The sequence below is a fragment of the Dermacentor variabilis genome, chromosome 10 (genome assembly GCF_050947875.1).
Source record: "Dermacentor variabilis isolate Ectoservices chromosome 10, ASM5094787v1, whole genome shotgun sequence".
Lineage (NCBI taxonomy): Eukaryota > Metazoa > Arthropoda > Arachnida > Ixodida > Ixodidae > Dermacentor > Dermacentor variabilis.
In genome coordinates, this window is record NC_134577.1 from 71,476,591 (window position 1) to 71,620,769 (window position 144,179).

At 45.5% G+C, this 144,179-nt stretch overlaps 1 protein-coding gene across 1 annotated transcript; it reads right to left on the reverse strand.

The window, feature by feature from the left end:
* Positions 1–2,138: 2,138 nt before the first annotated feature.
* On the reverse strand, positions 2,139–120,756 carry LOC142560698 (protein O-mannosyl-transferase TMTC1-like). Its single transcript, XM_075672958.1, has 18 exons — positions 119,214–120,756; positions 63,898–64,075; positions 62,572–62,645; positions 57,985–58,194; positions 55,462–55,540; positions 33,809–33,912; positions 32,010–32,211; positions 30,632–30,807; positions 20,579–20,746; positions 20,316–20,429; positions 16,933–17,076; positions 14,502–14,713; positions 12,794–12,929; positions 10,434–10,578; positions 6,576–6,713; positions 5,703–5,825; positions 4,867–4,944; positions 2,139–3,463 (listed from the first exon to the last, which is right to left on the reverse strand). Exons 1-18 carry the CDS (start codon positions 119,921–119,923, stop codon positions 3,329–3,331), a joined length of 3,126 nt encoding a protein of 1,041 aa, XP_075529073.1. The 5' UTR covers positions 119,924–120,756; the 3' UTR covers positions 2,139–3,328.
* Between the last annotated feature and the right edge of the window lie 23,423 nt (positions 120,757–144,179).

The window sequence follows — 144,179 nt, forward strand, 5'->3', positions numbered from 1 at the left end:
AAAGCCAATTGCTCTAGCTTTCCTGGCTACGATCCCAATAGCGAATGGTCGCTTATCTTGAGGCTGGCGTGACTTCGAGAATTTGTTTATTTCTGTAAAAATTTCTCTTTTTCAGCCCCGCTATACAAAAGCACTGTTAATCTAATATGGCGGAAAGTTCGTTTCAGAATGTAAAAAAAAGTGTGAAACTGAAAAGCTAGAATTCCTCTAGCATGATGAAACGGTGCGGAATGCAAGAACGCAGGAATGAACACACACATGACACAATGATTTCTTTGAAGGCCTCACTTTTTTTCTTCCAAAATGTGGGATAACATGACAGCTTGACATTTTTTTCTACAAACATGTTACGCACAAGTAACACTCAGCCACACATATGTGAAACGATAACTCCCAAGAATGGCACTCTTACACGTGACGACAGGCAAGCATACGTGCGGGGCAGAGGCAATGACCATTTCAGTTCATTGGGCTATAGGGAAAAAAAATAACTCTATGAAACGCGGATTCAGGTATTGGATGGTAAGAAAGCGGTGACTCTCATAGATGCAAAACCACGAAAACCATGCACGGCTCGATGATGTATATCATTGCTTGTGGCCTATAAAAACACAACTTTTTGGGGTTGAAATGACTCCGTGTCGGCAAGCAACAATATCGATGAACACCTAGCATTCGCGACAGTTGACAAATTATTCACACAGTGAAACACTCTTCATGAAGGTGGAGCTACCCTTGCAAGGCTCTGACGAAGTAAGGCGACGTGAGTAACGGCTCTTGCGAGGTCATCTTGCAATCAAGATGTCACTTTGCAGCTATAGTGGAAGGAAGGCAACATATTCAATGCGTGAAATAGTTTAGCTACGATAAACACCTACGGCACAAAGTTACCACCATCAAGTTTCTTGCTAAGAAGTCAGCTACGAAGAACAGTTCGCTAAAACTGACCTTCAATCTTGGACAGCCTGCTTGCTTTGTACAAAGGGCACGCACTCACAAAGTTACGCCAATGAGACAACACCGATTACAATTAGCAAGAAATAGCAACACAAAATAAGAAGGTAATATGGCGTTGCTTTTTAGCACACTTCCAAAGAAGTGTTGGCAAAGCCTTGGTTGGCTTATTTGCGCTTTATTTTCTCTATCATATCACAAGATTCAACTTGAGCAATCATTCGTTTCGTCTGCCAGCCACGCAAAAGGGCACATTCTTTCGTGACCCTTGGCCGTCATATTGTTTTACGCTGCCTCGAACTGTGCCGATTTAATCCAATCCCTGTCGCACACACATTTGATCACTGCAGATTAACCCAACGGGCTTTGAAAGAGTAATATTCCTTGGCATGTCACACACAGGGTGCATCTTTTCGCACAGCGCGACATCGCAACCTTGTCAGCTTCCGACGTCACTGAAAATTCAGGTTGTAGTCACTAGGTGGGAAATAAATCACATGAACTTTCAGGCATGCACGCTTAACATCCAGGACTGAACGAAGAACTGTAGCAATCTACCGTGGTGATCCTGAAAACTTGTAACTAGACCGTGTGTGTCGGGGAGCTTCGTCTGACATTATTTCGGAACAGATAGTGGCGCTGCTCATGTCTGGCACAATTATGCAATGAGGAGCTGTCCTATAAACGCATGCTTGAACATATGATTCTACAGTTTTAAACGCCGGCTGACGAAGATCGTACAATTAGCTCCTGAATCGCACCATGCCTGGAACGCAGATTGTATATAATTTGTCTGTGGGATCTCTGGCCTCCATTTCTTTAGCAGAGGTGTAAACTGCAGCGACTAAATCAACTGCCAAACATAAACACGTAATTCTTTGCCGTACGCAAGCATCAGGCTGCTTCTAGAGCGCTATACAGATTTAACAGGCGTAAACACATTCCAGGAAGTGAAAGAAATCATTTTCGGTCTAGAATTCCTAATTTACACCAAATTCGCAGAGTCGTAGAATTTCACGAATGTGTAAAATTCGCTGGAACTAGGATTTATACTATATACCAGTATAGATTTGATCGAACATCCTTAGACACATCTTTTCAAGACGCCCCGTTACCAGACAATGCGCCAGCTTCGAAGACACTTCTACCTTATGCAGATTCAATCAATATTCAAGAGCACGGCATGTGAATATGAAATCAGACATTTTAGTTCATAATGTTTGCATTGTATGCCTCAGTTGTTAGTTCGGCCTGCCTCACTTCCACACACTTAATCCGAACGCGCCCATAAAAACGGTCCATCACGTCCAGTCACACAGCAACCCATCTGAGCAAATCTGTCACACTTTGAGAGTACCGCTCCAATGTCGCACTCACTAACATGAGAGCAGGAAATCTAGGCACGTTGTTGCATAGTCTTATGCCACCGCTCGAAAAAAAAAGTGGTAGTTCACAGGATTTCCAGAGCTTGCGGCAAGGAAAGGGCTAATGAGCACGACAACAAACATGACACACTCCGTAGGAAAGATTCTCATGTCCACTTTCTTTTTCCTGCTGGGAAAGGCGCAAGGGTAGGCCTGTATGACCGAGGATCATATTCTTCATTCACTGTCGTTTACATTTAACATAGAAGCCGCCAACGTCTGCCTAAGAAATTTCGTACCGGCAGGTGGCGGCTTCTGTGCCACCAGTGGCATTGGTGGCACAGGTTGACTTTAGGTGAGGGCACAAACTCAGCAGAAACTGATTGTGATCTTCTTTTTGTCATGTAATAAGTGAGACTCATAAGTCCTATTTTTTCAAGAGTAATATTTTTCCGACTAAATAAAGAAAAGCACCACATGTACGAATACAAAGAAAGCTTTTGACAATCATGCATTAGACAAATATTAAACTTGATTTAAATGCCGAAATGACGAAGTAATATGGTACGAAGGCCTAAATAGTCGGACCACCCATTTACCGGAAGGGGTTAATGACGTAGGCTGTTCGCTGTTTTCCGCTATCTGCAGCCGACAGAATTAACCGGCTTCCAAGAGCACTTTTGGAAAGTTGTCATCTTTCCTATTAGAGACAGGAAATTGCAGTCTAGATCAGATTTGGAGGCGGCCTTAACATCACTCTGGAACGAGACGGGATGTTCCAGATCTCAATTTTATGTCAAAAATAAAGTTAGGACACCAGAACTGTTAACGAACCCTGGTGTCATTGCACTACCATTCAACTGCCTTCAACAGACGTCTGCATTTTCCATGACAAAGTTGCAAACATCGAAAGCGATAGAGTGGAAATTCAGTGGAAAGGTGCCGTCGAAAATGAACGCCACTATGCAGAAAAAGCGGCACGGTAAATGCATTTCTACGACTCATCGGCTTTAAACGCAGTCGTGAAAAGGCAGTGGCCTAGTGATCCGCCGCCGTAACTTGGCCATGTTGTCTATGATGAGCTTGTTCTTTGGATCGAGAGACAGGGCCACCTGGTAGTGCCGAAATGCGCCTGCGTAGTCGCTCTGGAATGCAAATTCACAATCGCACATATTAGGAGAATGAAAACACAGCCCTCTCTGTGAGCTCTCACACAGAAGGAAGGGGGGGGGGGGGGGACAGAGGGAGGACATGTGGCATGACGCGAAACACTGATTCGGAATATTAGAAAAATATTAAAGCAGCAGCAGAAAATGTAAACAGAAAGCAAAAAAAAAAATATTATGAAACTTCAATTATCCTTTTTTAATAAGCTATATCTCAGTATTTTTCAAAGATGACAATAAGTATCTAGCAAAAGTGCTCTGCGTTTATATCTTGATGTCAATGCAACCTCCGCTAGCGTTCCCGATGATGCATTCTACTCTTGATGTTACATATAAAGTTATCCAGAAGATTTAATAAAAAGAAGGGGCTATTGACAAGAAGACAAGCATTTAAAGTATATTAGCTGTACTAGCGCACGTTGGGCTACAGAGCAACTATCATTGCTAAACAATTAGGCCAGTTATACGAATATATTAGGCTAGTTACCAGCTATGACCCTCTAAGCATCCCTGGAGATGGTGGCGGAGTACCAGAAAGTAAATGTTTTCTTTGTCTTTGGGCTCCTTGTTTCGTTAACCCTTTCAGTGTCCATTTTTACGGAGCTGACGCACCCACGGCGTCGGATGGTTTTGTCGAATATCATAAAATAAACAGACGTGTTTATTTTTGGTTATGCATGGGGAATAAATTATATGGTTAATGAAAACTGCGCCTTTGTTATCCGAGGGGAGAGCTTGGAGAACGTAAGATTACGTCAGTGACATAGGACGAAAACGCGAAAACACACCCATTCGCCAATGACACTGAAATGGTTAAAGAAAACTTTTTAGAAAAAAAAAGACAAGTCCTTTCCATCAAGGTCGCTATATTGAATACGAGACGTTGTAACCGAGACACTGTTACAACGCGTAATGTTTCGAAACCGCTGTATAGTAAATGCGACGGGGTGCGTTATTGCAGAATGACTACTACAAAATATTTATCTGTTTTAGTAACTTCTTCTCAAGATACTTTACTGGACTGCTAAAGCTGAACTCTACATGAAGACAGCGGTTCATGAAATCCAAAATGTGTAACAGTCGGAAGAAAACACTGCGAAAATTGCCCACAATTTGGCGTAATAACAGCGCCCTAAATGCTGTTATAATGCCTGTAATGATACCCATAATACTCGCGAACCCACGTAATACTTGCGAATTAGCGCTACTTGCATTTCTGTGGTCCATGTGCCTTGGCGCAATGATTATTTTGCACTCAGGCGGTGCACTACAGAGACCGTGATACAAGTCTGCGTACATTTTTCATGACGCGCTTTATTGTATAATTAAGAGTTTTCAGAAAAAAAGCAATGCCGCCTAAAAATCACAATATCGGTACTCACCTCTAGGTGTCTTATCACGGCAAGGTTCAAATGAGCATGAGCGAGGTCTGGATCGAGATGAATAGCGACTTCGTAACTCTGAAAAAGGAAAATATTTTTTTTTTCAATATTTCTGACCTTCTCGTTGTTATTCTTCGCGAAAGAACTTTTCGAGTGATAAAGAACTAAGTTCTAAAACGTGCTTTAGCATAAATATCTGTACAGTTGAAGCGAAAATCGCTTTTTCAACAAATTACATTTGACTGATATTTCGTTGCAGTTCTATGCGACAGGGGACGCGAACATTGCGTTTTGTGAAAGTGTTTTGCATCGCTTACAACGCAACATCGTAGACATAGTAAACGGGAAATGAAGATTGCTTCTGACATGCGAAAACATAGTTACAGAACGCTTGTCGTGGCGTAACCAACGATTTATTTATATAATGGCAATGATTGTAACAGTTACCGATGAAATTACAATTCTTATCATTTACAAAATTTTCGCTGATTATTATGCGCAGCATTGCTTAGTTTCATGTAAATATCTAGCCAAATTAACAAAGTGTTCTAATTTACCAATGCTAATTTTCGAAGTAGCAGTGTTTTTCCTCCATCATTTCCAATCGTTAGCTTGCTACAGTTGTCTACCCATATACCTAACACGAAAACAAAAATAAGGCGCCTCATTAGTATTTTGTCAGCCCCCCCCCCCATAATAAGTAAACTAAGAACAGCATACCAGAGCATGCTTATTGCTTTGGCTGCAAGAGAATAGGTTGTTCGGGCAAACTACTTTCACGCACGAAAACTTCCCTTGAATAGTATCATGAGGATTGCCACACTCTGTGTACTGACTTGTGCGGACGAGCTGAGGTCGCCTATGTCCTTGAGTATGTCGCCGTGATCGCTGTGTATTCTTGCACAACGCGGTTCATCGACACCGCACAGCTTTAGAGCCTTCAGTATGTAGTCCAGGGCCTGCAATATCAGAGAGCATTTAAAAGCCTGTGACAACTACTCTGCTTATCCTTGAGCTCAAATGCGACTGCACTCAGCATTGCGAGTTTGACCGCGTGAGAGATTTAAAATGTATAGCAAAATTATCTGTAATACAAGCCGTTTCTACAGCTCCCATCATTATTAGTCCAGTGGTAAGTGCAGCTCCCAATAGGAAATAAGCGAACAAATAATTCACCGCCAACCTAAAATGATTTTGGAGAATAGAATCTGACAAAAAAAAGCGTTAGCAGTCAATGCGCGCGTCCTGCAGTCCGAAGGGTGGGGAAAACTTCACCACACGATGCCGCACTTTGTGTGGCGGCTAAGTCATTCGGAAATTTAACTTATTTGCCGATTCATTGCTACGAGTACAGTCGGCTGTGCCTGTCGCATTAACAGCAAAGGTCATAGCACCTCCACAATGCCCTTCACAAATGACACACGACACAAAGTCCATCATTAGAGTTCCCTTAAGGAATCATGTTATTTGAGTGACAGAAAAGGTGACCAGTGTTACAACGATAGCGGGATTAGCGATTCTGTAACACTATCTAACCTTTGAGAACGCATGCAAGGTAAGAACCGATAATTCGTTTCTATGAGCGTCGCAAGGAACATTGAACAGTAGGACTTCGAAGCGCCGGCATGCTAGGAGCAAGCTCGGATGCTTACATTGTTCTCCCTAAAGCAAAATCGATATGAATCACTTTCATATAAGGTAAAACGTACCTCGACTGTGCGGTTGATGTGGTTGTACAAAAGCGCAGCCGTGTGCAAGGCCCCTCTGTCGGTGCTGTTGTTCTCTATGACGTCCAGAAGGAGGTCTTCAGCCGCTCGGAAGCTTCGGAGCCTAATGAGAAGCTGAGCCTGGGAATGAAAACATAAAAATGACCAACCGTTCTCCTACCTAAAAATCGGGGTAAGCGAAGCTTGTCCTACGTGCACTTGACCTTCGTCACGGTTAAGCCACCCACAAGTAAACGTGCCCGTTTGCTTCCTCCTAGGACGGAGTCGTAGCTCCCACTCCCTCAGCTCGGAATCTTCTTCCGGTTGCTGTCGGATTGTCTGGGCTCGGGCGGCTATGAAGGCGCGTTTATAGTCCGACGTTATCGGCACGAGGGTGAGCCTCGCTCGACGTCGGCCGCGTCGGAGCGCGTTGGCTGCGGCAGCGCGTCGAACGATCGGTCGAACTATATACGCTGTTGTTCTCGCCAACGTGACGTAACCTGTGCGCATGCTCACACTACGCCAGATTATATTTAGCCCTTAAGGGCTGGATCGGCGCGCCGACGGCGAGTACCTTTACGGGCGAGTTCACACCGTCGCTCGTCGAAGGCTGCCCGTTCATGGGGGAACGCACAACGCCTCACCGCACCGTGCCTTTTCCGAGACTGAATTGAACGGAAACGAAGCCGACGCAGCATGCGCGCAATCCTTTCCTGCACTTTCCCTTCCCGGCGTAAGCGAAACAACTCTGATTGCTGGCGCACGTGGCGCGAGCGCGCGCCTATGCAGCTGCAATCCTTGCAAATGACTCACGGTCTGGCGAAGCTGTCAACTCATCACACCACTAATTCCCGCAGCTCGTCTGCTCTGAGACCAACTCTTTTTTTTTTTTGCGTGACCACAACAACGCCAGGAAGACATCCAGGAAGTCATATCGAGGCGTGTACATGTTAAAGCGAAACGGGGACGGCACAATAGTTACGTTACGTCAGCATGTTTGCAAAAGCATACATTCAACGTCTCGGAATACATTTCCTACTGTTCAAAAAAGCATGTCTGCGTAGCCCCGAAGTTTCCGTCATGCTTTCTCGATCGTCCAAATATATTTTTGTTTCTAAGATGCCTTACCAAAAAGTAAGTCAAATAAATGAAAACAAAGATATTCGACATTATTTTATGTCAGGCGGATGCGACGGTCATGGCTTTTACCAATGCATGACTACAGGTAGGCAAAAAGTGATTTTTGAGACCAAATCTTGTACATTTCGGGTAGTGCAAAAAGCGAATCGAATATTGCACAGTTTTCGAATAATGAACAGCGATTATGACAAATAATATAAATGGATCTTCACATGCCAGTATTAAAGTTAACAAGTTTCTGTTAATACCTAGTACGTTATTAGGTGTTGTTTGTTGAAAGCTAGAATGAAGCATCAGGAGCGAACAACTAGTTTATTCGCATGCACAGGACTCTTCAGATATTGCGAACGATCACTGTATATGTGACCTATAAAGTATGGTTGCTTAAGCGACGTACACTGCTGCCCAACGCAAGTTATCATATTTTATGTCTATACCATGCCCCGCGGAGGTGAAAATTTGCCGTACTTTTGCTCCAAATTCACCTTTGACTAGGCCTAGTTGACATTTTAAAGTAATCGGCCACTCTTAGTAAAATAATCGCATTTACGAATAGTGACTATTCGATGCGAACACTGAATAAAATAGTGCACTATTCTATTCGTTATTCGAAAGTTTTGAATATTTTTACACCGCTAGACCTGACTACAAATATAAACGCCCAAAAACCTCAACATGAAAGGCGCAGCCACCAAAAGTGGCAGAGCTTCATCGCATATTGGGAGATGATTCTGCAAGTTCGCACAACTCTGCTGTATGCACAGTGTTCCCTGACTTCAAATACTCATTGAGTACCTAATATATAAGATTACTTAAATACACAAAAGCGTTGGAACTTTTTATTGCGTTAGCAATCATATCAAAACTCTAGGTGCATTTCTGCTGTCGCCCTGAGGTTCCGTATAAAGTTCAAGGGCGATGAAATCGTCGCCGCGCGCCGTATGCTGTATGTGCGAGTGGAAGCGTGCGAGAGGTAGTCGCCCCACTACTGCGAACGCGGCCCAATCTCGCGTGCGCGAGCAAGGAAGCGCACCCTCTTCTGTCCCGTGCGAGGCATGGGGTTTAGGCGATGAAGAAGGGGGGGGGGGTCTTTTCCGGCGGCTGCTGCTTACGGCTCGGTTGTGTGGGCGCCGTATCTCGAAGCGATCTGCGACCTTCGCTGAGTGCGCTTAGGGACTGTAACTTCGTATGCGCTGTGTTTTCGACGTTTCGTTCGCCTCGAAGCGAGAGATGCAAGAAGGTCAGTTCGGTCGCTGCTGATGCCGCGATTCCTCACTCCAGCATCTTGACAGCGAGTTTCCGCAGTCATAGAGCGAGATGTGTTCATATTGTTACGATCGGCCTCCAGGGGTACTGCTCTGCAAAGCTATCTCAGCCCGCTGCAGGTGCTTCGATCGACCCGCGGTGGTGATGCCCTTCCGAGAACCGGCGAAGACGACAACGCTAACCGACCATGAACTTCCTTCGGAGAACTGGAGACTACACCAACGTTAATCCACCATGCGCCTTCTTCGGAGAGTCGGCGACGGCAGCAGGGCTGGCCACGTTTCGCAGACCGTGTATTGTTGGTTGATTTGCCGTGGCCTTCATAGTCTATTTGCAGCAAGAATAGCTTCTCTAACAAAAGGGTGCTTTGCAGTACGTTTTCCTCGGGCCCCAGGATTCGTCGCAGTCTGCTGACACTCGTGGCGACTACCGGAGAAAGTCAGCTCTGGAATTATGAGGCGCCGGCTGGGGTCAGGCGTGACCACCTGGCTACGAGGACCCGCTCAACTCGGTTTCTGGGAATCCGAAGTGCGTATGTGAGTGTGTGAGCCCTCCGCCTCAAAGGCGGGTCGACTACGCCCAACGACTGTGGCCGGTCCGTTTGGTCGAAGGTTGGACAGCACTTTTCCCTTCCCTAGGGATCTAGGGAGGACAGAGGCTTTTCAAGCAGCAGTTTGTTGGCTGCTAGAATTTGCTCGTGTTCGAGAAGCAGAGTGCTTGGAGCTTTGTGCTGGTGTGCTGTATGCTTCGTCTTGCGTGCTCCATTTGGGAGTCACGCTAGACTGCCGAATGTATCTCTTGTTTTAATGTAAATATGTAAATAAATCCTGTACTCCGATTTCTCGATGAGAGCAAGTTCTTCTCTACAACCACGTTCCAAGCGTGAGTGAGTTGAACGACGACATGGGCCTGCTACCCCATAGTTCATGCCCGTATACAAACCTTACAATGCTTACCTGTGTGCACATGACACCGTGCTTGTTGATTTAGTCAGTAAGCAAATGCTTACAAATTTGTACGGCCGATAAAACTACTATCCTCACTTCGTATAGCTACCTACAACTTTGCTATCGCAATTGCTGCTTTATATTTTGGGAGTGACTGCGTTTTTTGAATGCATTAGTGGCATCAAGTGCAAACATAACTATCGAGCGAAGACTTCTGCAGATTATATGCTTCAGTTTACTCGCAAGCATTTCTCTCCAACGTTTTTTGAGGTGTAAATATTTAATGAAGGATACTTGCAGTCGTTTTCATCTTTGTGGCTATAGTTCATCATTTATCATTATTTATCATTTATAGACTATAATTTTTTTTATTTGGGCAGATTTCTCTCGAAGGTAAATAATAAAAGGAGAGAGAAATACCTTTTGTTTTAGTACGCTAGTAATGTCATTCGGCTAGACATAGAATTACATTGTTCAAAGTAAATCTCTACTTTCTGAGCGCCCTCACATGGTGAACCTTGCTGTCACGATGCTCTGGGAAAAGCCGATGGATTTCTTCGAACAGCTGCCTTGCTTCGTCCAGGCGACCAGCATTGACGTAGAACACAGCCAGGTTGTCCATCACTTGAGGGTCTGGCTCAACCGCGAGTGCCCTGTTCAAAAAAAAAAAAAGTCAGACGAAATTTGAGAGGTCGCGCACAGAAACGTAGTTCACGCATAGGAATGTTTAAATCAATATTTAAAGCAAACAATGTTTTCAACAGCTTCTTCTAAACCCATTGAATTTGATCCAAGTAGTGCGAGCATCCGATTTATTATGCGTCACCTTTGAAGATATTGAGTGAGACCAAAACATAATCTAAAGAGATGTTGCCGAGTACGTCTTGTGCAGGTTAAGGATTGTAAGTAACGTACTTTTACTGTGTTTTATATAGTGTTAGTGTCCTGCCGCTTCTTCATATGAGAATTCACAACATGAGTTTAAGCCTTAAAAAATTGTATTACAAACTCAAAGCAAGATGGCGAAGACCGCAAACAAAATCTATACTAAATAACAAGGAAATATAATATTTGAAAAAATATATTTTACATAACAATAAATATCATTTCTCCCACTTGTGTCCAGACAGCAGCGCACGCGATTATGCATTTTGTTGAAACGTGAATCCGAGTGCAAATTGCCACCTGACCTTCGTGTTTGCAGTCTGCTTCCTAAAACTCGTAGATGAGCAATCTCGAATACGGTATAGTCAATTTCCCAGGTTTGCAGCAACTCAACTTGCTAACACGTTTCAAGACATTGCAGTTTGCGCACACGCTTTCTTCACCCATATGGCGGACAGGCAACATCGATTTGCCCATCTTTTGATACTTCGCGTTGCTTTTAAGGGGGCAATTACACGGCCGCCTGACCATTCTCAGTTTATCATTGTAGCCGAAAGTTTAGGGTTCAGTATGGTTATGTACGCAAAAGACTGGCTCTAAGTGTGCGTTTCATGTCAAAATTTCTGTTTGAATTCGCTGCCTCTAAACCCCTTCCGCAGGAAGCGCGCCCACTATTCTTCCCATGGAGGAAGGAAAAATATAGGAGGGAGCATTACGTCACGCAGTCAGCCTTGCCAAGCGAACTCTCCGTGAAGCCACAGTGGTGGCCCAACACGTGACCTCCTGCGCCGAGATCACGGAGCAGGAATCGAGATTTGCTGAGACGTTTGGTTCCCAGTAGCTATGCCAGTAGTTTCTATTACGTGCGCGCATGTTCGGCTGCCCTAATGTGGCTTTTCCTGCAGAGCGGGAATACTAAAGCCAACCGCGCACTTTGATGTGCGATCACGTGTTGGGCCGACAGGTTTGGCTTCAATCGCGTTGCTGTATGCTCCCTCCTATCTTTTTCCTTCCTCCATGATGTTTTTCCAGTGACTGCGTGACATCAGGAAATTTGGGACCGACGCAGTGTCGTCTGCTTAAAGAATTCGAAGCGACATCAAGGATGTTCGAGCAACATGAAGGCATCATTCGATGATGTTTGGCCCCGCATGCACTAAACCCCAAACTGCGAAGCAACGGCGTCCCCTTCGAATTGTGGTCGCGATTCCTTTACACTCACGATGAAAGAAAGCAGCAGGTGACCACCTAGACACGCGTGCAAAAGGGAAATGACGGATGGCAGCAATGGCATATTTCGAGTTTTCGCAATCGTTCTCGGTACAGGCAGTACACAAAAGCACGGCCTTCGAGATTGACTTCAATCACTCCGAGGTAGCTGATTCCGGACTTATTTATTTCGTCACTACTGAGTGGATTCAGTGTTGCCACGCTGCGCTGTTTGGTTCAGCTGCGATATAAAAAAATAATACAAACTTTATACCGCCACCAAATGCACACAAATTTCGCCAAGTTGCTCTGGGACGCATATCCTTTGACTTTCAGTGCAGAATACAACCTCGAAAATGTGTTGTCATGGCCCCTCTCCGATTACAAGATACATTTTAAATGTAACGTGATATTCTAGATACATCCAGTGAGTTACATAAAGGCCTCACCAGTACCATAAGTTATTGTGGCCCCTCTCAGGTTACAAGACAACTCTTCAACGTAACATGATATTCTAGAAACCTCGAGTGACTCAGAGAAGGGCGCTACCATTACCGCAAACATGCTCTTTCATATTTCGAGGAAAGCGCCCACGAACCTGGGATGAAACAAAGCCGCAAACAGCCTGCTGGCGTCCCCTGTTTGTTGGCGCTGTTTTTATTAAATCCGGACCAACTTCCCCAGGTTTCGCTTCTTTCGTAGATGCCTTTCTTTGCTCAATAATTTGTTTTTAGCCTGTATATTATGCGTCCCAAGCGCAATCTATTAGCGTACCTCTTGTATAGGCTCTCTGCCTGCATGTTGAGGTTCATGCTCCGGAGGCTTCTAGCAGCGTTGAGGAGAGCCACGGTGTGATTTTGCTGGAGATCCAGGGCTCGCTGGTATTGTGTCATAGCCTCCTCCGCTCGCCCTGTGTACGAAAGAAAGTAACTCTGTATAAACAAGCCTAATATTGGGCGTGGTATGCCCTCGAAACAGTAAAGAAAGAAATGACACGCTGTATGTTCATTGGTGTTTATTGAGACTTAGGTCGTCTGCGACAAAGTGACTAAACACAGATAAAACTGCCTTACGAAGGCCGCCCTAGCCACTCTGTGCTGAGATGCGGAAAGAAACAAGAACAGAGCGAAATAATACGTAAATATCAGACAGTAAGATTAATTGAAAATGTGCAGGAAATTAATATAAGCTAAAGATCTCCTTACAATTTATATGTGCATTAATTTCAGTAATGCTGAAACAATCAGCAATAGTGCTGAAATACCGCAACGTGAGGAAGTCATGCAAAACCCACTACAATAAATAAAGAGAGAGAAAAGAATAGCATGCGAAACATTGCATAGCGCGCAAGGAGTGTTGGTCTACAGAAGCAAGCAAGAGATAATTCAAACCTTCTTTCTTTTTTGTTTTGTTCTCAGAAACTGACCTGCACTGGTGAATTACAAGGGTGTTTTTTTTAGCTCCGCAAAAATTTTTAAAAATTGCCTATGGCAAATAGCACAACGCTAAACCTTGCCTTAAATTACTCGGTGAGGCGCCCATTCATTATAAATCTAAATTCCTAATTCAGTAAGCAACGTAACTGCGGCAATGTATTTTTAATTATATACTTTGCGCCATATATTTCAATCTACTAATTGTATACAGCTGATTAGTTTTGTGAAAACAAATTCTGAGAATGGCATTGGATTCGAGAAATACGCAGTCAAAGCTGCGGTAAAAATGCAGTGTTTTTCCACTTACCTCTTTAAGAAAACGACCGTGTTTTAGGTAGAAGCACGAAAGTAGCTGGAAGGCCAGGGCACTTAGTCGGAGACTTTCAAAATTGATCATTCAAATCTGGTGGTGTCCTCAGAATTCATTCCAGGTCGATACGCCTAGCGAACTCAGCGGCTACAATCCACAGATTCAAATACCGTGCCGTTACATAATTACTTAAAAAGTTTATTAGCGTATTAACGTAAATTATTCAACTATGAATTCTGATTTCTCGTAGTAGTAATGACTGCCTCATCAAGGGTTAGAATTGTGCTAACTACCACAGGCAATTTTTAAAAATTTTGTGCCCCTAACAAAGAACGCCCTGTATTAGCCATATCGCAATGTTTGTACACGGAAATCCGGTCTTATGTAAGACTGTGTCTGCGCTCAATCGTTAGGTTTGAATATCGGTGTTCAAATTCGGCTGTACGTAAGATGATGTTGCGTGTTGTCCAGCAGAGAAGATAAGACTGAGTAGAAAGGTCGCATAGAGCAGGCAGCAGCACTTTCCAAGTGAACCGCCATTTAGCATTTTGAACGCTTTGAACCTCGCTTGTGGTATGTTCACGTGATCAATAATACAAGAGGACGTGCAAGCACAGAAAGTAACCTCTGAAAGTTTTGCGTACTTGAATAATTACCGCATCAAAGGTGACGTCATGATTAGGCTCCAAGCATCAAGGTCATGGAAATGCCGCCGCAGCTACGGAGTAAGGCTCACCGTGCGACTGAAGGAATGTTCCGTAGTTGTTCCGGGCGTCAGCATTTCGTTCGTCGCTCGTTAGCGCCATCTGGTGCAGCCTCTCGGCTTCAGCGAGGTCTCCCCTTTCGGCGGCCAGTGCTGCCAGCGACGAGTAAGCCTCGCAGAAATCGGGCTCCAGTTCTACAGCACGCTCCAGCAGAGTCCGGGCAACCTCCTTTTGGCCTTGCTTGCTGCGCGTGAAAATCGACGGGTAATTTGTGAGGAGCCTCGAAAACGTTTAATCTGGGATGGAATTACTTTTTTTAACCCAATTGATAACGCCGAGCTCTTTGTGACAATAAATAGAGTGACATTCGCTGAAAACAATACAAAAGCTCAAAAGCGAACGAGAACCGCAGGTTCCTGTGTGTGGTACTCTGTTTCAGTGCAACCATACATTCACCTGCGAAGGAAGGAAGGAAATAGAAAGGCAGAAGGCAGGGAGGTTAACCACAATAACGTCCGGTTGGCTACATTACACTGGGGGAATGGGAAAGGGCAAAACAAATATGACAGGGAGAGAGAGGAGGGCAGGAAAGAAGGAAATTAGCCGTGTATTCGCTGACGCCTGTGGTCTAGTAGTAATTGCAGTAATAGTCACAGACGTTCACAGAAGCCCGTCGTCCTCAAGAAGCGCAAAAGTGCCTTCACCGCTTCGGTGCATGCCCTGCTAGGCGTCCGTCATTTGCTTAACACTCATAAGTTAGGCGCTTTCAAGATACATGAAAAAATAATACAGAATAGCAGACGAAAAGGGGCTACATTACACAGGAGCAGCTCGGGCTTGCTGGAATGCAACGTCGGAGCAATAGCGCAAAACTTGAGACACGGAGTGAGAAGGCAAGACAACACATGCGCTTGCGTTATCTTGCCTTCTCTCTCCGAATCTCAAGTATGCGCTATTGCTCCCTACGTTATCCTGATCACGTGCGGATAAGGCAAGCATATCGAGAGTTTAACACTTCCTGAAACCCCCTGTTCGTGGTATAGCACATTGCCTTCAGTGGTCTTCATTCATCACTCGCAAACCATTCCTTAAAATATTCATCCCAGATATCAAGTAAGACGCCTGTGAGGAACATTTTGAGGGATTGAGGAACATTTTTTTTTTGGGGGGGGGGGGCGGCTTTAGAGAAACACAGACACTAATTTCACTTAGACCATTGTGCCCTCGCAGATGACGAAAAGCAGCAGTGAAGCGCGTTTCGAATAGCACAAGGTAAGACGGAAATCAAGGATGCGGTGTCAACACGACAACCCACCACACCAAGCTACAACTTGAAATGTGTGTTTAGGCAAACAAAATCGGTTTTTATTATACCAAACGAGAAGAGATGATTACTTCGTCCGCGTAAATGGAGATGCGGCTTTTGGCATGTGATCGTGGCATTTAAACAAAGAAGGACCTAGGTAGGTAGGGAAAATTAAATCGGTTCTAACTTAGAATGTTGGAAACAGTATGCTTCTGGCGGCGCAATTTCGCACTGTGCCAAAAAGATTGCCTTAAAATCAATAATTAAATCAAGGAAAGTAAAAAGGAATATTAGCACACGAGAGCGTTCACGCATGCAAAAGCGAAAAAAAGTTAAAGACGAAACACTAATAACAAAGGCGAGGCATGGACATATTCTAAGTACAGCCGTGGTCTAATTACTGTCCCAAGGGACAGTTGACAATCGTCGAAAGCCTTAAGATTAAATCAGAGCTGCTGCTTTGCGCGACATTTAAGAGACAGTCTGGCTCTTCACGTTCCTGGTATAACAGTCGATCATAAGACCTAATCTTAAAAGAGATTGTGTCCCTAATCTACCTTCGAATGAGAGGAGGCTAAAGTAGGTGTGAAAAATTTTTGAGAACGCCGTTAGATAAAGGAAAAGCCCAGGATTGTCAGGTAAAAGTTAGTCTACAACAATCTTTAGTCCACTGTCACTATCCATTGTTTACAATGCTGCCATGCTTCTTTCTATAGAGCGCTTCATTTCATGACTCGTATGTTTTGGCTTTCTCTGTCAACAACTCTCCCCCCCCACACACACACACCCTGCACACACACACAGACACAACGAAAACGTGCCCATGTAGATAAATATGCACGTGAACTAAATTGTTTTAAATGATTCAGAATCAACGTGCGAGCCAGCCACCATTCGCGATCACAAATGTATAAGTACGTCTCCGGGTAGCACGGCAAAACTCCTCTCAATGATGAAAAATGTCTAGGTGCTGCTAAAAAGTCTCTAGGTGACTATGTTTGTTTCAGTAATTCTAGATATAGGGACAAATTTGTAGCGCAGGCAATACAGGTTCAAGATCACTTGTATTCGGCAGCAGCTTTTCATTTTATCAACGCACACGTGGCTCTATCAATTTTACCCCTTAACTATTTCACGAGAGGCGGAATGATTCGTACCTGTAGATATTGGCGAGGTTAAAATGAGCCCCTGGATGGTTTGGGTTGACACGCAAGGCGTACCGGAAATGGTGTTCCGACTCTTCTGTCGACGTCAGCACAGTCCCCAAGTTATTGTGCGCACTGGCGTGCTCGGGCCACAACCTGCGTAAGGAATCATCGCTATGTCTAAGCCAACCTTACCGAACTGTGCCTAATGACAAAATCAAGAAAGGGGCTGGCAGATGGAATAGCACTGTGGTATAAACGTTATAAACAGAGATAAAGTGCCTCAGAAAGGCTGGCCAACGTTTCGATAGGAGGACCTATTTTCCTCAAAGGCGGCCTCGTCGTCCTCGGCAAGTTAGTTTTAAAGGGTTAGTACAGTGACGTCACGTGCGGTTGTTGTCGGTGGCGGCTGGTTCTAAAGGGAGACACCCTCGATTTACACCATGACCATTCCAGTGACGTCATCCAGCACTTTATCTCTGTTTATAACCTTCATACCACAGTTTGCCTAATGACGTATTCTCTTCTTTAATACAAAAGTTTCACAGCGCGATTGTCAGAGCAACAGGAAGTGGCAATAACAATAAAAAACGAGGCGGTCGCCACAGCGTGCGACGAATCCACTCAAAGTTTTCTGAAGGGCACGTTAGAAAGATCCGGCAACTTCTAATGGAATTACGTCCGCCGTGTCCGGTTGTTTATGGCGTCTTTCGCGTTAACGTACGTACGTCAGGCGTAAGGACGCTAAACGGCTGAACGCATGCTCCCCTCGAATCCACGCTCATTTTTTGTGTGTTGCGGTGCAGCGTGCCTGAGTGGGCGTAAATCGGCGTGCTGTTCATTGCTGCAGCGACTGCGCGTTTTCAAGAAGAAAAAGAAACGAATTCCATTAGAATCTCTTCGACGCGGTACCATGACAACATGCACTTCTCGCACATATGCCGATTACGTAATTAAGCTTGATTGCCGATCCACTTAATTGATTGGTTGGAAATGCATCGTTACTGCTGCATTTAGCAATAACGAAGATGTCAAAGTCGAAACTGCGATGCAAAAATGAACATAAATGCTATACAACCAAGGAGTACAAACTCCACTTTCCCCCAGACTATTTTAGCTCCGTTAACCGTTCTTCAAGTCGCCTTCTATTATAGTTTGCGATCAGATGCGAGTGAATCTTATCGTACCGTTTGCTTTGTCGCTCAGAAGCAGTCGTTTGTTGGTGCTTCGCCGAGGCCGCTTTATTCATACCGCTTTGCGGAGGACTAATAAAACTTGAAAAACGGTAGCGCGAATTTACAGTGTCGTAAGAGTTATCGTCGTTGTGCGTACATGTAAAGGCATATTTGGCCATATCCGCGCACATTGTCACTATAACGGGTTTTCATTTTTCCGCTACTTTTAAGTAGTGGATGCTGAAGAGGTGGAGTTCTGCGCAAATGCGATGTAGAAGCTAGGAACGAGCACGAACTTTGACAGGGAGGACGGAGGACACAGAACAAGCACTTGTCCTGTGTTTTCCCTTGTCCCCAACCAGTACTGTGCTCTTTCGTAACCTACATGTACGTACCAACTTGTCCAACAACGCACGTTGTTGTACTTCATGTTGGGGGCAATTAGTGCCAGCGCCGATGAGAACTCACTTTTCTATTGAATCAGACGTTTAGAAGCGGCTAGATAAAAAGTTGTAGTAGAACGTGCGTAAAGGGCCCACGACGTGGTCTACAGAAACGCAGAAATTAACAAAAGTCGTCTGGCAGGAGCACCCTGAACTGTTTTCAGTCATTGGTTGATAAGACAAGCACACACACACACACACACACACACACACACACACACACACACACACACACACACACACACACACACACACACACACACACACACACACACACACACACACACACACACACGCAAATCGTTCTAAGGAAATATATTTTTCTTGCAGTCTGCTTGACGGGAAACAGACCCTATTTCGCCACTTATATTTCATAGGGCAAATGTGGCAGCAAAAAGTGCGTTCTCACTACTGCTGGACGACAACATCCATCGGACCTTCGAGACGCGCGTTTCGATGAGCGTATTGAGCAATTTTTATGCGCGCTAGAGAGCCGTTCAAAACAACGGAATAAAATTTCTGCAGACGGCGCGTAATGAACGACTTGTACGCGTGACCCGGCGGTGATACAGACGTGGCTGATGAGAGGCAGCGAGGATGTGCTGCTTGCAACCATTTGCCATAGTCATATATATGTGGCGAAAACATTTTTGCTGCGTCATAAAGTGTAGTACGAAACAAAAGGTTCTGACGCAGAATCTAAACCCGGAAACGGCATCCCAATTCGAGATCCTACCCAACGCCACCGCTGGAACTTGCCCTGCTGCTTCTCTGGTTGTAATAATTAGCAGTGCCCGAAAATAGCTCAGTCTTCCAACCCTATATTTCCGTTGATTTCAAAGTTTCGAAGCCTGATTATTGCGCAGTTTACCTGCTCTCTGCTCTAACCTAATTAGTTAAGACATATAGAGCGTTTAGAGCCGCTTCTAATCTCCTCTTTCGTTAGAATAGCGAGCGCTCAACAGAGCTATAGCACTGATTGCTGTCGAATTGAGGTACGACAGGTTCATTCTCGCTTCTTGTTTGCGCATCATCACATCTTGCACATTTCGCGACGAGAATGTAAGCGCGTATGACAAGTAGCTCCGTACTTTCGGCTTCACATGAAACGGGAACAGCGCGGCGCGTGGACGCAGCATAATTGAGGGTGTTGTGCGCACCGTTCAATCATCACCCACTGACAGGGCGGCACATTAGATTTGACCCGTACTGCGCGGTGATGCTCCACCATATACTGCGACATTTTTGTTTCCGTTCTGTTTCTTTGTTATTCTGAAAGTGAGAAAAGATGAAGCCCAGTAAGGATTGATGACGGCGCGAACCGTAGCACGCGCAACCGCTGTTGCGAGTTTCATTTGACGCGGAGAGCAACTTAACGGTTTCGCCGCACTGGGCGATCACACTTGCCTTATATACTGCGATAATTTAGCTTCTGTTATTTTTTTTTGCTATTTTCTCCTTTTCAAATAAAGCGAGCCAGAACAGAAACGCAAACATCGCAGTATAGCTGGAGCATCAGCGTGCACTATATCTTAAATTATGCTTCGGGAACGTACTCCGCTGGTCGCACTTCATTTGACGCCTGTGTAGTGCGCGTCATAACCATTGTACTCCGCAGCTAGTGCCAAGGTTCGTCTAGTGGCAGTTGCGGAATAGCTTTTTTTCTTTATGGAATCGCCGTATCGTTAAGAAGTCAAAGTAGATTGTTCGCGCGTACGTCGGACGTAGCTGTGAATAGGGGACGTCATTAAAAAAATTATTGCAACGGGGGCTTTACTGGATTGCCACCCTGTAGTGCTTGACGGCCAGGTCAGAGTTGCCGATGTCCTTCTGCAGATTGGCGTAGTTGTAGTGCATCTTTGCGTTTCCTGGGAGGTCCTTGATGCCTGATCTGAAAAAGAATAGTGCCTCGTTCATCTAACGTACATATATTCAGCACGGGAGCAGAAGAACAAACCGTGCATCCTGTTCAAAATTTGAAGGACAAAAAGTGTATACAGAAATTAGAACGAGGTGAAATCAGGTCCTATTTCAACTCACTCGAACAACGTTTCTCTAGAGGCCCACACGCCGTTCCTTCTCCAGGTGCGAGCAGCAAACAGCAGCACTAGAATGAAGCAGGAGGCCCAGCTGCACCACCTGACCACTCGACCGCAACGCGTGTGGAGGCGGTGCAATCCTTGGGCCACGAGTAGAGTAACGCCGATGCTGCAATGGTGAATAAGTGAGTGTACAAGAATGAGTATGCATCGGTGAACAGCGAACAAAAAAAAACTGAAGATTTTGGTAGCAAATATAAAAAGAAACAATATTCTATGAAGCATGAAACATTTCAGTAAACTAACGCTCGGCTCATTCAAAGAAAAAAAAATCTGGTGTGGAGGTAGAGCCGTCGAAAAAGAAGTCCTCATGGCGGATGGCTAATACTGAATGTCGAGATGTGCCAACAGCTCTGTTTAAAACCACATTTAAATTAACGTCACAGTCAGAAAAGTGTAGACGAAAAATTTATTGAAACCTGGTCAGACAATCGCGAGCAAGGACATGACAGCCAATTAGCCTGGGACCAGAAAGCAAAAAACGCGTTTTTGCTTCGGCACCACCAAAAAAAAACTCTAATTATTCTTTGAATAAAGACTACCTCATTCTCTCTGTCTCTTTCCTAATACTCCAACAACGCCTTTATCTCAGCTGCACCACGCCAAAAAAAGAAAAAAAAAGATGCACTGCGCTTTTTGTCTGGCAGAAGTATATTCAATATGCCGCAGGTTGAAACAAAGTAATACCACTGTGAGGAGGGACTGCCATGTGGTCTACCGTTTTCTGGTTCTAGGCCTGTAATACCCAAACACAGTTCCACGTTGAATAAAATTTAAAAAAAATTATGAGCCATTCCACTCTGCAAAGATGAATGACACAATCTTGAACAACTGTAGAAGCACTTTCACCATCCGACGAACTAACCAATCGGATATTGTAGTAGTAAGAACAAAAATGCAGAACGCAATGTCGACGTCAAACGCATTGTGGCAAGAGGCTCGTTGTTGGCAAAGTAAAGCAACTTGAGGATAAAAAATACTCGTGCGTCTCTGACAGGTTCCTGAATGAATGTGCAACGTTTTGAGTAATGTTTCGCAGAAAGTATCAAGAAAAAAAGCAGAAGACAGAATGAGACAGCGGCTGCAACAGTAAGCACTTACAGCGCTATGTGCTAAAGTAGAATTGATTCACGCACTAACAACCTCTGGAGGAAAATAAAACAAGCAAACATTTCTGAACAAAACAACACAACCGTTCAATACGAAGTTAGCCCTGCCACTGTGCGAGACAGCAAACGACCAGCTTCGCGGTGAGCAAAACGCAGCAGAAACTCTCGATGGGAAGCAAAATCAGGTGATGGGCAATTGCTGCAAGCGAATAACTTATTGCTGAGAGTACACAACGCGACGTGAAATGGTTGCGCCAGGGGTCTGAAAAAAAAGAAAAGACTGGAATGGTGCCGAACGACCGTTCTGGCAATTTACTGCAGCAGTGAAGCAATTACGTGAGGATGCGCAGCATGCCGCCCCGCGTTCTTTACAAGCCTCATAGAGGACACGAAACAAAGGTAAAACTAATGGTTTGCAAAATAATCGTTTCTGGTCGCGCTGTCATTGAAAGAGGTGCACTGTAAAGACATTTGTGCCTTTGCGTATGCATTAAATGGCGGCAATGCATCGTTAAGTAAACGCGGTACATATGCAGAAATGCAAAGTGCATACGACCTTGCAGCATGTTCGAATGCGTCGATATAGTCAGCCTTAGAGTAACGTATGGCGCGGTACTTGCGATGATAAACAGAAGCACCTTGCGGGAGGCTACTGTGCGTGTACCTTCACCACAGTTAGTTTAACGTAGAACACAATGGCATAGAAAGCACTAAAGGACAGCACGCAGTCTGGCGTGGCGTGTCATACCTGGACAATCTGCATACGATCCATTAGCACACACGCTGTCGTTTGTTCGTCACGAGAAAGAGAGCGAAAAGCTTAATTTTGATGGGGCACGGACAGGGGCGGACTGCCCGTGGTGGTTGGAGCCCTCAGTCCAGGGACCCAGCGCCATTAGCAACGATTTCGGCTCTGGCGATCAGCTTTCGCTGATCCTCCAATACCGAGCTGGTCAGTGCCACCTCCCAGTGCTCGTGCGTTGCGTTTAGATTGGGGTAGGGTATAGGAATTTTTTGGCAGCCCCATATAGAGATGACACAGGGTAGCTCGCAATGTATAGAAAGGACAAAGGATTTCATATGGAGTGGCGGACTGCGAGGTGGTGATAGGTGTACGTCTAGAGTTGCCTCCAGGCCGTGGCTTCGGCTATGGGGTGCGGTGGCGGTATCGTTTTTCTCGAAAGGCGGTAATGTTGAAGTATTTCATAATAAGTGTGTAGTGCCTATGGAATGGAGTCCTCTTCCGTCTCTTGCAGTACCGGGTTGCAGCGACCTCGGGCTACCGTGTCTGCGCAGTGGTTTCCGCTGACAGCTTCGTGTCTCGGTGTCCAGATTATGGTGTTGCGGGGTGTTTCGTTGAAGCGGTAGAGGATATCGCGTGCAACTTTATGGAGATGGCGGTTGCCGTAGGCTCGACATGCTGATTGACAATTTCTTATATACTTTTATATCCTGTCTTGGTGCCGAGATGGCGACGGCAATGGCGGCCTCTTCTCCTGCTTAAGCGTCATGTCAGACCATAGCCGATTGGCCCTGGTTCCACCTGTACTGTAAACTATTTTACACCATTAAAAATGAATACGAGTCCAAATAAATTTATAAATTGCATCCTCAAACCCTTTTCAGTGTAAGGATGCGAGTTATAGAGATATTTTAACCTTTTTTCACATTTAGGGGTGTAAATTATGTTACAGTGTAAAGATGCCAGAATCAATGAAAGAGATGACAATCAATTTAGACGCTCTGAGCGCCCACAGCTAGCGTTTTAGGAGAGCCTGGAAGGAGCGAACGCTTATTTCACCTGGTCTTTGCCATCAACGGCAGCCTGAGCGCAGCCATCGGGTCAATTAGCACTGAATGAGACGGACGGTTGGCGCTACGTCTCATAACTCTATTTCTTTGACGTACGTTACATTCGATCAATAACGCATGTTCACTTTGCCTAAGTAAAACCATGGAAACAAAGCTGCGAACGCAGCATGCGCACTGAGTGAAGGACTTTTTACTTACGCGGATAAACCACTAACGTTCGCTTGTATATTATGATGAATGAAATCTTCGACATGCGAAGCCGACGGAGGCTTTTTCGCATATATTTTGGTTGCATGACCAAAAGCAATTATAAACTATGAAGCCGTTTTCTGTAGCACCCTGCAATGGATATGACGAGATGTAACGTGAAAAAGTTATTATTAATATAACTCATTCATTCAGAATCAGCATGGATATCTCACTGGCGGCTCCACTATCACAAATCTTGCAAGTCTCATGACGCCGATCTCCGCGCCGGTACTTTAAAAGGGGCAGGTTGACACCGTTTGCTGTGACTCAGCAAAGCTTTACATGTAGTCAGCCCCTCACTGCTTATGATCTAGCTTATGCTATTTAGTGTTGACTCGTCAATCGTAGATCTCGCGCGCACTTTTCTTCGTAGACCATGTCATGTTGACGTCAATGGCCAAACGTCTTCTTTTAACACGGTAACTAGTGGCGTCCCTCAAGGATCAGCATTAGAACCACTCCTATTCTTAATTTTTAATAATTACGTTCTTTCGGCTATTCTGAAGTCTTTTTTTCCTGCTATGTGCCAATGACATCAAGATTAGAAGGAAAATTCACACTGTTGATGAGTGTCGCACGCTGCAGTCGGACCAGTTGTCGTTTTTTTAAATGGTGCAAAGATAATAAAAAACCTCGTCTAGAATGCGGCTAAGACAACACTCATGACTTTCACACGCAAAGCAGCAAGCATTTCCCTTTCTTATTACGGAGACTCTGTACCGCTGTGTAAGCTCTGTAAGATGAATGAACTTGGTGTACCTTTACTGCGATAGCAATTGTATGAACACTTTTCCCCGCTCAATCGAAGACTGGAATTAATTACCTAAGTCCATTCGCTCATGCTCATCCCCAATTTTTGCAACCGCCATCCGAGATGCATAATCGTGCTCTCCCATGTCTGACAGCATTTGTATAACTTCTTGTGTATTTTTCTTTCATTTTCTTTCATCAGTGCACTTTTTGTAAAAGTGTTCACTTGTGTCTACCGCTGTATACTCCAATGTATTTTCTGTGCCTTTTCTTAACCCACTCCTGCTATAGCGAAAATTGCGCTGCAGTATGTATAAATAAATAAATAAACACTCCAACCGGATTTACGTTGTCGCCATAGTCGTCGTCTCCGTCATCTTGACGCTCCCTATGACCTCGTAACGAGATAACATCGTATCCGCGGGGTCAGCCGAGCATCGCGGCTCAGTCTCGCGCGCGCAAGGGAGGAAAGCGGAGTGGAAGCGCGCCGTCTCCTGTCGCTCGCGAAACACGAGGGGAGGCGAAGAAGACGGGGTGGGGGGGGGGGGGGGGTTGTACTCCGGCTGCCGCTGCCTACGGTGCAGCCGCGCGGCGGCCGTATCTAAAAGCGATCTGCGCTGTGAAGATAGCGCCCGCCCGCGCGGGCCTCATCTTCGAAGCGATCTGCGAAGTGAACGAAGTGCATGAGAGACAACACGAAGGTCACTTCGCTCGCTGCTGCGGCCGCGTTTTCCTCACTGCAGCGTTTTGACAATGAGTTCCCGCGGTCATCCAGCACAATGTGTTCATGTTTACCTGTGTACGCGTGACACTGTGCTTGTTAATTTAGCTAGTAAGCGAATGTTTACAATATTATACGGCCTTTCTGCGTATAGATGTCCAATAACTTGCTATCGCAATCGATTATTCGCCTTCCGGGCGAAAGTACGAGTTTTTTTTTTTTTTGCACTAAACCCGTTGCAATGCGGGATTTGCATTCTCTTGGCTTTGTTTGCACACTATCGAGGGGATTCAAGCCTCCTACATCTTTCCGCAAATTGTACACAACAGCCTATCTTCCTCAACTCGAATACACGTTGATCCTCTCGAATCGTTCTTCTATAGAGATCCAACAGTGACATTACAGATCAGGTGCTGAAAACGTTTTTAAGCACTGCTTTATTGATGGTACGTGAGTGCGGATTTTATTTTTACTTATTTAATTATTTATTATTTATATAATACTGCCAGTGGCCTTATGGCAGCCCAAGCAGGAGTGTTACAGGAAGAAAGACGATATCAAATACAAGGGTAACAAAAAATTGTCGGAACATAGAAGCAACACAGGTGGCGAGCATAATTTCGACACAAAAAAAAAAAGGGGCACTAAGTCACTGCACGTGGCCGGAAGAAACTGAAGCGGGGAAGGAAAACCAAAAAATCACTCTTTCTTTGTTCCGCCCTTTGATTTTCCGTCTTTTTCTTGTAATTTCGTATCAAACGATGAGCAAATACCTTTATTACAAAATATAAAAGACGGCTGATAAAAAGGATGCGGGTGACTTCACTTGCGTCACCTCACTTGGCAATGAATTCCATTCCGACATCGTTCGCGGAAAGAAAGAATGGAGATATAAGCGTTGGCTCTCGTTTGTGGCATTATTAATGTTTTCTCGTGTTTGCCTCGAAGCTGTCGGGCGGTACTTATGTGCGCATACGAATGAAAGTCTAGTTTTGTTGAACTGGTGAAGACACCGAAGAGAATCTGCAGCAACTGAAGTTAGCGGCGCGATTGAAGTAGGGCCGGTACGGATTGCGTACGCAAGTTCGTCACAGATAGGAAGGAACGAAGGAAGGAAAAAGTGGAGAAGGAAGGCAGGGAGGTTAACCAGTTTTGCCTAACCGGTTTGCTACCCTACACATGGGAGCGGGATGGGGGGGATGAAAGATGGGGAGAAGAGATAGAGGGCACAAAACACGGCACACACATCGTTGATTACAGTCGGTCACTCTTGTGCGGTACGTGACATCACTGTCACAGCCGCTTGTCCAAGCCCGTATCCTTCATAAACCGAAGAAGCCCCTTCGTCGCCTTCAGCTGCGATGACTTCAGTCGGCGATATGTGAAAATGGTTGCAACTGACAATGGTCTATTGTCAAGGTGCGCTAGAACGGACGCCATGGACTGTCTCTGAACATTATATTCAGGACAGTCGCACAGAATGTGTTCCAGCGTCTCCTCGCAAAAACAGGCATTGCAGAGAGCGTTGTCGGCCATTCCAATGCGAAACGAGTAAGATTTCGTGAAGGCCACCCCTAGCCATAAGCGATAAAGCAGGGTGGCCTCACTTCGGCGGAGTCCGGTTGGCATACATAGATGCATCAAGGAGGGCAGGTCGTGTTGATGATTGCTGCGGTTGGTCTGGCTGCTGGGTGTGCACCATAGAGAGAGCGTGATCTCCCGTGCAAGCACTTGAAGTCTGCTGGCTGCGTCGGACCGTGAAAGTGGAATGGCCTCTTCCCGTGTGTCTTCAAGAGCTGTCCGAGCGGCTTTATGGTTTCTGCCATGGGCAACGTAGATAAATCGAAGCGCCCTGTCTCGGACCTTTTCTATGCTATCAGTCGTCACTTACAGCGCATACATAGACGAGGAACAAAAAGGACGACGAAGACAAGCGCTGTTTTTGTTGGACGACGAAGACAAGACCCTAACCTTGCTCTTCTGTGCGACTAATATCCGTCTTTGCGCGGGGGTCCCCAACGGCATCGGCATACTCAGGCACCGGTGGTTTGATACTTGTGTAGACGAATAATTATGATTTACGCGTGGCGTACTTCAGCCGGTGATTCAGCAGCCACAGTTTCTTTTCTTTATTCCTTTTTTGATGCAGCCGACACTGTGTGGTGCACGTGAACGCTAAAACCTAAGTTTGAACTGCTGTGGACGCCTAAGTACTTGAAATCATTGACTGATGCAACTGTTCTGTTATTGATACACGTTTGTGATACAGTGCTTGTTCCTTTAGTGTCACAGACATGTGGGCGAATTTAAGAACATTAAGATGGATATGTCAAGTGGAACACCAGTCAACCACCGCTGTTAAATGTCTTTTGAGAATATCCTGGTGTTTCTTGGATTTTATGTCAAGGCACAGAACGCAGTATTCTGGTAGGGGAACGCAGAATGCCTTCCCCTACCAGAGTACGCATCGATGGTGTGTGGAAAGGAATTTTCAAATCCCACAGTGATAGACTAGAAAGAGTCCAGAAAAAAAGTTTGTAGCAATTTACCGCCGTCATTCTAGCGTTAGCATTGGTAAATCTTGTAGCGCTTCCACTTTATTCTCAATACCGTCCCTAACCTGCTGATGTATTCGCGCAGACCTTGTGTTTCTCTATATATAAGCTCCTTCACAGAAAACTGAACTGCGCTGAGCTACCTAATTGTGCCGCGCTTCTCAGCCTGCAGAAAGTCGCGAGGGAGCACGGATCATTCTTCGCTCCTGCTTGTCACAGCAAACATCCGGATGAGTAGAGAATTCAAAATCTGTGTAATAGCTATTTCGCTGATCTTTATATTTTTTCATCCGTCGCTTTCGTCGTTCTCTGCACAGCTTCGTATTGTGGTGTGGTAGTTTTTTTTTTTTTTCAATGTATGCACATGCTCTCCTTCGCCATGTGATTTAGTACTTTTCAGCTTACCTAATGTTTCAGCATTTATTTTTTCTCGTAGCTTTATTGTTCTTGGTGCATTGCATTTACATGTATTTTACACGAATCGTTTCCTTTTTCTTTATTTACTTTCCCTTACGTTTGTCTATTTAGCTGCACAGTTATTTCCATTTTCATTTTAATTGCTCACTAATGTTCTGTTGATTTTTAGTTCACCTTACCAATGTCGATAGATAACAGCTTGTTTAAGCAACTCTCCGTGTCGTTTGTTGTGTGCCAATATTATGCCCGAATCGCTTTTCTGTAAGTGCATCTTTTTTTCTTTAGTACCCTTTTTATTAAGCTGTCGTTATCTTTCCGTAAGGTTTCCTGTGCACCTGTATAAAACCTCATTATTTTCGGGGGACATAATCTAAAGGTTGGATTGATTAATTTATTTTTATTGACTCTCACACATTGCTCGTCATTGTCTCCGTCTTTAGGCTGTGAATTCATATTGGCTTTTGTTGATTGTAAACTGTTTCCTTATATAATTGTCGTTTCCTATTTCATGTATTTTTCTCTCTATTTGCGTGTGTATGTTTATTTTCCTTAGCGTCCGCCAACACTAAGACTTATTATTATTATTATTATTATTATTATTATTATTATTATTATTATTATTATTATTATTATTATTATTATTATTATTATTATTATTATTATTATTATTATTTAACATACTCGTAAGGTATGTTTTCACATATTTCTGCCAAACTTTCAACTGGCACAACGTATTCTGACAGCCAAGGCGAAATTTAGGGATCGCTGTTACCTCTAATCTTCTAAAAGATGCCATTGACAAAACCGCAATGTCTGTTCTTGACCCAGAGCCAATAATTTATAAAATTTCTGCGTCTATTTTTTTAAACTTTCACATTTTTGAAAACTGCTTTAACAGAATTCATGCGCTAAATTGAAATTATGCTTCAACAGTCACTAGTATTTAACGTTCTCTCTCAAATGCAACAAATTTCATTAAAGTCGGTCCAGGGGTTATCTCAAGAAAACGTTTTTGCGTTTTACATGTATTTGGATAGGCCGAGTCGGGAGTTGGGCCCGAGCTAAAGCTTCCTCTTAAATGCTTGCATTACCAATAAGGCAACGTTAAGCAAATGTACAACAAGCGCACGCATCAGAAAACTCCACTTTTCGCCATGTCTGTGGTTCTCGTATAACGTCTATGAATCCTTGTTTTCTTGCTCGCGCTAATCTTACGTGAAAACGGAAGAAAACGCTATGTAAGTGTAATAAAATTGCTAACTAAAATTTAGCGCAACATTCTAATATATTACGGGATAATGGAGAAGCATTGAGAGTGACAAGCCTAAAAAATTTACTTTCGGAGTAATCTGCATGTCCTTTATAACTTTTAGTTTTTACATTGGCACTTTATCATTTCAAGTGCTTCTGCTGTGTGGTCCCTCGGCGCCGGTTATGTTTAGGAGCGTGCGAACGATCGAATTTAGCACACGAACCGAATATTTCTTGCTATTCTATACATATTCGATTTTAAGAATTTACTATTCCTATTTGTCGAATATTCTTCCCGTTCAAATTATATAAGAGAAAGCAACAGTTGTTGCAGTCTGCAAGGAGGTATACCGGCCGATGCAAACGGAGACGTTTTCAAATGATTCTGCTTGCAGGCGAACCGCGTATGTTCTTCCACGAACGTCTGGAGAGGGCAACACTGTCCAATATTTTTCTTAATTTTTTATTAAAAAAGAAGCGTGCTTCCCCTTAGGGAGTCAAAGGATTTGTTGTCACGATCTGTCTTTAATTAAAGCAGTTTACTTTCTGGACAGTATCACGTCAAGTTATTAACTACATTAGATGTACGAAATGACGTAATATTATAAGCCTCTCGTGGCGAAACGTTGGTGCTCCGAAGAAACTTTCTATTGCACTTTCGTTAAAAATTGTTTTCGTAAAAATTGTTAAAATGTTAAAAGTTATTGGGCACCCTCTGCAGAGCTCAGTGGCTATGGCGTTGCGCTGCAGAGCGCGAAGTCAGGGGTTCGATCCCCGCTGCGACAACCACATTAAAACAGGGGGACGGAATGAAAGCACGCTCGTCTACTGTACATATAGTGCATGTACAAGAACACCACGTGGTGAAGAAACTTCTTCCTGTGATCTCTACGGCATCTTCCATCCTAACCCACAGTGCAGCTTCGGGGCGTTAAAACCACATTTTCTTTTCATGCTCGATATTTCATCAAACATTCCAATGTTCATTTTCTCAAACATTTGTATTCGACGCCATTAAGAAGACAGCACGGTTCGAAAACCTCCGGACAACTGGGCACGCAGGTACGCATGCAATCACTGCAATTGGCACAGCTGTCATACCTGTCCGTCCAGATTCCACTGTTCCATACCTGGGAATGTAGAGAACTCTCTCGGCGACAACGAAGCCGACGTTCACAAATAGATTGGACGCCGGAAGGAAGGGCAGCACAGTAAGAAGCAGTGCAACCAGTAGTCCCGAAGAAGGATCGTGCAGTTGCTTGGGTGTCCTGCAGTAGCAGCACTGCGGTCTCGGCTCACCGGCAGACTTCATGCGAAATTGAAAACGGTGCCGAATTAATGCCTGCAGCGATCGCCCAAATCACTCCCAGCTCACGCACAAACACAAAAGCACACCCGCAAGCACACACATTCAGCCCTTCGTGTGGAAAAGTATCGAAACCCCGCTTCGAGCCTTATGCAAGAGCGTCCGTGTACCGTGCATTCTGCACACGTTAAAGGACTAGGTGGTCAAAATTGTTCCGGAGCCACACCACAACGGCGTGCCTTATTATAAGGCACGCCGTTGTCGGGTTGCGTGATTTTGGCTCGTAAAACACCGGTATTTAATTTTTATCAGCAGTATTACACATATGGCGAGTCGGTCGAAAAATTGTATGTGAAGCCCGAAAACCTCTTTTCCAATACAGGGAGAGAATTCGCAGTTTTAGGCCCGTTTTGTGCGCGGTTAATGGCTGCTATCCTCATTAACGTGACAAACAATCTACTGTCGGCGATAACAGTAGGCGCGCCGGCGCTAAACATTATACGAGGCTGTCCGCTTCCGCCGTTACCCATACGCCATACGTAAGAAGGAGGCGTTAAAACTTGAACAAAAATACCTAGGCATATACCGAAATGGAGGAGGGGGGCAACAAGCAGGCTGGGACGCAATGCTAAACACCCGGCCAGTGAGGATCCAAAACGGAAGGATACGTTAAACCGAGGCAAAACAAAATTAAGTGGAACCTCCCTGAACGGAAACTGGCAAAGATATGCGTAGCATTATCAGCAGCCGGCCTGGTGCGGAATGCATATGCTCGGCATTGAAGATATGGGTATATGTATGCTCATACTCCTCATGCATATATAAATACATAGCGCATACTACATCAACACAATCCCCACACACATCATTACCCCGCATAGCACTTTAGTATATTCAAGCAGATCAGTATGCCTTCGAGAATAATTAACAGTAACTATCCGGTCAAGCGATGCCCAACGGCGATTTCTCTGATCTGAAGTTTTAGGTTACGGTATTTTCTTCTGTGATGTGCCCATAATACAACTGCCACAAAATGACAAGTTTAGTGCACGAGAACGTGGAACAATGTTCCCACGTCGCGTGACTTACAACCAGTGCGATAAACAGACACAAGTTGCGTATTCGTAACCGTGCAATGATGATTGGTTGTTTGCTAGCTCATGCACGAAGAAAAAAATATGCATAACAATATTTCGACTCACGTTGCCTTTTCGATGCCACGGGCTCATGGCCCGCCAGCTGAGGGCTGCTAGCGAAGCGAATATAACCAGTGTTGCCATATTCCTGGAGTCAAATGGTGACGTCACGAGAGGTATGCTGCCCATCTGCCAATCGTAAGACAGGGTACGTGGACACAAGACGAGCCAGGCGTTGAAGGCGCACAGGTAGCTGTAAGTCAGCAGCCTGTCATGAAAGAAGACATGGAAAGCGTCAGTCAGTGGGCATCAGCTATCCTTTTTATTCAGTAAGGTGGCGGCATGGAGTTTCGCGCAGTTTTTGAGTGCTTCAGCATTGCTGTTAACGTGTTCCGTTATTTCTTTTCAGGCGCCCTTAACACAGATTCAGTGTCGTTTCAGCACACATAAATCAATTTTTTTTTATGTGGCTTCACATGCCAAAACCACGATCTTATGATGAGGTACGCCATAGCGGGGGGCTCCGGAAATTTGGACCACTTGGGGCTCTTTAACGTCAACCTAAATCTAAACACACGGATGTTTTAGGATTTCGCCCTCATTGAAACGCAGCTGCCGTGGCCGGGATTCGATCCCACGAACTCGTGCTTAGCAGCTCAACGCCACAGACACTAAGCAGCTACGGCGGGTACACATAAATGAAATTTACCTTTAGATCGAACCTCGTTCTTTTAACCGAGTGCAACAAATGCACGGTAATCTTTTTCTTTTACTTAAACACAACATAATGATATCTTTGCAAAAGAAAACGCAATAATTGCTGCTGCAAAATTAATGCTTAATAAAACCTTGGTTTATATGGGATTCAACATTTATTTTTGCGACAAAGGTGAAATTTTCTCACAACATATTCTTCTAGATGTTCATTATTACTATATTTTCCTTGATTTTCTTCCTGCGTGACGCTTCTCTTATTGCTTATAGCTGTTCTGAAACTTCTCGTTCAGCAGACGGTACTTATTAATGCAATCGTAAGAAAAAATTTGTATGGTTTATTTTGGGATATTGTATCTCAACCATAAGTACAATTGTAGTCTTGTTTCATAATTTAGACCCAGAAGTACGTGACCAGTTTTGACCAGGTGACCAAGAAGGAAGTCCAATTCTTAGCCTGCCTTTCAAACGCATACATGAGGAGCGTTCCACCGGCAAAGCACTTGCTAGCGTGCTCTAATATTTGTTTTTCAGCAAACGAAAGTTTTTAGCACGAATATCGGAATACAAGTTACAATCAACAGATATAGCCAGAATTATTATTCTGGCTATGGAGCATTTATCGCGCACATGGTACTTCTTACATTATCAGGAGCGCCGATATTTACATCTAGTTTACTGCCCTTGCGGTAGACTTTGTGAAGATTGCGCAAATGTGGGAAAAGAAAGCTTCTCGGAGCAGTTCTAATTCATTAGGTAGTGAATTAATTGTTAGTAAATGATGAATTAATGATTGATTGATTGATTGATTGATTGATTGATTGATTGATTGATTGATTGATTGATTGATTGATTGATTGATTGATTGATCGATCGATCGATCGATCGATCGATCGATCGCTTACGCGGAGTAAATGTAACGGCATTTCATGCACAGCTTTGAAACATCAGCATCTCTTCCTGTCTTCTTTTTTTTCCTTTTCGCAATATTCAGTGCACTCACTAAGAAATAATTTGACACAACGCCCTCGCGCGCTCCCCAGATCAAGTCTTACCGACGCATGTGTGTAATGTAACCCGTGCCTAACTCATACTGTTCAAATGAGAAGATTTTGTAAATATTGTTAGTTTGCTTATATTATATTGTTCACCTCGTTCCACGCTTTGCTGAGAAGGAAGCAGGGTTGTCCATCTCGGAAAATTCGGGGAAGCTTCCTTGTAGAATCCATAGCCTGAAGCACAGTAATAATGTCGTCTGCAAAACAAAAAAAAAAGGGTGGGGGCACAAATGTAACATGGAACAAGTTATTGGTATACACCTGTTTAAATTGTTTATAAAGGAATCGCTTTCAAGATTTCGTGGTCATATTGCGATGAAAGGAAAAAAATTGTCGGCCACCTTATAGTAGGGCAAAACTACAAATGAAACGCCTAAAGGTTTATCCGAAAGATGGATGGATGGAAACAGCGTTATTGTAAATCCGGCAAAGTTTAACGACCCGAGCCATGAGTGGTCTCCGAGGCCTTGCCTCGTCGGCCCAAAAGCTTTGTAGTTCATGAAAAATTCGTCTTGCTCGCGGGACCGAACCCAGGAACTGAGCCTTTCCGAGTCCCTTGCCTAGCTATGCAAACTAACCAGAATCCTAACAGATCACAGGGCAAATCCGTTTGGTTAGCTGAGATGGTAGGATGGCCGCGCCAGGAAAGCGTTGGTCCTGGTTAGATTACCCGATTATAGACCGATGTTCTTTGAACTGTGGAACCCCTGCGGGCTTCCTTTGTAACTCGGGCCGCTGTCGAGTGGACATTTTCTTTTTCTTTTTTTTTCGTTACATAAAACTTCCTCCAACTCGCGGATTTCCGGAGAACTGATTTGCTGTTATCATTGCAGTGGCTATCACGCCAGATACGCTCGCTGTTTCGGAAAGTTCGTAAATGTTATTGCCAGTGGGGTAACAAGACGGGCTTATCGATCAGGATGCATGAGCCGCGCATAGTACTGCACGTTGTCGAATCTAAGCTGGCATTAGCGACTGCGCGCCGAATATACAACGACATTTGCTTAAATAGTTAAAGGGCTTCAAACAGGGGTGTAAGTCCACCGAAAGGCCGCTGGCCGTCGTTTCTGCACTGCTACGTCTCGCTTGCTAGATGCGATGTCCCCCAGTTAATAGTTTGAACACACCATGGGACTCTTGCATAAATAACAAGTTACACACAAGAAAACCCCTGCTTGGCGAGTCGAAGTCGTGCAGTCACCAGCAACGCTTCTATGATCTGATCCTCTGTCGACTTCTAATTGTGCATACAGAACTGACACACAATTTTTTTCACTTCAAAACGAAAACGCGCCAACTTGCGAGATGTGTTGTGAATCCCTTAAAGTGATGCACATTATTATGACATGTCCACATACTGAAACACAGAGGCGGAAGCTTTTACGGAATCTCCGTAACCTACACATACCTTTACACTCTGCTCAATACTGTGAAATGATCCGCTAGTGCCCTTCACTGACTTGTTGGGCTGTTTAGAAGAAACCGGTTTTTCGCACGGACTATAATGTAACGCAACTTTCGCTTCTTTAACATTTGATTGCTTAATATCTTGTAGCTGGCGCAGCATGGCCTTAGTCGTTCTTGCGCCATTAAACCCGAATTAAGCAACTAAAATTTACGCTTTCTCCTGGTGCTTCCGCTCCTGCTAGCGCGTGAGAGTATAAGTTAAGCCTGCTATATTCAAGTGAAGAAGCATGTCTTGTCCTTAGCATTTCTCGTATGTGTCCGTAGCATCCACCGATCGATCCGCAAGGCCCTGTGGTGAACGAATGATTTCGGCGACCCGCTGGCGGACCTCATAAATTTTTGAATACACGGAAACGACCTGGGTCAATAAGATGCAGCGCTTCCTTTCATTCCACTGCAGTTTCTCTAATATCTTCAAATTATCTTTTTAAAGTGTAGCTATCCCCTCCCCGCCACCTTTTATGTCTTCTGGTAGCACGCGAGGGTTTACTGGCCAGTTGCCTTCTCCCAAGTTTAGGTATCACGTGACGCCTTACGGCAGGAAGGGTGCCCTTCATTCGCTGCCAACGCCATGAGTGGCGGTACTGTTTATAATGCACTGCCGGGTTTAACTTTAACACACATACATAAATGAACAAGAAAATAGACGGAGAAATGGTTCCGCGGTAGTTCAAATGGTAAGAGTATAGGGAGCGTAAAACGAAGGCATGGGTTCGTATCATACCGGCGGCCACTTGTTTTTTGATGCACTTTGGCCTCGCTTCGTTCATAATTTTTACATTTGAAATAAATAAACGCGCAATTTCCGCTACGCTTCTCTGTTATTGCTTGTTGGCTTCATGTGGTCGTGACTTCGAATTATGCAGAAATTGGGGGGGAAATGCGCTCAAACGTTCCCTATACGGCGCGCTCACACTTCTCGAGTGTAACCAAAATGGGCAATGGGGCTTGGTGAGCAGTCCGCCCAGTTGCTTACTGAGCGTGTGAGCGAGTTTTTGGTTCTCGTTGCATTTATTTTGCGTTTATTCATATTTTTATACCATCATCTCAGAAAAAAGTGTCAATACATGGCCGGATCCCTCTGAGCCCTGTGATGCAAGTTTGATTCAGAAACATGCACAAACACTCAAAGTGCGCCTTGCATAATCTTGTTCATCACGCGACTCCTTTATAATGCGGGAACGCTGAAATTTATTTTTTTAGGGAGAGGGGGGGAGGGGCTGTCGCACACGTCACCATTATCGATTGCTTATTTCAAGCTCCTAAGTAATGACAATGCACAATTTTTAATTAAACAAAAGAAGTTTATTGTATCCTATACCACAGGTAAATTTCTGAAATAATATTACGACAGTCAAGGCACAGTCAACGCGAATAATTACGTTCGTTTTTTTATTTATTTTCATTATACTTGCACCAGCATACTAGCATTACATTATGGAATAATTGTATATAATTGTATGTAAGGATATACACGTTTTAGAGGCTTTGTGCAACTTAGCAAAAGAGCGGCGCACTTTGCCCAAATCCGAAATAACTCAAGTACTACTACGACGGTCCTACAATGATAACTAGGTTCATATGAGAAGCCATAACTACTCCAGATGCCTGAAAAACAAGAAGAAAAAAAAACAAGTTAAAGCCTGCTAACTCGAAAGCTAAGCGTGCATAAAAAACACCAAGACACACATCACACCAACTTGCCCAACAGTCAGTCCTTCTAAAGTGTGAAGCATTGCGCTGCTAAGCACGAGGATGCAGGATCAAATCCGGCCCACGGCGGCCGCATTTTGATGGCGGACGAAACGCAAGAACACCCGTGTACTTAGATTTAGGTGCACGTAAAAGAACCCCGGGCGATCAAAATTGATCCGGAGTCTCCCACTACGGCGTGCCTCATAAGCAGATCGTGGTTTTCACACGTAAAACCCATAATTAATTTTTTATGCCGTAATAAAGATGGGTTGGAGCGCATACGGCATCCTGACTGGAAGTTTGCCATTATCATTAAAAAGAAAAGTGTACAATCAGTGTATTCTACCGGTGCCAACATATGGAGCAGAAACTTGGAGACTGACAAAGAAGCTCGAGAACAAGTTAAGGACCGCACAAAGCACGGTATAACGAAGAATCTTAGGCGTAACGTTAAGAGAGAAGAAGAAAACGGTGCGGATCAGAGAGCAAACGGGGATAGCCGTTATTCGAATTGACTTTAAGAGAAAGAAATGGAGCTGGGCAGGTCATGTAATGCGTAGGTTAGATAACCGGTAGATCATTAGGGTTACAGAATGGGTGCGAAGAGATGGGAAGCGCAGGCGAAGACGCAGGAGACTAGGTGGGGCGATGAAATGAGAAAATTCGCAAGTGCTAGTTGCAATCGGTTGGCGGAGGATAGGGGTAATTAGAGACCGCAAGGAGAGGTTTTCGTCCTGCAGTGGACATAAAATTGGATGATAATGATTATGATGATGATGATTATGATGACGACGACGACGACGATGATAGTGTGAAGAAATCAGAGAAAAAGAATAGTCTGCCCTATGTGCGAAAAAGAAACTGACGCTAACAAGGGGAAATTTTTGCGAAAGAACGCAATACTTGTCGCTGCTGCAGCATGGCCTTAGTCGCTCTTGCGCCATTAAACCCGAATTAACTAACATTTAAGTTTTCTCCTGGTGCTTTCGCACTTGCTACCTCGTGAGAGTATTAGTTAAGCCTGTTATATTCAAGTGAAGAAGCACGTCTTGTCCTTAGCGTTACTCATATGTGTCCGTAGTCTGGACCGATCGATCCGCAAGGCCTTGTGGTGAACGAATGATTTCGGCGACCCGGTAGCGGACCTCATAAAATTTTGAATACACGCTGCGATTCCGGTATACTTGCACTGGCATTAAGACGCCAAGCTGTCGGTAACGCGAAACGTAACGGACACGACCTGGGTCAATAAGATGTAGCGCTTCCTTTCATTCCACTGCAGTTTCTCTAATATCTTCAAATTACCTTTTTAAATTGTAGCTATCTCCTCCCCGCCACCTTTTATGTCTTCTGGTAGCACGCGAGGGTAGCAGGTATCACAACTGCGTTCACCCTCCGTCACAAGCCCATCACTTATCGCTAGGCAGACTTGCACAAAGACGCATGAAAGTACGCCTTGTTCCTTGCGCTAAGATTATACACGATAATGGGTCATTACGGCGCCGGCTTGGTTTGGGCAATTCATGGCACTCATTATCTTAATCTTGATCCATTCGAATCAAACTTAGACAGTTTCAAATATTGCTTTTTGCCATCGACACTTAAACTCTGGAATGGTCTTAGCGGCACGATCCAAGATTTACCTCCTGTACAATCCGCGGAAAAAAATATATGTAATCATGTAGCCGATTAGTTGCTAAAGCGGACCGTGTACCCGTGTAATTCATTGCTATATTGGACCCCTGCGTACGTATTTGTTACATGTTTTGTTATGACCTAACGCGTATGTAGCATGTTCTTCTGTTCTTTGTATGCCCATACAGTTCCATGTTTTGTATTACATCGCCATATGCAGGCTGTTCCATCTTACTGATTTATTGCCTATGTAACTGATTTTGGCTTGTGACTAATTTTAGTTTTCGTAACATAATTTGGCTTCGATGGTAAACGCTCGTACTTGACCCTTACAGCTCCCCTTGGTGCAATGGCTGAGTGCACTCTGCACAGAGTTCCAGTCTTAGCTAAAAACATTTTTTTGCGAATAATCAAACAGTTTGAAGAATGTTTGGTTTGGGCTTATTGCCTGTTTGCGGCGATTCGTTTTCCATAATGCTGGTTGGAATATTAGCGCAATTATTCAGAGATATGTGATGAAAATAGCAAATTTGCAGACACGAGTAGGAATCCGCTAGCGCGTAGCAGGGACAATCCTAGATCGCAAAGTGTAGATAGTGCAGTGGGCATCAAGACAGGCTGATGATGATGATCCCGACATCAGCCGAAGTCATTATACTCGCGAACAACTTTTCTTTTTTTGGAGGGGGGGGGGGGGCTCTACCATGCGAAAATGTCCAACGACGCTTGCATCGCTGCTGGAAAAGTGTACCCGCCGTTTTGTTGACGTTTTCTTACGGCGAAAATAGAGAACAGTATTGTTTTGTTTTCGATATGTTAGTGCATTTTTAGTTTGGCCTTTCGGTATTGCGCGCACCCGAGACCATCGCAAGTTATAGGCTTAATAGGCAATAACTGTAGCCTGCGCGTTAGGGTGAATGTTCGTCGCTCGCACTCCCGACTGAGAAACTGCTGAACAACCTCAGCAGCAAAAAAGCTGTGCGAAGAACACAAAACAACTGTTTGTAGCGTCTGCGTGGACACCGAGCGAATGCATCTAGAAATCGCAAACGTAGGCACATACAAAAAAAAAAAAAGAAAGGTGGGGCAGCTAACTTATGCTACGTCTGCTCTGCGTATTTCGGCGTCGGTTCAGAGTCCTAGTCCTAACCGACGCCGAGATCATATTACCGCTACGAGGCTCTGAGGCAGGCTGCCGTTGCTCGATCTTCAGAACTCGATAGACATGTGTATTGTATGTGTATAAACATTGATTAGCTCGAGAAATTTACACCGAGTGAACTGTCTGCCTTCTCTAATACAAAAGAGCGATGCAAGGTCAAAGGAATAAAAAACCGAAAGCCTGGCAAAACTTGCCAAGACTACATTGTGTGCAAATACAGGTGCAGAAGCTCCGCCTTCGTAGCTTTCGCATCATAGCGAAAAAAAAAAAAACGTTTACCGCGATTATATCGCTGAAGCATTTGTGGCATCTTTAAAAACATGAGCCTCGCGGAGCCCCTTACTCTAATAATTATGCGATGTGGCGAACAACTTTCGTATCCTATAACCCCACGTGAAAAATAAGGAGTGGTTTGGAGCTGATTGGTTGCTAGGGTGTGAGCTCATTTAGAAGAGCGTGTCGCTCAAATGTTTGCTGAGCCTTGTGGTTTCTAAAGGCACGTTATTTCTGTTGTGCAGCACGTGCACGAACCGCTGCAGGGTGCATTGTACGCCTTTCTGGCTTTCACGCAATCATCGTGGCCATCTCCTGCTGCAATGAGGTGCGCTCATAACGGCAAGGCGTAGACCTTCTTTTCTTTTTTTTTTTTCTGAACGAACGAGTACGCGCCCCGTTCCCTATAACAGGAAGACCTATAGCAACGGCAAGCGCAAAGGAACAGAAAACAACTGGAGTGAGTGTCGCGAATGGGAGATTATGCTCCGAGTGTTATGGCACAACCGTAAGGCGCCAAAGTGATGTGCGCTTCACTGCCGCCTACGCATGTACGCACGCAAGCAATCAACAAAGCAAGCCGGCACACGTTCGCGCATGGAAACGATTCACATCAAGAGAGACACGGCAAGAACAATGGTTACCACCGTGCTTTGTGCCACCAACTCTCCGGTGCGCGCATCCGATCGACGTGAAACGAGGCACTAATTTGCACCTGGTACCGTGCTACGTCTGCTATCGATCGGCATCCATTGCTTGCGAAAACGTGTAGGCGGCCACCCACGTGAAAAGAAACAGAGCGTTTGCAGCGCTCACACTATGCCTCCATACTTCGCCGGCTGTGACATAATTTCCTGTGAGGGAACGACACAGTACAAAGCAGCTGTGAAGGCAAGATGCGCCATTTACATGTTACGACAAAATTTTTCGTTTTCATTGTGTTGTCATTGCGTTCAAACGCTTTTCGAAGAGCAGCCCATATTAGAAACATAATCTGGGAAAAGGCTGGCCGGCTTTTCGTTTTTGTTTTGTTGTGATTGCGTTCAAATGCTTTTCTAAGATAAGGACATGTTAGAAACATTTTGGTAAACGGCTGGCTGGCTGCGTAGGTGGTTCCGCCCGGTCAATAACTTCTTAGCTTTTGAATAATTGCGGTATTGAACGGGGTAGCACTTATAATGAAAAGCTTCCCACTGTGCAGCACGAGAGTCTACGTAACTACCATCGTAAAACATTTCTATCTGACTTAGTCGTTGTGGTCCACCAGCCGTGCCAACTGCCCCGCCACTTCCCATGCTGCCTGCAAGCACAAGCCTTCCATCTCGAGGCGTCGACAAGGGCCTTCCATCAATGACAGGCTCAGGGCGTGCACCCTGCGTGTAGGCGCGCAACAATTTCATCTGTTGGCTTTCTATGTCTTCTTTTTTTTTTTTGACCACGAACATAACTTGGTACGAAAAAAGAAAAGCAACGTTGGGTATTTCATTAGAACCGTTGCGTCGTTTTTGCTAAACCTCGTAATTATACGAAACTGCTTTTATTCTTCTTTTTTTCAGGTTTATTCCACGCTCTGAAGGCTATGAGAAACACCACGTCTGCTATTTTGTTTTTTCTGTAGACTCATCCTGCGCCCTGCCCTGTCGCATTTTACCACCGCAGGAAGTGGCAATTGTAGATAATGTCTCATAATGGTAACACGCCCGCGAATGGCCGTTTCACGGGCAAGTGACATAACGACTAGACAAGGGAAGGACGTTGGAAACGTTGCGACGCGAAGCTTTATCAATGCGGTGAATTATATTAACTGAAATTTATATTCAAGCGGACGCACTGTGTCAGACGTATACACGGAGATGACACCAAGCACGGAGGCGATGTGTTACGCTTGTTGAGGGAAGAATGGCGATGACAGACATACGCACCGAAAGTACGACATGCATCAAGCAGCATTTAGGAATTCTACACCTTTCGAGTCATTGCGCGACATGCCCATTATGGATGATTGGTCAAGAACGGGAGTATTCCCAGTGGCACGTACCAGTCGGCTAAATTAAAGAAATTCATACAGTCCGCGACGTATAATAAACTATTTAGTAAACAAATCAATGTGCATTAGACATATCTGTAAACCAGTTTGAAATGTTCATGTTTTATACCGCAATCGTAGTGGGACATCGTCATTATCTAGGATAGGCTAACAATGCGCGTGCGCGCATACTTAGTGCTTAAATGAAACCAACTACAGTGAATCGGTGAATCCAGTAAATATATTTAACCATTCCGATAATTGATCGGTGTGCTTTATTAATGCGTGATAGTGTGCTTTGTCGGTGGGTTTTACTGACCTGTTAGTCTACATTCTATATTATGATTTTGCGCGGGAATTTATTTCAAGAATTATACTTGTTAGGTTAACACTTGGTCAGCATGCAACGGTTGTATAATCCACTTCGCTGGTAGTTTAATTTTATATTTGAAAACATATCCACCGAGATAGCGGCCGTACTCGGAAATTCCGTTTGTGCCCTTGGACATCCTATTCCTGGACTGTCCTTCAATATGTTATGTGCAGTATGGGCTTCTTGTATTAGGCTCCTTTCTACTAGATTTCGTTTTCGTCTCTCTTGTCATGTCACTGTCGCGAATTGCCGACCTGCATTGCTTTCATATGTTTCGCTAAGTCTAATCAACTTCTCTTTCCGACCTAACAGCACACACTACCCTGAAGCCAGGTAGCCACGCAAAACCTGGGAAAGTAGGCAAAGAAAGATTCGCTTTAAAAAAAACGGCGGTGCTGCATGCTTCATAAGCTTCTGTATCGCTTCCGGACAAAAACTATTACTTGACCCGTTACACCCGCTTTTGCATAGCGGGTATATATATATAATTGTCCACCGGCTTTATTGGAACGGAAGGTCGTTAGTACAGAGGACCAATACTCTAACGTTTACGCCACGAATGCTTTTCCTGAACTCGGGTTAGCCGCATAAGCGAATCGTAGCTTTGGCACCTAAAATATCTGAAATTATTTAAAAGTAATTAAGACGTCATCATACGTAAAATATGGACCTATCCCGGAGATAGTCCAGTCTAAAAGTCCACGACAATCTCGAAATTACTGCAATACAAAAAATTAGACAGCCCAGCGCTTCTTCAACTCCCTTCACGCGAGGTTGGACATCATAGAGTGCCGTGTGCCGTGATTCCGCCCCATTCGCGCTCACAGCGAGCTAAAGAATGTTTTGCCTTTCATAGACTTCGAATTGAGCTTGAATTGACTTCCAACTTGATGTTTTCATAAAATGCGCATCCTGCTGTGACAGAAAAGCCGAGGGTGATTACCTAGCATACATACAAATACGCGAACACACATACTACTACACACATACATACAAATGCACACACGCACATACAAATGCACACACATACAAACACACACAAATATACAATTACACACACATATGTAGAAATACACACACGCCCATGCATATACACACACGCGCATGTAAATACACACACATAAAAATACACGCATATATACAAATACTCACACATATACGAATACCAACACATATACAAATACACACAGACACACGCACACACACACGCACATACAAATCCACACACCTACAAATACACAGACATACAAATACCTACATGCATACAAATACGCACACGCACATACATATACACACACGCACATACAAATACGCACACACATACACACACAGATACACATATAGGCACACATGCGCACATACTTACACACGTACAAATACACATACACCAACACGCACGCGCGTGTTCCATGATATCGAAAGTGCGCGCAGCAAAAAGAAGGGATTGCTAGTCTTATGCTGCCGCCACAAATTACTGGCTACATTTTTGTTTGTTAGAAGTCACAACGGCCCCATCCCTATGCCGAAACATGCTTTCCACGGCTGTTGTCGTGTATAAATAAATCGCTCTGCTAAATATAGTGACCAATTATTTCCTGCCCGCCTTATCGCGGACCGTGTCCCTCCCCCCCCCCCCCTTACGAGTGCTCCCAAAAAACAGTCTACAATGTCAAAGCATTCATGCGTTGCCTGTTGCATTTGTACTAATGGATGTGACCGTACATTTGTCTCTCAAGTTCGCGGGCATAAAAGATGTTAGTTACGTCTTGGTTTAAATTTTTAACCTAAGAACAAAGGCGTTGTAGTGTTACAGCATGGTTACTGCGACTGGCGGACGGCCTTCTAGTAACCTGGAATGAGTGAATTTAGTGCGGCAAGTGCCCGGAATGCACAACTCAATTGCTGTACATTTTGTATCAATTAACCATGCTGAAATACGTGGCAATTAAATGTTACTTGTTTTTAAATTATTTCTTGACCTAACCGTGCGCCTGCACATTTTGGATGCCGAGAGATACGGCTCAGCGTGCCCTGTCAAAGTCACTAAGTTATAGGAGAGAACAAAAAAAAAATTGCCTCCTCCTCAGGCCAGGACGTTGTCCGTCATAGAGTACCCCCTTACAAAAATGACTTTAGACTGTCTATAGAAAGTCTATAGACTTTTCATAGACGACCTTTCCTTTCTATAGATTTGGACTTTTGTTGATATAAAGTCTATAGACTGTCTATAGACGAAAGTCGATAAAGTTTCTATTTCTTTTTGTCTATTCGCAGTCTATAGACGGTCTATAGAAAAAAGTCGATAAGGTGTTTGTTTCCTTTTTGTCTGCTTCCCCTCTATAGAATGCCTACAGACGAAAGTCGACATAGTCTCTATCTATTTTTGTCCATACTTTGTCTTTAGACTTTCTATAGACGAAAGTCGATAGGGTTTCTATTTCTTTTTGTCTATTCGCAGTCTATAGACGGTCTATAGAAAAAAGTCGATAAGGTGTTTGTTTCCTTTTTGTCTGCTTTCCCTCTATAGAATGCCTACAGACGAAAGTCGACACAGTCTCTATCTATTTTTGTCCATACTTTGTCTTTAGACTTTCTATAGACGAAAGTCGATAGGGTTTCTATTTCTTTTTGTCTATTCGCAGTCTATAGAAAAAAGTCGATAAGGTGTTTGTTTCCTTTTTATCTGCTTCCCCTCTATAGAATACCTACAGACGAAAGTGGATACAGTCTCTATCTATGTTTGTCCATACTTTGTCTATAGACTTTCTATAGACGAAAGTCGATAGGGTTTCTATTTATTTTTGTCTATTCGCAGTCTATAGACGGTCTATAGAAAAAAGTCGATAAGGTGTTTGTTTCCTTTTTATCTGCTTCCCCTCTATAGAATACCTACAGACGAAAGTGGATACAGTCTCTATCTATTTTTGTCCATACTTTGTCTATAGACTTTCTATAGGACAAAAAATCATGGTAGACCTATTGTATGCGGGGGAATCAGAAAGTCTTGCCCCTATTTTTTTGTTAGCCACAATAAGGTACGTACATGTAATTACCAATATACGCACCCCATCTCCCCATCGGTTCATACATTTGTCCAATCGCAGCCGTAGATTTGGAATGCCCCTGTCGTAGGTCAGCGACGCGCGCGGCCTCTCCTAGCATTGTCATGCATTTCTTTTTGTCTACTCTCAGTCTATAGACGGTCTATAGAAAAAAGTCGATAAGGTGTTTGTGTCTTTTTTGCCTACTTCCCCTTTATGGACTACCTATAGACGAAAGTGGATACAGTCTCTATCTATTTTTGTCCATACTTTGTATATAGACTTTCTATAGACGAAAGTCGATAAGGTTTCTATTTCTTTTTGTCTACTCGCTGTCTATAGACGGTCTATAGAAAAAGTCGATAAGGTGTTTGTTTCTTTTTGTCTATTTCCCCTCTATGGACTACTTTTAGACGAACGTCGATACAGTGTCTATTTATTTTTGTCCATATACTTTGTATATAGACTTTCTGTAGACGAAAGTCGATAAGATTTCTATTTCTTTTTGTCTACTCGCAGTCTATAGACGGTCTATAGAAAAAATTCGATAGGGAGTTTGTTTCTTCTTTGTCTACTTCCCCTCTATATGGGCTACCTGTAGACGAAAGCCGATACAGTTTCTATTTATTTTTGTCCATACTTTGTCTGTTGACTCTCTATATTATGGACAATAGTCGACAAGGTTTCTATTTCTTTCTCTACTCCTGGTGTATTGAATGTCTATAGAAGAAAGTCGATAATATGTAATTCCGAGTTCCCATACCCCCCGCCCTCTGCGAACGCGATGATATGGCACTGGTTCATGCACGACGGCACCGCAACCCTGGCGCGGCGGGCAAACCGTGCAGACTGCTAGTCTGCGTTCGGTGCAGCTGCACCGAACGAGGATCGCGGCGGAGCAGGCACCGTCCGAGTCACCAAGGTCTTCCAGGCACCCGAAGGCCCTAAACCTGGCTGCTTCCCGGACGTACACTTCGCGAAGACCAGGTGGTGAAGGTCAGATGGTGAAGATGTGGCAAAGGGGGTGAATAAGTGGCGAAAGCCCGCAGACCAGGTGGTGAATTCACCACCTCTGAGTTGTCGTGGTCTTGCATGTCTATAGATTAACAATAGACAAACATCGTTAATCTGGGCCCAACCCGTGTACGCTGTAACCAAGCGCAGGTACCGGTGGATAATACATAGCTGCATTTGATATAAGCCACTAAAGTTGTATACTGCTGAGATTGCTGTAGAGCCTATTTGTAGACTTTAGTATACACATAGTGTATACCTCCGCATTTGTTGACCACATATGATCTACGTAGTCACTCTCGGCAATCCCAAGACAGTCTTCACAGTTGTCGCATCACTTTTGCGGCAGTATAATAACGGAAGCAAAACGCTGATCCAATTGTTAAAATATATGTTATGAACGCCAGCTTCAGATACAAGTGGATTCGAAACAGGCATCAAGCTAACAGCAAAGACACTCGTAATGTTTGTAGCTGACAACGCGGACTTTGTGAATGTGCCATGAACCGATGTCGCGCATGTGGTGTTCGCGTTGTGTGTCGTCCGATTCTCGGATACTTTTCACATTGTCTTCATATCTCGGCTGCGTCACTAACATCGGGCGACTTTTGTTGCCTAATATCCTGCACTATAAACTCATCAACGTTTCTCATTCACTTAAAATAGGTGCCAAATTCTCTGAGCCCACCCAGTATTTCGCCGGCGGTATGCCTGCGCAGCCACGCATATGAGTACCTCAATGCTGTACTGATTGCTTTGACCTATCATCGGAACAGAAAATTAGCACTAACATACGTGCGGGCATCACATTTAGCGGTACGCTGGAAGATATGCTACAAATACGCTGTATTACTCATCGACGCTGACAATAATGCGTCTAAAATGTCTGAAGGGCACCGTAACGGCTTTTACAAACAGCGCATTCATGTTAGCGTTCCAGTCTGATACGATAGTCCACAGCGTTTGTCTTACAACCTGCCAGCGCATAATCCTTCGTCCACGAAAAAAATGCATAACGGAAAAGAAAAGCCACCCGTTCCGGCGCGCATGGCGCATCAGAGAGAGAGAAAGAGACAAAGAAAAAAATGAAGGAGGAAAAGGCGCTCACACTCCTCCGAGCGCGCACGCCCTCCGCGCGGAGCTCCTGCGCATGCTCGGAGTTCTTGCGCATGCGCGGCTGTGCGCCGTCTCAACGAGTGCGCCAGGCACGTAAACGGTTGTGCCGGTGTGCGGTGTCTCCCTGAACGTTGGTGTCTGTGTATGCGTGTCTTCTTTGTGGCATCACAAGTCAACTACATTGAATGGTAAGCTTTATCAAAGACGTTTTGCGTCAATACCTCATGATTATGTGAGCGCATTTCGTAGCGCGAACCGGCTGCACGTAGCGCAGGCGACTGGGGTATAGTGTCGGTTTGTCGTTGACATGGTTTGATAACGCGCTCGGTAACACTGAACTTAGCGTCACACATTACTTCCCCCCTTTTCCTTGGCTTCTGGATTGGATTGGCGCGGCTCGCTACGTGTTTGCGCGCGCTTTTCCGAGCGCAGATTGCTGTGCGCCTGGTTGCTGCACTAGGCTCTTATACAGTTGCTTTTTCGAGCGCAGATCGGTGTGCGTCTGGTTTTTGCACTAGGCTTTTATACGATCGCTTGTCGCTGCTTTCCATTCGTCGCGGCTTGGTACTGGCGCACAGAGTTGGTGCGCGCCTGCTTTTTGCACTGGTCTTTGAACACATCGCTCGCTGCTCGCACTTGAGCAAAGTGAGCGTCGCTTAGCGCGGAAGTGCTGCGCCGCGGGCGTACCGTGTATGTAAGCGCGCAGCAATGCCGAGAAACATTCATGCAAAAGCAAAGGGTCAGAAAACTGCGCTTTGTTTTCCATTACTTTGTCATGTACCTTCACACTGGGTAGCGCCGAGCGATCGCTTCTAACAAACGCAGAAATGAGTCTTTGCAGCGCGTGTGGCCATTAATTGACTCCCACCCCACAGCCATGTGTGAGGTGCGACTCCAGCAGCGGTGCAGTTACTCTGCAGCCGGCGGAGAGGAGGTGGCGCTTCACTTGCTGCCAATAACTTTTTTTTTTTTTTTTTTTGCGTGTGAACGCCCGTGATAGCTCGTGAGGTTGTGCGGGATGAGCTGCTGGCGCGACCCCCACTCGGTGGCCCCGGGAGGATTGTGCAAATTGATGAATGCCTCCTTCGCGGCGAGCGAAAATACAATCGAGGCCGCCTGATGACGGGCGACAACGTTCCGCCGAGCCGCCAAAATCACGGCGGCATTGCAAATCGTGGACCATGGGTATTCGGCATGATCTGCGTGATCACCGGGCAGCTCCGACTATTCAAGGTCGACAGACGAGACGCGGCGACGCTAGGCCCCATTATTGCAGCCTACGTTGAACCGTGGACCACCATCCACAGTGATGAATATGCCGCATACAACTGCATGCCGAACTTAGTGGATGCTAACGGAGCGAGCCTCAATCTGCAATGGGAAACTAAACCACAGCGTGAACTTTGTGGACCCAAACACGGGCGTTGACACGCAAAAAAATGGAATGTTATTGGCATGCAGAAACTGAAGCGCCACCTCCTCTCAGCCGGCTGCAGGGTAACTGCACCGCTGCTGGAGTCGCACCTCGCATGGCTGTGGGGTGGGAGTCAATTAATGGCCACACGCGCTGCAAAGACTTATTTCTGCGTTTGTTGCGATCGCTCGGCGCTACGCAGTGTGAAGGTTCATGACAAAGTAATGGAAAACAAAGCGCAGTTTCCTGACCCTTTGCTTTTGCATGAATGTTTCCCGGCATTGCGGCGCAGCACTTCCGCACTAAGCGACGCTCACTTTACTCACTTCGTAATTATATATAACTGCGAGCAGCGAGCGATGTGTTCAAAGACCAGTGCAAAAAGCAGGCGTGCACAAAGTCTGTGCGCCTGCACCAAGCAGCGACAAGCGATCGTACAAAAGCCTAGTGCAAAAACCAGACGCACACCGATCTGCGCTCGAAAAAGCAACTGTACAAAAGCCTAGTGCAGAAACCAGGCGCACAGCAATCTGCGCTCGGAAAAGCGCGCGCAAGCACGTAGCGAACCGCGCCAATCCAATCCAGAAGCCAAAGGAAGGGGGGCAGTGATGTGTGACACTAAGTTCAGTGTTACCAACGCGCTCTTGTTCTCGCTTCTACTATACGGAATGTTTTACGGCGAGCGATCGCTCGTGCTTGTTGATTTTATCATTATAGCTTAGGTGCGTAAAAAAGGAAGTACACCATGTTTTAACTTGATACTGAGCTACCACTAAGCGGATTGTGTGTGTTGGGCAGCCAGTGTGGTAGATCTCATTTAGTGGCGCTTGATCCCGCCGCGATGAATGCTGCACCGTATGTGTAGCGAAATTCTCGTGACACGCTTTACGCATATATCTCGAAATTGTGTTAGCATCAGAATTTTCAAACAGACAGGCATAGTTGAATAACTGCTAGCGTACTCGGATGAAAGGCCGTGTTTGCGGGGCATGCATCAGCAGTGTGTGCGCTGCCGTTTTCGCATAGTTTAAAAGTAGCAGTATTTTTAAGGTTCCTGGCAACCAATCTAAATAATTTTGGGAAGTTACAGCAAGCAAAACACGAGACTTGAAGAAATATCTAGTAGAAATCTCTAGATTCACCCAATCTATTTATATGCCACCACAAACGCTTTTGGAGCATGAAACCTGCGATAAGCTTAGTCACTTACAGCTCCGCAACTTAGCCGAAAAAATTAGAGAACAATAAATTAGTCGCTCCGGGAACACCTTTACACGTTTCAAACTGAAGGCATTGCGTTTGACGGTAGTTGGAAGATTTGTTTTTTGTCTCTTTTTTAAACAATTTAGCAGCAGAAGTTATCTTTCGAGCTATATGAAAAGCGTTAAGCGGCTTCCGATGCTTCGGCGTTCTGTAGTTTACGTGCTCTTAATCACAAGGCAGCTGCTGGCGCAGATTCGCATTGTGCTAATCGTGCATGGTATGAAGCCATTGTCGTGCGTAATAAGTGTTCCGGTTTTCATTACTGTTGCATGTAGCGCCGTCGTCTTGGACAGGCTGCATACAATATGCGCTGTACAAAAGAAAAAAAGAGCCAGATTATCAATTTGGTGGTCTTTTCTAAGTAGATAACGCACAGATTATTCAAATAATTCAGTGGGCATTGCATTTGTTCTACCCTTATCAACACACCTAAGAGATCGTAACATGTTTTAGTTGATAAGTAACCTGATCAGTACGCCCCCATTCATGTGCATTCTACTGAAAGTGTGGCAAATGTATTCATCTCGAAGTATGAGAAAAGAGACATTGCAGACTGTTCTAAGCGGAAGTAAATTGCAAATCTTAACGTGATTGTTCAAAACTGCAGTCAGTATGCTGAGCATGTTCGTTCGGCACGGGCATATTGTATTAACATCTGAAAAATGTGCACAGTCCAGCCGGGTATCTTTGTTTCAACAAGTATTATTATAGGAATCGTTTGGGATTCTCGCATTTCTTTTATTTTTATAAGTACACTGTGTGTCACATGAACCTGTCCTAAAACGAAACGTACCGTTGCTGGCACCGGCGACCATTACGGTTGTCTAACTGCTTATCATACTGTAGTATAACGAAACATCATAATGGTACCGATTAATATTCCCATGTAGTCTTTAGTCAGAGGTAAACAAAGTTAACTGGAGGCATAAGTGATGAGAGCAAATTATATTGAAAACTACTACTGAAGCGTAAAAATAACTAATTGTATAACTCATTGTATAGTTTTTCCTCACATTGTTGCATTTGCTTTACGTGTGTCTCTGTGTCTTCCGTGCTGTACTCGTGTGGCCATCAATTACGAACTTGCCGAAGCCCTTGTCAGCTTTATTAATCAAGGGATTCAAGTCAGTTGAATCTAACACTGCATGTCAAGTGACTGACGTGTTATTCGTTTTATCTAAATATTATCGACTGGCAGTACTTGGCAAGCATTAAACCACAATATTTTTTTTATTACACTTAAGCTGCAGGCGTCATAGATTGCCAGAAAATTTTCATGAGAACAGCCAGGGAAGGCTTGGAAAAAGATCGGGAAATTTTAAAATGGCCACATAGGTATGCTGTCTTGTTATATGTCATACAAAGTTTCCAGAGAATCTCTGAGTTAAATATATTTTTAAAACGTTTCACCTGATAAAAATTGAAGGAAATTGGTTCCATTTATTGAAAAATAAAAGAAAGTCAAGCTTACTGACAAGGCATTTCTTACTCAATATCTGTTTTTTTTTTTTGCGTTAACTAAACGTCCTGAACCTCGATAGCCTAGAAAAAATTTTCATCTTTCAAAGCACCTTAAATAATTTACTGTAATAGCATTCATTCGAACTATACTATCAGTTCTGTTTCCTAGGAGGTGCATATCTGTCGTGCCATGACACAAAGTGCTCGTGTGGTATTTCGGGTGCTCATGTGGTATACCTAACTTGGAAACCTGTTAGCACGCCCAAGAGGCCTCATTACCTGTAACAAATTAAGTGACCATATCGATACAATCAGCCCATCTGCCTTCCGTTGAAGTTATGGCCAATCACCCATTCATTTAAAAGTATGAGAAAGACATTTAAATGTGTATTAAGCAAAATAAATTACAATCTTAGGCATGATACTGTGAATATTCCATTCACGTCTTCTGAAAATATCCCTCTGCACGGGCATACTTAACTACCAGCCAAGAAAATGTACAGACAGCCCAACTGGGTAACGTTTCAGCAATAAATATGGAGACCATTTGGGATAAGTACAATAATGCATCATATATGAACTTGTCATAAAAGGGAACATACTGTTGCTGGCACGAGCAGCAGTTGTGACTGTTTAATTGTTCACCATACCATGCAATAAAACATTGTATAAAGGTGCTGATTTGTATTGACAAGCAGCCATTAGTCATAGTTAAACCGCATTAAGTATTGACTTAGATGGTTTGAGCAAATATATTAAGCTGCTTAATGAACACACAAAGAATATACACTTGTTATTTTTGCCTGATATTGCTGCATCTACTTATTTGCAGCATACACCTGCAGCACCTTTGGGACTAATGACACAAAGGTCAAGGCCAGCCTGGCGACCATGCTTGCCAAGGAGTAGTGTAAATATTTAATCTGTTTCCATAATAGCATACGACATGAATTTAAGGAATTCATCTATTATATCGAGCAATAAAAACGGTGAATGCATTGCTGGCGCATTTGTTTTATTTCTCGCACTGCATGATTCAGCACTATATAAATTCTTTCTGTTTGTGCAACATATATGAAAGTACAGCTGGTTCAGAAGCATTATTAATCTACTAACGGTAATGCATAAGTGCAGATGAAAAGGAACAGGTGCACATGCATAAATACATTCAAAACTTTTTGCTACCGCATGTAAACAAAAATGTAAACTAACTTGTAGATAGCCGCTATGGAGTTATGGCCTTATACACTCTTTGTAGACTTGTCTATAAGATGTCTGTGTATATAGAGTGCCTATAGATTAAAAAAAATTCATATTTGTTAACAAATGTCTGCAGAATGTCATAGAAAAAAAGTGTATCGGACTATAAAGTTCTGTTTTTGTAGACTGAAGTCTATAGAATGTCTATAGACTATCTATATACATTTGTATATAGACATTCCATAGACTTCAGTCTACAAAAGTAGAACTGTATATATAGTTCTACTTTTGTAGACTGAAGTGTATAAAATGTCTACGGACAAATCTCATCTGTAGACATTCTATAGACTTCAGTCTACAAAAGTAGAACTGTAAGCCTATACACTTGTCCATAGACAGTCTATAGACAGTCTATAGACTCAGACTTCTTATAGACTAGTCTATAAAAAGTGTATGGCCATAAGTCTCTAGACTGTCTATAGGCAGTGTATAGACAGTCTACAGACTCAGACTCTTTATAGACTAGTCTATAAAAAGTGTATGGCCATAAGTCTATAGACAGTCTATAGACTCAGACTTCTTATAGACTAGTCTATAAAAAGTGTATGGCCATAAGTCTACAGACAGTCTATAGACAATCTATAGACTCAGACTTTTTATAGACTAGTCTATAAAAAGTATGGCCATAAGTCTATAGACTGTCTATAAACTGTGTATAGACAGTCTATAGACTCAGACTTTTTATAGACTAGTCTATAAAAAGTGTATGGCCATAAATCTATAGACTGTCTATAGACTAGTCTAAAGAAATGTCTATAGACAGTCTATAGACTTCATAGACAAATGTCTATAGACTGTCTATGGACTTTCTATAAAAATTTTTGTAAGGGCCGTGCTTTGGGCCACAACCTCCGGACTTGACTGAACAGAAGATGTGCTCCCCGGTGAGTGACCTTGGAGAAGGTCGTCGGGTCAAAAGGTGCGTGTGTGTGTGTGCCGCTTTTAGCAGATTATTAAGTTCAAGCCAATTATTCTAAAACATTGTTCGCGATTCTAATTTCCAGTTGATTGACTTTGTTCGCGCGAATTTGAGTTCTGGTTAACTTTCAATCTCCTAATGCGAACCTTACACAAAAGCCTTTTCACTGTACTAACTCCAACAAATATGTTAAGTTGTGGTGATGTTCCCACGATTCATCTATTTTCCATGCATCATATCAAATTATTTCTGTTTCATAATCCTGTCGCAAAACATGTATGTTTCTAGCCTATCCAGGAGAACACCTTAAAGCATGCACTTAGCGTGAGTTTTTCAACTTGAGTTGCTCAGTAGTACTTTGTCAACCGCAATAAGAACAGAAAATGATATCAAGAATTCTAAAGTGTGCTTAAAAAAATCACCATTCCACTTCCGCGTAAAGCATTCCTAGAGCGTGCGTCTCGCAGAGCCATCAGGGAGGCGGAAACTGCCTAATTCCGGCAACCCTGTGACGGCGAGTGATGGCGCTTGGCGTGCGACTACACGCATATGCATTTCCACCGTATCGTGGCCTCGGCGCCGCCATGACAATTTCACACAGAGCGACAGCTGCGCACTAATCAGTACTGCATCGCGCTCCATCTGCGTGTCAAAGCGCGAACCCCAGGGACCGCATTCCGGCCTTGATTACCGGGCGCTCATAACGCAGTAAGCGGCGAACGCGACGCAGCTTCGTTAAATAAACGTACGAGCAGCGAGCTCAACCTGGGCAACACTACATTTGCGTAGTGGGCTTGAAGGCACATTAGTGCCGGCAGCGTACATTTTCGCCCACTGGAGACAGGCATAGACTGCGCTGCACGAATTCAATGACGCGCGCTTTGTCGACCATGTTTCATTGGGCGGGCGGTAAACAAGCGACGACCCGGAAAGCCTCGTTCTATAGACTTCGCGTGAGGCAGCTTTTCGCTGTCGCGTTGCAAGGGCTGTTGGCACCGCAAAGACAGGTATAATTGCCGACTTTCATGATACATCGGGTTCTTACGCACCCTGAATTAAATTCTGCCATTTTTACTCGCCAAAACCACAATTTCATTGTGAGGGCATGCGCCGTGTCGGCGGACTGCGGAATAATTTCGACTATATGTGGTTGTTTTTATTGTGAACGCAATCAACGGTACGCGAGCATTTTTCCATTCCGACTTCATTCGAGTGCGGCCACTGCGGTCGAGATTCGAACTCCCGACGTCGTGCTTTGCAGCGACGTCTTAGCCACTGACGTCATAGCCATTGAGCTAATGCTGCTAGTGTTTCTTTTTTAATGTATCCTCCGTATATTTATAAAATTGGCACAAACAACACTACTCTAAACTTTTCCATCTTTCGAGTGGTTAAATGACATAAGCTTAGAGTACTGGCTTTTCCTTTCAGTTACCCCCATGGAAGAGCTTCCATTAATCCGCAGTACATCGGAACATTTAACTTACGCGTCCAGAAGTTGCAAAGTCACTATCACTTCAGACGTCTAGCCGTATTCGTACTCATGTTATAGGGCAGTTCCCCGGTAGGCATCTATATACCGGTGTCCATTTCAACACAGCTCAACGAGAAAAACAGTTACACTTACCAATGCCGTGAGAGCGGCAAGGTCACGATCCAAGAAGCATCGGTAGACAGTGTCTCGTATGCAGTTTCTGCACATTGGCCTGAAAATTAGAGAAAATCATTTTGAGAATCCAAGCTGTGTTTCTAAAATGCGTAGATATACGTATGGGTTTTGCGGCACCCTTCGTGAAACATTGAATGATGCTCGGAGTTTATGCCTGACCCTAACCATGACGTTCCGCACGCCGATTATGAGAACTCAAAGAGAGGAACGGTTTTCTCGACTGTGGATGTTCCAGGAAGGAAGTGCCGGGAAGCAAGACTGCAGGGCAAGCTCGTGTTATACACTCGAAGCAGAATTCTTTTTTTAATTGTTCTATCCTTTTGAGAGTTACTGTTGCGATTTCTCAAATTCACAATTAATGGGACGTTTAGAGGCTCGGTTGACCACCCCCCTTCGCTGTGGTACTTTGAATATATCGTGCCGAGTTCAGTGAAGCTTTAAGCTACGCGGCCAAGGGACTCATTGCGCCTGTCGGCTTTAGTGCAATGGCGATTCGCTAGACACAGTGCAGCGTGCGTACAGAGCGTTGACTCTCTCCCGCTTTCCTCTTTCTATATTACATCTTTCCCTTATCGCCATTGTAGGGTAGCAAACCGCACGCTCCTCTGGTTGACTTCCCTGATTTTTTTGCATTTTACTTGCTCTCTCAGCGGTCAGTGCCCTGTACGTTCCTCCCATTGTTTGTTTATCACACGAGCGAAGTCATACGAGACAAATCAAGAGTTTGACGGTAACCTGTCCGGCGAGGGAGGAGCACGGAGAAATTAAAACGAACACTCGCTAAGAGTAGAATAAAAATGAAAACACTTGACCTTTCCAGGTCCGTACGGGTCCCTTGTTCACAGTGGAAAACAATGTTCGCTGTGGAAACTCAATAATAACCTTTTATTTAGCGATGTCTCAAAGCGTTCACTGGAGTACGATCCCATTAAGAGCTTCATGATTTGAATGTTTTGTCAGTAGCGGTGGTCCATAACTCCCTATCCAGAATTGTATAGGGCGAAGCTAGAAGTAAAATTGAAACATTTACATCATGGGACGGCATGTGGAAATTTTCAGAAATAACAGCGAATAAATAGCAAGCCCGATATTCCTAACACGGTAGTTTATTGGAGTGGCGGATTCACCAATGTGCGCTAAGTGCAAGTGTGGAGAGACCATCAGTCATCTTCTGTGCCACTGTTCTCGCTTCGATAATCAACGTGAGGCTCTCCAGTGTGCCTTAAATAGACTGGATGACAGGCCATTTACGGAAGCGAAGATCTTGGAAGCCTGGCCTCACAGTTCATTAGCCCAGAAAGCAGTTCGACCGCTTTTTCACTACCTGAAGGCGACAGACTTGAGTGCCCGACTATAGCCATCCTACACCTAAGTTTTCTCTCTCTCCCTCTTTCACTCCCCATTCCCCTCCCCACGTGTAGGGTAGCAAACTAGACTCAGTCTGGTTAACCTGCCTGCCTTTCCTTCTTCCCTTCTCTCTCTCTCTCTTTCTTGCTTAGCTGTTAGTGCATACTGATCGAACCTGTCGAGACGCCGTAATTACCCAGGTTCGGCCACAGGGACACGAATGACAAAATGGTGTTCTCCTTTCCTGTATAGTGTCATTGCATTGCATTAGGCTCGCCGAGTCCCCTAAAGGCGTCAGCGTATGATTTCAGAAGTTGTGGGAAAACACGAAATGACGCCCTCGTGCCTAAAACGAGCCATGGCGGTTGTTTTTAGCAAAATATCTTGAGCCAACGTCATTTGTGGAGATGCAAATTTTATGTTGGAACGCAGTCCGCTAACTCGTTAAAATCGCCGGTGAAATTACACGCATTCTTGCGTTCTTTCTGTAGTCCTTCAGAAGTGACAGGCCTACAGACGCAGTTTCATTTCTGTTTCTCATTAATCTACGTACCTGCTAAGTGTACACTATTATTCTCGTTCCAAATAAGTTCCGAATGGCAGGTGGAACTAGTTTAGAATTGTACTACGCTTGATTGGCGGAACCTATAGAGAAAAAGATTGTGACGTTCGATTTATTTAGTGGCACTTACGCGGAAGGATATTAAGAGTGACATAGTTTAACTGCGGCAAGAAGCTCAACGCTAACTGGCATTTGTTCCACATAGGTTTCAATTGGTAAGTGGAACATTTATGCAAATATGTTCCATTTCGTTATGGAACCTACGTGGAGCGGAGTTAAAAAGTTGAGCCAAGTTGCACGTTTTGCTTGTTGGTATAGCATGATGGAGGCAAAACGCGTAGCGTAGCGTAGCGCATCAGAAACAGGACAAAAGAAGAACACAGACGACACACACGTTTGGCGCTGAACACCAAACGTGTGTGTCGTCTGCGTTCTTCTTTTGTCTGGAGTTAAGAGTTTACTTGTGAGCAAGTGGCACTGTGTCAACACGTTATCACCATGTAGTATGTACTACGTGCTGGTAGCATGCGACAACGGGAATTGGTTTTGCACATAGTGCAGAAATAACTTACCAACGTCGTCGGTGAGCCTTATGGCATTGCGTCTGTCCTTCCTGACTCGTAGAATAAACGACTAACGTGCGTATCCTCAGGGCCATGCACAGCGGCAGCACGGTGATGCCTTGCTCCTTGGAGAGCAGCGCACATACGGACAGTAGACCGCATGCCGCTAGCCATATCGACCTTCCGTGACCTCCTCTGCCGTCAGTGGAAACTTGGCAGCTGCGTCAGTGAAGAATGATTACAGTGTGCTTGCCAGACTTCAACAGAATTCTGTGACTTCATCCTGCTTGCGAGAAACACAAGATAAGTATTTGGGAAGATATTAAAGAGCACTACGAGTACAAAACAGCATTAAAGGTTTTAGAGATTGAGGAACGTAATTAATAGAGTGGGGAGTCTTCCATTTTGGACGACCAATCTCGTTGCTTCTCTAGGGAATTACGATCTTGATAATCTTCTGTCAGGTGCTTTCAATTCCAGTATACCATTCGCGATATTCGGAGGTGTAGCCTCGCAATAAACAACAGAAGACGTGAGCTTAGTTGAAACACGAGGAGAAATGAACTAAGGTCTAATTTGAATGATGCAGCGTCAGTGCATGTTATCGATTGCTTGCGCGAGAATCAAGAGAGTGTTAATGAAAGGGCGGCTACGGAGAGTAGGTTGACGGATGAATTATTATAAGGCTTAAAAATCAGAAAAAAAAGGGGGGCAGTATATCTACTGTTTTTATACGTGTAACAGTTGCAGTTACGTATCTATTAGACACTTCTAAAAGTCACAGCTGAAACGAAAAGAAAAAGATCTAAGATCTAAGATATTAAAAGAAATATGATCCGTTTTGCCTGTTATCTCGGAACTGGACAAGGCGGGGAACAAATACACGAGGTGAACTGAATAATTGACACAGAATACAGTCCCAGTCGCTCAAAAGACGCGGTGTTGCTTTCAACGCTTCATGACGTGAAGAGAACTTGCGTTTGCTTTCAATTATCATAACTGAGCATGAGAGTTTATGAGCAGTCCTCGTAAATGCCTACTCATAAACGAAAACCACGTATGAACATGGATGACGTCTGTGCGTAATGCCACCAGTTGAAGAAAAAGTTAAGGACGGGGTATGAGGAGGAATTTGATATGAGTGCATTGCTGTGTATTTCTTAGGGAAAATAGAAATCAAAGAAAACAGTCTTTTCCATAATATGTTTTTGTTTTATCTTCATAGTTTCTCTGGATGCTCTCGAGAGAAAGTTGTTCGAATCGCTCGACTTCAATAGCGTTCTCATCGGCGTCGGCGTCTTGAAAGGCCCCGCTACACCGTACCAATGCAAAATCGCGACGTCCGGCTTTCTTCTTCAATAGCAACCTACGGGAGAATCGCTCTTAGATGGGAACAAAAGAATTCTTCCTAGCCTTTATGAAGAGACGGGGTGCTAAGCCAGCTTTTGAGTTTAGCGTGTTGTCGCGTTATGCTTCTTTCCGGCGCGCTAGCACAAAGCTAGCGCTCCTTCGCTGTACGAGGCTTATCCGTAGGCAGCTTTCGCATCTCGCGCTATGTTATGAAGGAGCACAAAAAGGAACAGCCGAGAAGCAATCCTGTTTCTTCAAAATGCTCATAACGGGAATTCTCCCGAAGAAAGACTGCACTCCGCTCCTTTGAAATCCAAAGCTTATTCCCTGTATTTAGGCGTCCATTAGGGCTTCTACTCCCGCAAGGTGCGGTCTCTAACAAGTGCGGCTTCTTTTTTTCCGCCGAACGTCTTAACAAAGACTCTGCTTGAAGAAAAGGCATGCGCTAACGCACGGAACTGCGGCGTCAGCCCAGAGAAACCATTAGCAAGATTGCTGAGAACGCGTGCGGCAACGCGTGTTATGTTTTCGGTGCACCCTTTCCGAACAAACTCTTGCGCGCGTCGGCAACATTCCGGACTTGGAAACGTTGCGCACTATTAGCACGCGCACATCGCTGCGAGGTGCAAGCTCATACTCGCTCAGCAACGCATAGTAATCGAAGACGTATTGATCAGATGCAGCAGTCACTTCGCCGATCTGCGTCAGCGACAATCGTCGATCTGGTTGAATTTGAAAGAAAAATCAGACTAGTTTCACTGTCATTTTCTGTGGAGGCAATATGTGAAGTTATGGCAGGTGGATACAGTGCCGGTCTTTCTGATAATAGGCATCTTGTTCGGCAATATTCTGGCAAAGAAAGTTACCTATGAGTTGGCCAACTTGTAATATTGCACCTTTGTGTTATTCCCAGTATCCGGTGACCTGAGCACTCTCACCTATGACACGTTATTAGTTCTATAACCAAGGCGCAATGTTTTAGCTATCGATTACGGAACGCATAAAGCTATGCTTCGGTGAATTTGTTTGACAGCAAATCGAAATGAGAAATAACTCGGATCCTCGCTTAGAGATTAAGTAGTTGTAACGTTTCAAGAGCGACTATATTTAGGATCCTTTCTAAGGGACGCCGTGGACCCTAAAATCTGCAACACTCACGAGGAAATACTTATCCTAAAACAACTAAAGTCATCATTACACTTTCTACCAAACACAGAACAAAAAGCGGCCTTGAAAGATTGCGGAGAATCACGGGAAGAGAAAGAAAAAAAGACAGCATTCTTAGCCGGATCCCATATATGCCTGGAAATTATGAAAATGAAACCATCGTGATCATTTTTTTGTTTATTTCTTTCCTGCGTCTAGCCTTGGCTCGAAACTACGCAAAAAATGTTGTATTATGCTCAGCTTAAAGAAACGATAACATATTTGTTGAATTTGTTGTCACTTAATTGTGAAGGAAGAAATTAGTGGATTAAACATGTACAATTACACAGGCTGTCCAAGGTGTCATGCACCAAGCCTAAAAAAATAAATAAAAGAAACTCAAAACCTTCTACGCGAATGAAACCAAGCATAGAATGATAGCGGCAAGCTGAAAAAGGTTCGCTATTTTTGTACTAATATTAGTTGATTACCTTTTAATGACGCGTGATGACAGACAGCACCTATTTTGGCATACATTTGAAAACTAAAGTTTTTCACACAAGAGAAAGCGGCGCGCCATCTATTGTGTGAGCCTGAATTAAAAAAAAAAGAACCTGCGAATTACAAAAAATTTCGATCTCTTGACCGATTTGTGCGCCTCAGTAGTGCTGCTCTAATACGTGATTCGGAGTGACTAAATAGGCTTCATGCATGCCCACAAGGTTGCCCCGCTTTTCTGTATGTTATGCGACCAAAGCAAGTGGCTTGGTATGGTCGCATAATCTGCACTAGCGGGGTGCCTCGTAAGTGAGCGCTTGACTGTTTGTGACAACGGTAACAAGACGGCCAAAGCCAAGTTATCAAAAAATCGCAGCTCACGCTATCGATTTACCACATAAGGCCAACGCGAAAACGGGCATGGAGGTAGCAGCCACGACGAATAAATTCGAACTGTCATATTTACGACCTAAATTGTCTGCACTACACGGACAGAATTAGTTTGCTCGATACATGCTAACGATGGCAGTACTGCAGCACTTCGCGGGCTTTCTTTCAAACGCCGAAACAACAGCCGCAATTGCGCGCCGAAAACAAGTTAAATACATGTGGTTTGGTGTGGTTTGGTTCTAACACATACTTTAGGCGAATCAATTTCATACTTCAAAAGTTAGTTACATAATCATTAGAAATTAATTATTCAGGAGCAGTCCAAAAGATACTACACGCTCCTTCAGGTTGTTCTTAAGAATAAACAACCGGTTTCATTCGCATATAAAGCTTTGCCTTTTTTTTTAAACTTGGTGCACGTTAGCTAAGACAACCGTGCATTTAACGGCCTTTTTAAGTGTGCTCTTCCAGATACTTAAGTTGATCCTGCTGTTTCCCGCACGTCTCAATGTCTAACTGAGATGCGTGACCAGTTTTAGAAGCAAACATATTTGTCGAAGTATCGCAAGCTGGTACATTCAAAAAACACTACCCGAACGAAATGAATTCTGGCCTACGTTTTCAAAATTACATTCAAAGTTCAAATCATGCTACACAGCATCCCAGGCTCCGGGATCACTGTTGTAAGTGCGGCGATAAATTGGGTGCGGCGAATGCGGTGGTGCCGACCTTTTCATACATATCTATCAGGAAAAGGAACAAAAATATGGCGATCTTTCTTTCTCCCCTGTGTTTCGAAGCACGCAAAGTAAAACTAAAATTAGACATTCCGTATGAAAGCAAGAAAGTGTAAAGGGGATGAAATTTTACGACCTTTCCACTTTGTTGGCACGACGCCTATTTGTCCACGTGCCATTTTTTTTTAAACCGTACCGCTGAGAGCGTTATTGATTGCAAGCGCTGCAGAGGCTGACTTTTTCACCGTGTTGATCGACAATGTTGAGTTGAGCGTCTTAGACAGGCTGCATCATAAAATAGAAACATGCTCGAATCACGGGTTACAGGAAGGTTTTAGAAATGTATGTGGCACCGGATGCAACGCACCCACGCCACCAAGGCGTAGTCTAACGACATTGCAGTATGAAACTTGTCTTGCACCATGCAATCACACGTAGGTGCACTATACCTATGGCTGCTTAAAAGCCAACTCACCAGTGGTAGCAGAGTAGCGAGAGCAGAAAGAAGAGGCAGCACAGCACTTCGGCTCGGCCCACTATGCTGGACACCTGCGCGAGGGCGACGGATGGAACTTGTCGGACGGCAGGTCGCCGGTGCAGTGCATAATTTCGCGCGCATCACGAGCACACAGGGAAGCGTACCACAATGCTACACGCATAAGCAAGAACGAAAGAACGAATTCTGTGACGCGAGGAAGCTTTGCTCCCTTAATGCTCGGTACAAATTCTGTCATGGCGCCCTCGCGAAGAGGCAACGAAGACGAATCCTGCATTGACGAGAATATGAGCGCAATGACTTATTTCAACAAAAGAAGTCAGGTTAGTAATAACACGTGTACATTCTCGTTGACAAGAAACTGCTTTTAGCCAAAGTAAAAAAAAAATCACGAGAAAACGCAGTTTGCATGCCTAGTGCCAACGCTGTTCGCAAATGGAAACCGTTTGTTGTCGTCCCCTGAATCAACCGCTTCGAAACAGGTCGGTCGTTCCAAGAAGACAGCGCGGTAATAAGCGGAAACTGCCATCGGCGCACTCAAAGAACACGTGAGAAGTCGTCTCTCGAGTATCGCATGGCGCCTGACATTTGTAGTCATTTTCGCGGCCCGTATTATGGAGATCAAGTCGTTTATACGCCACCCCGCGTCTCCGTATGCGTAATGAAGTTGCTTGGCTTCACTTTGTTCTCTGTGAAGTCATTATACTATAAGTCTGCTTCTAGCTTAAAAAGGCGATTTCCGAGATACTCGTAATTCACCCAGTGGGGACTGAGCTGTGATTGCCGAGTGGACGTCGGAATGTGCAAGCTTTGATTCCGTATCCACTGATCGGTTGCGTAGACGTAGCAACGGGTGGGTATCCATGCACTAAGGCAATAGGACGTGGCCTTATTCATGTGCTTCTTCATGTGACCAGTTTCTCGTTTCATCCTCTCTTAATGACGTCCAACTCATTGCAAAGTTTACTTAACATCTACAAGTATTGTCTACTGTCATGGTACAGCAACAAAAACAAATAAAGAGCCTTAGAGCCCTTAGGACACTTGTTAATTCCGCTTAGGCTGAAAAAGTTTTCTGAGTAGTCTTACAGGCGTAGCTGCTACTACTGTTGTAGAAACATGTCTGGCGGTAAGTCAGGGGAAAGGTCACTATTTTTCTTTAATGTAAGACAAGGGCGGCCGTTCGAGAGGATATCACGAGTGGTTTGACAACTGGTCTAAGCGCTGACAACGTTCAGTATGGGAAAGAAGTCACCCCTGAAGAAAATGTGTGACAGCCTAACAGAACAGTACACGAACACTCACCGCCTCAGTGTGGACCGGATGCGCAGCGAACAGCGTCGCTGCCAGGCACGCGTGGAGGGCAGGTATCCGCATCACGCAGCGTGCGACGATGGCCACCAGAACGGAGCATGCGCAGTGCAGAGCCACGTTGACCATGTGGTAGCCGCGTACCTGGCGCCCATTGGCGTAGTAGTTGGCCCTGTGAGTAAAGAAAAGATTACGCTCGTGAGAACAATCTTCCCGCATAGCGCGTGAGAGTTCGTCAACTGAAAGAGTCCCGACACGCAATTCGGCGATGTGGCAAGGGCATTTGACACGAACCTTTTCCTTTTGTCATTGCAGTTGTGTTGCATGCTGCATAGAAAAAAATTTACTGACATGTAGGCTGCAATTTGAGTGCCCGAAAAAGTAGCTGTATTAGAGCACAAAACATCACTGGTTTCACAGTCATGTTATTTTAATCAAATCATATTTAAACAGCCATAAAACGTTCTGGTTACACCACCACAGCTTTGTACCTGATGTATGTATTAAATAATCTGCAGGTGAATATAAAAAAACCTCCATCGCAGGGAGAGGTCTTCGTGTTGCAGAAGACATAACATTGGCTGATGATGATGATGATCGTCATCATTATCATCATGATCATCGCCAAAAACCTTCCCACTCTATGCCTTTTAGGATCGGAAGAATACTGCCATGTTTGGGCAGATTGTCTCGCACAGTTGGGTGCTTCAATTTTTTATAATGATTTTATTGAAGGTAGCCTAGGGTTGTTTACTGTCTGGAGATGTTGCTCCTGTGCATATTGCGGGTTGCGCACAAAACAGGCCGACGAAAAGGGAGCAATGGAGGACATGAACGCCAAGTATCAACATTTTATAGAGGAGCTGTATGTAGCTAGGATACCATAGAATTATTGTGCTGGCACACAGAAACTATCGTCATCAATGGTTCATAATTCCGTAAGCACTCAGCAAAGTGAAGCGAACAGTGCTTACGTTCTTTCTAATGACGCATGCAGCATGCAGAACGACATGTCGAAAACAATCATCATCAGTGGCTCATACCCCTAGAAGCAATGGCTCATACCCCCGTAGGCAATGGCTGGTATCCTCGTAAGCAAGCAGAAAAAATACAATGGCTCATAGCCCCATAAGTTTCATGACTACTCAGTTTGCGTGGTTTAGTTGAGATGACGCTGCCCCTGTGTTCGTTCTCGGTGATTTCAATGTGGATGTGTCGGCACCAAAAACGGAGTGGATTACACGTTACGATTTGCACATATATGGCTTGCGCTGCCACATCAATTTGGCCCAACCGACCACCCAGCGGCGTACGTGTATCGAGTTCACATTATCAAAGAACGTGATTGCAGTTGCCAGTAGGCCGATCAGTGTATATCGTAGCGAGCACAAAGCCATTGTGACCGTCCTTACTAAGTGACAATGAGTGATGCCAATAAAGTCTTCCCACAAATGTTCTGAATACGATGTCGACAGCTCCGCTGATCATCCACCTTCGCAGGGCAGAGTGACCTTGATTTTTTTTTATGGAGAGGCATGAGAACTTATAGAGTGCTAATGATCATAGTGATCTTAACTGACATCCTATATGGTATGGTGTGGTGACAAATAGCCATCTAGCCTACTTTATCGAATGAGGTTTTGCTGCATCTACCACAGTGTAGCATTTTGCCTATCTTTTTTTGATATCTTGATTCTTCGTTTAAACTTGTATCATAATATTTGACTGTCACCTGCACCTGTAAGGCTAACGGTTCCATTATTCTATCCCCTTCTTCTTGTTGCCACCAATACTCTAAACGTGCTTTGTTTTTATAAACTGCTGATCAGTTAATATTTCCATAGGCATTGAATCCCAACGCTTCTAGAAGGTGCAGGTTTTGTACTGTTCGTGCAGGGAGAATATTTTAGCATTACATTACAATGTGTTGAGTCGATTCCGGAGTGTTTCTATAGCATATTCATGCCTCATGTTGGTCCGGTAGAAAAACATCTCTTGCAAGCGGCACCTAATAGTGAAAGCAAATTCTGGCAAAAAAATATCGAACAGATTCACCGAAAGCAATCGAGAAAACAACATTTGACTGAGAGGAAATATATAATACAGCGACATGTGCTACACAGAGGCGCGAATTCTTTTTCAATCATTAAAACGGACGGTTGACCAACCAGGGATTTCAAACAATGTGAGGTGAAGTGTGTATCGGGCCTGGCAACCAGGGTCCTCAAGATTGGCAACCCCGCTGTGTAAGCCTGTCAGCCGGGAGGCTGATATAAAAGCGCAAGCATCCAATAAAGCGGATTGTTCCTCTTCGCCAAACTGGACAGTTGTCTGCGTCGGCATGCTATCTTGATCAAGACATGGCGTCAGAAGTTTCTTTATCACGCCCATTCCCGCTTCGACTATATATATATATATATATATATATATATATATATATATATATATGTGGTGCAATGGCCCCTCGCAATGTGCCCGTGCGTCGCTTCCAGCCGCCTGTGCACCGCCCTCCCCCTCCCAACCCCTGGACCACCACTGCCATCCCTAACCCGTTGCGTACGCCGGACAATCGCCCTATCTGCTTCGCATGTAGGTGTCCCGGTCATATCGCAAGGTTCTGCCGCCGCCGATCGCAGGCGTTCGATGACGATCGCCGAGCGCCCTATGTGCCGCCTGATTCAAATGCGCCTTACGGGCCCTTCGACCAATCACCAGCTCGCTCCCAGACTGATCGCCGTCCTCGCTTCGAACGCCTCCGATCACCATCTCCAAGTCGCCGATCGCTTTCCCCTATGCGTCGACGACCCGTCTCTAACGAAGAGGGAAACTAGACGACGCAGTTCCTGAGGCAAGAACTGCGCAAGTGTCGACAGGCCGAAGTCCTCCTCCTTTACCTGCTAATGTCATTGATGTGTTTATCGAAAATTTCGCCGCAGTCGCTCTCGTCGATACCGGTGCCGCTATTTCAGTTATGGATGCCAGGTTTTGCCGTTCGCTTCGTAAAGTGACGACGTCTCTGTCTGGATAGTCGCTAACGAACGGCGAGTGCTCAACCCATTTGCCCTACCACTGCTCGTACTGCCCATGTGACCATACAGGACGTTTTGTACACGATTGAATTCATAGTTCTTTCATCGTGCTCCCACGCCGTTATTCTAGGATGGGATTTTCTCCCACGCCACAATGCCATCATCAATTGCGCTCGGGCTGAGATTGAACTTTTCTACCTTGGTGACCTGGCCTCCGTCGATGCTCATCCTGCCGCTAAAATTCTCGCGAAAGAAGACACCTGTATTCCCCCGTGCTCTTCAGCATTCGTACCAGTCTTCTGTAGTACCATATCCGACGGGACGGTCTTCTTCATGCCCTCTCATCACTTTGTTACCAGAAAAGCGCTTCCTTTGCCCTTTGCAGCTCTTGACCTTGCCGCCGGTGTCAGCACGATCCCCATTTACAATCATCTTTCGTCGCCGCTATCACTGCTCCGCCGCGAATGCCTTGGTTACGTCGAGTTGGTCGATTCAACACGAATTGTCTCTGTCCTCGACGAAGTGCCTTCTACTGCCGTCCATGAACTGAATGCCCTCTCCGTACCCGACTCAACATGGACTGGTGTGTTCAGCCCATTCATCGCCGAAGATCTGACGCACTCGCAGCGATCTCAACTTCTCGCAGTCCTTCAGCATTTCCGCCGTTCTTTCGACGTTGCGCAAACATCTCTTGGCCGTGCATCGACGGTCGAGCATTACATCGACACTGGCTCTCACTCAACGCTGCGACATAGACCATATATATCGCGCGTCCGCTAGGGAACGTCGCGTCATTGCAGACCAGGTCGATGACATGCTCCGTCGAGGCGTCATTCGACCTTCCCAAAGCCCATGGGCCTCCCCCGTGGTCCTCGTCACAAAAAAAGACGCTTCCATCAGCTTCTGTGTTGATTTGCGACGGTTGAACAAGATCACGCTGAAGGACGTCTACCCATTAGCACGCATCGATGATGCTCTGGACTGTCTGCAGGGAGCCGAGTTCTTTTCTTCGCTGGACTTGCGGTCAGGCTATTGGCAGGTTTCGATGGCAGAGGCCAATCGCTCAAAAACTGCCTTTGTTACGCCAGACGGCTTGTATGAATTCACCGTCATGCCTTTCGGACGTTCGAAATAATGATGAATAATGTTCTGCGTGGCCTCAAATGGAAAATCTGTCTTTGCTATCTTGACGACATTGTGGTGTTCGCCCCTGATTTCGCAACGCACCTGCTCCGCCTCCAGCACGTACTCACTTGCTTGACCAACGCCGGGTTGCAACTTAACCTGAAGAAGTGTCGATTTGCTGTTCGTCAGCTTACAATTTTAGGCCATGTCGTGTCAAAGGAGGGCATTCGCCCGGATCCCGAGAAACTGCGTGCTGTTACTGCGTTCCCAAAACCTACCACTATGAAAGAGCTACGCAGTTTTATCGGCCTCTGCTCTTACTTCCGGCGATTCGTTCGAAATTTTGCGTCAATTATATCACCTCTCACGCAGCTCCTTAGCGGTGCTAGAGATCTCTCATCATGGTCTCCAGCGTGTGACGACGCCTTCAAAACCTTGCGCCGTCTTCTCACGACTCCACCCATTCTTCGCCATTTTGACCCTCAAGCGCCAACCGAAATCCATACCGATGCAAGCGGTGTAGGGCTTGGCGCTGTGTTGGCACAGCGTCAACCTGGCCACACAGAATACGTCGTCGCATACGCGAGTCGCACGTTAACCAAGGCGGAGAAGAATTAAAGCGTTACAGAAAAATAGTGTTTGGCCAGGCAGAGACTTCGAATGATCAACCCTGGCCCCCTGATGAAGAAAAGCCTTCTTATCGCAACGTCCACTTGGGAAACACCTACTTCGACTCTTGTTAATGTTCCAATCTGAGAGAGGAATGCGAGCAGGCAGCGAGAATTGATTGCAATTCAGCGGCAGCCTCTCCAAGCATAGACCAGGCTACAAGAAGGCGCCATGCTATCAACACTGATACGCCACCAGTGTACTAACTTGTTAGGGAAACCATTACGCACATCGTTCTCGCCGTTATAGCGCAGCTCGCTTAGTAGCTGATAGAATACGAAACGTGCAATGGCGTGTCCATCGACCACCTGCAGCGAACAACAGAGCAGCCGTCGTCAGCATCAGCGTAAAGGGGTGTAGAACACGTGCGGCGAATTGCTGTGACGACGGAATCACGTGCAGCGTCATTATAAGAAATCACGCGACTCACCGACTGTTGTCGCCCGGTGTAACAACGCTACCGAGTCTTGCAATTAGCGCGTCTCATTCCTGACGAGATTCATAGCATACCAAAGCAATTAGAGCTGCCTGCCTGCCGCAAATGGCACTGACGCCCCTGGCGGCCCCACCATACGCCCTCTGTGCACCAGCGCATTCCAGTGTGTGCTTTTAGAGCAATTCTATGAGCGTTTTTTTTTTTTCTGGGGGATGCGTCGGGCAGAGCAATTAAAAAATTCTGCAAGCATTCGCTAGAAGTTCTTCACTGTGCTGAGCCTAGTAGGTAAGGAATGATTTTCGGCCACATTGCGTGTAATTATACACGGCAGATACAAAACTGCACCTAATGCAACGGGAATGCGAGAGGCGACAATGATGATGATATGATTGCGATACGTGGTCATGACGATGCTGATGATGTTAACTGCTAAAGCCTATATATATCGCCTTGCAGTAAGTGTCAACCACTGCATACTTAAGCGCATTTGTATTCTCGATTTAGCGCTTTTGTGAGGTTTCGTTTTTTTATTTCCACGTCGTAAAATTATCCAACGTGCCATTTTATGCTTTTCTATAGTTACGGAACGTCTTTTGTGGTGAGACGTAGAGTACTTAAAGAAAACATGCTCTCAAGATTTGATAATATGTGATGTCTTGCGGCGCAAGGGCCAAGTGCCAAGAGCGCCATGATTCCTCCAGATTTCACACTTGAGCTTTTAATAAATGTATCTCATTGTCGCTCAATTTCCAATAGGAACATCAAGTGTTCTTCAGGAAAAAGAACTTTATTAAGCACATATGCGCAATTTCCCCAGGTTGCGCCATGTTAAATACGTGATTTTGAAAGACTGCCAGGATGAGTTGAATTCCACAATATCCATAATTTTCCTAGGTACAGGGAAATATTTCGCACGTGTACATGGTGTTCCAGCTGACTTGAGCCATGCCTTCAATATTTCAAACCACGTGTGAGCTTCAAGAATGCAAGCAACTTAGTAGATTCTGTACCCTCTTCAGCAACTCGCAGAAATTTTATGTTTAGTTTAGACCGCTATATACAAATATAAATGGAAAATCTTCGTTGGAAGATTTGTGTAGCCTTTTGAGAAGCATAAAAAAATTAGTTTCTTTAAGATAGTAGCTGTGCAATTCATTATCCGAACTGGAAATGGAGCCCACAAGATTTAAACGAAGTAGCACGTGACTAGGCTTTTGCGCCTGCCCACATTAGTGTCTTCATATGCATGGCACGAAGGAGTGATTGAGTTTGCGGCCGGACCGAACACTTGAAATGGATCGAAAACGCTTGACTTTCTTCTCACTTTTGCCGACAAATCCTAAATCAAATGAAGCTATATAATAATGGACGATATATCTCACATGGAAATTCTTGAACTTCTGTGAGCATTTCTGGTGCTTCCAGACTACGTAGAGGGCGAGCAAGTATTGGCGGTGGATTGCGATGCGTCGCTGACGCATCGCCCCCGCGTCCAGTTTTTGCCTGCGGCCTATTATAGCACCTGCTGTGCGCGCAGCATCGGTTCGTTGGTGTATATATATATATATATATATATATATATATATATATATATATATATATATATATATATATATATATATATATATATATATATATATATATATATATATAATCTTTGTACAGAAAACGCTCTGCGGTTAGGTTACTAGGCGAGGTAGAAGCATGGTGTACCTTGGAGAAAAAAGAGAGAAGAAAAAAGGGGGAGGGGGACAAGAACAACAGCGCCCGGCACAGCTAGGTACGTATATTGCCAAAGAAAATCACGAAACGCGAAGTCATGTAAATATTTATGTTACGCTGCTACAAGTTCATGTCGTTGTGTTCGTCGTCAGCGAACGTGTAAAATATTTTTCTGTCTGCGCGATGTAACAAAAAAAAAAGAAAGAAAGCGCGAACTGAATGCAAAAACCAGTAGCCAAATGAATCGGTAAATCACAAACGCAACAATCACAAAATAAAACAAAAAGAAAAGTGCGTCAGGGAGTCATCTGCTCCGTTAACTCACAATAAAACGGCGTACTTCTCGGCAAACATGTCACTACGCCCATTTCCCGTACTAAAACACACTTTTGAGTCATGGCGCAGGCCTCTACTTTGTGTGCCTTTGACGAATATTCCAGGACTGTTGAAATATCTGTCTGTCGCAAAAGCGAATCGGTTGTTAGAAGTGCAGATACAGTTTCCTTTCTGTTTTCTTTTCTTTTTAAGTGCCTTCGTTTCGTCGATGTTCCCGCTTCGATATATATATTGACCTTGCAATTATTCCGCTTTCTCGTGCGGTGTATTTCTTCACCGCTTAGCCCGTCGCGTAGAAAAAGAGTACCTTTTCTTCGCTCTTTTCTCTCTGTCTCTTTCCGTTTTCTTCTTTCGAAGCAGAGTGTGGCGATAGAGTTCTTTATAAAATCGCTAAAGAGACAGCAAAAGTACGAGCGCCTTCCTTGAAAGTGTACCGCGGCCATAATGATGAAAGTCCGCCGCTGCGAAAGACTGGCTAGATTTCGTTTATATTTCTTTTTATCAGGCTCTACCATGCGAATTGTATTTTTACATTTTTCTTTCTTTTTGCAGGCTAGCATTTCACATCGTCTCACGTGTGTACTTAAAGAGCCGCCGCCTGAAAAAAGAAAAAAAATGGCTTTTGGAGAATTACGCTCCCTGCTGATGATGTCTGCTATCTTTTGAGCGCAGTTCTTTCTTCTTACGGCATGTCATTCATGCGATATCAGCTGAAGCCAGACGCGCCGCAGCTTCTGCAATGTTTTGCCGTCTGTTTACTTTTTTTGTCAGGCACCAGTCCCCCCTCAAAAGCACTCGAGCAGCGAATGCGTCTGCGGCAAATCTCCTTTGCTGAAAAAAACGCGTGTCGCAAAGGCGACACTCACGACGTACGCTTTATAAAAGCAAAGAGACAGCAGGAGTCTCCAGGATGTGCTAGAGTATGTTCTGTGTTGGTAATTATTTTTATTTTTTTTTCTTTTCTCCTGCATAACACTGTAAGATTGACTTGTTATATTTGTTTCTAATTCTACAACGATCGCGCGAGATAAAACTCTCGCTTTAACATTGTTCTCCAGCCGTAAGAGAGCAACCTGAACTTCAAAAGAATAAAACAAAGAAAGGAAAGAAAGAACATGGTTGCTATTAATCGCATCTACTTAAAAGCAGCGGGACTTAAGCAACCGGCTGTTGATGATGTTCTGCTCCTTGCCAACATCTTCTTAGGTCGGACCTCTTCCGTAATGGAGATACGCGCCATGCATGGAGAATTCTACCAAAGCGGAAATTGACATAAAAGCTTCTTGTAGCTGCGTCTACGCTTGAGAAAGGTATACTTTCTGAACATGCAAATTAAGATGACAGTATGTACGGTCTGTTAACATCAATGAATGACACAGAGCAATGCCGCGAACGATCTAACTTATCCCTGCTTATGCTATTAGAATTCTCTGTTCATTCACAACTCTTATTGTATTTGCCCTTGGGGAAATATCCTCGCCCAACTTCGTTTACAAATAAGCAGAAGTAATGGCAAATAACAGTTTTAAAAATTTCTACAACATATGTGGTGGTATAATGCAATATGTGCATTGCATCAAAACTCGTTACAATACAATATTATAATTTTTTTCGATGTGTTCCCAATAATTTCATTTCAGATTGCTCATCGCTCATGCCCGTTCTATAGATCCCCTCTACAAATGATAAGTTGAAATTTTTATGCGGTCTGTGTTGCACCGGAACCAGGATACTATGAGCGACAAAAAAATCATCTGCAGTTATTCATTTGGAAGACCGCGAAATTCATAATAATAATAATAATAATAATAATAATAATAATAATAATAATAATAATAATAATAATAATTTATTTATAAACATCCAAAAGCAGAAGAAGGAAACGGGCCTGTCTAAGTCTACGAGGATTTGTGTGACTAGGCCCGGCAGAGTCGGTGCAGCGACGTAGTCACACCTTTAGATAATAACACGTTTTTTACGAACTTTCAGACCAAGAGCTGGTAGTATTACCTGTTAACAGGCCTTGACATAGCAAACAAAGACAAAAGCATAAATAACTAAAGTAAAGAATCACAACGATAATTCAACATTTCATCATTAACTTCTCCGGCTGCTTTTTTTTAAGTTGTATAAAAGGTAATGATGAGATAATCATAAGTTGTTTTAGAGGACCACATGAGGAACTGCAGTGGACAGAGGAGAGGGAGATTTTAGTATGATGCACTCTTAGATACAGCAGAGTGCCGCTAACTCTTTTGAGGCTAGAGGAACTAGTTGTCTCACGTTACTCCGTTTTAGAGGTTTCTCAGAAGCGCCAATGGAGCGGGTTTAATCTCATATTGTGCCTCATCAAGTGCACATACTCACGTCAGAGCTACGAGAGCTCCCCCGAATGGAGTCAGATGTGGGGCGATCTTCCAGTTAAATGAGTACCGAGCATTTCCTGCATCCTCTGAATGTAGGCGGCGAATATACAACTGCAGGGAGGAGAACGTGTCTGGCTTCTTACTGAGCAAAGTCGGCTTCAGGATGGAGTCGCTCATGTGAATATTATAGAATCCGAACTAAATGTAATTGGCGCTTACCAGATGTGACCACTTATTTAGAAAGCACGGTTCAAATCTTCAACAAATTTTTGCCCGTAGCTGCGCCCTTGGGTAACATATCATGGGTTCACCATCTAGGCCTTAAAAATCACGGCTAAAAGAACCCTAGTCAAACAAGCACGAGTAATGTGCTTGTCAACAAGCCTAACGTTTCAAGTGGCCTCACGGTCAGTGTCACTGAATGTTTCGTGGCTTTCTCTTCTTTTTTTTATTTATTTCCTCATCTATATCCAGAATGCATTATAGGCAATGCAATAAGAAGCTAACCGGTTGCCGATTAGGGTTACAGTTGCACATAACGAGCAATGGATTCCTTCTTTTGAACATTTTTGTTGCCGTTTAGAATAATTTGGTTTCTAGGAACGACTACGCCCTTACGGGTGTAATTGGCTTATAGAGACAGCTGCAGCTTGTTGCGCCGCGAAGTTGTGCGCGAAAGTTCAGGAGTTGCTATACAAGATTCCTGACCCGACGGCTGTTCTCAAAACACGACATCCATTCTTGTAAAGCGTGTGCGCGTGTCTTTTTTTTTTACTTATTTTTAGCATATTTGTCATTATTGCTTTCTCGGCGTGCTTCATCCTTTCAAATATCGACGTTCAAGCACCTCTCGTTTCGTGCTCACAGCCTTAGCCTTCCCGCACTCTTGGGAGGCGCTCGGTCCCTGATCCTTGGCGCTTAAGAGCATATATCGCGCTCCTTCGAGTAGCGGAGTTGAGGGTGAGGAGGAAGCAGAGAGGGAGGGGAGCGCCCTCCTGGGATGGTGTAGATGTGCTCGCCGAGGGCATCGATTAATCCCCGGGCACTTGTTATAAACGACGACGGGGTTCATATCGAAGGCTGACCTCCGAGCACTTCAGGGAGGTCCCAGACCCGCAAGGTGTATTTAGCTTCCCCTCATTGCTTTCCCTGTGCTTCTTTTCCTTCTTTTTTGATTTTTTTTAATACTGCGACACTAGCGACCTCCTCGCTATGTTTTTGTTCATTGCTTCCTGGGTTATAGAGGAAAAAAAACGAGCCGCCACAGAGCAGGCTGCCAGGGTACAGCAAACGGTCGATACCGGTTCCGTTTACGATTTTGCACTGTCATGTCTAAAGAGCTGGATTTCGCTTGGCAGCCAGTTGTCGCTTGTCTGTGTAGTCAATTACAATTATGCTGTGTGATGCGCCGCATTAAAGAGTCGTCGTTGGGTTTTCTTTTTTCTGAATAACTCCGAATAAGACCGTGACTTTGGATCTACTTCCTAATTTTTTTTTTAGCTCCCAGGCTTATTTTTTGTAGGTGTGTTCACTGCTGCTGGACTTATAATCGATTAAAGTGAACTATCGAATGATCTGCAGCAAGACGCGGAGAGAACAGAGACAGCTGTTCCATATTTCACATTTTCTTGCGGGGAGAGACTAAAGGGTAGAGGCAATAACTTTAAAACCGCTCATCGGTGTTGATTGCATGGTGATGTTAGTCATCGCTCGTTCGAACAGGCAATAAAAAAGTGAAATAGACCTGACAGCGACTAAGTTACCCCACATTCAATATGCAAAAACTTAAAGAACGAATGCTGGAAATGGTAACTCTTCAAAATGTCCTATGCTTCCAGTACTTTACAGAATGCATAATTTCTCCCGATTTCATATATTTGCAGAATTATCTGTCTTATTAGCTGTTTCTTATGAAGAAAATTACGGTTTTAAGATTTCTGCTATCTGACTAAAGAAAGAAACTACCAAAGTTTGTCCCAATTCAGTCTCTATACATTGTTTCTTTTTTTTTTTTAGTGTCATTTGGATTATTCCATGCCAAATCAAACAGCGTTTTTCGAACATCACAGATATAGTTAAAAATATTTCCACACGTTTGTTGAAGTTCAGACGTGTTCCCCATATTTACTCTTTTTTCAAAAAATGTTCAACCATTTTAGCAAGAATTACTTTTCCTGATCACCTGATATCTAGAAGGCATAAATCAAAATTTTTTTTGGAAGGCACATTGTATAATTCTGTCACCCAAATGTTGCATATGGCAAGACAATAAAGTGGTGAGGCTGCCAAAATTTCCCATTTTTTGAAATATTTAAATACTTTAAGTGCTTTTCCCACCGGCAGAAGCGAGTGAACTTGCAAAATTTTAATACGTTTTTTTTTTCCGAACGCAGACACACCCAGAATGCACAAATTAAAAACAAAATGGTAGCTCGGTTGATATAGTATAACCGAAAGATATTTTGAACTTTTGAAGATTTATCCAATTGCATAAAAAATGAAAGTTCAATTTTTTTTAAGGAGCTTTGTGTTTAAGGCTAAAATAAGTAGCCTTGGTGTTCGGTCTAAAAATTTATGTGACACATGATTAGATAGCTCTATATGTTTGCTATGCATGTGAGAAGTTACAAGAAGGTTTTTTAGTCTAAACAGGCAAAATTTTTTATGTTTGTGTCGGCACCGACATTTCTCCAACGTGTGCCGAGCTTGCCGGACTGGGCTGCAGACTATAGGTCATATTGAGCGAGAACTGCGAACGTAAACGTATAATAGTATTGCAAGAAAGGAATGAATTGCAAAATACTACACTAAAACTAATTTTGTGCACAATTGTCAATACAAAAAAGAACTTTTCCTGCGTCGACCTGCCGACGCGCCCCTCTGATACGCCCTCTCAAAAGAGACTTATACCCGTGTCACACGGGCAACTGGGATCTCCTTGAAACTTCCTTCCCTTAAAGGACCGCAACGGAGTTTAACCTCAAAGGAGTTGGCTCCGTGTCACACGGACTATAAGCAAGCTTTTGAAAGCTGCCGTTGGAGGCACATTAGGCGCTGCTCACCTCGTACGCAGTCATGAAAGAAACACGTTATATATTGCTAAAATTTCTGGTTACTTGTCTTTTCTTACAACATACAATTATCTATGCATTGCATTTATAATTGCTGGTAAAAGTGCAAATAATAAATATGAGGCTGATTTCCTGACTCGAAATTCAAGCACGCTGGGAACAAGAGTACTCCCTCCAGTCTGCAAGGGAGATCTTCCATCTCCTTTCACTAGGAACTTCCTTAAACATCCTTTGCTAAAGGACTTCCTTGTGACACGGCGCACATCTCCCTCGAGATAAAGACGTCCTTGGTTGAAGGGAGTTAAAAGTACGTTAGCCGCGTCCGTGTGACAGGGGAATTAGAGGGTTTACTTGGTTGCTGGCTTGATGGAGCACAGTTACAACAGCGCGTTTTGACAGGACGCAGAAAGAATTCGGCGACTGTCCCATGTGCATTCTTTCTGTGCTCTGTCAGAAGTTGCCGTTATAACCATGTCCTCTCAAAACTCGTAACCTGCTAACCCACCGTGCACAGCCTACAGGGCCGGAACAGTAGCCCGTGATATAACAAAACAAAATGACACGAATCCTAGGATGCACGTTATAAAATGACCCCCCCCCCCCCCCGACAAAAGAAGAACTTAGGCCGTGATAAACTAAAAATAAAGGTAACGTTACAAGCAAAACCGGCAGCGCGGAACGACTAACAGCAAAGGACTCGACAGGAAAACCAAAGAAAACAGGGCGAAATAGGCAGAATCTGAGCTCAGCACTCCGGACGAACCGTCGGAGTCACCGCCTTCGTCCCCAGGGGAGGGGACACGGTGTGTCCCACGCATCACGAGGGCTCTTGCAAGGTCCGGCTTGTCAAGGAAGACGTCAGCTGCAACAGACGTGCAATTCTTTTTTTCGTTGGTCCACCGAAGTGTCACAAAACGGTGACTCTCCTAGATTAATTACTGTAGATCTGCGCAATTCGATATTGAGGGGTCATTAAGCGTTCCTTAAAGATGAGTGTAGGTATACATGCAGTTTTCCGTAAATAACAATAAAACGCATATAATGACGCGATGCGGACAAAAAAGAAAACACGCTTCGTACATGCACTTTCGGAAAGCGTGCTCTGTAAATCTTCCTTCCAGGAAAAAAAAAAAAAAAACACTGTTGCTGTTTTTCTTGTAGGCAAAAAAAGAGCCAACTGAGTCACGGCGCGTAGTTGGGGTCATTTGTCTTCGGAAGGCTAAAGACCTAACAAGCTGCTCGCTTTCTGCTTACTACGCGATTGCGTCAGCCGTCAGTAAAGAAGTGTTACAGCTTTTTCCTTAGAACTGTAACTCATCCGCTCTTTGCAGTACCTTGCTATTCTTCGAAGGCTTAAGCGCCATAGAGTCTTAGCGCTACAAACACACCATTACATAAACGCAGGACGGAATGTATGCGTGTTGGAAGCAATATAGCACGCTGACTGTATGCTAGCTCTTTTCGTAAGTTTGGCGTAATTGAAACCTGCAGCCCATACGAACGCCTGCTATAGAAACATAACAACCAAGATTAAAGGATCGCACAACGTGATGCATGGCGGGAAAAAAAGTTAACGTCCAACTAACTGCCTCATAAAGTAGATGTAGCACCCTAGCGGTAATGGCGGCGTATATTGTTCACGTTTAGTTACATTTGTGCTACCCTAAAAGACGTGGTTTCTTTTATTTCTTTAAATCAGTCATGGCTGTCAATCCCCGTAGAGGATTGAGGATAGCGCAAAATAAACAAGATGACATATATAGTGCAGCCTCATTAAAGGCGAATATACGTTTCGCATGAATTACACAGAAATAGAACAATACACGCGTGTTCAAATAACAAGGAATATGCAATGATAACATCAGATTTAGTAACTCTAGTGGGAGTCCTATGGAAACCATAGCGTAATACAATCAGAACACACGTAACAAATAAGCAAAAATTTTTTTTTCAGACTTCGAATAACAGATTATCATCCAGCACTCTAACAAGAAGACGCAGCTGATACAAGAATTTTTGACGCAGAGAATGCTGAATGACTAGAACGTAAGACTGCGAAGCTAGCAAATATTTCTTTGTTCTTTGACAACTTTCTTTGTTCTTTGACAACTGTCGAGTACTTATCACTCTTCGAAATTTTTACACCCTTTGGGGCGTATCTTGTCCCACAACAATAATCGTCATCTGTCTTTCCCGCGTTTCCTTTCTTTAACGCTGCGAGCCCGGTACTCCCCAGTCACGAACGGCACGCGCGTTATCAGTGTGACGCAGCATTCTCGACAGGAAAGTAGCGAGCGCCGAGTTTTCAGGAAAGGAAACGCAAGCAAGGCAGATGACGATTATCGTTGTGGGACAAATATACACCCCAAAGGGTGCAACCGTTTTAAGAGTGTACTACGTTCCACGTTAACAGTCACAACAGTTCGCGCTACTGAACGCTGTGACAGTAACTTGATCCACATGTCATTGTTCTTCCTCTGTTCGCGTTCGCCTACAACTCTTCCGTACTTTTTTTTATTCTGCGCATTGGGGCCAGCGAAGCCCCACGCGCAAATATAACCGAACAAGCGCTCCTTGCCATCATGAAAAATAAAAAAAAAAAAATAAAAGGCAAACTCCTCAACTTCACTTCTGCGGAACGAAGTCTTCAGCTTGCCGTGTGCTGCACGCAATTGCAAACGTCCGTGCAGAACGCTGTTTCCTTTTTAAATTTTGAGCGAAGCCGCTTCACGCGGTTCGCGCTAACTGGCTTGTCCGTGCCAGCGTGCGTTATTGTGCGTAGGCGGCGAACGGCACGTGACAAGCGAGCCAAGGATACGGTCGAAGCCCGTCTCCGCCCTCTCGTGTGAGGGCAGCGAGGGGGGGGGGGGGGGGGGAGGATGAATTGCTCATTGCTTGGTTGCCTCCCCGCACAAAGGCTGGGCAGCGAGTTGTCAGCCCCCTACGAGGGGCGTAAAAACGTCTGTACTTTCATTCTTCTTTCCTTATTGGTAGAGCAAGAGAAGTGATTCTTCCAGCGGGCCAGGGAGAGTGGAGCAGCGATCGTCTAAATTAATAGTGATTGCCACCTCGAAAAAATGCAAAAAATTAAATAGTTTGATAAACCGGGAACTGAAATTGATTTTCTTTACGAGTGTTTGTGTGTGAAGGCAAACGATCCAAATGCAATATATATGAAATCTAAGCGTTCCCTTCTCGCGATTTCGTACTTAGCGATGGAGGAATTTCAAGACCGCTTCCATTTCTTTCTGGTAGAAGCATAACATGGGGGGGGGGGGGGGGGGGGGTGTCAACGCTGGCGCAACATCGCTCGAACCGAAGACGAAGCGCGAAATAGCTTTGGGCCCTTACGTTACGTACTGTGCCGGTGTAATCTAGCCATTCCTTCCGCTTGATGCCATGCCATTTTTATCGCCCACCAATCACGGCACCGCTGATCCCATTGATAACGCGGACGGAACGCTGTGCCACGGCTACTGACGAAAACCTGAATGACCATTGGGCAAAGACGCATTACGTTATCCAGGCTACGGTTAAGTTCTTACCAGATAAACATTGCACGTTATCAAAGCCACAGCTCGCGTAAGTCTTTCATGTGCATACGCTAACCTGTGGCCACCTGGTAACGCAACCACCTAACCAGTGCTAGCTACGAATTTACTCAGATTATAAAATAAAGCAAATTAAAGCGAGCAATGAACCCTAGCTGTTTTATCTTTCCTCGTCTCCAACCATGCGCATGTAGGAAGCAAGCTATTGAAGACGTCATTGAAGTAAGCCAAGTCAGCGGCATCGCTGCAGAGTGCTGTTTGTACCCATGCATAGAAGTAAACGTGAAACAACAAACAATACGTGTGAAAGAACGGTCATTAATCCTATCCTCCAGAGCTATGGAAACAACGGTTAGCAAAACTCTGCGTGTAACGTTTGTCATTAAGGAACGGTTTGTCATCGCACGAGTGACTCGGAACTAGATTTTTTTTTTTTTTGCAGCCTTACCTTGATGCATAAAAATAGATTGGAACTTGCTGTACAGCTGGTACTTAACGCATGTGTCGTACGGTAAATAACGAGTTCAGTGCACACAAGTTTCCCAAACCCAGTGCAATAAATAACCTCACTTAACGGATAAAAAAAGAATGCATATGTGACCTCTTTATTCATTTATTTTTTCTTCGCCTTTTTCAGCGCGTCGACGTCGGAGCGCGTCCGCAAACGAAGCCGATATCAATGGCGAATCGCAGGCGCCGTGACCGCTCATTGGCTAATGACCACTTATGACCGCTCTTATTTCACTATAGTTCAGAGGCGGCACGAAGCTTTCCAATACAAAACGGCTGCACAAAACTAAAAGGACGGCTCGAAACACCCAGACCACGAATCCTTGAAGAGTTCCTGTTAGTGCTTCGGTAGCTCAGCACGTAGTACATGAAAAAGGAAACAGTGAGTGTGGAGAAGGGAAGGGGGGTGTTGTGGGAGGGGGATATGTGGTCGCCTGCTGCCTGCGCGTTCATAGGAAGCCTGTCACAATGACAAACACCGTCACGCCTGAAAACGCGGTAAAGCGTACGCACTGCCTCGTCGAGAACGTCGCCGAGCGAGACCCCCTATCCCCCCTCCCCCCTGCCCCATGCGCTGTTAAACGGCGGGTAACATGCAAGCGAACGAAAGCCGTCCGCAATACAGACAAAAACAGAAAAGAAATTGAAAAAAAAAACGACGAGCCAGAAAGTAAAGAGACAAGTAGGAAAGCTGACGTGATCGAGGAGCACCCTACCGGACGTTCGTGTGCGGTCGCCAGGGTGCCAGACGCGTCGGAACACGGGGGGAGGGGTCACGGTTACTTGTTTGCCAGCAGGCCGCGAAGGGGCAGGACGACTGTGGAGCCAGCCAACCCCCACCCCCCGCAGAGTAGTGGGAAGGTTGGGGGGAGGGCGACCACTCCAACTGCGCTTTTTATCTTCTCCCCGCCTCTCTTCACAAGCTGGGTGCCTCGCGCAGGTTCTGTCGTCCCCTAGTTGGGTGGCCTCCTGCTGCTGCTTTCTGACGCACTGCCCATTGTGTGGTGTCGTCCGCCGACCGCAGTCACGCGCGCGCACCCAAGTCACGAAGCAAAAAACTGCGCGGGCCCTTTTTTTTGTGTGTGTGTTTGTGTGTGAAGCCGCTGCTCGGCAAGTGGTTCGAAAATTGGATGGGGAGCGAAGCCTGGTCTGGAGGACAGAGACGGTATCTTCCATTCAGCCTCGCTTCTGCAGGCCGTCGCGCCGCTTCAAGTACGACGGCGGTGAACGCGCGTTGCATGTGTAAAAACACTGCTGTGCACAAATGTATGCGTCAAGCCCTTCTGCCACTCACACCAACTTCTCTTTCATCGTTCCGGTTGCTGTAAATATCCCAGCGGTGCGAATGCTCGAGTAATGCGCTTCGATCAACTGCTGCCACGTAATGATGAAACAGTACGACGCCAAATACACGTCTAGCACTTGTACTTGCTTGATAAGCAGGCAGCAATTACGTAAATATAATTATTTTTGTTCGGAACAGTCACCGTTTCTGGCGATGAAGGCAGCAAAATGCAAGCACGAAAAACGTTTCGCAACTACAGAACACGATGGCGCTATAGGTTGCGATTTGCCCGTTCTTGTGAAAAGTGTGCATCGAAGAGGCGAGAATAATTTCAGCATTTTCTGTTACGACCCCTGAGTATGTAAAAAAGCTGAAGTATACATGTGGGATGCCCTGGGTTGCTGGTCGTGATGGCCGGTTATTGATGTCCGCAATGTGTTGATCACACACTACAAGAAATGTCCGTTGTTCGGTAATTGAGTACAGGTCGAGCGTACCTCCGACTCGAATGATCAAAGAAGCCGACCATTGCGTTCGTCTTAATCAAAGTGAGGTGACATACGAACTCGGCGCATTGTTCCGCCAAAATTCGCGATATTAGTCGGAAGATTACACTCGCATCATACGGCTACGGGGGAGAGACCCCACACTATATACCCCATTTAGCACCGTGACAAAGAGCGAAATAATCATACGCGATTACCTTTATCGTGTCAGATTTATTTGTGGGTACGCATTCGAGCGATTTCGGCACTTCTCTTGCAGGAGTACTTTACTTGTGGTGTTCTGATGGTCGCAAACACAGGGGCTTCCGTACGATACATCATTAAGCCAGTCTGATACCGTGTGTCCCCAGCTGACGTTATGCAAGCTGCTGAACAACAAAAAAGAAAAAGAAAGATAAAAGAAAGACGGTGCAAAATGGAACTATAAAACCTACTGTGTTCGGTCGTCAGAGGTATGACCATCGAACAACTGTAGGTCTTAAGACTGTATTTTTCGTCGTGTTCTTACCTTCTTATTTTTCGTGGCACAGCTTTGCTAACGTTAGCTGGGACAACCTGCATAGAGTCGGCGAAATAGCACTAGCACTAATGGTGACAACGTATGCAGACTCAAGCGTCGACACACGGATGAACTTAAAAGTTTCGACCTAGATATTTGTCTGAGCGGAGACTGGTGTTATTTCGTTTGAACAGGCTGGTATTACGGTTGGGGGCATGTGCGTGTGACACTTCGAAATAAACCGCCAGCTGCGAGTGAGCTATTATGCTAGTTGAGCTACTATTTCGTGCCTTCTTGTTAGGGCATGTTTATCATTCGGTACCAGCTGGGTCGGTTTCTCATCTTGCTATTGTCCCGCAGCCCTTCTTTTGATTTCTCCCAGCATCTATGACTCAGTCTTTATTTTTTTTTATTACTGGATAACCTAACGTCACGAACGCGATGGTCAGCGCAAATAATTGGAAATGCCGAATTCTCATCAAAAAGAACCACAGCTCGCTTTCTTAGGTATTCCTGTAGAAAGACTTCAATACCCCACGTATGCTTAAAGCAATTCGAGGTCTAATAAGAAATCCAGCAAGAATAATATATACTCGCCTGTCTTGCGTTTCCTCACCCGCCGTGGTTGCTCAGTGGCTATGGTGTTGGGCTGCTGAGCACGAGGTCGCGGGATCGAATCCCGGCCACGGCGGCCGCATTTCGATGGGGGCGAAATGCGAAAACACCCGTGTACTTAGATTTAGGTGCATGTTAAGGAACCCCAGGTGGTCAAAATTTCCGGAGTCTTCCACTACGGCGTGTCTCATAATCAGAAAGTGGTTTTGGCACGTAAAACCGCAAATATTATTATTATTATGCGTTTACTTTTTAATAGAAGCCGAAAAGACATGTTTGCTTCTTTATTTCTTTAGATCCTCTATAGAAGCAAAATCAGGTAGGCTGCAGCGCGTCACGTTAACGTTGCGCGAAAGGCACTGCGCGCAGGCTGCCCGGCCAGTATTTTAGCGCACCACGAAGCGCTCTTTTAAAAGCGAAAGCAAAATCATTATTTGGACCTTTGCACGAAAATTCGGCGTCGTCGGCGTTTCCACCGAGCGATAGTACCAAAAACGACCGTCGGCACAAAGAGTGAAAACATGCCAAGAAACGCTGCGATAGAGATCAAATTTCCGAGAGAGGTTCCTGCAAACAAAGTAAATCAACGTCTTTGAAAAGAAAATTTGGTAAATTTCGGTCTGGGTGCGAGACGAGCATGCTTCCCCGAGGCCACGCCCTCGGCTCCGCGGTTCCGGTTGACTGGTGACGTGCGTGCGTCATCGCACACGTCACGCCGAAAGGTGTGGCCTAGTGCGTGCGTCACTGGTGAGGAGGTGGCGCCACGTCATAAGTGTCGTTGAATATCAAAAACAATTAATGGCCAGTTGAGCGCCATTGATCGGTGATCCGAGTTACGAACTGCTCGCGGGCGAAGGAGCGCTTTGAGACACGCTTGGCGCGTTTTGATTTAACCTTATAACGAGTCGCACTTCAGAGCGCACGTTGGAGCCCGCGCAGACAAGGAACGCGCGAAAACAAAAATAATTTCACCAAAAGGGCGATAATGCTTTCGCATTCCCACACGCAGGCAGTCTTAAGTGTCTCTGCCGAAATTTTTTTTTCAGACATTCCTTTCCTCTGTGCTCAAAACAACCGTGACGTCAGAGAAAGGACGGCACGCTGCAATATGAGGAGCGAAGATACGATCGAGAAACCGTCGTATATGAGTGTTTGTCGCCGGCGCCGAGCGAGGCGCTCATTTCCGGCCGAGCCGAGTACCTCTCGGGGCCAGGCGCTCGCAGCAACATGTCATGCAGCTTGTAATCGTTTGTTACGCTCCACGTGGGTGGGATCTCGCGTGGGATCCTTGTGTATTTGTTTTTCTCCCCGTTGTTACTCGATCCTTTGGGGAACGAATGCCAAGCGCAGCGCAGTGGAATGGTTGCGAAACAAAGCAACGCCGACTTGCACATCAATACTCGATGTGTGCCGACTGACACTGCATCATGTGCAGGCTCGGAATTATTCGTCGTGCATCATGAGTCCGCCACGTACACTTCTACTTGGTCTCAATCCTGCAGTTGAGTTGTCGTTGAATGAATCATACTGAACAATAAACAAGCTGTAATGAAATGATGTGGGCGCGACAAACAGATTTGCCATGGAAAAACAAGAACATACGGTAAAGGGGTACTGCCAAAATTCTGGCTGATTATTTCTTGCGTTAAAAGCAAAAAAAGATTTTGTTGAGGGGTTTTACGTGCCAAGACCACATATTGATTATGAGGCACGCCGTAGTGGGGGGACTCGGGATTAATTTCGAACACACGGAGTTATTTACCGTCCACCCAAAGCACGCTACGAGGGTGTTTCTGCATATCTTCCCCATCGAAATACGGCCGCCGTGGTCGCGACTTCCTCCCGTGACCTCGTGCTTAGCAGAGCCATACAGTAGCCACTAAGCAACCATGCACGGCAGTAGCCTTAAGTGAAAGTCCTAACCGTCTAAACCATACGAAGATATATATACATACTGTGACGTCACAACACAGTATGTGGGAATAGGACATTACGTCGTTTTCACACTCGCTCAGGCTTGCTTTCTCGTTTGTTGTGCTGGTAAACATTGGCCCTGACAACAAATAGCAGCATACGAGGCGACCTACGAAGCTAGAGTGTCAAAACGTCGCAATGTCCTGTTCCCACGTGACCAGACGCTGCGTAGTGAAGTAACGGCAGAGTCTGCTTCTGGAACACTAAACCATTACTGGCTGCAGCAGAGTCTTCATAATACACTTTTTGGGGCAGTCCGAGGCTTGTGACTACTTTTTCTGTAGTTCAGACGTCGAGCACCTTCATATAGCGCAAAAAGAAATGCTGTTCAGTACAGAAATTTAGAATATTTCTTTAGATTTTTCATCTTAAGCTGGCGTCCGTAATTGTGTAAACGGTGTATCGAACCTGTATGCATGATATATGCTATTCTTTACCAACAGTTATGAGCGCCTTCTGCTTGCATTAACACGTTATCGCCTTTACGGTGGCACCAATGTTACGTGATCCGAGATTGTCCCGGTGTTATCAATGCGATTAGCAATATTGGGTCACTTCACGCAAGTCTTGCTCTGTGAACATCTGGGAGTGTAACAGCGTTCCTCGACCTTTAAACAAAAAAATAAAACCTTTCAAATGTATCCTGCGCTTTGAGGAATATAACCCCTGTCACACGGGTTCCTCAAGCACAGCATCCCTACGCTTCAGCGAGCTTTTACGAGGAATGCATTGGGTATGTGCAGGTCTTCAGCGAACCTCTTTCACTCCAACCTGGGTCACAGGGCATGCACCACTCGGTGTTGCGGACAGCGAAGAAACAGTTCTGAGCGTTCGCACGCACCGGCGCGCGCCAAGCATTTTGGACTCCGTGCGCAGCTTCGTAGCGGCACCGCTAGATGGCGCCAGCCGTCCACGGGGAAGCTGGAGGAGCCCATATTGAGTACAATGTGTGTGCGCACCGGAGCGCATGTGCCAACATTGCGTAGGTTTAGCAATCCTGCCGCTATGTGGTGCAGTGCGTCCGACCGGATTGGTCCGACCGGATCCGTTATAGGCATATATAGCTGTACAAGGTAGGTATCGAAAGTTTAAGAAGAAAAAGAAAAAAGTAGGAAATATATACGAAATACTGGAATGAAAAGCATGTATAACGTACCTGATTAACTTATGCAGGATAGATGACTGCAGCCGCCCCGTTTCAAAGGTGAGGCAGATAAATGCTCATCATCATCATAACCGCAACACGTGAGAAGTACTACATTTCACGCCTCAAATATGACGGGTTTTCTCGGCGCCGCAAACTGTTGCGTCACCATATTTCTTCTGTGCTTATCGCAGTACCGTAGACCGACACCATAACATCGGTTCTGGCGAAACTATTTTCTCAACAAGAAAGCCAATCTTGCAAATTTTATTATTTGTATCCCCACGAAATACAGTCTCATTTAACCCAAAGCACACGTTCTCTTGTCCTTCTGGTAAATGACCAAGGAAAGCATAATATGATATTTTCGGATTAATATAAAATAACAAAAAGAAAGAAATCTTGAAAAGGTTGCATGACCTTGCTTGTAAATTGTGCTTGGTTGGCTTGTTTTTTCTCGACTTTTCTGGAACGACATGTATACGCATGCATCTACCGACTTTTATTCACACAGTTACGATTTCATTTTTTATAAGCTTTAGAACAGTAAGCCGTTGGGCTAGTTGGTTTGACACTACATTGTTTATGCTTGCAATGGTATTGTTTGGACTAGTAAATAAAGAGTAGCCGACGTGTAATACGATACCTAGTTCTGCGAAATAAGCGTTTTATTTAGATATAAAAGAAGCATGGGGGGGGGAGAGATTGAGGTACCAATATTGTATTATAACGCAATTAAAGCAATGTCCTTAAAATGAATGAGAAATGGGTCTATTTAATTTCTGAATCAGACAACGTGCACCGCGGAAGCTCCGGCCGGTGAGCGCTACAGAAACCTATGCAGGTAATAACAAACCGGCATGCAAGTATAGTGCCCTGGCTGGTGATAATGTCAGTTTGGGCCAAAAGTGTTGCCGCATCATTTCTCGCTCCGTTCGAACTCTTTCTGTTGGAACTCTATTTTCCGTGGATGTATAACTTTCTCACAACAGAGTCGCCGAGTCTTATAATCAAGCGCCACTAAAGCATGCGCCTACCTGCGGCTTAGAAATCATAACTGAAACTACGTTTCTAAAGCTTTCACGTAATCTGCGTCGATTTCCAACGATAACGTGGATACCATCGGGTGCATTAAGGAGCTGACTATGTAACTAAAGCTATGTCATTACGCAACTAAAAAGAAGTACAGAGACGTTCAGACGCATTTAAATGGTTGCTGACGTGAATTGTCGTTTCAGTGATCTCGAGGCGAGAGCAAACGTGAGCCAACAAGATCAGATTTGTCCATGCGTTCTATGCCTGCATCATTAAGCATTTTATTGTGGAGGTTTCAACTACTTAGGACGTATATCATTAAAACTTCTTTCTGGGCGAGTTGGTGCATACTTGACATGAAAACTGTCAATGAAAACTGTCATTTTCCCCGATTGTATCACTCCCTTCCCCCTTCACTTCTGCCTTTCCCCTTATATAAGGCACCCGTCTTCTGTTAATAAAAGTTAGTTGACAGTCAGCGCTTGTGTCCTGTCCCTTATACTTTGTGGTTGCATGTGTTTGCGCTGTAAACAGTTTTCATGTTAGGACGTATATATAGCGCGTGAAATGAGGGATCTGTGTCTTTATATATGCCCTCGTTCATTTTGCACCGTGGTGTCTAACAAAATGAAGCGTTTAGAAGCATTCGTGTGTTTCAGTCGAAGAGTGTGAGTGAGTGAAAAACTTTATCAGCTCTAGATTCACTGGTCTTCTGCGGTCTTCAGATGGAATCGTCCATCTCCTAGCACAACGGTCGGTTGCCCTTAGTCCAGGGCTCCGCTGGATGCTGCTGCCAGTTGTGCTCGCCGAATCAGACCTTCTTGGTCGACCTGGCGATCGCTGGAGAGCACTCCCTCCCATTGCTCCGCACTCGGGTTTGGTATAACGGGTACCACGTCTATCTTCTGGCATGCCCACGTTATGTGATACAGCGTGGGTGTTTCGTGGCACCAGGGGCACTTGTCATTGTATTGTGTGGGATAAATTTTGCTGAGTACGTTTAGGTTCGGGTACGAGCCCGTTTGCAGCTGCCTCCACGCGACAGAGTCCTCTCTGCTAAGGGAGTTGTGCGGTGGTGGATACCGCTTTCTGCAGCCCTTGTAGTAATTTAGTATCGCCGAATAGTCTTGGGGTACAGGTTCGGTCTCCTCGAGGTCGCCTATGTTGGATGCTCGGTAATAAGTGTACCCTCGAGCTATCCTGTCCGCCTCTTGGTTCCCTGCCACTCCCGTGTGTCCCGGCGTCCATACTATCGTATGCCTAATTGGTTCTTCTTTTGTTTGTCGTTCTGTTATGGGGTCTCCGGAGCGGAGTATGCGGAGCGCTCCGTGCCCTATTCTGCCGCGTAGGTAGTTGCGGCACGCTGTTTGCGAGTCTGTAAGGATTGTTAGAGACCGTTTAGACCGATATCCCTCCGCTGCCGCTAGAGCGACGGCCGCTTCTTCAGCCTCGACTATCGTACAGCCTTGTAGTGATGCGCTGGTGATCTCGCGTAGGGTCGAATCAATCACCGTTGCTACCGCGTTGCTGTTGCTCTGCCCCGCTGCTCTGGCGTACGTGGATGCGTCCACGTATACTGTCGTTTCTTGAGGTGCCAGTGTCTTTTGTAGGTATTCAGCCCTCGCTTCTCTGCGTGCTTTGTGTAGGTTGGGATCCATGTTCCGGGGTATGGGTGCTACTTTCAGTGTGTTGCGATACTCGTCTGGAATTGTTTCGGTCCTCTGTATCTCTTGAAGTTGATCGGCGCAGCCTAGTTTCTTCAGGAGCTCCCTGCCAGATGGGGTCTGCTGTAGTCTGCGTTGTTGGGAGACTAGTTGCGCCTCTTTCAATTCGTCGAAGGTGTTATGTAGTCCTAAGGCTAGGAGCTTTTCGGTTGAGGTGTTGTGGGGAAGGTGGAGTGCGGTTTTGTAGGCTTTGCGTAGAATCGCGTCCGCCTGTTGTACCTCACTCTTGATGGGATTGTAGTATGGAAGGGTGTATGCCACTCGGCTGACGACCAAGCTTCTGACCAGCTTGAGTGTGTCCTCCTCTCGCATGCCGTGGCGTCTGTGTGAGATGCGCGTGATCATGCGGGCCACTTGTAGGGTGGATGCCTTGAGTAGGGCGAGGGTGTGGGTGCAGCGTTGGTTTGACTGTATCCACATCCCCAGGATTCTGATGAGCGTCTTTTCCGGTATCGGCTTCCCCTCGAGGTAGACGTGGAGCTTTAACTCGTCGCTGGTGGGGACTGTGCGGTTTTGCTTTCCTCTCCAAACTCTCAGCAGCTCGGACTTCTCAGTGGAGCAGGCTAGCCCTCTTGCTCTGACGTAGTCCTCTACGCAGGTGGCTGCCTCTTGTAACTTCTCTTCTTTCTGTCTGAGCGAGCCTGTGTTAACCCAGATGGTGATGTCGTCGGCATACATGGCATGGTGTATGCCGTCGATTTCATTTAACTGTTTTGCCAAGCCAATCATTGCTATGTTGAAAAGCGTGGGGGAGATGACCGACCCTTGAGGCGTCCCTTTGTTTGGAGTGAGGAACTTCTCTGATCGGAGCCCTCCGAGGCCAATCGTTGCCGTTCTGTTTGAAAGGAAGGCTTTGACGTAGCCGTAGACTCTCCTCCCGCAGTTCAGGTCGTTCATGCCCGTGAGGATAGCTTCGTGGCTTACATTGTCAAAAGCCCCCTTGATATCCAATGCCATTATTATATTCTCCCCACTCCTGGGGACGTTCCCGAGTACTTCTTCTTTGATTTGAAGCAGTACGTCTTGGGTCGATAATTTTGCTCTGAATCCAAACATGCTGTGGGGATACAGTTCGTTGTCCTCCATGTACTGTTGTAGTCTTAGCGTCACCACTCGTTCGTACAGTTTTCCCAGGCACGATGTGAGCGAGATCGGTCTGAGGTTCTCAATTTGCAGTTTCTTGCCCGGTTTAGGAATCATCACTACCTCCGCATGCTTCCACTCCTCGGGAACGGTCTCAGCTTCCCAGTGTTTGTTGAGAAAGTCGGTTAATTCTGCGACTAACTCTTCACTGAGGTTGCGGATGAGTGCGTTATTTATCTTGTCTGCACCCGTGGCTGTGTTTCTGGTTGTGTTTCGAATCGCTGCGTAGACCTCTTCTCGCGTGATGGGCCTGTCCAGGTTAACGTTTTCCCTTCCGCGGTAGCGCTCTGCGTAAGCTGCGGGGTTTGTGTCCCCGAAGCATTTAACGCGTACCTTCTCCAGGAGTTCCGAGTCTGGTCCCTCGAACTGGTGGATGAACCGGTAGATGGTTTTGTTGTTTTCTGCCTTGGTCTTGGTCGGATCTATGAGAGCCTTGAGGATATGCCACGTCCTCGCTGTGTTCAAAGTTCCGTTGAGGGAGTCGCTGAATTGCTGCCAATTTTGCCTTGCCAATTGCGCCGCGTACTCCTCTGCTTTCGCTGTGAATTCTGCGATCTTTATCTTTAGCTTCCTGTTGTATTTTTGTTTCTTCCACCTCTTGGTGAGCCCGCGTCTAGCTTCCCACAGCTTGAGTAGTCTGGCGTCTACCTCGGGCGTCTGCGTCGTTCGCGCGATTTCTTTGGTGTACTTGCGCTGTTTTTCAATGAGCATTTTCCCCCACTCTTCTATCGATTGGATCCCGTTTTCGGCGAGATTCCTATCGCATGCGTCTCGAAAAGCGCTCCAGTCCGTAATTTTTGCCGATCCCAGCTGACGCCTTAGCCTGTCCGAAGTTACTTGCGTCTTGAGTATGTAGTGGTCACTACCCAGGTTCTCTAACAGGTTCTCCCACACTGCTTGTTCCGCTCCTCGTATGAACGTGAGGTCGGGGCAGGTGTCGGTACTAACGCTGTTTCCGATTCTGGTTGGAGTGTCTGGGTCTGTGAGGAGGTTGCAGTCGGTGTTCTCTGCTGCCTCCGCTAGCGTTTTGCCTTTTGGGTTTGCTGTTTGGTATCCCCAGCTTTTGTCCATGGCGTTAAAGTCTCCTAGGATGATTAGCGTGCTGTCTTTCGCTAGTTTGCGTGCGCCATAGAAAAGCTCGTAGAATTTTGCCTTCCTCTGTTTCGGGGGGCTGTATGCATTTACAATAAATATACTGCCCCTCTTTCTTTTCTTCTTTGGTATAATTTCTACAATCACGTGCTCTACGTCGGTGTCGGCTATCCTGTCGTGGCTTATGGCGATGAGTGCCTTGCTGACTAGGGTTGCCGTTCTTCCTTTCTCTTGAGTCTCGTAACACGTGTATCCTGCGAGTGTTGGTGTCGTGCCCGTCTCTTGAAGCGATATAATGTCGGGCGGTGTTTGTTGTGTGTGAATGTATTGTTGGAGGAGGCCCTGCTTCTTACGGTAGCCTCTGCAGTTCCATTGCCATATATCTAAGGTTTCTTGCTTGCTTAAAGTTGTACTGGCCATGTTTAAGCCTCGGTGTTGTTTGCGGATGTGTCGGCGAGGGATGCCAGCGCGGGGCGGTGGTAGGCCTTCTCTCTAATGTTCTCGGTAAACTTCTGCTTGCGGATGCTGCTCCGGAGCTCTGTGACTTGTAATTGCACTTGCTGCATTTGTTGCTGCTGTTGCTGCATCATCTGCTGCATCATTTGCTGAATCTCTGCTTTAAACGTGGCGAAATCCTCGTTGCCTGCTTGCCATGGGGCTTGGGTTTGTACGGTCTGTGGCTGCGGAGAGCTGTTCGACCTAAGGTCTCGCACTGCCTTCGTTAGCTCTGCTATTTGGCGTTCTAGCTCTTTCTGCCTAGAGCGTGATAGCTCTAATTCGCGTCTCAGCGCTATTTTCTCTGCGTCCTCCTGTCTAGGCTGTTCGCGGTTGCTGTTTGTGTTGTTCTTTTCGTTAGCTACCCCACCCGAGTGCGGAGCAAACCAAGGGTTTTCGGCTCCCCAGCTCACCTTGACGCCGCCGCTCTTTCGGGTAGGCTCGTTCTTCGTCTTCTTCTTCTGCTGCTGCTGTTGCAGCTGGCTCCCTCCCTTAATGGCCAGGGGCGGCAGGGGCGGGAAGGACCGTGACCGGCTCCGTGAACGGCTCCGCGACGCCCGGGATCTCGAACGGCTCCGCGAAGTCTCCCTCTCCGAGCTGAACCATCTCGGCTTCTTGCCGCGATCGTCCCGGCTGCGACGTCTGCTCTCGCGTCCACCGCCGTTGTTGCCACCGTTGGTCTTGCCTCGCAGGTCCCTGGCTTTCTTTAGTCGGTCTTGGCACTCCCGCGATCCGGTAGCGTGGTTGCCTCCGCAGAGCAGGCATCTCGGGGTACACTGGTGATCCTTTGGCGGGTTCTGCATCCCGCACTGTTTGCAAGCGTGGGCGTCCGGTGTGGGGCACACGTCGGAGCGGTGACCTTGTTGGCAGCAAACGTAGCAGATTTGTCTTGTGGGCCGGTACGGGTAGCACTTGTACTCGGCTCCGCAGTAGATGACGTGTTTCGGTGTGATGGGTCCATCAAAGGTGATGACGGCCGTCTTGGTCTTGCCTAGTCTTCGGGCGCTGTGGATGGTGACACCCTGTGTGCGCGTCCACAAGTCGGTTTTCAGTTCCTCCGGTGTCGCTCCGGGGTCCACTCCGTGTATCACGCCACGCCGGGTGTTTTCCGGTGCTTTTCTGTTGTTGGCGCGAGGTATAACGAAGAAAGAGAACCTATGCTTCTGGAAGCCATGCCATTCGGGGCCAGTGAAATGGCAAGCCTTCCGCAGTGTTACCATAAATTAGGCCTTCATATATCCTGACATAGAGAGCTAATATCAAGGGTACCGCCGTGTTACACCTCAACTTTAGAGCCAAGATAAGACGAAGTGTAGCGAAAGCCTACAACAACATTTACTTCCTGTGAAGGAGGCGCGCGAGTCAGAAATGGCTACCTGTTGAAGCTTAGGCAGGCAAAAAGCGCGCTGAATTGCAGGTGTGGAAAGGAAGTCCGCGAGGACCCATCGAAAAACCACTTCCGTGGTGAAAATGTAAGTTTGACAGAAAGTGCAGCTTTGGTGCGAGTTGTTAGCGGTAATTTTAATGACAAAGCCATCGTTCGTTTCGATCTAGATGGTTCCACATATATAGTCCGTCTCTATAGAAAAAAGAAAAAGAAAGGAAACACGGCCAAGCCCAGAACGTAGGCGCTCTGGTAACTTGGCTTCCTCAGAGCAGCGGAGGCTTGGTGAATGTGCCGTAGCCATTTCAATGCGCGTTTTCCCTTATCTGCCTCCGCACTTTGAGGGCATGTAGTCGGTCCGCATTAACGCTTGCTGCCGGGCATGCGTGCTTCTGGCAAAAGGAAAAAAAAATGCCCCGCTTTTCGTAGTTGCACTTTATTGTCGTTTCGTTTCGTCGCGTCGCGTCGGTAGTAACGTTAGCGATCAGTACAGAGCGGCACGCACCGTGCAGACAAAGCATCGTGTCGTGACAGGAATGGCAAATGGAGCCCTGTTTACTGTGTCTTCATGAACCGAGACAGACCCATCCGGTCGGCCAAAAGTGGGTGGGGAGAGGGGTGGTGGTGCGCAAACAGTCTGACAACAATGCGTGCGTTGCTGCGATGTTGCTTGCATAGGGCTGAAGAGAATAAATAGCGAATTATAAACGCAAATGCGCTGTTTCCCGAAGCATCGCAAAGTGTGCGTTACGATAAAACCGTGCGTGACGTGTAAATTGAAACGCCGGCACCACGCGTGAGTGTACGGAGAGAGAGGAGAACGCAGCGGGGCACTGCAGGCTATACTTGTGCCTATGTACGCGGTTGTGAAAGGCCCGTATTTGTTGAGGCGTGTCCCGTCCAACTCTATTTGCTCTATACCTTCGTATACTGTCATGAGATTCTGCCGAAGAACTTAATCGAGTAATAGCGCTATATAGGCGTAGTGCTTGCGTGTCGAATTCTCTGGTGCCGTGCGCGCCGGTCGTGTTGTTTCGTGCTCCGCGCTGCTGTTCTGTCGATATGTACAAAGATCTCATGAGAGTACACTGAAGTACACTGACGCCGGATGATTTTGCACAGTTGCTTTGCGGGCTGCAATGTAATGATCGTCGGAGGCTGACACGATGGAAAGCTGAACCAGTGAAGCGTGTACAGGAACAGACAGACATGTTGCCTTCGTTTTTTTTCTTTGAAAGCGTCATAAACAGTTTCCAGAACGTATATAGGACACAGTTTCAAACCGTTTGTGACGATTAGGCTTAGAGCACCCGCAGTTGCATTGCTGGTGATACAAAACTCTTATTTCGGTATGACTCCAGAGCGCTCATATTAGACTATGTGGAGCAGCGCGAAGCGGGATAGCGGCCACAGATAGAAACGAGGCCAAGCGCTTCCTGCCAAGTGAAAATTTATTTCCTGATACAAGGTGTTATATTGAAAGAACAGAGGGGAAAACGACATAAAAAAACATAGATGTAAAAAGCAAACTGTAAAGATGAAAAACATGATAAAGATGCCATCACCACTCACTGTTTGCGCTGCCATTGTCTAAGAATGTCATCTCCCTTCGTGGTAAGGCCAGGAAGCGGGGCTTACTTATGCACAGGCATACTTCACGTGCCATGGTAGCCGATTCAATGATGATGCGCGTTCGATCATCCCTGTGTGTGAAGCTTACTTTCGTTTTTCCAAACAGCGGCTTACATCCGATATGCGCTGCAATACAGGGCTAAGATACCTCCCTTCTCATTCTTATCATTATTTGCATATTCGCGCAGACGATCGTTCAGACACCTGCCTGTCTGGCCTATATACGTTGCATGCTCTGCATTTCAATGGGATTCTGTACAGAACCTCCTGCATACAATCCGCGTAGCGGTTGATGTGCTTGACTTTGCAATGAGATTTTGTTTCTTGATTGGGAAAGCTTTGTTCTATATTGTTACGAAAGTATAAAAAAACACAGCGGAAGAAGAAGATCGTGAGACGCTGACTGCTCCGTGTTGTTGGTGGTCAGCCATAGTATCTACTCTAACTCATCCTGTATACATATACATACTCCTATAACATCCCCGTAACATATTAGTGGGAGGTGCAGGGTACAACGGCTGGAAACGGAGCTCCGCAGTGGACGTCGCATCACCGTCCGCATCATGAATGACGGTGAGCACGCAGGATCAACGTCGTTGCCGCCTCCAACGTCACCGTCGCCACCTACGTCGCTGTCGCCTTAGGTTGTGGTTGTGCAACCCAAGGATCCTGGAACATTCTGCGGGATCGATGGCGCCGACGTTGAAGAGTGGGTGGCACTTTGTCGTATAGCCGATCACGACATGACAGCAGCTGAAAAGGTCGGGCACGTGCTTAAGGGCATTGCTGACGACGCGTTTAATCTGCTCATATGCAAAAGCTGTTCTACAGTTGATGCCATCATTAAAGAGCGCCGACGATTCGAGCAGGCAAAAAGCCGACGCGTCTTGCAACCATTCGCCAGACTTCCCAATACTGCCGCAACATCGACATGTGAAGATCAACCCGCACAGAAGCATGCGTCGCCATCAGAGGACGTGGTGCGAATCGTTCGACGTGAACTGGGTGCGATGGCGCCCGCAGCTTTCTGTTCACGTAGCCCTGATGCTACTACTTTTTCGGTTCCCCTCGTACAAGCCATCGTTCTCCAGGAACTTGAAAACATTGGATTACATTCTATCCGTGCAGTCACCAATCTCTGAGCTAACGAACACCCTTCTACTATTTTCGCTCCACCCCGACGCTTCTCTCCGCGTTATCGGAACCCTACTGAGTGGAGAACTGCGGACGACCAGAGGATATGTTTCACCTGTCGCTGCATTGGTCATGTCGCCCGATATTGTCGCAACTCGTGGCCCTCAACACATCGCACACCGACCAACCTGAGCCTTTTTAATGAAAATACTCGCAATGTTTCGCTTATCGCCGAGTCTAGCAGTGCCGACAACTCTGCTGGGAACACATGGTACAGTCGCTCACCATCGCCGCGGGGACACCAGTCTCGCTCACCGCAAATACGTCGCGCATCTTCTCGTTCGCCGCAGCCACGTTGCCTTTCGTCCCCTGTGGCCTTTGGCCGCACCCTTTCGGAAGACTCAGAAATGTAGCTCTCGGAGGTGGTGCTGCATTGCCTACTATTGCAGCAAATCCTCTGTCTGTGCTTACAAGTAGTAGCGTAATTGACGTTAAAATAGACGGCGTACCTGTCCAAGCACTCGTTGACACTGGAGCCCAAGTTCTGTGATCAGTGCTAGCTTACGTAGACGTCTAAAGAAGGTCCTCACCCCAGCAGCTGTCCGAATGCTTCGTGTGGCCGACGGCGGTGTGCTGGTTGTTCTTGGAATGTGTACTGCGCGTTTAAGTATGCCGGCCGCCCTACTTTTGTTCTCTTTGCTCTGATCGAGAACTGCCCTCACGACGTTATCATTGGATTGGTCTTTTTATCCATTCATTTTGCTCTCATCGACTGCGCTACAGGCGTTCTTCTGTTATAACTGCCTCAACTCACCGATGATCCGAGCACCACCCTACCACACTTGTGCTCGCTAGGCCACGAACATACGTCACCTGCTTGAATCATAGAGTGACATCTTTGATTTCGGCGACTGGCCTTTGGGCCAATCATCAGTCGTTCACCACCGTATAAACACTCGAGGCACGAATCATATTCGTCGGCGTCCCTATCGGGTATCGCATGCTGAACGTCGAGTCATCCAATCAGAAGTGGACAAAATGCTGGGTAAAGGAGTCCTCGAGCCATCAGCCAGTCCTTGGGCTTCGCCTGTCGTCCTTGTCAAAAAGAAAGTTGGTACCTCGCGTTTTTGCGTTGACTATCGCCGCTTAAACAAGATCTTGCGAAAAGACGTGTACCCGCTACCACGCATCGATGACGCCTTGGACTGCTTGCACGGAGCTAAATACTTTTCGTCCATCGATCTTCGATCCGGCTATATGGCAGATTTCAGTTGATGACATGGACCGCGAGAAGAAGGCCTTCATCACGCCGGATGGCTTATATCAGTTCTATGTCATGCCCTTTGGCCTATGCAATACTCCTGCGACATTTGAACGTAGGATAGACTCTCTTCTGCGAGGCTACAAATGGACCATCTACCTTTGTTACCTTGACGACGTTATTGTTTTTTTCTCCCACGTTCGGCAGCCACTTTACCCGTCTCGTTGCATGCCATTCTTGCGGTCTTTCGAAAAGACGGCCTTCAATGGAACTCCTCGAAGTGTCAATTCAGGCACCGTCAGATAAGCGTGTTGGGACACCTCGTTGACGCATTCTGCGTCCAACCAGGTCGTGAAAAAGTTCGCGCCGTACGCAGTTTCCCTGTGCCACGTTCTGCCACTGACGTGCGCTGCTTCGTCGGCCTGTGTTCTTACTTTCGCCGTTTCGTCAAATACTTCGCCGACGTTGCTCGGCCTTTGACAGACCTTCTAAAGAAGAACACGCCATTCTCATGAGGCCCGGAGCAGGTTCGCGCGTCCCATACTTCTCCCATACTTCTCCGATACTTCTCCCATACTTCTTCCATACTTCTCCCATACTACCCCTTGCATACTTGCCCACTTTGATCCCTCTGCACCGACGGAAGTCCACACTAACGCAAGCGGCCTGTTCTCGTCCAACAACAGAATGGAACCGAGTGCGTGATAGCTTACGCCAGCAGCATGCTGTCACCTGCCGAGAGACATTACTCCATCACCGAGCGCGAGCACCTGGCTTTAGTTTGGACTTTCGCCAAGGTCTGGCCATATTTGTGCGGCCGCACGTTTTCAGTCGTTACAGGCCACGCCGCACTCTGCTGGCTGTCTTCCCTCCGGGACCGAACAGGACGGCTTGGTCTCTGGGCTATGCGGTTTCAGGAATTTTCATTTATTGTCAGTTACAAGACTGGACGCCTCCGCAAGGACGCTGACAGCCTCTCTCGTCAACCCGTGGATAGCTCTGATCCTGCTGCGCATGATCCGGTGACCTCCGTGATGGCTTTTACTGACATGACCGACATGCGCTCTGAGCAACAACGCGGCGAATCCTTACATTCCATCATCACCGGAGTGCAATCTGGCAGCACTGACGGCACATGCCGCATGTTCGTGCTGCACGATGGCGTCCTCTACTGCCGCAACATGAGCTCTGACAGACCTGAGCTGCTCCTTGTCCTTCTTCGTCATCAACGATCCATCGCTCTCGAACAACTTCACGATGCACCGACGGCGGGCCGCCTTGGAGTTTTGCGTACATACGACCGCGTACGACACCGGTTCTTCTGGCTGGGTCTCTACCGCTCCGTGCGTCGCAATGTCGCAACTTGTGAATTGTGTCAGCGCCGGAAGAAACCTCCCCTGCCACCTGTCGGACGACTCCATCCAATTGAAGTTCTTTCTGAACCTTTCTTTCGCGTAGGCCTTGACCTGCTTGGCCCTTTTCCGACGACGACTAGAGGGAATAAGTGGATCACCATCGCTACTGATTACGCGACACGCTATGCGATAACAAAGGCGTTGCCAACTAGTTGCGCAACTGACGTCGCCGATTTTCTCCTTCACGACGTCATTCTCCAGCATGGTGCACCTCGACAGTTACAGACCGCGGCCGCTCGTTCTTGTCTCGAGTTGCGGACGACCTCCTCCGCTCTTGTTCCACTGAGCACAAGCTGTCCACCACCTACTATCCACAAACGAACGGTCTGACGGAACGTCTCCACCGAACACTCACAGATATGCTGTCGATGTACGTTTCCAACGATCACCGCGACTGGGACGCCACGCTGGCCTACGTGACATTTGCGTATGACTCGTCCCGACATGACACCACAGGATATTCACCCTTTTATCTTTTGTATGGTCGCGACCCCAATTTGCCCTTTTACGCCATCCTACCTTTTGTGCCCCGCGTTGCCACTGAGTACGCTCGTGAAGTCATCGATCACGCTCACACGGCGCGTCAAGTCGCCCGATCTCGCTTATTAGCCTCGCAGCATCGGCAAAAGAGAGCGTTACGACCGGTGCTATCGCGATGTTCAGTTCTCCCCAGTTGCTTGGGTGCTGCTTAGGTCACCATGTCGTCGGGTTAACCTCTTCTAGAAGCTTCTCTCTCGCTACCCAGGGCCTTATGAAGTCCTAGGTCGAGTTAACGACGTTACTTACGAGAGCGCACCGTTACAGTTTCGACCATCCTCAAGTCCACTGCCTGTTGACGTCGTGCACTTTTCACGGCTGAAGCCATAATTCTCTCGCAATTAGCCTACCACGCGCCCAGAGGGCGCTTCACCACCCGGGGGTCCTGTTACGGAACAATAAAAGAAGACAGAGGAAGAAGAAGATCGCGAGACGCTGGCTGCTGCGTGTTGTTGGTGGTCAGCCATATTATCTACTCTGACTCATCCTGTACATATATTGTAAATACAGTCTTTACATACAACATCTCCGTAACAATAAGAAGGACAAGAATCACCCAAATCTGACCACGGAATTGTGCATTTTTTAGATAACGCTACTGAAAACTAGATATTCTGACGTCTGCATTTACAGCGTACACCTACGTAAACAGTGCTTCAATAATTGAAATCTTCTTCAGATGTCTCGTGACTTTTAAATGTTGCTATTCAAGCACAATCTTGCACTCAGATTTTCAGCATTAGAAAAAAAAACTGAAGAAATTCAATGTATTTCCTTATTAGAAAAATATCTGTAGCGAATGCGAGCACAGCAACCATTGAACAAAGCTTGTCGCAGAGTTTCTAACGGCTACAAAAGTGTGGGACGTCATATTACTATGATAGAGCACGTTCTGCACTCAACTTTCACGATGCCTAAATAATCGAAGGCGTCCTTTACGAGAATGCGATCATAACGTAATAATTATACAAAATGTCATATTAGAAATTCAATCGGGGTTGCTAAGGAGTCCGTCAAGGAAGTCATTTTGGCTGCTACAAAGAAAGCGCTTGCTCAACTACCAGTGCCTAAACTTATTTATCTTTAACAGCAATGGACGTCTGCGAAATATCTCCACGACTACCGTGAGCAATAGTGCCGGAGAACTTTATTATCAGCAGTCCCGAGTGTTGGGACGGCAGTGACGATGATGTTGACGACCGAATAGCTTTAAACTTCTTTCAGGTGGGGAAGGAAATTACACCTATAGAGCTGGTGCTCTATAGGTCTACTGCCTGTGCGCTCGCCGTTGATGGAGCCGCGTCACTTCCGGTCGCATCGCGATAAAAAAGCGTCTTCCGCCGCCGGTGATTTTGCGGCGCCCGTAAACCCGCGACTTATCGCGATAAGGCAAGTAACGCCCATCGTCCCACTCGGAAGCATTAGGCGGCGTCCCGACGTCATCGTCAACGCAGCCGGGTTCGCCATCAGTCAAGCACCGAGACATCGCGGCGTTGAAAGTGCGGTATAAATAGCTATGGCGCCGAGATTTCACTCCGCGAGAACAACACCCATCGTCGAAATGACGACACCGACTTTGCGAGAGAGCGCGCAAACAGGAAGCGGAAGGAAAACGAGCGCGGGAGATAACGAGCTACTTATAAGACAAAAAAAAAAAAATGAACGGGCCGCCGGTCGACGCGCTCTGATTTTTCATCTATCGATTTTCTATTAAGCCACGCGCGGCGCAAGTTGCTCAAGCTGTTGAGAAAAAAAAAATAAGCATAAGTGCGAGGCAAGGTTATTTAAATTCCACTTTGTGTTTGCTTTTCTCTCTTTTCTCGGAACTTTCTCGACCGTTCCAGAAACTCGCTTGCGCAGGGACTACATTGACGAAACAGCAACATTGTGTTTACTCGGGAGAGTCGCCTCCGGGCGGATATTTGATTTCAAAGAACACGTCAGTTAATTTAATCTCCACGAAGGGCGACAGCAACGTCCGTCTCCTGTGACGTCACGACAACAAAACTTTCTAACGTCGCCATACAAATGCCTTGGTTGAACAGGAAGCGTCGCATGCAGACGGCAATAGCTCCACCTATAAGAATAAATAAACTTTTGTTCCGGGAATGCAATATGGGATACTTCATGTTTTCCTCACTATACAAATATTTCCGACATCGCAAGCGCAGTGCCTCTCCAAGCAGACTTTTTTTTATTTTCGTTAGGAAAACAGCTTATGCTGCTTCTGTTATTTGTCTTGTTGGACTACTTCAAATGGTTGGACTAACTGGTCGCGAGGATTTCCCGTTCTGCAAAACTTTCAGCACCTACGACTGATATCCATTCCCTAACCGATAAATGCGCATTCATGCATTTTTGTTCTAATAATTATGAAAGACCGTAATAATAAAAATGGCCCAGTGTTTGCTTCCTGGTAAATCAGAGACGTTACTTTACGTGCTATATATAACTATACGTAGCAATATATACGTGCTGTAGACGTCTTTTTCAAGAAGAAACGTACCCGCCGTGGTTGCTCAGTGGCTATGGTGTTTGGCTGCTGAGCACGAGGTCGCGGGATCGAATCCCGGCCACGGCGGCCGCATTTCGATGGGAGCGAAATGCGAAAACACCCGTGTGCTTAGATTTAGGTGCACGTTAAAGAACCCCAGGTGGTCAAAATTTCCGGAGTCCTCCACTACGGTGTGCCTCATAATCAGAAAGTGGTTTTGGCACGTAAAACCCCAAATATTATTATTATTAAGACGAAACATGCCCAAAATGGGCGCTCAGATTTAAGCATTAGGATCGCACTGATAATCCGAAGTTTGCGAGCCTGGAATCAATTGGCAAGATACAAATGGCTGAATAGAAATTTCTGCTAAACAAGAGCAACAATTGAAAAAGTAATCACCCATTAGCTTCGCCGCACAAAAGTTCCGTTAACATAAATGAGCGCGGTGAGATCACTCGAATTATTGCAGTTATATGAAGGTACAATGCAACAAATAACGCTGTTTTACATTCAGACATACATTTTACAACAACGAGGTCCGTGAGCTTGTGACGTATGCGGTAAAGCACCAAGAATCACACGATAAGGAAGAAAATTATGACGTTGAACAGAAGACGAGCATTAATGTCGCACGTCAATAACGATATTAAGATGTGCCATTACCCTCCAAAGTTGTTAACGGTTTTTTGATGTATGCACAGGTAGACCGATGTGGTCTCTATACCATAGAACCACATTGTACTCTCCACGTTTAAAATAATTAAACTGCGATTTATAACGTCCAGAAACTGCACAGCGCCTTACAAAGGAAGCTGCAGAGGCCTTCGGAAAAATTTTGACTATACCTGAGGTTATTCAGCGTGCTCCAAAATACTACCGGCCATGTACAAGAGCACCCTTGCATTTCGCTTCCATCGAGTTGCTTTCGCCGAGGCCGGGAATCTCGAACCCGCGACCATTGTTCAGAAGGCAAACGCCAGAGCAAACGAATCACCGTGCCTGACACACTCTCCATGTTTCATATTCCTTTGCGATGACAGCCATGTTTTGAACGACCGAACGGCATTACAAGCTGTGCTCCTGCAGAACTCTATGGATGCTGTGACAAAGTAAAAAAACAAGAATAACGTACGAAAGCATCCCACTCGCTTCCCCCACAATATATATATATATTGTGCCTGACGCCAGCTAGCCATATAAAGAAACCAGGCCTTTAGGCAAACAAGGTTTGTCGAAGCGCTGCTTTTCACATAGTACTAGCATCTTCCACGGAGATCTTTTGTTCTTTCTTTTTTTTTTGTGCGCTCGCACACCTTCTCGAAGAATGCCGGCCACTTTGTATGCACGCATGCGTAGGAGCCGGTTGCCTAGTCATCTTACTCGTGCACGGGCGAAATTAATCTCCGCCGCGAAAGTGGCGCTTGTCAACAGAAAGGCTCCGCGCAATTTTTTCATCATCGGGCGTTAAAATTTTTTCGCCCACGGTTCCCAAAAATGACTGAGTTTACTTTCGGCTTAAAAAATAAATAAATAAATACATAAATAAATAAATAAAGGCGGGGGGGGGGGCGAGTGCACTAGACAGCATACCGAGGTGGCGCTGAGCACCTAACCCTTGAGAGAGATTTATCGAGGTGTACTTTAATATCATTTCACGTAGGTTCCACTTAGTGAGTGGACTATATTCTCATGAATGTTACAATTACTAAGTGAATGCCGGTGGCAAAGATTTCGAGACATGTGCACGTCACGCCATCTTTCGACGCTGGCAGCGAGACCGGCCGTAACTGAATGTAGAACAAATGGGGAAAAAATAATATCTGAGGAACAAAATTAATTAACAAGAAAGACTAGCGGTTACGAATATTAGGGACCCACTCGGACCACTCGGTGAAGATCCAGTAGCGTGCCACGAGGTACGTACGTTCGCCGGACATTTGAATATCTTACTACTGCGCGTAATGAGAGTCTAAGTTACGGTAGCGGGTGTGGCCGTCACCGACAAGTGACGGGAAGCGTAGAGGCCTGCCACCTACAGGAGGAATATTGACTCACAGTGGAGCAAAATTACTAAGAAGCTTAACCGCAAGTATGCGGCCGGTATAGTAAGCAACATGGCAACAAAGAAGAAAAAATGCAAAGTCCAAGAGGCGGATACGATCCCCTGGACGATGGAAAAGAAACTGGCTTGGAATAACTACTTCGAAAGCAAAAACTAAATCAGGAAAGGCACAATTCATGACAACTCAAAGCGAAGCTCTTTACTTTCCTAAGCGAGATGAAGGTGCCTTAGAACGCGCAGTTATAAAACGAGGTGCATCAAGGAAGAAGACGTATGCCCTCGCTGTATTAAAGCTAGGGAAACAGTGCTGCTGTTTTTCGTAGCTTCTGTGCGTGGATCCTCGCTAAGGGATATTATACATCGCCCAGGAGAAATGCATTGTTGAATCCAACCGATTTCATTTTCAACCATAACAATCATTCATCCCTCATTACCCCATTTATATATATATATATATATATATATATATATATATATATATATATATCTTCTCTGCGGTATATAAGATGACTGTTTACTGAAACGCCTTCGATTTTACTGGCTTTGATTTATTCATCAAAGTTGCGTATTTGTAAATTTATTCACGTAGCACGTATATAAAATCTGCCAGACTCTTGGTCAATCCACGTGAGTGGGCATGTGCCAGATACCTTAAGGACCTCCTCCTCCTCCTCAACTTCATCAAAGAGTGCAAGATACTTTATTAGAATGTGACGATATCTATTCGGCTGTCGCTTAAGCTCCTCTGGCCTTCTTGAAGCCCTTGGCTTCATGAATAACAGCACGAAAGCGAACATGTCCGCAGTGGAAATTAGTAAAAGGCGTTTGGAGGTTCGGTCGCAGAAAGCTAGGGAGACCATCGAACAACGGACGCTTGCAAAAACAAAGTTCCCAAAAGTGGTTCAGAAAGTGTGATGCTGGAAATTTTTGTGAGTTAAAAATATATAGGTAAGGCTTCTGACAAAATAAGAAATACAGCTAGTTGGAGCAACCCACCACTCCAATTCAATTGGAAAGTTCATGAATTCATCTGTCGGAAACCCACCGCCACCAGCTCGTGCACTCCTGCTTTGCTTAGCGTGCTAAGGTGGCATCCTTGCAGAATTTCACGTCTCCCATATACTGGCGACTGAACCATTTTTTTTATTGCACAACACAACGCTTTGGAAGAGTACAATGTCATCAAATACTACATTGCACTGACGTCCCAGAGCGGTCATCTGAAGTGCCGTACAGCGCCATCATTCTTACATTTGTCCAGCTGCTTATCAATAAACTACATGAACTTTTTTTATTAAGTATATTGTGTAGGAATTGTCGGCACGCCTTAAACCTTTAACCTTAAAAAAACTGCTGCTGCGTTTGCTTTCTTGCAGGCCAATATACAACGCGACTGCAGTTCTCCGAAACCGAGTATGAGAAGCATGGAAGGTATTGAAATCCTGAAGTGTCTTCCCCCAAATTATACAATATATACTGTCTATGAGTATTTACGCTATATTGCAAACCAATGGAGTAGCCTTTTAATATCAGTCGGAAAAATAAAAGGACTACAAAATTCAGGACGCAAGTAGAATGCAGAGTACCGGCTTTAAAAAAAAAAAAAAGAAAAACAAAAGCAGATGTAGACAAGCGGAGGTCACTGACCAAAGTTCTTGTTAGAAAGAGAGGAAAAATGTACAATGTGTTTCTGGTGTCAAAATATATTTCGGTCCCGAGAGAGGTGAGGCAATGCGGGTGGTTCAGGTTGGAGCTAAGCGGGAGAGGTCGTTGCCGCGTAGTGACCGCTTTGAGAATGTCGCGAATTCCCGCGAGATTGAAGCCAGTCACAGAAGTCGCAGTGTGGCGGTACGTTGAAAGTCGCCTCTAGAGAACACCGCCATCCAGCACCGAGATAAAAGATCAAAAAAGAAAAGAAAGAAAGAAAACAGAGCGACAAGCAAAAACGCAGCACCACTTCCGGGAACAAAGGCTGCGCGTTGAGTGAGCTCGCGGTGCTATCGAGGACGAGGGTCTGGGTCTCCAAGGATGAAAAAAAGTCGATATCATCGCTGCCATCGATTCCCCCGAGGCGTTCGATGAAAGCGATGCTGAGAAGTCTTATTGCGAGACAGCACCGTCGTCGTATATATGAGCGCATGCGCAGAGGGAACGCGCGTGTCTCAGAGAGTTCAGCGGATAGGGAATTCTTGCGTTTACTGATAAGGCCTTCTTGTTCTGAGGTCTCTTCGTTCGCTGCCATCGAAGCAGTGTCGGAAGACATGTTTTAACTTTTACTCCTGGTGTCACCTTCAACGTACCGTAATGTCTTTACCACAGATTTTGTTTTGTTTTGTTTGCTCCCTATAGGTCAAAGTATAGGGCATAAATTGAGTGATGTTAAAACACTGAGTAAACTACATCGCAACTAACCACTCTCAGCGACCCGGAGGAAAAAATACTGAACTACTGCCAGTGTCCGCACATCTGCGGTTTTATGAATAACAATCCGGGTTGCGGTACTATATAGGCGGTATTACCTCGGCCGCTAGCGCTGTAAAATGTGCAAATGGTGCTGCGCTGCATACGTGCTGTGTAGTGTATCGACGGTAACGTTGAAGTTCTCGCTCGAAATGTCACTGAGCGCATGGCGTCACTATGCAAGTCTAACCAAAGCTAAACTGAGAATTGCGATAATGAACTTGCGGTGCGCGTGGCGCATTTACATCTCCTGAGCTGTTAATTTGTCCGAATTTGTGGTAAAACCGCTAAGCCTTCGCTTCTTCCCTTTTCCTTTGATGCTCCTTCACTTCGTTTTCTCCCTGTCAATTGTATACATGCTTCCGAAATAATAATAATAATAATAATAATAATAATAATAATAATAATAATAATAACGGCGGTGGCTGCGCACAATTGAAATCTTTGTCTCATTTCTGGAGTTGTGTTCTGACAGGGCATCGCTCGGTTGAATGAACAGCACATTAATTGCAATCAGTGGTTTCCTATATCTAGGGATTAGCGTTTGCGGTGTTTTTTTTTTTTGTAAATTCGGCGTACTTATCGAACTACTTTATATTCGCTCCTAAAGTTATGTTCCTTTCTTTTTTCGTGAATATTTATTTACGAATAAACTTTGACGGACATATTTCTGCTTACGCGTTGTGCGTACGGTTTCTTTTTTTTTTTTCAATAAAAGTTTTTCAAAAATTTTGCTGCCTTAGAAACGCGCTTTATGACTGCGGATCCTGTAGTTTAAAACTGCAGTTGCATAAAATGTACAGCACAAGCGTTTAAAAAAAAAAGGACCTACTCAGAGGACACAACACCACACGACAACATGACGATAAAGGAATGAAGAATCAGTGCATTCGGTATTCTATCACAAATACAATGATAAAACATGGCGCTACGTCAGTGTATGGCAAAAGATCTCGAGACACGCGTGGTAAGAATTTGTAGTCAACGGATGATAAATTACAAACGCTGTATGTTGTCTGGCTCCAATCAGGCCTGGAAACAATGGCTACAAAGTTGCCCAAAACATATACGCGCTATAAATATGGGAATGAATGCACTGATATGTGTTCCTAAGAAGAAACTTATGCTGCGAAGTGATGAAGACAACTAAAATAACGTAACAAATCTTACGTTATTACTCATTTTTCAATAACACGAAAGCGCCATTAGGGTCCCTTAACGCAAATGTCTTGAGGCATGTGATACAACCACACTGCCGTCACAGCAACAGTCACTCAGGGCATTGTACTAAGAAAACTATGAGCTATGAAAACAAAAAAGAAAGGCCGTTAATACTGGGTACCGAATCGGCAAGGCTACCCACTGAAACCGGAAAGTATGCCGGTCACGGGGGCTGATAACTTCATGTTGTGAAACGTTCTCAGACAGCAAGTCAATATAGTTTTACGTGGTTTATCTCTCTAGATTTGATTCCATATCTTGGAACAACTGTGTATATTCTTCTTGTACCTTCAATTCGCAGGAATATAGGCAACATAGACCAGAAATTTTACGAAACGGACGCACAACACTTGTGCCATTACGGGTTCAAGGTTTCCCTTGTGTCACGCCATCTTTTGCAATGAACTCTATTTTCTCTATTTGCTTACGCGTCGTCGCAATTCACAGGCAAACGTTTCTGATAATTTTTCAGAAGTACCACCGGACGCCGAGACGACCGACCTTTTGCCCTTGCTGAAAAGCTTCTCGCACTCGCTCGGCAAATGAAACGCTAAAGCAGCTGCGGAGTTTAGATAAACTGCAATAGATCGAATACTCCAAAGCCGATGTGCCATGTAGACTTCTGCAGCTACATAGTGTCTCAATGTGCGGGAAAGCCAAGAGCAAAGTCTGGCTTCGTCTCTCCTGCTACTGAGATTTGTATAGATATAAATTGACAACTAGTGTCTGAGGATTGGAATAAATGTTTTCCTTAAAAAGGGCACGTCAAAGTAAAACGATCGAAACGAAGCGGAATTTGCGAAGCGCTCGAGACCACTGTAAAAGGTGGCCCGGGAAACGCCGTTTTGTCATATTTTCGAAAGATGATGGCGTTTCCTTTTTTCGTTTTCATTTTATGGTAGACAACTTTCCTGAGTTTACCTAATCGTTTGATAATTATTGTAGAGAGCTCGCAAAATCTAAATTGACAACAGGGAGAATCTTCCAGGAATGCAGTGTACTCCAAGTACGAGACGTTGGTCGCGCTATCGCGTAGGTACACGTTGCTTTGCTGTGGACATGGCGTTCCCCCTGTCGAACAATGTATTAACCCTTGTATTGATGATTATTGGTGCGCCGGACCCATTTCGCCTACCGATGACTTCTTTCGCATATGCGTTATCGAAAAATGCTATTTTAGCTATGATATCGTGAATGTTATGTACTTTGAAACGTGAAAATTGTTTTGAACTGTTCTTTGTGAGTTTGTTTCCGCTGCTGCCTTCCTAATCGGGGGATGGCGGGGCTAGTGAGGCTGCTAAAATGCAGCTTTTCTTTTCCCGCTATCCTCACCAGTTAGGTACATTTTTGTTACGTACTGATGTACCAGTATGGTCAAATAAAGCAATCTCAACCAATCTTAATGAAATTGTCGCTGCCTCATCAAAAATACAAAAAGAATATAATGAATACATAAAGTCAATTCTTTGGCGTCTTTTTCACAGCCCGTTGATATGCGGATTAAGTGGAAGCATCCCTGTGTGTTTCGTTATCTTTCTCAAAAACTCTGCAACCTTTCCCTTTCTTTTTGTGCTAAAGTGAGCCCGGAATGGCAAAGCGTTCCATATAATTTTTTTTAGTAAGATGTTCAGGAGAGGTTGGCATCAAGCATGATGCCCACGACTACTTCTATTTCAGGCAAATAGTACTTATAAAAAATGCCCGGCTAAAAGAAACAAACGAGGTAAAAAAAAAAGACAGAGACAGTACGTAAAATAGGCCGGCTAAAACGGACACACGTAAAAAAAGATGCCACATTAACATAACCGGTAATAGATCGGAAAGCGCTAATGCAGAGTTCGCCTCAAATGTAAATTGGCGCTAGGTACGTCCCGACACAAAAATTGAACATGAAGTAATCACAATAATGAACATAGACTAGTGACATCTAATTTAGTTGTATTTCAAGGGAGCGTGAAACTAGCGTACAATATACTATACAGAATACTATACAGTACCACACAAATTTCAGCAATAGAATTGAAAAGAACAGAAGGAAAAGATCGATCTTAGGATGGATAGTTGGGCGTGCTGGTTAAGCATGGGCGTGTTGGCGCCCTGTGTGTGCGTGTGTGTGTGTGTTTCTTCTTTGTCCTCCGTCGGTTTAGCGCCTTCACTTCAGATCATGAAAAGGAAAGAAAAGAGAACAGAGGAATCAGATTTTGTAAGAGCTTTATGTTCTATTGCAGGTTTTACGACAGCTGCTGCACTTTTCATCCAGTCAAGATGCGCATCGAGATGCTAACCAGGCGGCGTCGTAAGTACGAAAGTTCGTTGTCAAATATGATTCATGCATTCACACGAACATCAAAACTCAGTTGTAATTTCCCATGGAAGTCCTCCCCGATTTACGTTCTGCATTGGCTTTAGAGCACGCGCTTCATTGCCTATCCCCACTACTCGCTGGACATTTTTTTCTTCGCAATCGTGTATCGTGATCGAGCGCAAGCAAAGGCATTGTAGCTCACGGCTTTCCACGTGTTTATATCTCCCGAGGACCTTTCCTGATTTACGCCAAATTGTCAGCTATGTACAATTAACCTTCAATTTTTCCTTCGCAATGTATTTGAGGATTCTACACTCGGTGTTGTGAGCACCAAAATACTACGTTTTTGGAAAAAGCCTCATAATTTCGTTGCATTAAATTGCACTAAAGAATCGGAACCAAATAGCAATTCTATTGCCGTTCATTCGAAAACTAATCATTGAAGAATTGAATTGATTAAAGGCCAACCGCACCGAAATTTTATTTAGTCTAAATTTGTTACGAGTTACCAGTGAATCAGACTTGGCTCAAGCCGCTGGGCTGATAATTGCGTAGTTTTCTTGTTAGCACACTTTAGACAGCACCTAAGCATACGACGCGGGCATCTGGTGGTTGTTGTTATGGTGCAAGTACCAGCACACAACCTCCGAGATTCCTCACCGCACGGCGCACATCCGCGCGGGCGCCGCGTCATCTCGGAAGTCATGCCGAGGACACCGCGCGCGTTAGATCATGCGTCACTTCCTTAAAGCGGAAATGGCACCTTTTTTTTCATAGTTTCGGAATTAGAAACGGCCATTTTTGAGAGCTCTTCGTCAGACGTCCACTCGTATTTGAAACGTCAGTTTTTTTTTTTTATAGAACGCTCCTCTATATATGCACTATCTTATTCTAGGCTTCGTACGCGGTCCAAAATTGAATAGGAGTAGCCATATAGGAGGTGCAAATACGTAGTGGGAAGTTTATATTTATTAACTTTTGGCCCATTCATCATGTTACGCCACCTCCCATTGTTGCCCATCCATTATGTTGTGCGACCTCCGATCGCCACTACCGGGAATTTACTACTCATCCCTGCAAAGCTGTGAGATGCTGCACCAGACAGTTCCCACTTTCAGACCTGCGTACGTTCGCACATTCCTCCTGCAGCAGTGAACAGTCCTGGCACCGATCAATAAGCGTGCACGTGAACTTGCGTGCAAAGGGTGTCCGGCATTTTACTCCCGAGTTACTGATGCCGAACCGGGGAGTCCATCACGATACACAATTTTAGCTAACGGGTGTATGGCTTCTATCTCGTTACCAGACGCTGCTGAGGGGCACAATTGAGTGAGTTCCTTACGTTTTTCCTTTTTTCTTTCATTTTTTTTCCCGCGGCTGCCGGCAACCACGCCCTTGGAAAGGGACTTTGCTTCGCGTGAGGTCGTTCGCGTGTGTACAGAAAGAGCCCTAGACGCACGACAGCCAGACCGTAGCCGATGACCTTTGTGTGGGGCTACACACGCTGTTTCCGTAATTCGGTGCAGCATGACGTGAGCCTGCACCTCTTTTTCACCTGCTATGCCTGACCTTTTAAGGATGTAGGGATACGTTTCTTACTTGAGTGGGCTTCCTGAAATATCTGTTTATTCTCTTCGTTGCTCTGTTCAGCACGGGGTCGCAGGTTGCTCGAGGTCACGCGGCAGCCGTATTCGGATAGCGGCGACATGCGAAAATGTTCGTGTACGGTTACGTTAGGCAAACGTTAGCGAACTCCAGGTGGGCAGATTGTTTCCAGGAGTCCGCCACTGCAGTGTGTCTCGTATAAGATGATTGTTTTAGCACGTACAACACCACAAAATATTTAGTTTTCTCTTTTTACTCTGCTCCCGAGTGTTTCGTTCCACAGTTGCTCGTTTCGGGCAGTTAAACTGAGGAAATAGAAGTTGCGGCGAAAACCATTATATCTCACTGACTGTTCCGATGATAAGCTTCAGCATTGATTAGCTTTGGTTTTGTTAATAAGATATGAATGAAATGCAGACTTCGTGAACATTTCTCATTGGTTACACACATATAACCTTTGGAGACTATTTATTTTTAGGCTATAACTGCTTTACGAAGATATCTGTTTCGGGGACAACGCTTACCGAACACTTCATAGAGTGATAACAATATACGAGAAATGACCACCGGGCTCAATCCTCTAGTATTTGTTGGTCCCATGATGAGAGCGGATTCACTTATTGGCATAAGATATATGCTTCAGTAAAAAAAAAGTGACAATTAACTACGCAGCACTAAAATTTTGCTTTCGGAAATGTGTTTTCATAATCTATTGGCATTGTATTTGCATTCATATATCGCGGTTTTTTTAACCACACTTTGTGTGTTGCTTTATAGACGGCGATTTAGTGTTAATAACTTGCGCCTAACCAATATGGAGCGCATAATATACATTACTGTCGTTAAGACACCGTGTGTTTTAAATGCGCCGCAATAGATACAAGCTACTAAGAACTTTCTTCGCCTGCTGAAACGAAAATGATTTGTGAACTGCTGCGCGGAGGAAACTGGTGGGGCGCCTGGACCACGTCAGGCGGTCACCTTTTAACGCTATAGCGTCAAGGGCCCCGCGTCGCACAAAGGCCGGTGCCGGCGTAGGCGTCGGCGGCCGAGAAACTTCACCCCCAAACCACGCATATAGTACGCGGCACTAAAGTTCTTCTATCACTAAAGTTGCCCATACCTGTTCTTACATTCCTTACATTCTTTACAAACTTCTTCCTCGGAATTTCGGGAATGGCAGCCCACAAACAAATGCTATGAAACAAAAAAAAAACAGAAAACACGGACAGCGCACGCCTTTTATGTTAAATCTTCTCAGACTGAAATATCATAACTGCGAAAAAATAACAGCAAAGCGGCCCACGCAAGTGGCCGCGTTTCTACCAGAAAGCCCGCCTTCGCGCATAGATTTCGCCGGCAGCGTTTCCCGGCCAAAAAATTACGGTCACGTACAAGCTGCAGTTGTCCGGAAGCGTGAGAACCAGTTAGGGATATTTGAATGCCGTCGTGTTCCACTCTTAAAGGCGAAGCTTAAGGGTCCTGAAATTTTTCTTTTGTCACGAAATCCCCTTGCTACTTAGTAGGGAAGGAAAAGGGCTTCATTCTTCAATTGCACACTTCTTGGAAAAGGTCAAGGCACGGCACAATGCTGATTTATTTTTCCGCATTTTCAACCGCCGAACACTCCGACGCTCTTACTAACGAGGAATATGAAAAAAAAGTCATGCACCATATTTCGAGTCGGCGCCCAGCAACGGTGAACTGTCTCGAAGAGGCTCAGCACAGCTCGGAGACCTTCCTTCTCTTAATTTCTGAAAGGCAACCTTCATACAACTGCGCAACTAATATGAACAAAATACGTCACGCCTTCTCTTAATTTTCTGTCGCCGTGACAGCCGCGCCGAAAACAGTGTCCACCAAGCACGAGAAACGAGGTTATGCTAAAGCATACCTGGCAACTAACTACACGCCTCCTCGTAAACAAAGAAAGCTGCGGCCAACTAAAAGACCCGAAGCGAAATTGCAGTGAGTTGGAGAACAGTGCTTAAGAAAGAGTAAACTAAGTCGGCGCTGCTGGCGATGTAAAGCCGTAGCCAACCTCAGTGTCTTGTTTTGTTTAGTAATAGATGAATCCAGCGTTCTACAGCCGATCCGAATGTGCGGAGCAAATGCGACAAAAATCTTCTCTTGCGTTGATTGCCTAAAAAAACCGAAACGACTCTACGGACGTTCCCGTTCCCGATGCTAGCAGAGAATCTGACAAGAGGGCCTTGCGTTTGACTTTTACGGTGAAAAGAAGAAAAAGAAGAAGTAAACACGAAAACTATCTGAAGTAAAGGCAGGCGCACTCACAAAAGTGCGAAGGCCTGCTTTCTTTCGACACAGGGTAGCAGCGTGTTTTTTTTTTTTTTTATCACGTCGCTTTAAGATCGATAAGAGGTCGTCTCGGCCTCACAGGAGCGACTTCACAGTGTCCTGTAATCCTCGGAAGATCTTGAAGAGATTGACAAATACCGTTTCTCTTCCTTTAAGCGCAGATCACATTGTAGCCTCTGGTGCACTAGAAATTTCGGCCAGTGACTGAAGTTTAACCGAAGAGCCGGAACGATCTCTAAATTACTTCAATGAGTCGCCACTTTGTGTAACCTATATATAGCGCTACACCAGTGGGAGCAATGGCCCACCAATATCGCCCTCGGTTGCGGTCCATTCTGTCGGCGTTCGGTATGAACCATTCAGGAAAGGGTCTACAGAAGGGCGGCTGCTCCTTCGCTTTATTTTGTAATTCGCACGAAACACTTGTAGATGAGTGTGACACCGTGGCTTTTGAGGACAAGGGTCAAGTGACAGAAGGGACGGACGATGATCCACGAATATTTATTACAGTCGACTGCTTTGTGTATTCTGTCGCGCGGTCTGTTTACACGCGGCTTTCTATGTACGTTCTTACGATTCGTGACTGTTGCTGCACATTTAATACTGAAGAGCAGCAGAAGAGTATGCGTAAACCCGCCAGTGCTAGTATTTGAACAGAAGTGCAAACAGTCTTTTTTTTTTCTTTCGCGGGAACTCTTAACACCATATCCGATGCGTCACCGAACAGCAACATTTGAATTGTGTGAGGCAGTAGCAATCGTCATCTACCTCAGTGCGACTTGCACGGTCAACTATAGCGCGGATAAGCGCAATCGTGTTTCTTTTCTTTAAATGGCTCTCTAGATTTCACACCAAAGAGTATATGACTGCTGCGCATGTCGTCGGTAATGTTTCACCAACAGGTCAGGACCATCGTATGTCTCTCAATAGAACCTTTAATTTCCGCACAAACAGCACGTGTTTATTCTTCTTTTTCTATCTTTTTTTCCCCGCACGCATGACAGAAAAGAAGGCCAAGCGCTTATTTCTTGTGAGACGCTCATTACGGAAAGTATTTATACTTCTCAAGTAAAAGGTAATCTTTCGCCGTGTTTTGACCGGACAAAATCAACAGACAAACTTGCTTGATCATCATCGAAGCATAGCCGTAAGGTGCATATACACATATCGTTTTCCGGTACACATGAGCGGTTACACTCTGCCTATAATGTGGATGTAAAGCATGCGTGATATCCAATCAAGAGGCCGTACTTGTCGCCGTAAGAAACGCTTGTCATGGGTCGGCTGCCTTCACTAACAAGATTGCGTGAATAAGGCCATCATAGTTATAGGATGACAACCGGCCAGTGCCGTATATGCCGCGCTATAGGATACAAAGGCTTTATGACACAGGCCTAGATTTACATTTCACGATATTGTCTGGTCTTCCGAGTGCTGCGCCTTTGTCCCCGCTTCATTTTCCCAGTGTTTCATAATATTGCCTATTTTTTATTGTAAAACTTGTAAGCATTCAAATATCAACAGAAGAGAAATTCGCAAAGCATTTTATCTTTCGTACGGACCCTTCTGTGTTGGTTGGGACCCTGCGCAAGTCGTTCAATAATTGTTGCTCTTTGCTGCTGTCTCTTTTGATGAACGGCACTTGTTTGCGAGCGTTAAATTTAGCGGGTTTTGGAATGCATTTCGCCGTGCAGTTTTCACCAAGCAGTTTAAGAGAGAGAAACAACTTCATGGCGCTGTGACGCGGGCCCTGACGTCTTTTCAGCGGGTGGTCTCTACTCAACTCCAGCGCGTGTTACTCCCGCGGTCGGTCGCCCTGAAGGGCAACGTTCCGTCGGTTTCGCTCGGCCTTTGTCTTTCAAGAGCCGCCGAGACCTGCTGGACGGCCCAGGTTTGGCTTTCGTGGTCATAGCGTCCCGCCGCAGCCGCGAGTCGCGGCGGAATCGTTGTACTCGTCGAAGCTTCATCGGGGAACTTGGTGCAATCCAATAGGATGAGCGTCCGGGTGGCCCTCTTCCGCTGGCACACGCAAGCAGTTTAAAAGGTTTCGTAAGCTGCAGCGGTTCCCAGGTGCAGCCGACAAGCTATAGTGTAGCAGCAAACTATATCATTTGCTCCGTTCGCGAGCCAGCGACGGACCTTCTTTACGAATGAAAATGTTAGTGAATTGAGTTCCGTAATCAATGAAGAAACAGAACATGCGCAGGCACCCATCGATATGAGTTGCACTGGAAACTGCTGCATACTTCTGGACACGCGCGCGAAGACGCACAATCTCTCAAGTAATTCCAGCTTCGTGACGAGAAAGTAATGCACGCAATAGTTCTGACACCTGGAAGGCGTCGAATGAAAAGCTTGGAGAAAGGCGAATTACGTTTCTATGTACAGTGATAAAGCCAAACGATATGCTTAATCGCTGATGGTGATTTAATTCGTACGGGCTGTTTTCGATAACACAAAAGCGACCATGACTTCCGTACGTGATGAGGCCTTAGAGGTTGTAGAGCGTGCTTCATCCGAACAGTGTTTGAACTTCTTCACCTAAGTTACGGGCGAGAGCAAGACTACTGTGATGTTATCGACCATGTTGCAATAATGCTCGTTGCTTCAGTAAAAAAAAAATATCTTCCATGTGGCCGCAACGCTATGAAGGCACGATTAAAACGCAATTTCTTTTGGCGAATGAAAAGTTGTCTAAAGCGATTGAAAGGTACGGGGTGGAGGGAATGTGAGGAAAACGCTTCAATTGGCCTTAGCCTTCCAGACATCCTAGAATTCAGGGTTCGAATCCAGAAAGCTTTCAGTTCATAAGTGTAGTTTTCCGCTGAGCAGCTGCTTTCACTGGTAATATGCCCAGCGTCACTATTGGCTGCCATACGCAAATAAAGGCCTGTCTAGCTGAGGAACTTTTTGCAAATACAGGCCCCGATTTGCTATCTGCATACAAGTGAAAGCGGTCAGCGCACCTTTTTACCGGCTGAAATAAAAAACGGTGCTTATTTCCGTTCTCAACTTTTCTTTGCTTTACCAAGCAACCCACATCCCGCAAACGCTAGGCTGCCCCGATTGACGATCTTAGAACATGTTTTGTTTCCAGGCGAGTCCAATAACTCCATTAGAGATGTCGCTGATGCATGTTCATCTTTTACTCGCCTCTAGCGTTTTCTTCTAGGCTCCACAGAGAGCTGACGTTTAAAAAAAACAAATAAATAAAACGTTCCTCTGGCAGTTTCACGGTTTTTCCAGGAACATTTTGCCACTACGCGTGCACACAAAAAAAGTAAAGTTCCTCTAACGCCGCCCGCCTGACGTGACTGGCCGGCTGGTGCTGGGTCATTACGCGGGCAGAGGGCGCTTCGGTAGTTTTTTTTTTCTTCTAGCGTGCTTCCTTTCAGCACTTCTTTCGCTTCTGGGAAACAAAACTGGTAGAACAAAGGCGAAAGGTTAAGCGCCCTATCGAACGCCAACCGACCCACGCTGGTGCCCGAAGAAAACGGAGCCGCATTTGCAATTCATATGGGAGAAGGTTCTTCTACGCCTATACCGAGTTCCCGGGGCATAGTAGTTTGCAACACTGTGGCTAAACTTCCGGGTGACGGGGGGGGGGGGGGGGGGGGGGCGAGGAGTTTCAACACTATAGAAAGCGAGAATCTGAAAATTTCGCACATCGCCGTGGTCCAGTGAGCATGAGAATATTTCAACCGGAGAGCTTGTGTGCATCGCTAAACTTCATCCACCGATTGTCGGCGGCTCATTGACCACCGCCCAAAGCAGCAATAATTATTGATGGCACTGTCATACCAAAAGGAATTCTGGACATTGCTCTTTCGGAAATCTTTTCAACTTCGTCGCGATACACCAGCGTAACTTAATGGGCAGCATGTTAATATATATATAATATTAATTTCTATCACCAGCCCGACGTCACCTGAGGAGTATTTTAACACTTGAAAGTTTTCTTTGGCAATCATAAAATACCGCAACTTTTGCTAGTGTTTCTGAAGCGCTTGGTCAGTGCATTTAGCTCTACCAGCGTTTTCATATTATCTTTGTCATAATGTCATAACCAAAAGACCTTGTTTCAGCAGCGCTACTTTTGCCTTTGTAAGTTTTCGTTCGGGAACTCCGGGCATTTTTTCGCGAAGGCTTCTTTTCTAGCACTCACGGCTGTGGATATACGTGCAACACTACACAATTTCGTTCTTCACATTTCTTCGCAGCGACACTTGTGGGTGCCGTTCTTCTTTGACCACTGCGTTTGTCGTTGGCTACCTTAGCATACGTCTCCAGAAAAGGTTCTTTACGCATAAGGTAGTACGTCCAGAAATTTATAGGGCAAGATTTCTTTGCACATCAACTATGGTTTATGCGTGGTAAACGAAGTATCTTGGCTGGTCGCATTGTTTGCCGCTAATTTCGTCTACTAGAACCTCTAGGGTGCGCAGGAGTGAACTCCTACATATTTCCACTGAATATGGCATTATCAACTGTTTACTGAAAATGGTAAATGTACTATACTTGTATTGCCTTTCTGTCTGGGCAAAAGTAAGGTATGAATGGAGGCAACAAACGCGTTCGGAGAAAAAAAAAAAGATTTAGTAATGAATCAGCTGCAGCACTTCACCTTTATTGCACAATACTACACCGTATTGTAACACGGACGTGTGTGCGTCACCTTCCCGATTGAATTGTTTCACTTTCGCTTTACAATGGTATACATTGTATTCACAATGAGTATATAATGAGATGACCAATATGATGCCATACACAATGAGTGCACTAATAAGCTTGTGCATTCGTGTAGCAGGCTTGGTTCGTAGATCTTTTATAACGTCGCATCCGCTACAATTTAATTATAGGGAAAACTAATCGTGACCGCAAGAAGCTGCTTCCCCGGTTGCACAAGTAATAAAATGTGCCTTTATATTAAAGATTCTTGGCTGTTACTTCACCTCCTAACAAGGTGGCGAGAAGTCCCTTTTTTCGTCTTTGAGAACAATATATCACTGCCTAAGCATGAACACTGTCGCACCTCAGCGTTGCCTCACTGCCGATTCGTTGTTCTGCTACACACCAGCTTTCAAAGCATATCACCCCGCCAAAGCGAGCAAAATTTTATAATTTCTGATATTTCTGCGCGCACGTTCTCACCTGAAACTCAGCACTGTGAGCGGCCGATACGACTTATGGCTCCGGGGGTCGGCCATCGGTCGGCCCCAGAAATCGTTCGTCCAAAGCGACGACGACGACGAGGACAACGCGTGTCGTCTGTTCTCACCGGTGACGTCTGGGTTCCCCACCACCGCCACCATGTCGTCGTGCACGAAATCTCCATCCAGCGAGTTCATGTAACACAGCACAGCCACAACACCGGCCCACACGGCGGGCATCCACGCGGCACTGGTCGAACACCACTTCCGTCCAACACCGTAGTCCGCACACGGCGGTAATTTGGCGCCGGCACAGTCGACGCCGTCCCGCCGCTTTTGCTGGTGTTGCTGCGGATGTTGGCGTCGATGGCAGTGGGAGGATGACCGCCGCTGCTCCTCTACTGGAATTGCGCTCGAACTGGCTTCGAGGCTCAATGGACGTTCGAAGAAAGAACGTGTCCTCGCAGCTACGGACGCGCACATGTCACTGAGTGAGTCGGTCAACGCACGCACTCTGCCTGTACCACGCGCTGCTTTGCATCTGCGAATATTGCAAGGGGCCTCTCGATGACAGCCTTTCCGCTCGCCATTCGACTGGCTTGATCTTCCCTTTGCGCCCACCGTTGTGGTGGACGCGTCTCCGGAAGACTCCAGGTATGCATGGAGCAGGGTCGATTCGGCGCCTCCGGCCAGCCAGCCTCCTGCGGCCATATCGTCAAGTGTCGCACAACAAACACAGTTGGGAATGGTTAAAACGCCCCCGTACGCAGATGTCGCAGTCTTGGTCCATACGCTCTCTTCGGCAGCGCTCCGCAGTCAATGAACTGCACAAACACCGAGGAATCGGACACGATGTGCACTATCCGGCACTTGCGAAGCACGTGCAGCGTAGGACGGCTTACTCACGGCCGCCGGAGTGCATCCAGGTGTGGGTCCACTCGCGACCGCTGTCTCCTTCGACGCTCTCGACGACATTGCATCGTAATCCACGGTAAATCAGTCCTAAAGGCGCGATGCTTCGACTGTCGAGCAGACGACACGTACGAGGCGACGACGATGACCTGCCTCCGTTTGCGGGTGCAAACGCCGGCCGCATGCTCTGCACGCCAGCTGCTCAAACTGCGGCCTGTTTAAGGTTGAGGAGGAGAAAAAAAATACATCAACGTGTAATTATACTAAGACGACTCGCACATCTCTCGAAACGCCATCGTTGTCCCTCTCGTTGTTTACGCATTGTGTAGGCCGGTGACAAGGTGCTGCGACACTTCGGTGAATCGCGCGTTATTAGCACGCTATATCCGCTCAAACTAGTACATCTCCACGGTTCCGCATTGCCCTGCTGACCGGGCGACAGGACGGCGATACCTAAACCTGAGACACCAAGTTTCAGGCACAGTGTTCGAATAGAGGAAAAGATTCACGCTGAGAGGCGTTCACACGGCGTGAGAGAGAGGACACAGAGTTCATCAGGGTGCATAACCACGCGGGACCGTGCGCGCGCAATGAGCTAGCGGTCGGGCGCCTGATCTGGCACTGGCAAAGAGACGAAGAGAATCTCGCTGATACGACGAAGCGGGCGCCCCTGGTGGCACTGCGCATCGACCGTGGAGGAGAGGCGCTGACGCAGCGTTCGCGTTCGAGGGGTCCAACGTGGGCTCTCCACAATGTGCCGCCATCTGTCGATCGGCACAGAAGTTAGATGCGAGGGCGCCGCAAAATACCGCTTGTTGGATGCACGTACCTTGAGGTGCTTGCTGCCTGTCCGGCTCTAATTTAGCCTGGCTTCTGGAATGAAGAAAAGTAGAATCGAATAAGATGAACAAAAAGAAAAAAAGAGGCAAATTGAAACATAAGAAACAAAAAAGAAACAAAGGCCCCTATGAATAAAGGAATGGCTAAAGTAAATGCCACAGGAAATACGGAGTTGTCAAATTAAAAAAAAAAAAAATCAATTACCTCAATGATAATTTAGAATGCAAATAATGTTTTGAATGGTCAGATCCTCGAATACAAGGATGGAAGGAAAGAAACATTCAGCGTTAATGTGGCAGCGGTTTCTTTTTTGCTATCATATTCTGAAGGACTCCAGGAAGTGCTGCCATCTACCGCTCGTTAAAGAAATATGGTGCGAAGGTACCATAACACTTGTATTCTTCACTTACTTCGACAACGCTGCTACTGAGCTCATACTTTGTCGCATGAAAAAACAATGACAGGAAATTATTAGACCCTGGAATTATAACATTATTTGCTTGTGAACAACGAAGGTCCATAAGGCATTAAGAAGGCGCAAATAAATCACATCGCAATGACGCGCGTGCAAAAAGCAAAAAGCAAAAGAAAAACGCCACAGAAAGCTTACTGTGACGAACGAGAAGGCGAAAACTATGTGCATTGCCAGAGGGACTAAAGGATGACGGGAAAGGCACAGGTAATTAATAAAATGCACGCAAAAAGGGCTGCCAATTCTTTCTTTCCCGGTAGCATTTACGTATTTCCGGTTAACAGAGAAAAATAGAACCAGCTAGACATTTTCTGCCTCAATCTATGCTCGGTCACCCGTTTATCGTGTAGCGGAACGAAGACAAGGAATATTATTGAAGAAATCAGGATGTTACTCAGGAAAGCCAATACGAAAGAAACATGGTGACAAGAAAGAGTTGAGATACGTAATGAACTGGCAAGAAAGTAAAAAGTAATAAGAAACCGATAGAGACAACGAAGGAATGATAGAAGGCAATGAACTATAGCCTGGACGAAAAAGATATATAAAAGTGAAGGGAGCCGCATAACAACCAGGAAAATAAATCCAGAGGGAACAGGACGGCAGGAAATAGCGAAAAGAAAAGAAATTAAGCGGCTTGCAGAAAAAAAAAAAAATATGGGGTTTTACGTGCCAAAACGAGTTTCTGATTATGAGGCACGCCGTAGTGGAGGACTCCGTAAATTTCGACCACCTGGGGTTCCTTAACGTGCACCTAAATCTAAGCACACGGGTGTTCTCGCATTTCGCCTTTATCGAAATGCGGCCGCCGTGGGCTTGCAGAAGAGACCAGTGAGGAGGAAGAGAGAGAGAAAATATTTGTTAGGAGGAAATATGCGAGTGCAAGTGAAACCGACGTTCAATTTATTTAGGCTATATCGAATTTTCGAAAACGGCGGGGTTTCAACGGCACGATTGTATTCCTTGCGCTTGGTTAGATTTGCGCTTAGTTATTCGAAGAGGTAGACATTAGATGCACAAGAAGTCGAAAGTCATCATCTTCTACTTAAAAGAAATTCACTAATTAAGTACAAGGAATTCTCTGCAGACCCTAACACGAGGTACATGGATGCGGCAAAATATCTAAGGATACCTGCTTTCGCAATTTCGCAGAAAGCGCGAAAAATGCCCATGACGAAGAAAAGGCCGCTGCGACGATACTCGCAAGAGATTCGGACACGGCCGAAGAAGTGGCAATAGCACTGGCAAGATGGTCATTGCTACGATACAGTACTACGATACAACAGGCGCTTAACAGACATGGCGCAAAGGAAGATGAAAACGGGGATCTGGGTTTGGCACAAGGTTGGGTTCCCTCTTGATCTCTGGCTGCGCTGCTCTTGTAAATGCATTGTAATTAGTTCCTTCGTTTGTCTCTCTGCGCGCGTGACATCTTGGTGGATATTTGCGATTCCCGTCCTGGCCACGGAGCTTCGCAACGGTCATTACATCGAGCTCGCCGCCATGCCTTCCATCCGTCGGCTACAACTTGTCAGACTGCTCCTGTCGGGAAACCTGCCCAGGCTGGTGACCCTGCTCTGGTTTACTGCTTGGACAGCACTAATGTCGAAGTATGGACCTGTATGAACGCGTCGGTACTGAGAACAGGTGGGATCGAACGATCATTCTCGCTAACGTCGTTTTTTTTTTACCTGAGCGGCACCCCATCACGCGTGTGGTACCGAACCCACGAAGAAGAATCAACAAGCTGGGACACTTTCAAAGAAAAACTTGGCGGCGAATTTTTCGGTGACCCCATCGGCCATACGGTCGCAGCAAGAAAGGCCCTTACTGCCGGTGCTAAAAGCCGCACAGAGTCCTACGTCTCATACATACAAGCCGTCCTGGCTCTTTGCCGCAAAGCTAACGACAAGATGTCTGGAAAAGACAAAGTGTCGCGCATATTGGCGCACTGAAAATCCACAGTACTGAGCGGCTCGCAATCCGCGTGTCGTAATTTCCAAAAAGGAAATGATATGCACCAAAGCTCTCAAAATCCTGCAAGAAATATCGAAACGTATGCAATTTCCCGGGGCCTACGTCGTCTGGACTCCTGGCGACGTGTAACTGGAGGGAAAGGAAGCGTCACATGTCGCAGACCGAGATCATACAAGCCTGGCTTTCCTGCCAGGGGGGGGGGGGGGGGGCTCGGAAAGGCGATGGGGTCCGAGGATATTCCCAAGAAATATACGGATATCCTGCGGAATTACAAATTTGAAAGGAGAGTATACTCATTATCGCACCCCGGTCTAACCTGATGAGAGACAGTTGCTTTGCGGTGTCTCCAAACAAACTCCTATTTAGACGGCAATATAACACATAGAATGCACCCAACGCAATTTTGTACCTTTGCCGGTCCTGTGGGGCACCAGAAACCCTTCGTGACATGATGATGGGCTGTCCTAACCTTGCAGAACCCAAGAATCAAGAAGCTCAATCAAGAAGAACCGAATACAAAAGCGCAGCAGACCGTCAAGAATCGTGGGATGCTATGCTCGCGGTCCTGGACTAGGAGGACCAGTGCAAGCTGGGGAACCAGGCCAGGGAAGCAGCAAAGGCCAATGGTTCACCGGACTGATGAGTAAACCGCCTTGATTGAAGAAAGAAGAAATCTTTCTCACTGACTCATATTATTAAACGGTTGTTCACTTTCTCTGTCTTTCTACGTACATTGAGGCACATTTGCAATTTACAAATTATAGTTGGGTAGCCGTGCAGGCGTATCCACTTGAAAAGAATTCTCAGGATAGAATAGTGTCTAGGTATTCAGTTCCAAAATGTAGGACGACGTACACTGGCTTTTCTGTTATTTTTGGTTTTCAGCGCATGAATGGCGTTTTGTAGAAAAGGCAGCAATACTGCATATTTACGCGAGTTTCACGGCATTTATTTTGAAACCGGTGCGAACCTCAGAATTTGTTCCAGATATCCCATGCAAACTTTCGCACTACTATTAGCAAATCGCAATCTGCCCGCTAAGCTGTTCAGTAGAATTTGCTTTAGTTAGGTTTTATTTTTATGAATTTCAATTTATTTTGTAAGGAATATCCACCGCTTCTAGTATGCCAGCGAAATAAATGGATGTGTTATATTTTCAAGAAGCACTTTTTTAATCTTTAGTAGTGTAGAAAACATAAAAAGTAAATTCTGAGTTTTGTGTGCCGGATCATCGCCTCCTGGCCGGATCCGCGAACTAAGTAATGACATACCTTGATGGTGTGTAAAGGAATAAAGTTGACCACCCAGGATGCTTAGGGAGCACCTAAGCCTGAGTAGATGAGTTGCTTTCTTTCTTTTTCATTTCGCCCTATCACAACATGGCGCCTGCGCACGGGAGCGAACCCAAGACCTCGAAGTTGGCAGTTCAATGCTATAGTAACTAAACTACCGCGGCTGGTATACTCTATGTTCTAAGCGGTCATGGTTCGTTTGCATTTCGAATGCGTACTCATGCTGGCTTCGTGCTTTAGATTGGGCGCTTTGGTCTTGGTGTCTTGTCTTATATGCTTGTTACTCAGTATAAAAATCAGTTGGAAGTCAGCGCTTGTCTTCGTCGTTCTTTCGGTCCCTCTGTCTATGTACGGGCTGTGTGTTATGTTTGAAATGGAATACCAACCAGCCCGCACCCAAACCCTGCTAAAAAGACACCTGGTATATCCCTGACAGCATATCGGTATGTCGATAGCAGTTACTCGTAGGGTTGCTATGTGTTTTATTAATCGGGATTTTTGATGGCATATGTATACAAGTTCACGTGTTTTCAGAAAAGCGCAAATCGCGAGTCAGCGTTCGTCCGTGTGTTTCTTCTGTCTGTCCGGGTTCAATTTGCGCTGCTTTTCACCATGAATGCTATATCTTATTCTATTGTAATATATCCCAAGCTCCTCCAAGTGTTGTTTCGTTTTGGGGCACATTGTTTGGCGACTGTTGCGATACGCAATGAAAGCCTATTGCACGAGTGCTTCTTATTGATGTCGTCATTGATCCTGTGCGCCAAGTGGCAGTTCTTGCGCCTTCAGCAGCGGAAACCATGAGCTCAGAGTTTGGACCACCATTGATCAGCTGTATTGATTCTCTTATTGACTGATCATTTGATTATGCGTATATTTTTTTTTTTTTGGTTTAGAGTCCGATAGAAACATAAGGGCTCCAAGGAAAGCAGTATCAGTGGTCTCCGCATTCCTTTTAGACTACCAGGAGCGGGGAGGGGAGTGGAAGGAGGAAGGGAGGGGGTCTGTATTCTACTCCTAAATCAAAGTGCGCAAGCATTCTTTCACGAAGCTTCTATCAGAATTCGGCCAGATGGGGTTGTGAATCGAACACGTGGCAGGGTGCTTGGGAGCACAGGGCGCCCTCAGTCGCTACGGTGGACAATGTGCTTAGTTATTAGGCTGTACTGTTGCTATTTAAAGCGCTAAATGCGAGCGTTCCAAGTACAGTCTTCCTGCATGCTCCGTACGGCTTTGGCAGCTCAAGACCTCCAAAATCAACCCAATGCATAAGACTTGATCAAAATGAATTACATATCGAGTGCGAAGTGCACTTCCATCCCATTCAGTTGAATTTTTATTTCGATTTATACAAAATAGGAGGTTGGACTAAAAGCTGAGGAATCAACTTGGCAAGGGGTCCGACTCTCTGCAAGCGGACGGTGACAGTGCTGATATGACAATGTTCGCAAAGAAGAAATATTTTCAAGCACTCTTATTACAAAATGCCTTAAACTAAAACACGCAGTGCGTATCAAGATACGATCATGCATTCCCTTGTGCGGCCGAAACTAAAGCCACAATAATGAATATTAGAAAGAGTTTCCATAAATAAACAGGACGCTGAGAACGAATAAGTGTGAATATGTTTTATGACTACTTTTGTGAATATTTTTTTTAGAACGGAAGCCGTTTTCTTTTATTTCTTTTTCTTGAATATATCATTTAACAAAAATCTTGTGGACATATGCGCTTTAGCTGCACGCTCATATCCGTACATTATCAATTTTGTTTTTCTTATTCACTCAGCAGAGCAGGCACTGAGAAACAGAAAGTTTACAGAATATCTTTAACCAAACTAAACAGCTCATTCTCTTCTGTTTCCTTTTTTTTAGTAATTGCATACGAAGATCCGCTGTTGTTCTACAAAGAAACATTCGAATGTTTACGCAACCGAAGAACACGTTTTACGACTACGCAGAGACACAAGACCAAGATAACAAAACGAATTACAGCACGTGAATTTGGTATACCTTGCGGATATCCACTTTCCGTGTTTTTAGGTTCTCGTCATTCCGCTTATTACGAAAGAGTACGGTCGTTCTCGTAGCAGCTCGAGTTCGGTTAAAATTAACGAATGAGAAGAAGTTGCAACAGGGAAAAAAGAAATTAAAGGAATGGTAATCAGACTCATATCTACATTCCTACCGCGGCGGAGGGGACTCGTACGGAAGCAATTATGCTCGGGCTAGAAGAAGGAAACATCCGTGTGCTTTAATAAGTCGCGTTCGTTCCTGAAAAAAAAAAAAAAATCTTACGTTCTGAAAAAAACTGGGTGGCTATGTTCGTATCTTCTCTTTCTGAAGCTAAAAAAAAAGTTATTCTTCGCCCTGGCTTTCGTGGCTAGACTTCCCTAAACTCGAAGGAAAAGCGCGCCGTGCGAGTAATCTGCGGAAGTGCTTGATGAGCGCTTTACGACAAGCATCTGTCATTTTTACTTCTCTACGTGCGTGTGATCCTTGTAATCGCCATTGTGTTGCTGCTTGAGCAAAGAGCCAGTACTTGATAGCGTCTCGCTGCGCATTGTATACTCACCCCACTCTTGCACAGTCTGCACCCGAAGCAAGGACGTGTGCGTGACGGTAAGGGAAAAATTAAATTACTAAGCTCCTTTTCTGAAGCCTACATCCTCCGGCAGAATGTCCGCGTGCCCAGCATCCTTGAATGTTTAACTAGAAAGGCTATTATAGTACAAACAAGTTAGGTGGAGTAAGGTATTTGTAAAGAAATGCGGCAGTTAAACACTCCGTAACTCGTACAATGCCTTGTAGTAAAGTTAGCGACAAATGTGCGAACTGCTGTACTCTTTCTCTGACATATCTGGCGCCATTTATGCAGCTATATATACCTTACAAAATTATATCCTGAACTACAAAAAGCAAAAAAATAAAAAATTATCATTTGCCACAATTAGCCAGAAGGAGCCCATGTGTCTATCATTTTTTGAAAAAACCTGCGTGATTGACAAAAAGAAACATGAACGAAAGCATTACGAATGGGATTTCTTGTACTTGGTTCCAATTTCTTTTTAGGGAGAACAACACGCTGCCAACTGGCGTCATTGAAGACAGACATTTCGTTTTGTGTAGCAAGCTTGCCGTAAGAGAAAGAAGGATGATGGGCATTACAAGTAGGAAATGAGAAAGGTAAACTTATGGTGATGAGCCGATCTGACGTCACTGTGAAATTTAGATGCTCATCAGACGAAGCGACTTGCATGCACCTTTAATTTTTGATCACCAAGCGAAAGAAAGAACAAGTACATTGTGACCCGAGCACAAAGTAAGCATTGAAAGGCTCAACGGGTAAAAAAAAAAAAAAAAACAAAGAAGGATCATCTAAAGTCTGGTGCACATCTGGCCCCTAGCGAGACGAGCGTCCATTACGGCGCTCTTAGGAAGCGGTCGTCGATGGGAAACCGATCCGGGAAACAGCAAACGTCCCTCACAAAGAGAAAAGTAAAGGAGAGGAAGCGTGTTGGTTGGCGGTGAGAAAGAAAGCAAAGACGATATCGGGACGTTCCAAGCGGTGAGATTGGCTCCGCTCCTTCCCTCTCCCCCTCGTGTTTGTTGCACTCACGCCTCCGCTACTTCCGGCAGCTGACGACACGGACGGTATAGAGGAAGTGATGGAGTGACGTACTCCCGAACGCATTTGAGGCACCCTCCCTATACTGCCGCAGCCATCAGGGGTAATGCTGAGCAGCTAACTGATGTGCCGGTGCGGCATCGTCTCAAACACCCCCGTAGTGACCGAGCAGTACAGAAAGAAAGGGTGCTGCATCGAACGTAGCCCATTTGATCCTCACCGTTGTCACCTACGGAAAAAGATACGCGTGACATCCACAGCAGTTCATCACGCGGTTCTTTGAAGCCAAAGCATACGAGAGCTTGAAAAACAGTAGTAGCTGACCGAGTAGTACGCACAACATACTTTTACGTTGCTTGACGAAATCGAAAGCGATAATCCTGCATGTGACATGACATAGGTCTTCCTGTGTATGTATCGATGTGTCGTAGGTTCGTAACTACGTTTCACCCTTACTCACTGCGTGTATTCAGATGAATGAGTCTTGGGGTACACTTGCTTCTTAGTTCACTTTACTTGACTTGCGCGTTCCACAAGGAAACGCCTCGGTTTTCGTGTACACTTTTTTTGCTTTTGTTAACATTGTTCAAAATCTACCGGTTGTTTGATGTTTAGCAATTGAACTGTTTGCTATCTGCCAGTGATGCTATTGTTATCCAACAAGGTTCATGCGTTTTAAATGCATAAGCGTTTTTATGCCTATCCCAGGATGAAACCCATCCATCCGTCTGTCACCTAAGACGAATCGCTCTAAAGAACTTAATATATAAAACAAAATAATTCGAAAAGAAAAACGTTCACTGTGGCGAGCTTCGAACCTACGCCACCCCCCGCTTAAGAGCCGAGTGTCATGCTCATTGAGCTAAACACCCACGATAGACGAAGATGGTTGTATCTGACCCATATGAATGTGCTGTACCAGCGGTACAAAACAAATGTCAAAGAAGAACAGTTTCTATCAAAGCTTTGCTTAAACGTTTGGTATGTCCCGTGCATTGGGGCACGTTGAATAACTTTGGTGGTCAAAATGCGTCCGGTGTTCGACACTGCGGCGTGCACCATAATCAAATCGGGGTTTTGGCGCTGAAAACAGTAAATATTGAAACTGACAAGCAAGTCATTCTTGATTCTGTGAATGCTAGTCGGGAAGAAAGAAATGTCTTGAATCAATCGTTAGCCTGTAGTTGAAATGTGTAATGGAGCGAACCACGCTACATACCGTGCTGCAAACTTCTGACGGAAATGTTTAGAGCGCATCTCTTAGGCCCCCGTTGCTGCCGCGAGCGTCGTCATTGTCTCTCGTAACCAAGCGAGCGAACAGAGCGAATAATAGAGAGCTGTAGCTCAGCGGGTTTACGGGCCAGCGGACCCAGCGGGCGAGCGGAGACACCAGTGTACATGTGCGGTACGTATGGGTGACCAGCGCATTACCAGCGGAGCACGCGTAGCGAAACAGCGTTTTTGAGAAATAAACATGGTGACCACCCGCACGAAAAGCGGCATGTCGTCGTCGGCGTCTTCAAATGCGGCGCTGGCTCTCCTACAGCCGCAAATGCCTCGGAGGTGTTTCACAACCTCTGTATCCTGCGAGAGGTTGCAGCAACCAGGCCGTTTGGCGATAATTTGAAGTGGATGACCGCGATCGTGAACCTGAGGCGAGCGTACTCATCTTCTCACAGCAACTCCAACCTTATTCAACAGGTGGCGCAGCAAAACACTTTGCTTTTTACTCTGCTTGACCGAGCGATGGATCGCTGGGCTAAAAATATTCCTCTCGTGCTGCGCTCCGCCTCAGTCGGGGCTCGCCCGCTGGGCCCGCTGGCCCGTAAACCCGCTCACCTATAACTCTCTATCGAAAGTGAACGCGGAGCGCAGCGGCAGATGAAAGACAGCCAAACGAAGAGAGCGTGAGGAGGAAAGTGTAGGAGGGTGCAACGAAACCATGAGGCGGAAAGTGGAGGAGGAGGGTTTGGCGAAAGCGCGAGAAGAAAAGCGTAGTGCCGCAAAAGACGGGCTTTGCGGCGACGATGGCTACGAGATGGCACCAGAGTAGCGCGCACCGTCTGTATGGAAACAAAGCGCTGCATGAACGAGGTATGTCTGCGGCGGCTGATGTGAATCGCGCCCACGTGTCACCCACGCGCCGACTCTCGCGATTTCTCGATTAACGCGGCACTCGCGCCACACGTGGTTCCGTCTGGAACGTGCCGCACGAGACAGATTGTTCTCGCCACTCAATATATCGCGAAATGAAAACACTTACTTATAGAGCTGCGCTCCAATTTCGTATTAGGGAGTATCGTAATCGTTGGTAAATTTTCACCGTGAAACTCTATATAGCTACCCTCCGGCGGTGCTCGCTATCCGTTCCGCTACGCATCGCGTCGACATTAAAAAAAAAAATCATGTCCAATTTCTTGCGAATGCTCAGCCGCTAAGACGACTCTATCATTCCGCCGAGTTTCATTTGCTTGTCATAGTTAGGTCACAGTGAAGTTGTAAACGTTGCAGAATTGCCGTCTGCTGTAAATACATGGCCGTCAATGGAGGGAGCATGGCTTCATAAAACGGCTGTAACTCTTGTTTTATCAAAACGACTTTAACATTACGCTGAGCTTCGTCTACTTTTCTTAATTAGAGGCTCACAGTGAAGTTGTAAATATCGTTAAATTCCCGTCTGCCAGGCGGCAGTACTTGTACACGTCACTACTTAATAAAAGAGCAAGAATAAATCACTCCAACGTCAAAATATCTATTCGTTGTCGGCGTTCTTGAATAATAATAATAATAATAATAATAATAATAATAATAATAATAATAATAATAATAATAATAATAATAATAATAATAATAATAATAATAATAATAATAATAATAATAATACCTATATATACATAGATGCGTCGATTGAGCTAAAACACGACATAGCTTCGCTGCGCATCCTTCACAGAGCAGAAGGGTTGATTTTTTTTATTTTTTATTTTTTGCAGATATATTTAATTTCTTTTTGCATAAGTTACGAACTCCATGGTAAGTCTAATGCTAAAAGATAGGAACCTTTCATCTGTACACAGAAATTATGCGCTTGAAGGCCGTATATGTGATGTACTAAGAATAATATTAAGGTGCGGTTTCTTGTTTCACTGTGGAACATATACCTGTAGTGAATTGCCGCATCACCATTCTGCAAGATTTCTCTGCCTCCGGGATTGGCCCACTTTGCATCACGCTATCTCCAAGATCGGCATAGTTTACTATGGCGCTATCTCTACGAGCGGCTCGGCCCGCCTTAATCGGCGAGAATCCGGTCGAGGTGACGCGGCAAACCCCGACCAGGAAGTCGTATACATTTTTCACTTTAAAGAAATTCAGCCCGAACCGTTCTCACGGTGACCGTTGGCGTCAGTGCAGCTAGCAATGAAGTAATGTTGCCATCAACTACGTAATGACAAAGACACACCTTTGCTACGACACTCTTACGACTTTGCGAGTTCCACCTCGATCGGTACGGTGCTGCCGCCTTTGGTCCATCGTAAGGAACAGGGTGTAGAATAGTAGCCCGCGTATTCGAGGAATTTAAAGTGTTTCAGTCGTTTGACGAAGACGTAGCGAATTACCCTGCCATACATGAAAGGGTATTCGGTGACCGTTCGTTCCCCATCGGACTCCTTCTTCGTGAACTCTGTATGCCAGGCATTTTGCCGCATTTGGTTTGATAGCTTCTACCTCGCATGCCCTTGTTGAGCGGCGCATCAAGGGTGAGCTGCCTTTACACGCAGCCGTTTCCTCTCTGAGAACTGTAGAGGAGTAAAGGCGTTTCTATTTGGGGCCTCGCCTATAGTGAAAGGGAGGCAGTGAGAGCGGGTTGATTTCTAATCGTGAACGAGGTCATTCAGTTGGCAGTGTGGTACGCTTTGATCGGCTCTCAGCGCGCGCCAGCATCGAAATAGACCTCGGCTCCTTTGACGCTAAGTGACCTACGGTGCGATTGCATGGGGTTCTTTTCACTAGCGAAACTTCATATTTATTGCCGCTAGAAGAGCGGGCGTTCTCCATTTTAGCAGTCAATTGTTGTCATGTGACGCGACTCGCATGCGAAGCTTCTGAAAGAGTCACCTTGCACGATTGAAGCTGGTAAGGGGGATAAGTGGGATTTTAAAATGTGCCTCCGTCGTGTAAATTCTAGATCACTGGACTGATGTGTTGAGGGTAGCTGGTGGAAAACCAACCGTTGTGTAATTTTCTTCCTTCAGAATAATGAAACAGCGGTCGGATAGCAATAGACCAAAGTACGATTAGCAGGCTGAGAATTCTAATTGAATTGAAGCTTGAGTTTTAGTATGTTTGTTTTGTCAGCCCTCTACCTATAGGGTTTCCATTCACTATTTCATTTCATTTCGAAAGAAATTTCGGAGCCTGTTCGCATTGCAGCATCTCGCCATTCTCCTATGGAAACTGCCATTTGCCATGCATATACTATGCAACGAGCTTCAATACTACACTGACATGTTTGCGCAGCGCAAAAGACGAAGACTGAATGAACAACGCAACAGAGGCGCTGTGTTGTCTTTTTCCTTCAGTCTTCGTCTTTTGCGCTGTGCAAACATGTCGATATTGGATCACCAACTCGCCCAAGCTTCCACCTTTTCGGTACTACACAGTTCCTGTACACCTACACAACGAATCATTAACCGATACGCATAGTTAGTTTGTCTCACTAAACTTCTTCCTCTTAGTATCGATTTTTTTTCTTCCCGACGGCGCAACGCACTTGTTTCTTCTCCGGCTTTTTCTTTGGCGTTTAGTTTGCTTTTGGTGTGTCAATACTAGCGCGTGTGAGGGTGACAATGCTCATGCTCACATGTGATGTTGGAATTCAAAGCGCCGTGCCACAGAATTCCTGGCATTATTGGCTGCTGTTCTTTCTTTTTCAATCCAGGATTAATAAACGCCACCAAACAGAAGAAGACGCGCACAGAGAAACACATACGAGATGACTGACGTCAGTTCTTTCTTTCTTCTTTTTCTTTCTTTCTTCGTAGACAAATTTGGAGGCAAGAAAAGAGGAAAAACGAATCACACTGTAGACCACATAGAGTTGCTGCATGCAAACATAAAAAAAATATCTGTGCCAAAGGTAGAGTTCTACCATAAAAGAATTCATTGTTACTCCCGCCTATATTTCAGGAATCTGATCCCGTTCAGAGCAATAAGGAGAGTGAAAGAAAAATAATTTGCGCCACCCCTTTTCGTGGACAAAACTGCATTGCTTGCATATCGCCACTGCCTGTATGGGGATGCAATTTTTCAAAATCCTTAAACAACCTTCCAAATTGTTCCAGCGTCAAAGAGCGCCAGACAATCCGGAAAAGTTGCAGAAAGCTTTACTTTCGAAAGGACCCGACATGTGCTCTTCGGGAGCCGAATACACAAGGCAACGCCAAGCACGATGAGTAGCTTATGCGCAAGACAAAACTAAACGCAAATGCGAATAAAAACAAACATTGAAGAATGCTGAAAATTAGAAACAAAACTTAATATTACGTTTTCAGAGCAGGTGCTCTAACGATGAATGCCCACATTGCTAGGTTTTGAGAGGGTATAAGCTGTGGCGAGCAAGAGAAAGCAGGCTTTTACACATTGACTTTCAGAAGCGCCTGTATTTTTTTTATTGTTATAGTGTAATTTTATCGCAAGCGGTGGTTCTCTTGTTACGACGTCGACTCTCACGTGGGCATAGAGATGTGAAGCTGCCGTCTCCTTTGCCATCAGGGATTATTGAAACAGCGTTTTTCAAGCCCTAATTAGTGCGAACGGTATACTTTCATTATGGCTGCAATAACCCGCGCGAACGCTGTACTAGAGCCGATATACTTTCTTTTTATTATTGCAGGGATCTCGAAGGAAAATATGGCTTCATAACAAACGCTAGGAATTGATGCATTCGGGACGTGAAAGAGCAATATGCTTTACTGCTTGGAAATAAATCTCGATAATGCTGACCTCTGCCAAACTCGGAATGCTTTTGGCTAAAAGATGCATGCTGCTAGTTTCCCATCCTCGTGTGTCTCCCTGACAGCTCGGAAGCATTCCTTCTTTTTTTTTTCCAACTGGTTCCCTCTTATTGAGGCACTTCGCCTAACCTGACCTAACCTAACCACTCGCCTCACTAACCAGAGACCACAAGCTCGGCTCCTCTCTTCAACCAGCGTCTGGGTCGGCCTTCATCGACTTATCTGCATGTATATTCCCAGTGTTTTTTTAACAGAAGGTTTGAATACTTGCTTAGAAAGTCGATATTGTAAGTTATTTTTGCTAAGTTATCTTGTCTTTCTTTTTACAGCGTCATTATACTGACATTGTTGTTCGACAGACGACAAGCACTAAGCCGTCATATCGGGAAAAAAATAACGGCAAATAAGAAACAATGAATGATCCTGAATTAAACACCAAAGAAAACTCCAACAAAATTTATTTTTAAGAAGCCCACGTTTCGGAGCCCGATTGGCTCCTTCTTCAGCGGTGAGATGGCGTGAGGCTTAGAAGTCGTTGTATGCGTTCCTTTAACGCTTTGACAGGCGCGCAGACACAGTGTGTAGTCGTTGAGAGTAAACAGCGGGAAATTTTCCTGGACAACGACGGACGGATGTTACCTGGCGTCTTCTGGATATGCCAGGATTATAAAAGGAGCAGACGGCGGTGTTTGTTTTCGCTCTCCAAGATGGCAGCACTGTCGCGGCCATTTTGGTGACCAAAAAGCTCGCACTCTCCTGCCACATCACTATGTTCTCTGGTTAGGTGTAGAAGATCATTCTTGTTTGGAGAATTCTTTGCGGAAAGTTTTTTTTAGTCTCGCCAATATATGACGCAGGGTATTCGGTGCAGGTAATCAAAATGCCTGATATCTACCGAGCGTTTACCTTTGAATAAAGGAACCGGCATATTTCAACGAGCAAGGAAGGAAATCATTGCACAATTCTTGGGAAAAATATTCTTGAGATCAGACAAGTCCACTGTACTCGACCTAATATGTATTTTCTGCATACTTGCAAAAAATAGATGTCAAGAGTGTTCAGTGTGCCATGAAGTTGTCCTGTATTTGAACAGAATCGTACGTGTTCTTGAACCTAATACCATTCTAGTCACAGGTGATGTTCAACTGCAACCAAACAGTCATCATGAGCTGCAACACACCTGTCCTTATTTGTAGCTAACGAACATAGTACCCAGAGCAACGCCATCAGCGGTAAATCTAGGCTGGCTGGAAAGGGCCGACGGACTTTATCGGTCGGTGCTCGAAACCCAACGGGTGGTGGGTCTGCTTAAACGTAAGCGCGGGCTTACGCTGACGCCGGTATCACAGTTGCCAACCAAAGCGCAGCCGCATTCTCCGCAGCGAAGCAGGAGCAGCCCTAATTAAGCCAGCCGGTGAAAGGCCAGGCGCTTGTCCCCGGAGCTTCGGTCTGCACGGGCCTGTGTGCCACCCTAACGAGCGTGGAGCGTCAGCCGCAGCCGGTGACGGGGAGAGACGTCTATCCAGTGTGCAGCAACTCTTCCCTCCCCCACTTCGTCCTCTTATGGACTCTCCTCCGCGTCCATTCCACTCCTGTCTGTGGTTGGATAACGAGCTTCCGGCATGCGACACTGTTCGACCCTTTGCATGAGTGTCGAGTGCGTCTCTGCCGTCCTTTCCCTGTTGTAAGCCGCCCTATTTTATTCCAACGGGCGTGCTGATTTGAGTGTTCTTTTTTTTTCTTCTTTTAGTTCAGATTAGACACGCACGCAAGCCGCTGTAAGAGGCAGTTGTCGCTTAAAGTTCGTTACCTGTTGTGTCTGATACGCGCAGTAGCGCTGAATTCGCAAGTAAGTTCTTCGTCAGAATATTCTCAGTTACCCGTTTTCGAACGCGCCCAAAAATGCGGACACCTCTAATTGACTGTCGCGTTTCACAGTAGGCTGATTCGATGGCACCGGTTTTAGCATGTTCAGCAGCACCGCCTCTCGTTGCCTTGTGGAAGCTCGGCATAATTACGGTTGAATCGCAACCGCTTCTAATCCAGGCGCCCACGACCCTAGTTCCTGTTCGTTTGCGAGTGCTCTGATGTTCTCGCCGACAATGGAATCCCAGGTGAGCGCTCCGCAAGAGCCTGCAAAACACGCCCACGCGCAAGCGATGCGTGTGTGTACACGCGCGCAACACTCAGCGTTTATGGTAACGCTCTGAACAAGCCCGCCCTTCAACCGCACCTGGCCGTTCATATGCAAATGTCGCCGCGTACGCTGGACTAAAACAGAATAAATTAGTCAACAAAACTGCTTATTAAATTAAGTTTGCCAAATCAGAAACCACTTCGACATCTCTTAGCTAGGTACCCGATCTATTTGAGACAAATGAAAGAGGAGAGTGAAGTCCACTTTATCTCCTGTCGTTGAGCTGGTATTCGAGTTTATTGTGCCTTTCAACCATAGTGGAGACTTTATTTCTGTCATAACAGTTCTAAACTGCGTCCTTGGGCATGTTGTTAACAATCGATAAAGACTAGTAGCATTCGTCATCTTTTTCTACTTTTTCATTGGACAAAGCCATATATCCTACCATATAGCTTAGCATTATCATTAAAAAGGAAGTTGTGCAATCAATGAATTCCACCACTGCTGGCATACAGGGCAGAAACTTGGAGACTGATAAAGAAGCTCGAAAACAATTTAAACGCCGCGCAAAGAGCCATGGAACGAAGAATCTTAGGCACAACGTTAAGAGACAGGAAGAGAGCGGTTTGGATCAGAGAGTAAACAGGGACAGTAGATATTCTAATTGACCTTAAGAGAAAGAAATGGAGCTAGACAGGTCGTGCAAGGAGTTGGTTAGATAACCGGTGGTCCATTAGGGTTACAGTATGAGTGCCAAGAGAAGAGAAGCGCAGTCGAGAACGGCAGACCATTAAGTGGGGGGATGAAATTAAGAAATTCGCAGGCGCTAGCTGGAATCGGTTGCCGCAGGACAGGGGTAATTGGAGATCGCAGGAAGAGTCCTTTGTCGTGCAGTGGACATAAAATAGGATGATGGTGATGATGACGAAAGGCATATATAATACGCTGCGTGACTCTTTGACGCTTGAAGAAATCGTATTATGGGAGAGGCCTAAAAATCAGCGTACAGGAAAAAAAAACAGCGGACGATTTCTCGTCGTAGTACTTAACTCTCGAATATACTGGAGACGTGATGGGCACCATCGTTTCTTCACTGGAACGCCGCCTTATAGTGGTGCAAAGGATGCTGATGCATGCTGGGCCAGTCAGCCTTCTTCAGCGTTGAACTTACGCGCAGCTCTGGTAGTGAACCACATGGTTTTTCCCGTTGCCGTTAATACTTCCGTCAAAGTCCCAGTAAGATTGCTTGGAGTCGCTGCATTGAAAATGTCCAGAGAGAGCTCTACGTGTGCCGCAGACAGCTGCCAGCGACAGGGTTTTGCAAGAGTCTGTGTCGCCCCGTTTCCTCCTGCTAGCATTTCAGCGTGTGCTCTTGGAGTTTTTGCCGACCCCGTGAGATTCGGGCTGAGAGCGAGCACTGCTCCAGAGACTTCAGAGGCGGACTGAATCTCGCGTACTTGTGGCGCTCAGCACACTTATCGTATTTGGCCTGCGATTTATTAAAAAAGCTAGAACGACTGGTACCACCCTGGTCGAGTGTGGAATGTAGAAAAAAACAAAACAAAAAAAATACGTTACGACTGCTCGCACCAAGCACCCTACGCCTGTGACCGAAGCAAGGTGTCCGAACATTTCGACAGAATGCATTGGACGACAGCAAGCTCGAACTATATACCGACGGCTCCGTTGACGAGTAGAATGGACCTACTGCAGCAGCCTAAGTGGTTCCAGTTATCAGCGTCTTACGGGCTGCCAGACCTGAGCCTGTCGTGTTTTCTACGGCATGCGAAGACGTCGCCATTGAAGCAACTTTGCGGAAGTTGAATCCCTATTAGCCTGAGCCCGTTGCTCATTTTTTCAGACAGCAAGGCTACGCCGCAGCTTCTATGGCGTGGGTTTCCCCTTGACAAGTGTATTCAGCGTACTATAAATGCGGTTAAAGAATGACAAAAGGTCAGATATACTATCCTTTTCTAGTGGATGCGTTCACATATGAGTGTAACAGGCAACTGGGTCGCTGACACACTTGCGGGTAGAGTGCTGTGGTTCAGGTGAACAAAGGAGGCTCCTCAGTACGCAAAAAAATAGACAGTAAGGAGTTCATCTTAAGCGGTTTCTCTCTGTTCTGCTCTGCACTGCACCAACCATGTGTGATTAGAAGACCTAACAGAACTGAAAGACCCGCCGTGGTTGCTCAGTGGCTATGGTGTTGGGCTGCTGAGCACGATGTCGCGGGATCGAATCCAGGCCACGGCGGCCGCATTTCGATGGGGGCGAAAACACCCATGTACTTAGATTTAGGTGCACGTTAAAGAACCCCAGGTGATCTAAATTTCCAGAGTCCTCCCCTACAGCGTGCCTCATAATCAGAGAGTGGTTTTGGCACGTAAAACCCCATAATTTAATTTTTTTAATAACTGAAAGCAGCCTCATTTATTGCGTTCGCAGAGGGTCAGTGCAAAATAGCGTGACGGTGCGACACCGGACTTGGCACATCGTCGTGTGTGTTCATTGTTAAGCTCTCGGTCAGGCTAACCCTTACTTACTAGAGTGTCCTCCATTTGACGCAGAACGTAATTATCAGACGGACTTAAGCTCAAGATGGCGCCACATTCAAGTGCAAGTGATTTTGTTCCCGCAACTACATTGGACATTTAGGACAGAGGTGTTACGGTTACTCCCAAAGTATCTCCGTGGGCCTCTTCAATAATGCAGTCCCGGACTGTCCGCGAATCGTCTGCAGCTTCCGGTCTGATTAGCTCTGACAGAAGAGCGCGTCGCAGTCACGTGATACATCTGTTGGAGACTGTCCGAGGTTTCGTTGAAGGCAGCGTAAGCGGAAGTCACTATTCTGGCTGCCATCGTCTGCTCTTAGCTGCTTGTAGATAGCCACCTACCAAGTGAATTCGTTATCATGGCCTCATAAATGGTACAGTCCCAGATGCCACGTCGCCGACACAGCGTGCATAGTGGAATCGCAGTCTGAGTGTATACAACGTGTTCGCAAAGTGCAGTTTACGTATAGCGCTCACGTTCTTCGCGCCCCTTAATCGCCGTGTTTAAGGTAGCTCATTGCTTGCGAAATTTAAGTGAAATTCCCACGTGGACACAGGCAAAATTGTGGTCACGCCACGTCGCTATTCACAAAGAAAACACCCGCCGATATTCTAAAAGCTCGTGAGACCGTTCACTAATTAAAGGCCCGATGCGTGTGTAGGACACAGCGCGTATACACCGTCTACTAATCCTGTACGTCCAAAAGCAAACGCTAGAACTTCGTAACAGTAGGGATGTAAACAGCGATCGGCCAAGCTCTGATTCTGTACAGTCCCAGCTAGCAGCATGAAATAGCCACATGCAATATAATATGCTTCGTCGCGCACTATAGTCACTCACCTGAAAAGCGAGATCTACATGTTTACTACGCATGTGGCAATTAGCATGAAAGATTTTTCGAAACACATCAGGAAAAGCAGGCATTTGTGCCTGATCGCTGTGCTTCTCTGTTAAAGACAGAAGAATATAGGTACGGTCTCAGTTGCGGAAATAAATGTGCGAAAAGCCGGGCGTTTAGAAACGCGCGACGCGATAGGCACTTTCGCGGCAAGAATTCTCTAGAATAACAGTTTGTGCTTGTTCGTTTTCCATCCTGATGTTAACAGTGCAAAACGTAGACGGGACACGAGACGAGAAGACGACACCACAAGCGCTGCCGAAATAAGCGCGCCGCCTTGCACTCGCTTATTTCCGCAAGTGAGGACGTACCTTAAAGCTGCAGCTGTTGGACCGTTCCTGAAAAAAGTCTAATGATGACGTACAAAGCACAGACGTAACAGAAGCCATAGCTTAGTGCACAATGTTTGCCGTCTGGAACGCGCAAAGTACACAGAAGCACACGGCGTCTTTCACAACACGGCGTCAAACGCCGCGCGCATCTTTTTAAGACAGCCGTCGTCTGCTAGCTGCTTGCGCTTCTCCGAGCAAATATCTGCTGACATCTACGAGAGTCCGCGACTTCCGGTCCGGGAAAAACGAACGCGAGTCTGGCATCTCTCGGACTGGTGGGCGGAGCTTCCGAAGCTGCTCGAAAAAACCGAATGCGGCACAGCATTCCCAAGCGTTCTTGGACTGTCAGGGACAGATAACCGAATGGGCACCGTGTTACCTGTCTGGTGTGTGAATGATGAGTCGTATGGGCCACGTTATTTGTATGAAGCGCTATGGGTTGCGGTCCGTGTCAAGTGCCCTGTGATACGGGCTGTTGCTAGCAGATATGCTGTGACGGGCCTGAGACCGTACAGCATTTGATAGGTGGCGCTCGGGCTGACCTATTGCCGGCAAGCTTTGCTAGTCTAGGTACGCTGCAGCTATCAACACTCCTCCTCCTCCTGGCAACAGTGGGAAAGACGTTTAAGGAAGTGAAGACAGAGAGACAAACGTTTACTAGCTGTTCCGCGGTTGTGTGGGGTTAGCGGAAAGGGGGGTGGCATAGAAATTGATAGAATGCGGAGTAGGTCGTTGTTTTTATACTGCGTGTCTTTGACATGTAACCGCTGTGGTGGATTGGTCATGAATCGGGCCATTTAGAAAAACTGCTGTTCATGTTACAATTTTGACATATGGGGTCATCGGTGATAATCGCCAGTCTGTGTGGACAGAGGAAAGAGTCTGCCTGACGCTCGCGAAGTACGGCGGCCTGCACTTTGGTAAGGTCCCGATGTGGAACCCGATAAGTACGCTTCATTTCTTTATACGAGCTTGTGATTTCAGTATATGTGGTCACCGTCGCACCCGGAGATTCCAAGTTGGAGTGGCGCGCCTCCCTGCTTGTTAGCCCTCAGGCGATGCGGTGTGCCTCCTCGTTCCTAGCATTTCCGGAATGAGCGGCGACCCATACTAGATTGATGAGTCTGTCCGCTTGATAGAAAGCGTGCCAATATATGTTTAAGATTTGCTGCGTAGTTTTTTTAACAATGCCTTTGCTGTAATTTTCATGCTTTTTGAATCGCTTATGATTCTATGAAAGAGGTCGTTCGTAATGGCTAGAGCGATTGCAGTCTCCTCCGCCTCAAGGGCCGAGAAGGCCTCGAGCGTGGCCGGGTTTAAAGTGCGCCCTTCTGAAATGGTCTTCCTTATATTTACCCCAAAACTGTTTTGCCCAGACCGTACGACGACGGTCGTGCCTTCCCCGGAGCATGTTTTTGGGAATATGTTTAATGATGAGCTGTATTGCTATTTTCGGTAAGGGGGTTCACTTACATGTTTGATTCATGTTTACGATGTCAACCATCTAATAATTAGAGCAATGAAAGGGGTTAGGTGGTGCACGTTCAAGATTGCGTTGCGTTGAGTTTTGTGCGGGCCAAAAACAGAAAATAATCTTCACCTAGAGAGCCTTTATTAAGTGAATATTTTGAAGTAGGATCAGAATATAATTTATGCATAAAACACTTTACAGATTGATCAAAAATCAATGATAATGTAGGCACTGCAGTCACATCAAAAGAGAAAATTACCCATCTGCCATATTCAGTGACCGTTTGAGCTCTCTTCAAGCTCTCGCATGTAGGGCATCTTCTAGAAATAATCTACGGAGGAAAATACTAAATCAAAGCACCAAATCTCACAAGAGAGCTTTAAACGTTACTTTCTGCTGGTTTCGCAGTCATGGAGGAATCCCCGGCAATGAAAGAGCAGGTTTTATGGCAGCCGGCACCAAAGAACCGGAGATATATGATGTTTGCTTACCTTGGCAAGATTATGAATGCACATAAAAAACAACAGCTGTAAAACACTGGAAGTAACTGTGGAATCAGCAAGAACATAAGAAGCTTCATTTCATAAAACCTTTTTTACAAGAATGGCGCAGTTGTCGCTACAGAAAAGGATTTTACGAGGTAATATTATGCAGTTTGAAAATTGCTCACACAAGGTTGACGCATAATTACCTAAAAATAATAAACCACAGCAAACATGCGAACCCTGCGGTGAATTTTAAACGTGCTACACTTTATAATAACATGTCCCAGCTTAGAAAACTAGAGCAAGATATTTTACAATTTTTTACGAAACCGTTTTTCCTTTCCATTCCACACTCTTTAGTGAGCGATGGACCACTTGTGTCGTATGAAGATACCTTTAGCTATTTAAAAGCCCCAGGAACCTTACAGGAACTGTAGCACATTTCATGCTCTTATATTTTTACTTGGCCATTTACATCATTCCACTACATTTGAACGAACAAGCTACTTCAAAAAATATGTGCTTGGCGCATTATAGCCTGCACAGCTTCTGTGCCATAAAAATCTCAAATCTTCATCATTACGCTCACAACGTATTTTTGGCTATCCTGTGCCGCCGCATACACATAGGCAACTGAGTAGTGGTCCTTATCCCACAACTCCTTTGCCCAGGCCGTACGACAATTGTCGTGCCTTCCTGGGAGCATGTCTTTGGAAATGGGTTTAATGATCAGTTGTCGTATTGGGATTTGCGGCAAGGGGGTTCGTCCCACAGAGGCAGTAGAAGGATTCAGGCCCAGCTTGTTTATAATGTACTGCCCGGCCCGTGTACCGGACAGACGAAAAATCTGTGCTGTCTTGTGCGCCTTGATCAGTCTTTCTACAGTATTTTGTATTCCTAATCTCAATAGTTTGTCCGAATTGGTATATTTGGGTAGCCCCAACGCTGTTCGGTATGCTAGATGAATTAGGGATTAATTTTTTGCCTATCGGCTCACCGTAGGCGGCAGTAAGGGAGGGAGTATGCTATGCGACTGATTAGAAAGACCTGAACAGCCGATATAGCTCCCCCTCCTTCATGCCTGTGTGCCTTGATGCGATGCTTTTATTAATCCGCACATTTTTCGGATCGTGGATTGCAGTCCGGCTATAGCCTATGCGTTGCAGGGGTTGTGCTGTACGAGCATTCCCAGCACCCGGATGAGCAGAACAGGCGCGGCCGGGCTAGATGCAATTAGAACCCCTATTGCGGACGCCTGCTGTTGGCTGTCTGTTTTGTCTGTTGTGTTTCTGATTATTAGCAGTTCAGATTTCTGGGCAGAGCATGTTAGCCCGTTTAGTTTGACGTAGTCTTGGACCGTGTCCGCAGCTGTTTGCAATGCGTCTTAAATTTCGCTATCTGAGCCAGTGTTTGTCCAGATTGTTATGTCGTTGCATATATTGAATGGCTGACGTGGGTGGTTGTACCTAGGAAGGGTGGCAAGTTTCTCATGCAAATGTTAAAAAGGAAAGGTGAGAGAACTGCTCCTTGCGGGGTTCCTCGTGTTGCTAAGGTGAAGCGTTCGCTCTTGAGGCCGCCCCGATGAATTTCTGCATGTCTCTCTCTGAGGATGTTTGAGATATTTGCGAAACTGCGTTGCCCCACGTTCGCTTGGTACATATTAGTTTGGATTGAACGATGCGGAACACCGTCAAAGGCCTTGCTTACGTCTAGCGTTAGTATAGTCATTGTTACTCTGACAGGACCTGGCTGCAGGATTTTGTGTTGCAATTGCCACATAATGTCCGGTTTGGAAAGATTGGGCCTAAAACCTACCATCGTGTGAGGGAATGGCCCCTCCGTCTCAGCGTAGTCGTTGAGCCTTCTGAGTATAACATGCTCCTAAGATAGAGGTCAAGGAAATTGGTCTTAAGTTTCCTAACTCGAACTTTTTGCCCGGTTTGGGTATAAAAAT

Excerpts from the sequence above, each read along its gene's own strand:
- LOC142560698 (XM_075672958.1), bottom strand. The coding sequence starts at position 119,923 with ATGGCCGCAGGAGGCTGGCTGGCCGGAGGCGCCGAATCGACCCTGCTC. Across the intron at positions 62,646-63,897 it reads ATCCGGTCCACACTGAGGCG|GTGTCCAGCATAGTGGGCCG; the intron begins GTGAGTGTTCGT and ends GCCCTCGCGCAG. Across the intron at positions 14,714-16,932 it reads AACCTCGCCAATATCTACAG|CAAGCAAGGCCAAAAGGAGG; the intron begins GTACGAATCATT and ends TTTCACGCGCAG.